The 143,649-nt window shown below is 47.1% G+C and overlaps 2 protein-coding genes and 1 long non-coding RNA gene across 6 annotated transcripts; 1 reads left to right on the top strand and 2 right to left on the bottom strand.

Moving 5' to 3' along the window:
- Positions 1-55,761: 55,761 nt before the first annotated feature.
- Kdm8 (lysine demethylase 8) lies at positions 55,762-78,213 on the top strand. 3 transcript variants are annotated; one of them, XM_040754795.1, is made up of 9 exons: positions 55,772-56,375; positions 67,033-67,542; positions 70,204-70,370; positions 71,905-72,037; positions 72,445-72,489; positions 75,876-75,914; positions 76,449-76,598; positions 77,630-77,722; positions 77,799-78,213. In XM_040754795.1, the coding sequence occupies exons 2-9, from the start codon at positions 67,042-67,044 to the stop codon at positions 77,961-77,963; spliced, it is 1,293 nt and encodes a 430-aa protein (XP_040610729.1). In that variant the 5' UTR covers positions 55,772-56,375; positions 67,033-67,041; the 3' UTR covers positions 77,964-78,213. The 3 variants fall into 3 exon arrangements, with proteins under 3 accessions (XP_040610742.1, XP_040610729.1, XP_005064506.2); XM_040754808.1 differs by lacking the exon at positions 77,630-77,722 and having other exon boundaries at positions 55,762-56,375; XM_005064449.4 differs by lacking the exon at positions 75,876-75,914 and having other exon boundaries at positions 55,777-56,375.
- Positions 78,214-81,320: 3,107 nt separating this feature from the next.
- Nsmce1 (NSE1 homolog, SMC5-SMC6 complex component) lies at positions 81,321-110,307 on the bottom strand. 2 transcript variants are annotated; one of them, XM_040754810.1, is made up of 8 exons: positions 110,176-110,307; positions 103,605-103,751; positions 88,105-88,226; positions 87,862-87,939; positions 86,842-86,988; positions 83,406-83,522; positions 81,975-82,095; positions 81,321-81,521 (listed from the first exon to the last, which is right to left on the bottom strand). In XM_040754810.1, exons 2-8 carry the CDS (start codon positions 103,738-103,740, stop codon positions 81,442-81,444), a joined length of 801 nt encoding a protein of 266 aa, XP_040610744.1. In that variant the 5' UTR covers positions 103,741-103,751; positions 110,176-110,307; the 3' UTR covers positions 81,321-81,441. The 2 variants fall into 2 exon arrangements, with proteins under 2 accessions (XP_040610744.1, XP_040610752.1); XM_040754818.1 differs by lacking the exon at positions 110,176-110,307 and adding an exon at positions 110,063-110,168.
- Positions 110,308-113,717: 3,410 nt separating this feature from the next.
- LOC110341816 lies at positions 113,718-136,342 on the bottom strand. The gene is made up of 4 exons (XR_002383820.2): positions 136,244-136,342; positions 122,115-122,173; positions 118,185-118,249; positions 113,718-114,103 (listed from the first exon to the last, which is right to left on the bottom strand). It is a non-coding gene; the product is annotated as an uncharacterized LOC110341816 (long non-coding RNA).
- Positions 136,343-143,649: the final 7,307 nt, after the last annotated feature.

Raw genomic sequence — 143,649 nt, 5'->3', positions numbered from 1 at the left:
TCATTTCAAAGTGTGGCAATGTGGAGAGAAAAATTAAATCAACTGCCCTGCCCACCTACATCGGAGGCAAAAGAAAATAATCCAAAGTCATAAAGGGTTAAACCTCAATTCTAGCCACACCTCTCCCTCGCTATGTAATACAGCAGTCAGTTGGGATCTGCTACAATACCAAACAGTCCCCAGAGCCCAGTGGCTCAACAGCATGAAGATGTTTGCCCGTGTGCACATCTACTGCAGGTCAGGCAGCATGATAGAGAGCTGTCCTCCAGGTTCAAATCACTGTTTCCACCAATAATGGGAAGAGGGAAAGCCCAGGCAACCACAGAGAGTTACCTGTTTTAGAATGTAATGATGTACCACTCCCATCCACAGTTCCCTTGGCCAGATTGGATCGCACGGAGTTGCCTAACTGAAAATGGCTGGGAAATGAGAACATGTACTCCGGAAGGAGAAAAGAACAAACTGTGCCAATAGTGCCACCTAGCACAGTGACCCTATGGAATTTGTTAAGCCACCCCAAGCCTTGGTTGATCCTGATAGAAACAATGGCCGTACTGAACCTATTCCACTATGCAGGGGATGGTGAAGACCACTTTGAAATGTGTCTGTCACAGAGTCGCATCTTGAAAACACTAGTATGCACACTTGTTCCTTCCCACCTGGAAATGACAGCTTCCCCTCGGTCCACACCCCACCCCGTCACCTCTTGGGTCGAATAGTCTCCCTTCTCCATCTATTTTCTCTGGTGCTCACTAAATGATCCCAGACTCCAAAACCTCCTTCTCCCCCCAAGAGAAGAGCAGCCACATCCAGGAATCGGTCTTTACCAGAAAGGCCTCCAGATAGCTACAGGGCCTGACCCTGGAAGTTTCTATAGACTGGAGGGTCAGATCTGCTAGCAACTATGTGGGAAGCTTTGAACCAATGAAGTCATCACAGCAAAACTATAAGGGAAGCAAGCAAGAAGAAAGGAAGGAAGGAAAGAGGGAAGGAAGGAAGGAAGGAAGGAAGGAAGGAAGGAAGGAAGGAAGGAAGGGGCCAAACCTCTAGAGGCTCACCCAAACTCCGCCCCCACTGGGGGGGGTCCCCAACACCATAGAAGAACCTCAAATAGACAGGCTTAGAGCACGAAGGAGATGCTGTTCCCTTGGAGTTATGGCCAGGATAAGGCATCCCAGAACACAGCCAGGCTGTTGCTGCTGGCCTGAGGTGGAGACTAGAGGGGAGCCTGCCTCGCCTGCCTGACCTGGTACTCCCCGGACAAAGTAGAGGGCTGCTCTGAATCCCATACAAATGCCTCTTTCCCCTCACACTTCTTGACAACAATCAAAAACATTTCCAGCCTCCAGTGAGGGCTCTCCTTTACAGGCTGCTGGGGAGGGGAGGGAGACACGGTTAGTGGCGGAGGATCCCAAAACTCAAAATTTTGTTGTGGTGCTGCAGGTGGACACCAGGGTCTCCTACTTGCTAGGCTCTACTACCTAACTACCCACCCTGGTGCTCCGTATTGTTTTAAAGGTTCCTGGAGATCTTAGGCACAGCTGGAGTACCATCCAGGGAGCCAAGCTTCCCCTAGATGCGGAGGACCTCCATCTCACTGCCTCACACAGCCGGGGAGACTAGTCTGGTGTGCAGACAAGCCGACCACTGGTCGAGTCTGCTGGCAGAAAATCTGAAGCTATTCTGGCCAAATCCTGAATTCAGAAGGGAAAGAGGAAAATGAGAGAGTAGAAGGGACGGGAAGGGGGAAAGGAAGAGTGCCTCGAAGAAGGAAAGGCTGGGTAGGTGGAAAACACTGTGAAAGGATGAGCGGCAGGGATGGAGGAAAGAAATGCGGAGAAAGGAAAGAAGGGATCTGCGCATAGGTTCGAAGAAATGAAAGAAAAATGGCTGAATGAATGAGTCACAGGTATGATGGGAGAGAGGAGCGCGAGTCGCCGCTCTGGGCTTGCTGGGGTCAGAGGAAGCTAGTGCGGAGCATGGGGTCGGGTCTCAGGCTTCGCAAGCTTGCAAGCTCGAGCACCAGCCACCTCCACCTCACCAATGCTGGTCTGACTCTGGCAGTCACGAGACCCGGGTGCCCCCTAGCGACCACACGCGGCGGTGCAGCGGGATCTCTGTCTATCTCTGTCTCTCTGTCTCTCTGTCTCTGTCTCTGTCTGTCTCTGTCTCTGTCTCTGTCTCTGTCTCTCTGTCTCTCTCTGTCTCTCTGTCTCTCTCTCTGTCTCTCTCTCTCTCTCTCTCTCTCTCTCTCTCTCTCTCTCTCTCTCTCTCTCTCTCTCTCTCTCTCTCTCTCTCTCTCTCTCTCTCTCTCTCTCTCCCCCTCCTCCCCCCAGGGGCCTGCGCGCTACACCGAGTTCCTTTCCTTACCACTCCTCCTTAAAAGCCACTTGCCTGCTCTGCTCTGCTCGCTGTAAACTTAAGCATCTCCGGGCCTGGCATCCTCTAGAGAGCAGAAAGCTAGGCTCTTCCTGAAGCTTTTCCTTGAAAAGGCTTTCTATTCCCTCCTCCGTGAAAAAGGATCAGTAAAGGGGGGAGGGGTTTGGAGAAAATGGTTTAAGTTAATTTAAACTGTGTCTGCCGCAGGCAGCAATCCAAAAAAGGTTTTCCTTTTTTTTTTTTTTTTTCTTTTTCTTTTTCTTTTTAATCCTGTTGTAAGCGTCAAGAGAAGCTCTTTGCTGCAGCCCAGCGGCCAAATGGAGCCAGGCTAGTCCAATGTTGGGCCTTCTGCAAAACAGTCTCAGGCACTCAGGGAACCCGGGCCTGGCGGTGCTGGAGAATCCCTGGGTCCTGATCAGACCTTTGGAAAGGGCTGATAGTGCTCATGCTGGCCTGCAATCCTAGGATTTCCAAGGCAAAGTCAGGAGGGTAGCTGCAAGTTCACAGGCAGCCCGGTCTCAGGACACAGCCTTCGCCCATTGAACACTTCCCCTCCCAGGTGGTTTGAACAAGCGAGCTCACTTTATAGCCAGAAGCTCTGAAGTCGGTACTATGTATCTCCATGTCACAAGAAGGAACCGGAGACCCACAGGAAACAACGGCGCTACTGGGCCCTTGTAGAACTGCAGATCTCAGTTCTACACCACAACCAAAGCGTGTAGGAAGTGTCTGGAGGCCCTCTCCAAAGTGGCCCCAGCTTCAGTCCCTTCCAGTACCCAGGATGACTGTGGCTGTGAGTGAGGCTGATGACATCACAGCCCCTCCCATCCGTGTTGTCCGCCACATCAAAAGGCACAATCCGGAGTCCCCAGCTCCTTCATCCATCCAGCAGAGTACACAGGCTGTCTCCTCAATGCCATGCACTGCGCTAGAGAGCCAGGAGACAGCAGCAAACACTGCGGAGTGATAACTACCTGCAGTGAAGGGACCAGCCAGCAAATATACAGCATGCCTGCACGTTTGAGTGACAAAGATGATGCATTCAAAGATGGTCTTGGCCTTGGGACACTGACGTCAATGCTCTTATTGGAAGTCACCTATGCAGTTGCACCTATAGCAGTCAGAAGTTTGCACCTACGTGTGCAACCATGCCCCCAATAGGGGATGACAGCCGGAAAGCCAGCTTCCCTCCCCTGGCCTTCACTCCTGGAGTCTAGTGGATACAGTGTCTGAGACAAGAAAGCCCAGAGAGAGTAGGGAGGCCACCTCAAGTCATTTGAACTTGACCCTGGCTTTAGAAGGGAGAACACAGTGAATGTAAAGGACTCTGAGCATTGCTCAGCCTGTGCATTTGCATGCCTCCTCACCACTGACTCTTGCAATAAGCCTTTGAGGCAGATGCTACCGGTAACCCATTTTACAGATTCGAAAGCCAAGGTCAAAGTTCAGTGGATGGAGTGCCAAGTTTTGAAAAGGAAGAAAGATTTTGGGGGGCACATAGTTTCGGGAATTTCAGTCCGTGGTCGTTTTGGGGCTGGAATGGTACAGTACATCACGGTGGGGGTGGATGACGGGAGATTGTTGCTCATGTCATGATGTTCGGGAAGCAAAAGGACGGGGGGGGGGGAGCAGACCGGGGGTGCCAACATCCCCTTAGATGTCACACCCCCAGTGACCAAACTTCCTCTCACTGGGCCACCTCCTAAAGTTCCCAGCACTCCTCATGGGCTAGGGACTAAGCCTCCGAGGGACACTCCAGGTCCAGTCTCCAGCATCACCAGCTATTGCCCACGTAGCAGCCAGGGAGGCAAACACAACTCCAGCTCACACCACTCACCTCTTCTGTAAGGGACTGCTGGAGGTAACATGGAATAAAAGAAGGCAGACGGCATCTCCAGAAGCAGAGCTGCTCTTTAACCAACATTACTGAAGGGCCACAGTCTCTCCAGGGAAGTGAGGCTGTGCTCACATGCTGTGGCGTGGGAGGGGGGGTGAGGCTGTGCTCACATGGTGTGGCGTGGGGGGGTGAGGCTGTGCTCACATGGTGTGGCGTGGGGGGGGTGAGGCTGTGCTCACCTGGTGTGGCAGGGGGAGGGGGGTGAGGCTGTGCTCACATGGTGTGGGGGGGGAGTGAGGCTGTGCTCATATGGTGTGGGGGGGAAGTGAGGCTGTGCTCACCTGGTGTGGCAGGGGGAGGGGGTGAGGCTGTGCTCACATGGTGTGGGGGGGGCGGGGCCGGTCTTGGGGTTTTATAGGGTGGAGAGGGGGAACTTTGAGGATGGAAAAGTCTACCTGCAGGCAGGAAGTGGTAGGTAGCAGCAGGTTTGGTGCGTCGATCTCCTTATTGGACGCTTTTTCACGGGTGTTGTCAAGTCAACTTTCCTTCAGGAGTGCCTCAGTCCACCGGAGGCTGTTAGGTCATTAACCCTTCATCTTCCACCTTTAGCAGCTCCAAACTGGGAGTGACATGCATCATGCCCCCTGAACTGGAGAGATTTTTGTTCTGTATCCTGCTTTCCAGGCATGCATACTTGTGTCTGCTCACACATGCGTGTCCACCTCAACCTTCGCCTTCTGCTCTCTAACCTGTGGAAGAGTTTGACAGTGCCAACAGGAAGGAAGGGCAAGAGAGAAGAAAGTCCCTCTGCAGGTACCTCCCCCAGCTGTCACTCTTGATGGGCTTCCAGAGGCTCCCACGGAAGTTAGGAGCAACTCAAGGAATAGAGGGAATCCTAAGCTGAGTGAGCTTTTCCCCAGCATTTGCAGAATGGGCATAGAGTAAAAGAAGGATGGACTGAATGAATGGAGTGAGCTGTGCTGTGGACTGGGGTTCACCTCCACCATGTGGCACCCTGCCAGGCCCCTTCATAGGGCATACGTGCAACACAAATGAACCACTAGAGAGAAGGTGTTGAGCCTTTGCCAGGTACTACAGGACCAGGCAAACAATTTCACAAGATGCTGGGAGGGAAAGGACGGAAGCGACGGGGTAAAATGTGATCAGATGAATCATGGAGGAAGCTCCTGGGCCTGACTTGGTGATAGAGCACCTGCCTGGTGCACACAGAGTCCTAGGTTTAATCCCAACATCCCTCCAAAAGAAAAAATAATAATAAAATCTTTTCCTACCTAGAGCCACCCAGTGAGGGAAGAGACCACCTAGAGAGTAAGTGAGGTCCCCATTCAGGCAGGAGGGTGTGAAGAGGTGACTGACTCCTACCTGGGGCGATGACTCTATTAGATAAAGCAGTGGTCCATTTTAGACTTAATGGACTTTGAGCTGACAACCAAGACCCCGGGTGAGTGATTTATTCAGTCTGGAACTTACTTAGCTGACTATGCACACGAAGGAAGAAGAGAAGTCAGAGGAGGGGGAGGGAGAAGGGAGAGGAGGAAAACAGAAGTGAGGGGAAGAAGAGGGGGAGGAAGAGACAAGAGGAGGAGGAAGAGAGGGGAGAGGAAAAGAGAAGAGGAGGAGGAGACAATAAGATCCCAGTTGGGAAAGGAATGTGATTCTGGAGGTCGATTCTTCAAAGACAGTCCTGGTGCTCCTTGGTTTCCGATGGGGCCATGCCCCCAGTAAACCATCCTAGGTTGAAAATATCTAAATCAAAACTGCCTCAGTGGCCCTCACCTGCCGAACTCCCGCCTCAACTCTCTGGAATGTGCCCAAAGCTTAGGTTAGCCTCTAATAGGGCAAAAGCATCAAACACAAGGTCTGCTCTAGAAACATGTGCTGCTGCATGGTCAAGCACACACACAGGTGGGCCTTTTGTAGACTTACGGAGTGTGAGAACCAAGCGTCAATGTCCGAAGAGTGCTGGCAGCAGAGAGTGCCACAGAAGATCCTAAACTCAGCCACCAGCCCGAGGTTCACTGTAGACACCACCACACCTCTCTAATCTGGGAAGAGACCACAATCCCAAATCAAATGTTATGGGCTGGATGGAACCAGAAAAGAAATCATCCTGAGTGAAGTAACCCAGACCCACAAGACAAACATGCTTTGTGCCTAGTCCAATTGTCATCTAAGAGGCTTCATCCAGCAAATGATAGAAACAGATGCAGAGACCCACAGCCAAACATTAGGTGGAGTTCAGGGAATCCTGAAGAAGAGGGAGAGGAAGAATTATAGAAGCCAGAGGGATCAAGAACACCACAAGAAAACCCACAGAAACAACTAACTTGGACTCATAGGGCCTCACAGAGACTGAATCTACATTCAAGGAATCTTGTATAGGACTGACCTAGGCCCTCTGCATGTATGTTACAGTTGTGTAGCTTGGTCCTCCTGTGGGACTCCTAACAGTGAGAACAGGTGCTGTATCTTTTGGGACCCTATTTCTCATACTGGTCACCTTCCCCGGCCTTAATACAAGGGGAAGTGCTTAGACTTATTATAGCAACTTGTTATGCCATGCTGTGTTGATTTCCATGGGAGACCTGCCCTTTTCTGAGTAGAAATGGAGGAGGAATTGATGGGGAGGGGCTGCAAAGGGAAGGTGAGGGAAGGATTAGAAGGAGAGGAGGGAGGGATAACTTCAGTCGAAATGTAACAAACAAACAAACAAATAAATAAATAAATAAATAAGGATCACTATAGCACTGTCCATCCTAAGCTAGGGACCCTCTGTTTCCCCCAGTGAGAATCACCTAAACTCTATTGCTGTAACAAATGAACCCCGTATCTCGGCACAGAGAGCTTATTTCTCATTCATGACAAAGTCCTTCTGGATGTCCCTGAGGCCTGTTATCTGGATCAGGTACACCAGCAGTTAACTACCACAGTTCCACAGCCCCACACAGTCCACCTACTCACAGGCCATGGTCAGGACCTGGTCCCACAATCACAGAGAAGCTGCGAAGGTTGGAGAAATGTGTGACTATTTGGAGGGCACCAATGCATCCCTACCACACAGACAGGCTCATAACGGAACACAGAGTGATTTTAGATGGCACTGCCGATAGTTTGCATTGAAAATTAGTAAGTCAGTGAAAAACATTAATTGCAAAATGAGGGAATCATCACAGACCACTTATCACAAAGACCTTGTAAGAATGAGGAAGTCTCCTGCTTGGTAATCACAGGCCTCAGCATTTTCCTCATGCTAAAGTCACTAATCACTAACCATGTCCGTATAACATGACATGAAAGCCAGCCTCAGACTACAGCTTTCAAGAGAGGGGATATCTTACTGCATTTTCTTCTTTTGTAGTGTGTCTTTGTGGTTACACACGTGTGTGGTCTATGTGGGTACACACGTGTGGGGTCTATGTGGTTACTCTTGCTGGTCTGGCGCTCACCAGTGAGCCCAGCTGGCACCTCAGATATCTGCCCATCTTTGCTTCCCCAGGGCTGGAACTGCAAGTGCGTGCCATAGATCTGGTTTTTTGTGTGGATTCTGGGGAACAACTCAGGTCCTCATGCTTGCAAGGCAAGTGCTTACACAGCAGCTCCTCAGCCCACATTGACTCTCTTGATTTCCTCCTACATATGACAAATGACAGTCTCCTCTGTAGGGTGGCGGAGTCAAATTTTCTTTTTGTTATTGTTGAGGATTTTGTTGTTGTTCATTTGTTTTTGGCACAGGTGAGACAGGATCTCATTATGTAGCTTGGGCTGGGCTGGAACTCAATATGCAGACCAGGCTGGCCTCAAACCCACAGAGATCTGCCTGGCTCTGCCTCTGTAGTGCTGGGATTAAACACATGTGCTACCACACTGGGCTTCCTTTTAAATGCATGCATGTATTTTATTTGCACATCTGTTCATTCATTTACATTGCATCCCCTATTTTGAGAAGAGTATTAACAATGGCAAGGATGGTCATAAGTTTGACAAAATGTGCTGAAGACAGAGTGTGAATTATTAAAGTCTAGCAAAGTTGCTCCAAATCACACCCTGCTGCTTGTTGTAACTATTCAACTGACAGAAAGACTATGTAGACACTGCGATGATTCAATACACACACCCACTGTAAAAATGATAAGCCCGGTCAGTCAAATGCACCCAACACAACCCTTAGATCTCCAGACCCACTCATCTTAGAAGGGGAGGTCCCACCCTTGGACTAACATCCCCCCATGTCACCCACACTTCACTCACTTCTTCTACCTAGTCTATATTTAGATCCCACACAAAAGTGAGGTCACAGGGCAGGCAAGATGGCTCAATAGGTAAAGGCACTTGCCGTCAAGCTTGATGGTCTTAGTTCAATCCCTGATACCCACATAGTGGAAGAAGACAACTGACTCCTTCAAGCCAACACACACACACACACACACACACACACACACACAGAGCGCATCTTAAAAATTAGTATCACATGAAGCTGGTCTTTCTGTCTCTGGTTTGTTTCTCTCAGCACAGTGTCCAGCTGTATCCATGTTGTCACAGACAGCAGGTCCTCCTTCTTTTATGGCTGAATAATATTCACTGTGGGTCAGGGTCAGTGAGTCTCCTATCATCCCAGTTCTTCAGGAGGCTGAGACAAGAGGATCACTTGAGCCCAGGAGTCCAAGGTCAACTTGAGCATCGTAATGAAACCCTATCTCAGAAAAATGGAGGGCTCAGTATGGCTCAGTCCATGGTAACACACTTACCCAACATGCATCAGGCCTTAGATTCCCTAGAACCTGTAAGAACCATTTCTCAGTGTGTGTGAATCTATGTGTGAGTGGAGTGTGTGTGTGTGTGTGTGGACCCCATTTTATTTATCCCTAAGTGTATTCATGCTGCTGTTTCTGTATCATGGCAGTTGTGAATAAGGGAAGCTGAGCAGGGAGGATCACAAGTTTAAAGCCAGCCTGGGCTCCACTAAGAAACTCTCTCAAAAAGAGGAAGCAATAACTTAATCCTGTATGGTGGCTGTGTTCTTAACCAGCTGAGGACCCTGCACATTGTTTTGCAGAGTGTCAGTACTAGCTTCCATGCAGCCAGGAACGTGCAATTGTCTGTTTTCTCTACACTTTTGCCCACTGCCTGTCACCTCTTGTTTGCTAAGAGCCATCATACCCGGTGTGAGGTGACAGCTCCTGGCAGCTTTGATTGGCACTTGACAATCAATGGTGTTGAGGACTTTTGCATGGACAGTTAGTCATTTATATACTTTTTCTTATGCTCACTTGGGGTCCTTTGTCTCTTTCCTTAATTTTTGTTACTTTTATTTATTCATATGCTGGTGTGTGTGCACACATGTGCCACAGCACACATGTGGAGGTCAGAGGACACCTTGCAGAAGCTGGTTCTCTCCTTCCACCATGTGGGTGCCAGGAATCAGTCTCAGGTGGGCAAGCTTATCAGCAGATACCATTATCCACCGGGCCGTCTCACCCGCCCCCTTTACATCTTTCTAATAAGGTTTGTTTGTATTTGGCTTTTTGTTACCTGTTTGCTTGCTTGTCTTTTGCTATTGAGTTTCTGATGTGTTTTTATATTAGCTCCTTATCAGATATGTGGCTTCTCAGTATTTTCTCCCTTTTCATGCCCTGCCTTCTTGTTCTGCTGTGTCCTGGGAAGAAACTTGCTAAATCAGTGTGGCTTCACTGGCTTCTTCTGACTTGATTTTCTTGTCTACGCCTTAATGCCACACCTGAGAAGTCTTTGTCGGGTTCTTCCCCTAGGGGTAATTTTTTTCCAGTTGTTTGTTTCAGGCATTCTCGTTGGCTTCTGTCTTTCTTGGTGGGCTAGTTGGTTAGCTGTCTGGACTGTTTGTTTTGGGAATCTCACTGTGTAGCCCAGGCTGGTCTCAAACTCTCAGTCCAGCAGGCAATGTTGTAAAGTTGTAAAATGAACAGCTTCACTTTCACTACTCTTGAGTCTCAGGACTCTTATTATTAAGTGAAGGTCATTCATTGTTTCTCCTGTCACCCAATCTCCTCAGCAGTTCAGCAGGCTGGGCAGGAGGCAGGAGGGTGGATGGGTGTGGTGGAGACTGCTCCCTAGGGTACAACAGGGACTGCACAGGCTCCTGTGCCCTTAAAGCAATCTCAACCTCTCCCACCCTTTTTCATGGTCTCCTCCCCTTCCCTTCTTTCCTCCTTCCCTTCCCCTCCCCACCCTATAAATCAGGACTAGAATTAGATCAACACCAGGTGTTGATGTTTTGACTGCACTGGCCAGCCAGCAAGCCCCAGAGATCACCTTCCCCAGGACCAAAGTTCACATCCTGGCAGCTGTGGATCCAAGTTCAGGTCCTTATGTCTGCATTGCAATCACTTGTATCAGCTGAGCTATCTCCTTATCCCTGGTTCAATGTTTTTGAGGTGTTCCGTGAAGTGGCTGGCATCAGGCTCAGCAAATTCATATTACTAATGGAATGGGTCACCCTGCTGGGTGTCAGGTCCATGTACACATCTGCTCCTTTAAGAAGCACGCCAATATGACAAGCGCCCAGGAGCTAGTCCTCCAATTGCTATAGGGTAGATGAGGGAACAGCTCAGATATACTAACACACCCGAGGTCATACAGTCAAGCAGATATGGATTCATCTGGTCCACTCTGGAGCAGAGAGAAGGAGCAGGAACTCTCAGTGCTTGTCATGCAGATGGCAGGGTTCAGTTGACACAGAGGATGCTCTGTCCTTGGGTCCCAGGAGTCTACAACAAGGGTGGTACAGAGAGGCACGCTGCACCAAGACCATCTCAGGGGCAAAGTGGGCACTGCACAGAGGCTCCTTGAACTAACTTCCACGGCTGCACATGAGTCACGTAAAGCGGGCATCATACAGATAGGAAGCAACAGACCACAAGAGCCTGAGATTCGTGGTCCCAGGGTCTCAGGAGGTCTGCCTAGGCAGGAGGAGTCTTCCCCACACACTCTCTACTCACACAGCTGAAGGACCCGGTGTTTTGCACATTGGATGTCTCAGAACTCTCTGGGCTAAAGCACTTCAAGGTAGCTCTAGGGGTGCAGGAACAGAGCCCAGCTGTCCCAGCCAATCTTTCATCCTCTCACAAAGTGTACCCCACAACCCATGGTGACAGTTACTCTTGAGAACACATAGAAATGGGGAGAGAGCAGGCTCACCCCAAAGGCCTCCATCAGGTGACCCAGCAAGCAGAAAAGGCAGTTCTTGTCTCCACCTTAGAGTCTGCCTCTCTGTCCTCTGCATCATCTTCCTAGGGCAACAGCAGATGCTGGTGCAGGAGGCTTGGGGTCTTCCAAAGCTTGAGGAATGGAGAATGAGCCCAGGCAGCTAGCCTATGCCAGGAAAGAAGCATCAGCATGTTTGGAAGGTATCTTAGTCAGGGCTTTATTGCTCTGAAGAGACACCATGGCCACAGCAACTCTTATAAAGAAAAGCGTTTAACTGGGGCTGGCTTACAGTTCAGAGATTCAGTCTATTATCATCATGGTAGGGAGCGCGGCAGCATGCAGGCAGACATGGTGCTGGAGAGCAGCTGAGAGTTCATCTGGATCCACAGGCATCAGGAAGAGATGCTACACTGGGCCTAGCTTGAGCTTGAGACCTCAGATCTCACCCCTATGATACACTTCCTCCAACAAGGCCACACCTTCTAACAGTGCCACTCCCTATGAGCCTATGGGGCCCATTTGTTTTTCAAACCACCACAGATGCACTTGTCTGTGCTTGCCCGCTGAGGCCTTGGGGACTTGACTCTCACAGCTGTAAGCCAGGGAGGCTCAGGCTGGCAGGTGCAATCTGGAAGGAGATGACCCAGATGTCAGAGCAGCTTCACTTCTGTTCTCCCTGTGACTCTCTCAGGCTCCTGTGACTCCTCTGCCCATTAGTGATGTCACCTGTGTTGTTGGATGATATAGCCAGCATCTAGAAACTGAAGATCAGTGAGTTTTTGTGTATCGATGCAATAAACAATGTCTGGACTGGGGTGTTAATCAGACAGGGAACTCACTTTAGCCCAAACCTCGTAATTTTCCTGTGGAAGCAAGCTGAAGATAGGGGACCACACCTTGTGATTGTTAATCTTATCAACTTGACAGGATTTAAAATCACTATGGAAGCATGTCTCCCAGATATGTCTGTGGGGATTATCTAGATTAGGTTAACAGACACAAGGAGGTACACCCTGAGCATGGGTGGTGCCATCCCACAGTCTGGGGGCCTGAACTGAATGAAAAAGAAAAAGTGAACCAAGTGTCAGCATTCATTTCTCTCACTGCTTCCTGACTTCAGATACAACGTCTGCCTCATGCTCCTGCCGCCTGGACTTCACTGCCATGATAGACCCACAATGCACCTGATCTCTAAGTTATTTTTACAGAATGGTGTCATTGCATCTTGACGGGTAACTAGTACCATTCTCTCCTTCCTCTCTTCCTACTCAGCTGGGAAGAAGTCCTCCATGCCCCAGGAGCCTACCTCAAGACCCTGCCCCAGGAGCCTACCCCAAAAGTTTGCTTCAGGAGGAGCCTGTCAAGAGCCAAGCACCCTGGTGTCACCTGTCTACCTGCTGGAAGTGATAGCACCAACACCTGTATCTAGGTCCCTGTCACCAGGTCTGATAATTGTACCACCTCCCTGCCTTCCAGACACCCTGTCCCCAGGAGTAAGAGGACCCTGTCAGTACTCCTCACCCCCAAATGAGCCTAGTAACTGACCTAGTGACTTTCCTCTGAAGGAGCCACGCCTCTGGACCCAACAGATCCACCCAAGGTCTCCCAGGACTTACCACTCTCCCAGCCCACTTCATTTTCATGATCATCCCCTCTGAAGCCCTGTGCCCCCCCACTTCATTCCTTTTGGGTGGATCTCACCTCCCCCCACCCCCCATACCCAGCTACTACCCAACACCACCAACTTCCCTGGGCACTCACTCCAAACGTGCCATGCCCAGCACACTCATTTGTCCCTGACACAAATATAAGATGAAATTCCCCGCGAACTCAAATGTAATTGAAAGTTATTTTCCAGTACCTAATTTGCCTTTTGTTTATTTCAGGCAGTATTTCAGAGGGAACATCCCAAAGCACCACAGTTGTTTACAGTGCCAGGCCCAGGCAAGGCAGGTGACTACGTGCCCCAGACAGGGTGTTACCGATTCAGAAAGTAATTACAGTATTGAACACGGTCCTAAATAAAAGTAGAAATGCGGCAGACAGGAAGGAAAGCAAAAATAGAAACTGGGAACATGTTGTTTCCCCGGTGCTCTGAAAAATCCTTGTCTGCCTGGCGCTGGAGCCCCTCCTGCCTGTGGAGACTCAAGCAGAGCTCCCAATCCTGGATGGAGAGGCAGCCCTGCCCTGAGACAGGCAGAAAGAAGTGATTGAAGCCGTTGGCTCTAAGCTCCTCAGTGGTGACAGCCCTTGATGGGCTCATGGTGTGATGACATTGTGGCAGCTGGAAAATGGCCCCCGTTAGTTCTTAAAGTGAAGCCACCTCCCAGGTTTGGCCTCTTATGCACATGCCTACTTCCCTTCCTGTCTCTCTGCTCTGTTGCGGTGTAGTCAGGGGACCCTCGCCAGACTCCAAACAGAAGTGGGGCCTGGTTGGAGGGAAGAGGTGGCTTGGGGGGCTGCCCCAGACAGGTAGACCTCATCTTCAGTCTTTTCCTCTCTCTGCTTCCTGGCAGCTATGAGGTGAGCCGCTCTCTTCCATCACACTCTTCACCACAATGCTTCTGCCTTGCCAAACACTAAAAGCAGTGGAGCCCGCTGGCCAAGGACTCCGACCTCTGAAACCATAAACCAAAGCAAGTCATCCTTCTTGAAGTTGTTTTCCTCCAGTATGTTGTCATCGTGCCAAAGGGCAACTGACAGATGACATCTGTTGGCTTCCTGGCCTTTTTAAGTAGCATCTTCCTCTCAGGAGAACCCTCTTATACTGGTCTAGAGGTAAGAGTTATTGTGACAGTGACCCCTGTTAGTCCTTCTGAGGGTGGGTCACAATAAAGTGAGGCCACCTCTCTGCTATTCTGTGAAGTAGTCAGGGGACCCTCATCAGAGTCCAGATAGATCAGGCCATTTGTTTGGACTTTCAGCCTCTAAAACTATGATCGGAATACACCTCGTTTCTTTGTAAAGCTTCCAGCCTCAGCTATTTTGTTATAGGGATAGAAAATGGACTTGCCCAAAGTCATATCACAGTGAAACAAGGACCAGAACTCAGACACCCTGTTCTCCACCTAGTGCTTCCAAGTTCAAAGCCTTTTTAGTCTTGAAGAGGAACTGGCAGATAAACTGGTGTTTATCAAGCATATATTACATCCCAGTACAGTGTTCAGCACTTATACATAGGTGACTTATTTAATCCTCCCTGAGGTCCTGAGAAGACTCAATGTTCTTGTTCCATTTTTTTTCCGAGTCAGGGTTTCTCTGTGTAATAGGCCTGGCTGTCCTGGATGGAACTCACTCTGTAGACCGGGCTGGTCTCCAACTAACAGAGACCCTCCTGCCTCTGCCTCCCAAGTTCTGGGATTAAAGGTGTGAGCCACCACCACCTGGTGTTGCTCCATCTTAATGACATAAATGAAGATGCACCAAAAAAAGTAAAGTGCCTTTCCCTGGGTCACAGCACCATCTGGATTCTCTGGAAGGAATCAGCATAACAGAGAAACACTGATACTCAACAACAGATGAGAGCTCCCTGCCCAGCAGGCTGCCAAGAGTCTCCTCCTTACCTCAACTCTCCTGAGATATCCCTGGGTTCACACTTGACTTCCCAGGAGATGGGCTCCAGGGATCCCCAAGGCCCTAGACACCTGGGTCTATCCAGGAGGCATCTGGGCTAAAAGTGTGATGGCAGCTCTGGGGAGAGGGATCAGTTGACAAAGCTGGGTGTGGTGGTGCATGCTGGTAACATCAGCACCAGGGAGGAAATAGGTGGGGCTTGTTGACCAAATGGCCTATTGTGAGTTCCAGGCCAATGAGACATTCTGTATCAAAAACCAAAATGGTGGATAATGGCTGACATTGGGCTATCCAGAGGGATGAAAACAAGGTGGATGGGAGAGAAGAAGGAAGGGAGGGAGGGAAAGAAAGAGACCAGAACTAAGAAAGAAAGGGGAGAGGAGAGAGTAGGGGAAAGGGCAGAGGAAGCCAGAAGGAAGAAGGGGTCAGAGGAAAGGCAGCATATGAGTCACACGTGACAGGGAAAGGAAAGGTCTTTATTAAAGATGTCAGCTCCTCACCTGTGTCCTCTGTGGAGCGCTGCAAAGATGGCTATGACACTGAGGGGATGTGCCACAAGCCTGCCCTGGAGGCAAAGCCAGGCCCCTTGAAACACTAGAGAAACCTTCACCGAGCTGTGGAGGGCCCAGACCCCTAGAGCAGTTTCCTGTTGGATCAGGGCTGGAAGGAACAGCACACACAGAGCCAGGTGCTGAGACAGCACACAGGCGCTTCCAAAGTAACCATTAAAACTCAGAGAAAGAGGAAGGGCCAGAGATAAGGCAACCTGTCTGGAGTGGGGGCTGGATGTGATCTTGAGAGCCATAAATCTGTCATAAGAACCCTGGGAATCCTTGATTTATGTGGAGAGATTTCTGAGCTGTTAGCAAGAATCTATTGAGTTCATTGTTCACCACACCCTACCCTATTCTGGCAGTTGCTCTGGAAACCAGCACTGAGGTCTCAAAATGTTGGTGCTTGCAGACACTCTGGGGGTCTTGCAAAGTTATCATCATCCTGAGGCAAGGGGAAGACTAAAGGGATATAGTTGAGTCATAACTGATACATTTAGGACAGATGAAGGCTCACCGGCTCATGGGTTGCCAAAAGCAAAAGACCAAATGCAGACCCCAGCCCAACCAAGGCAGTATGCACAGTTGAGCCAAGCCAGCTGTGCCAGGGCAATAATTCATCCTGGCTAAGTGGCAGTTTGCCTCCTACAGGAAAGCATCATCTATCACATTAAATAAAAAATGCTAATTAGAATTTTAGCATTTTTATTTACTCTGTTTCTAATTTGTTTCATCTGATAGTTCTTTGTGAACTTCTCTCGTCCTTGATTCTAAAACATAATTTTCTTGTGCTTTGGCTGTGGAGTGTCATGTGTCTAACATCCGCAGTCCCTAGCTACGGTCACCTGCAGCTCTTTGGCTCACTTCATGCCTCACTGCCAGCCTCTGTAGATCAGGCATCATGTGCTGAGTGAGCCATGTCACAGTCAGAGCTGAGAGTGTCCCAGGAAACATTCCTCAGCTATTCCACACCTCAAATGTGAGTGCTGCAAAGAAATCTTCATCACAGAGGGGACACTGTCAAGTGTCCCTTTAAGAAGACACTCCAACATTGACCGAAATACAGAGAGCCATTATACAGCAAATCAAGTGCGGATTGTAAGGATCTAACCCAAGGATGATAGAGACGATGAAGGCAAGGTGTGTTTGTGATGTAAGACTGGGGAGGAGTGATGAAAATTCTGGTAATGAGAGCAGAGATGAGATATAATGGTAATGACAGGTGGTGACTGTAATGGTGGTGGCGATATCATGATAGCGGTAATGGCAAGGATGATGGTGATGCAGCTGCTGTTGATGGGCACAGAGGTGGTGACAGATATAACAGATGTGTTCACGGCAGAGACATGGTGATGGAGTAGCAGTAATAAACCTGGCTTGGTAAAAGCAGTGGCAATGTAGTAATGATTGTGGTCATCGTGATGGTGGAAGGGATAGTAGTGATGGTGGTTAATAGTAAAGATGACAGTGGGGATGATGGGAGTGATGATGGTGGTGATGGTGGCCATCATGGTCATCGTGATGGTGGTGGTAACAGTAAAAGTGACAGCGGTGATGATGGTGGTGATGGTGGTGATAGTGATGGTAGTCATAGTGGTGGAGGTGATCTGATGGTATGGTAGACGTGGTGATAATGGATAGAGGCAGTCATACTGGCAGTGGTATTAGTGTAGTGATTATGAACCTGGCTTGAGTACTGATAAATGTGGAGGCGATGGTGGTGGTGGTGGTGTGGTGGTGGTGAAAATGATATTAGAATTATCCTCACAATACTTTTTGCCCTGGAGGCCTCAAAGGTAAAGTGACCACACAGGACTGACCCTCCTGCTGCCCCACCTGATATGAAATGCCTACTGAGTAAGAGACTACTCTTGCAGGATCCCATTCAAGCAGAAAATATCAGATCTCCTTCCTATCAAAACTGTAGGCATCCCCTAATCACTCAATAGGAAATAAATTAGAAGAAAAATCTGAATCCAGCAATCCCCCCCAGCAGGGAACATCCATTATTTACCCATAAAATATTTCAAGGGTTATTAGCATGTAAACTGTGATTAATTAAATTCACAAAAATTTATTCTGATGGATGCAAATGAGCTAGTTCCTGCTGGGCAAGACAAAGGTGTGACTTCCCTGCTGCTGGAGGAGGCGACTGGGGCATTCCTCATTTTGTCTCCTGCTCCAGAAACTTTAAAAAGCTAAGACAGCCAGGCACAGTATAACACGCCTGCACTTCCAGAACTTAGTGGGTGAGGCAAGAGGACCAGGAGTTTGGGACCAGTCTGGACTACATAAGAATCTGTCAGAGTGGGAAAAGCAGGGAGGAGAAGATGGTAATCTCCTCTAACTATGGGCTGTCATAAACCTGACATCTCTGTCAATAAGAAAGCCAGCAACTATAGGACATGCTGATGCTCACCTTTAATCCCAGAACTCAGGAGGCAGAGGCAGGGTGGATCCCTGTGAGCTCGAGGCCAGCCTAGTCTACATAATAATTTCCAGAACAGCTGAGGCATATATATAGTGAGGTCCTGTCTCAAAAGAGAAGAAGGAAGGAGGAGGAGGAGGAGGAGGAGGAGGAGGAGGCAGCCAGAACATGTGCAGCCCTTGAGACCCCCAAATTGTGAGCTAAGTGAACTCTTCTTTAAAATTTGTCCAGCCTAAGATAATGTTATTAGCAACAGAAAATGAACTAAGAAACCTAAAGCCAGTGCTTGCACCCCAAGAACACAAGTACAGGCTTTGTTCCTCGCACTGTAGCAAAGCCTTTCACAGGCCTGTGAGCCTCTAAGCCAGGCAAGTGCCTTTAGAGGGGACCTCCTGTGCTAAAATGCCTCCAAAGAGCCTCTTGTTGCAGCTAAAACTTTTTGTAGAAAACTTAGCATACCTAGAGCCACTATCTCCCATATTTATAACAGGCTGTGTATGCCTTGGACATTCCTGTGGCCCTTATAACCTTTCAAACTTACTCTCTAAAGCTTTGAATTAATTGAAATATGACGTTATACTAAGCAGGCTCAGAAATGTGTCTGCCCCCAAAGTGCTTTCCTGTGAGAATGTGAACAAACTCACCAAATAAAATCCCCCCCTTCCTTGGTTCAGGGCACCAGCTGAACTCTCTCCCTCTCTTCATTCGCAGAAGGTACAATCTATATCCCTACTAGTTTATTTCTCCTTCATGCTTGGTTTTGCTCTGCACTCACCACATCTGGTACAGGCACATCTTCTCTTCCCTGCCCTTTACAGTCTGCAGGAGACTGAATCCTCAGATGTGGGACCTGAGAGCACAGAGGGTCATTTGGACCAAAAGCCCCAGACAAGAAGGCTCCTGCCTGGAGACTCCTCCACATAGCTGCCGGAGCATGCAGATGGGAGTTTACACAAGTTAATGTTGCAAGGAAACCTCCTGGTTAAGATAATTGGAAGAAATGAAGCAGAAGAACAGGGGGGAAAGCATTGAGAACGTTTGTGTCTGCACCACAACTCCCCAACATCTCCACAGGCGATGAGCCTGAGGACCTGGGCATGGAGACCAGACTCCTTCAGTGCTTCTGGTTCCCAGCCAATTCCCTATTCCCTGGGTTATTCCTGCACACAGGGCTTAGGAGTCATCTTACAGGAACTCAGCCCCTGTATCATGAACAGCATTTAGGCAACTAGAGCTGTAAACATGCAGTTCTGAAGCTACTGCCCGGCCAATGGTGACTCCAACACCTGGAGTGCCCAGATGACTCAGTGATATAGGTCTTCCACTAATAACAAAAGCATATAAACAAGAAATATATATGATAGTACATCGAAACAGCCTCATGGGTGTGTGATCAAAAGCTTCCTGCAGCTATGACTGAAGTCAACTCTTATAATCAGACTGCAGGAGAAAGTTTACTCTGCCTCACAGTTTCCAAGGTTTCTGCTGCTGACTCAACCCTGTCACTTCAGTGAGGCAGAGCATCTCCGCAGAAGAGCTGGAGATGGCACAGAGAATAAAAGAAGGGCCAGGGTCCCAATGCGCCCTTCAGTGGAAAAACCTCCAATTACCCACTTCCTCTAACTTGCCTCTGCCTCCTGAAGTTCCCACCACCTGCACCCACTAGAGACCCATCCTTCAGCACATGAGCTTGGGGGACACTCAAGAGCCGAGTCTCAACAGCTGATGCTCTGCCTTGTAATCGAACTTTTTCGTCAGCACTGTTGGTTCCCCAGTAATGACACGGAGACGTATTATTAATCATGAAAGCTTGGTCAATAGCCTAGGCTTGTTTCTAGCTAGCTCTTATAACTTAAATTAAACCATATCTTTTGATCTACGTTCTTTTATGTGGCTCAGTTACCTTTACTTTGCAATTCTCATGCTGCTTGCTCTGTGTCTCCTGGTGTCTCTACCCTTCTTCCCAACATCCTCTGTTGGAAATCCTGCATAATCTATCAGCCATTCAACTTTTTATTAAACCAATCACAATGATACCTTTTCACAATGTAAAGGAGTATTACACAACATTTCCCCCTTTTGCCCAAATAAAAAAGAATGGTTTTAACTCTACTGTAATAAAACTATAAACAATAAGAACCATTGTCAGGTAAGAATTGCAATCATAATGTCTGGTCCCTTTGTATTTGACATACTTGGATAAAATACTCCATTATATTCTATTTTGATGAGTCCAGATTTCTGTTCCTAATTTACCTTCATCACAACTAAGGAAAACTGCAACTATAACTACCTAGTCTTCAACTCCATCAAAGATATCAGAAGGATAAAATATTACTTCAGTAAACAGGAAGTGCAGTACAAGTCACTTCCAAAGCTAAGAGAACTGACAGAAATAGCTGAATGCTGGGACAGTCGCCCAAGGTTCTTCTGTAACATTGGGGCATCCATCTTCAGTATACAGGCATAGAATATCTGACAGATATTTCTGTGAAGCAGGAAATTTTGAAGGACTGTCCTTCCTTGTCTTGGCAAAGTTCATTGGACGCTTTCCTTTGTGTCCTCCTTGTCCAATCTGGACAGCATACTGTCAGCAGTTGAGGCAAGGGCAGTTTCTTTGCCTGGTGGTTAGCTTTTGCCACAAAGAAATCACACTCTATATGGAGTTCTTCAATGCCCATCATCTGTTTTTGAAGTAAATTGGTGCTGCCAGGAGCAGAAGCGTCTCACTGTCATGAAAAGCCTTACATTATTAAAAAATTTAAATGCCATATTCTGTAGATCTTTGAAGTGTTTGAAGATCACTTATATGCCTAAAATATCTCTAAATGACCTTGAAAACATACATAACGTGACTATAAGTTTGATTGTTATAGATGATTATTAACCTATATTTTTTATTATCCTAAATAGCTTTTAAGTACTAAGACTTTACATTACATTTTTAAATGAGCTGCATAGGTACAATATCCTAAAAAAGAATAGAAAACATATAGCTGGGTAATGGTGGCACATGCCTTTAATCCCAGCACTTAGGAGGCAGAGGCAGGCAGATCTCTGTGAGTTTGAGACCAACCTGGTCTACAAAGTTACACAGAAAAACCCTGCCTAGAATATATACAAAAATAATCTTAAATTTGTATCAATATACAAAAATTATACCAATATGAAATATTTGATACTAATAGTTGTTTGAAAGTAGACTCAACAATCCATCCTTTTATCTCATAATTCTATATTATATCTATCTTTTTCCCTTCAGAAAGAGATCCCTGAATCTAATCTCCTTTATTAAGCTTTTTTCCCTGGTCATGACTAATAACAATTTGTAACCAACCCCACTAAATGATAACAAACATTCATAACCCATTGAATGACCAAAACCATCTGCCCCACCCTCGGAGAATGTGGGCATCATGTTCTCTAGACTGCTTCTTGTTGTCTGGGGGTGATGACATCTTTGAGGAACCCTGAGAAAATTAGGATAATGGTCAAGTCCTGGAAAACTAGCCATAACCTTTGTTGTCCAGTCTCTGTGCAATGGAAAAGTACAAGGCTAATCTGTAACCCTGGCTGGAGTAGTCTATGAAGCTGAACCAACTCATCCACCAACCTTGAGGCTGTTCTGGATGTAGAACTCTGAAGAAACTGCAACAGAGGCACTCTGAGAAACTGGATCACCGGGGCCACCTGTTTTCACTAATGTCTGATCCCTTTACTCTGAAAACATACAAACTTTTAAAAGTAGCATACATATCTGTATTAACACAAGTGTGGACTGTGCATTGTACATAAGCCAGCCAAAGATGCTTTTTTGTTTTATGTTTGAGCAGGGAAAATATATGTAACCTGTCATGTAGTTTTTTAGGTTTATTTCTTCATGTCTGTAGCCAGGATTTTCAGATTCATTTCAACCTTAAATGAATCCACAGCCTTTCATTTTCTGTGGAAACAAAAGCATAACCTCTTCCCCAGTGCAACGTATTTTTTGACTTCCATTTTGGAGTTAAGACATTTTATAAATTTATAGGCTGGTTAAGTCAGCAGTCCCTTTCAGCAACCACAGCCTTTCTCAGCTCCTGGGTTGTAGGACTTTTAAACTTGCATACATTCCTTTCTTTCTGTCCAACATGTCATTCCTTCCTACTGTAGTCTTAAACACAAGCAGAAAGGTGTACAATGGCCATGCTGCCACAGTCTGAATGCCATCCTGCCACCAAGCCCATTTGTCCATTACTGAATTTAGAATCCCTGGAGTTCTCAGGGCAGGAACAGAAAGAAGCCAGCTTCTTTACAAGAATGTAACCTGAGTGGCCTCTAGCCCAGAAACCTAGTTCCCCTCTGAAACCACATTCCTCTTGGCAGTTCTAGTCTTCTAAACTCTCACCAGTATGGCTCGCTTACAGCATTCTAGGGCTTTCCTAGCTCAAAGCCCAGACTCTTCCGTGTTCCTCCCTCAAAACAGTGCCAAAGGCCTAGGGACCACACAGCCAGGCTCATCACAGACACAGGCCTGTTCCTTGGTATCAATTTTCTGTATTAGTTACCTTTGCCCAACAAAGGCAACTTTAAAAAGGAAAGATTTATTCTGACACACAGTTTGAGGAAATGCAGCCCATCAAGGCAGAAAAGACATGGCAGTAGAAGGTAGATGGTTTGGGAGCATAAAGAAGCAGAGTGTGAACAGGCCTTAAAACCTCAAGCCCCACCCCCACTGACTTACTCCTCCAGTGAGGCTCCGCCTCCTAAAGGTTCTACAGCCTTACCAGACACCTTTGACAAGTGCTTGAATATTTCATATTCAGCCCACAACATTGTGTGTGTGTGTGTGCGCACACACACACACACACACACACACACACACACACACACATCTCCTGCCCCCCATCTTTCTCCTAGGTGCCCTCCAGTCCCCATGTTGAATGTCCCACAGGTAGGGGTTCACACCAATCCCTGACTGAGCAATGTTTGGACCCATGATCTTTTTACTTTACGGTGGCATGAAGCTCATACATACAGTCCTCCTTCCTCTTACTTTCAATGCAGTATTTAATAGACTACATGACAAATTCCATGCACTGTTACAAAGTGAACATAGTGTCAGGCGATTTTGCGCAACTGTGGCATGTAAACATTGTGACAGGTTTAAGGTATGCTATAGTCCTCAGTGAGTTTAGTGTATTAAGTACACCTTTTGAACCAGGACATTTCATTTTTCAGTGAGTTTACGGGGACATGACCCACATAAGCCAAGGAGCATCTGTGTAAGAATAAGTGGTCATGTCTCCCCATCATCCCCCTTAGAGGAGACAGACTATACACAGGCTTGCTTTTTCCCCTCATTATTTATTGGAGACTCTACCACAGCGGTATGTGTAAATCTGTCTCATAATTTTTAACAGTTATGGAAAAGCCGTAATTTATTTAATGGGTACCCTTCATGAGTTATTAAACATCATGGCTGATCATCACAGCCTGTGGGACTCGCTCTACTCCTATTTCACTGCAGCCGTGAAGAGAGTGGGAGGCCCCCACCCTGCCTGCTCTATAGAGCTGTAAGAGCCAGGCTGTTGCTTCAAGCCTGTGCGTCCAGTGGCAGGCTGTCTACTCCTTTCTGGCATCCGCTGCTATCTAAGCTCCCCAGAGTCTATGAAAGGCCCATTCAGGGTTTACAGTAGCCCATCTATCTGTTTTTATTTTGTATTAAAGTTGCCATGCCAGCCTATGACACTACGGGCAGGCGATTTCTTGGGAAGTTAACCTGTCTGGCCCTCCTCAACCACTATCCCTTGGAACTGCATGTGAGTCTACCCAAGAGACAGCTGCTTCAGCAGGAGCAGCCTGGCAACTGACACTCCAGGGCTATACAAGAGCTTCCTTTCTGAGCTGGACAGTGCTAGGCATGAATGCAGAAAAAGATAGAGAGAAACAGATAATGAGACAGACACTGACAGAGCAAAGAAAAGGAAGGGAGTGTTGTTAAAATGTTTAGGTTTATCCAGTAAGGAGACACAAACCGCGACTCAACGATCCCATGTGGAGTTTATTGGTGGACGGGGAGGGAAAAAGGGGGTGAGAGGTAACCAACCCGTGCAGAGCAGAGAGAGACATAAGGTATGAGACAGAGAGAGAGAGACAGAGTAAGATGAGAGTAAGAGTGTAAGAGGGAAAGAGAGTAAGAGCAAGAGCAAGAGAGCGTTAACGGGCAGGGGTCAGTCCTTTAAAGGGGTCCTTTGTACCTGCATGGTTCTCATGGAACTCTGGGCTGGCCAGAGTGTTGCCTGCGTGCATCCTGCCAGGTAACAGGGCAGGCCAGAGTAATGCCTGAACCTTTCAGGGAGGCAGGGCCAGGCATAGGGACACATACCTGTAACCCCAGCATTTGGGAGGCTAAGGCAGAGAACTGCAAATTTGAGGTAGCCTGGGTTACATAATGAGTTCTAGCTGATGGGGATGTCTTCTGTACATGTTTCTCTTATTGGTTGATGAATAAAGCACTGTGACCAATGAGGCAGGATGATAGGTGGGACTAGGGGACAAGGAGGATTCTGGGAAGGGTAGGCAGAGAGGAGTCATCATGTGATCCTGGGAAAAGAGCAGTCACCATGTACTATGCAAGAGAAGTAACAGGCCCAGACTCTTTCTCTGGTAAGATAAGACCATGCGGACATACTTAGATTAATAGAAATGGGTTAATAATTAAGACAGAGCGAGCCAATAAGAATCCCAAGCTAATGGCCAACAGTTTCATAACTAATATAGTATCTGCATATTCAATGGGGCTGACAGGGCTCTGAGACCTGGCTGGTGGGAAGAATGCTCATAACACTAGGCTAGCCTGGGATGTAGTGAGACCTTGCCTCAAAAACTGAAAGACAGCACTGTTCCCTCTATGTCTCCATCTCCTGTCTTGGTTTTTGTTGCTGTAACAAAGTATTGAAAGCTGAGTAACTTAAAAATAAAAAGGTTTATTTGGCTCACAATTCTGATGGAGAAAGGGTGCACAACTACAGACTTGAATCTCTCCAAGAGGCCGTTGGCTGTCTCACACATGGCAAAGAAGGGAAAGGAAGCCACAGGGTGGGACTCTGACTTAGTCTTTTAAGAAGTAATCCAGTCACAGGAAACATGATCATTCCCATTTTGAGGGCATAGCCAACAACCTCATCACCTCCATCAGGCCCCAGATCCTAGCAGCTCCAATACCTAGACACTGCCATACTGGGGACCTTTGGGGAACACACTACCTCCACCACACCCCACCAACTACACAAAGAGGCCTTGTATTTATTAGCTCAAAGAAATTTCCATCAAACAAATCATGAATTATTAAGACTTTTCAATCAATAAGAATGACTACTACTGCTGAATACCTACTGGGTACTGAGGAAATAGACATCTCTGTTTGCAAAGAGTATCATGGTGATGAAACTACAGCCTAGAGAATTAAGTGCCTAAGTGTGTGTCAGTCAGTATAGGTGAGGTTATACCATGGTAGCAAACAGCCCTAACAGGTTCAGTGATATACAACAATAATGACAAAAGATTAGCTCCTTTTCAATTAACATATCCACTCTGCTCCATCAGTGCATTGAGATTACTCTTCAAGAACTGAATAGCTAGGCCTGGAGAGATGGCTCAGTGGTTAAGAGTGCTTGCTGCCTGGGATGGTTTGAAAGAAAATGACCCCCAAAGGAAGTGGTACTATTAGGAGGTGTGGCCTTGTCAGATAGGTGTGGTCTTGTCGGTGGGCTTTTGGTCTCATGTATGTTCAAGCCATGACCAGTACCTCAGACTGCTTCCTGTTGCTTGTGCATCAAGATGCAGGACCCTTAGCTGCTTCTCCAGCACCACGTCCTACCATGATGACAATGAACTAAACCTCTGAAAATGTAAGCCACCCCAATTCAATGTTTTTCCTTTATAAGAGTTGCCATGGCCATGGTGTCTCTTCACAGCAATAGAAGCCCTAACTAGGACACTGTCCTTGGAGAGGACCAGAGTTCAGTTCCCAGTACCACATTCAGCAGCTAACTATTGCCTGTGACTCCAACTCCAGGGAGTCTGACACCCTCTTCTGGCCTCTGAAGGCAAGTGCACTCACATGAGCACATACATGCGTACGTACACATAAATACAAACACAAATTTTTAAGTTAAAGAAAATAACCAAAGAACATTTTCCACGGCTGCACATATTTCGTGATGACCCTCAGGGGGAAAGCATTGTGTGTGTCTGATTTTGCAGATATGTGTTTATTTTTTACTTCAGCTGATAATGCACAGCTGAAAAAGTGCCATGTGGTCAGATGAGTCTCCTAGGAAGCTCCTGCAATTCAGATTTAACTCAGCAGGGTTTTTTGCTTGTTTTTTTTTTTTTCTTTCTGTAACTTTCCCAAACCCAGACATTCAGACAAATAACAAAGTTGTGGTTTGTAGTGTTCATTGGTTTCCACAGGCATTTTCTTCGTTTACAGAAGATCCTGCAGCCTGGGCTGGGGAGAGCTGTATGATGACTCAGCACCTTTAAACAGATCTTCCACTGCACAACTGCGAGTTCCTCAGAGACTCAAACAAAGAGAAGAATCACGACAATTAGGAAATTGGGACTCGAATGTCCCCTGTGGGCTCACACTGAGCGCTTGGTCTCCAGGTGGTGGCTCTACTTTGAAGGACGTGGAACATGTAGGAGGTGAGGCCTGGTTACTGGAAGTGGCTGTCTGGAGGACAGACAGCCTTTGGAGGGTATCTCACTCTGGTTCCAGTCTTGTGCTCCCTGTTTTCTGTTGGCCACCATGTGAGGAAGTCACTGTCTAATTCTCCTGTTACCACAGACAGACATCCTATCCTGCCTTCCCCGCTATGGTAGACTAAATCCTCCTAAAACCATGAGCCGAAGGAAACCTTTCCTCCCTTAAGGCATTTGTGAGAGATGTGTTGTCACAGCAATATGAAGAACAGCTAATACAGGAGTGTTATGTTAGGGGTGTTTGTTTCCTTTGTGAATTACTGGGATAGTTTCTGGGCCAGGCTTGGCTTGCCAACCCCTGGTAGCGAGCACTCTGGGGGCATCAGTTTGTCCCCATCCTGCCTGTGCATATTAGTCAGAGGTCTCAAAAGGAACACCCAGTATTCGCTCCTTCTGTGACCTCATTTACTTCCATTAGGTCCTGCTTCCTAAAGATCCCACTGCCTTCCAGAGGCAGAAAAGCTGGTGACCAAGCCTTTGGAGCCATTTCAGATTCTACATAAATCATTAGTGCTGCTTGCTGGGCAGTCTGACTCTCTTGTTGTGGAAAAGTAGGCAGCATCATATGACTTTGTCAGGCCAATAACTTGCGAGCAGAAATGAGACCCTCCAGAGATCTCTCTTCCCTTTTGACCACCAATCCAAAAGCTGCAATGTTCTCTCAGTGACAAAGGACAGAGAGAAGGGCAGAGCTGCGGGGGCATCTGACCAGAAGGAGGACAGCAGCAGTGAGGAGTCAGCCAGAGCTGCGTGCACACCGTCCCTACAACTGTGGGCAGCCGTCCCCTCCACCCCAGAGTCCATACCCCCTGCCTCTTGCCCTCTCCGATCCTGTCCCTAGTCCCCACTGAGCCATGTGCGCTGCACGATGCTAGGGAGTATAATCGCTGTGGTGATTACTAACAGCCATTACATTAAGTTTTAAAATGTTCCCTTCAAATTGAACAATGTTTTTTTCAAAGTCAACAGCTGGTTCACAGCTTGACTGCAACCGTTAGGATAAATTAAATAAAAAGGGTAATAAAATCACAGTCTAAATTTAATTTCTGAAGAGTGCAGAGGCTCCAAAAAAACTGCATTTTAAAAAATGCCTTTAAAATACAGCCTGAAAAGCAGAAGTTAATTCATTCACTGATTATGTCAGCTAATGGACACACTGGTGCAATTAACCACATAACTGCTCTGGTGTAGACCAAACTTCAAGCTCACTCTCGGGTTCTGTAATCTAAGCCTCAGGGTCCTCATGGAAAGGGGGATTGTTTCGGGACTTGTGTATTCAGACAGCTTTGAGCCTATAATCCCAGCACTGGAAAGGCAGGAAGATTAAGAGTAAGTTAAATGCAAGCCTGGGCTACCTGGTAAAACCTTGTTGGAGGCGGGGAGTTCCCATCCCTTAAAACAAAATAAAGAAGATGATGGCCAGGCAGGCCTGGATCCCATAAAACCTCCCACTGTCGTGACTACCTGCAATTGATGGCAACCCACACCCACACCCACCACCCGCACCTGCTCCTTGTGGTCTGCAAATTTAATTGCAGAAACCTGAGACCTAAGTGTAATTCACCGAGCGGCCCACCTAGGAAGACCCCAGCCTTTAGCCAGGCAGCCTCACCCTCCACACTATGGAGTTCGTAGGAGCTTGTATCCTGTCTGGTGGACAAATGATCAGCTTGGCTACCTAGGCCTCAGTCTCCTCTGTAAAAAGTAGCGTTAGTTTTTTCCCCACACTCAGCACAGGTTTACAGAGCCCCTGCTTGGAAGACACCCAGGGAGATAGAAGGAAGCCACAGGACCACGAGTCCCTGTGAGGGGGATACACAATGAGCAAGATCAGAAGGCGGTGCGCAGAGAGTGGGGAAAGATAATTGGTAATTTTAGGGAGACAAAGGAGGGGAAGGGAAGAGGACGCTGTGCTTCTGGGTGTGGTTCTTGTGCAGGAGAAAAAGAACTTGGAGTAAAGGCCTGGGGGAGCCGAGGAAGTCAGCCTGGAGATGTCTCAGGTGAGTCTAGGGAAGGGAGCATGAAAGGTCCTGAGGCTAAAGAGACCCAGAAACACTGAGGAGGCGGATGTGCTTGGGTGGTCAGAGAAAGGTGGGGAATGACGGCAGAGAGCAGGGGGAGAGGGTGTCACCATATCCAGGGGTTCACGTTCCATGGTTTTAGCTTCCTACAGTCAACTGTGCTCTGGAAAGATTACAGGGAAAAATCACACAGAAAGCACATATGATTTAACTCATGCACTCCATACAGGAGAGATTGCTCCCCAGTTACGAGCACTCGCTGCTCTTACAGAGGACCTGAGTTCCATTCCCAGCATCCATGGCAGCTCACAGACATCTGTAATTCCTTTCCAAGGGAATCTGCTGCTCTCTCTCCTCTATGAGCACCAGGCACGTACATGAATGCAGGTGGACAATCATACACATACAATAAAAATGAATAAATCCTTTTTAAAATCTTATTAAACCATGCATTATGTTGAGCAGTGTGATAAAATCATCTGCAGTGGTCTGAATGAGACACTGCCACCGCCACCCCCACCCCACCCCACCCCACAGGCACCTGTTTGAACAGCTGGAGGAAGCAGGTTGCTGAGGTCCGGGATTTGAGAATTTAAGTCCTTGGGTCACTTTCAGCTTGCTCTCTCCACTTCATGTTAGCAGTTGAGATGTGAGCTCTCAACTCTCTGCTCCTGCTGCCATGCCTGCTACCTGCTGCCACACTTATGCCACCATGGTGAACTCTGGAACCATAAGCCCAAATCAACTCTCTCTTCTGTGAGCTGCCTTGCTCCCGGCATTTTATTACAGCAGCGGAAACGTAACCGATGCAGCATCTTGCCCAGACCATGGCTCGTTGTTGTGTGTCACGTGTCTACGTTGGATGCCTCACTCATCTGTAACTCAGCCATCCCTCTTGCCAGACTGCTGTTGTGGGTCACAGTGCCTGTGTTCAATAACACTTAGTTCATCTAACAGAAGCTCCAGACAGCAAGAGTCGTGCTGTAAGGTGGCACCTGGGCGGGAAAGATGGAAGGATGGATCCCTTCCTGTGCTCGGTGGCAACGCCACCCAGCACAGGAAACATGGTGTGTAAGGACTTTGAGGCAATGGCTTGAGACGTCCACTGAGGACTTGGGACAGTCTCTAAACATAAGGGGGGGGCTGCCACAATGAAACCCAGTCAAAGGCTAACTCAGTTACTCGAGTAGAACTTTCTGAGTGGCTAAAATGCGTCAGAGAGCGGTGCACGCACTGAGAGAAGGCATAAAGTAAGGCCAGCAATGGGCAAGCAGCAAGCAGGCGCTCAACAGTGTTAACCTCGGGCTGGCAATGTGGCTCAGCAGACAAAAGCTTGCCACCAAGGCCGAAAACCTGGTTACAGTCTCAAGATCCACATGGTGGGAGGAAAGAACCGATTCCCACAAGTTGTCTTCTGGATGTCATGTATGAATCATGGAATGAGTAAGTGTGTGTTCGCACATGCGCACGTGTGCACACACACACAATAAATAACTATAACTTTTAAATTTTAACTAAAAATAAAAAGAAGGAATTGAGGGAAAGAAGGAAGGAGGGAGGGAGGGAGGGAAGGAAGGAAGGAAGGAAGGAAGGAAGGAAGGAAGGAAGGAAGGAAGGAAGGAAGGAAGGAAAGTGCTAGCTGGCAGAGGTGAGCTCCTGGAATCTGAGATCAGCTCATAGCATTCTTAGAACTGTGTCCTGCCTCTGCTTCTCCCCTAACTGAAGATGTGGCCCTGTATTAGAAAACCAAGTTTTGAAACCAATGGATCCCCAACATCTAAAGTCCCCTTCACAGAAATGCCCAGCAGGTTGGGTTGAGTTCTTCATTGGTGTCTTTCCAAACCTCTATAGTTGCCACCTCATGATTGTTTTCCATCTCTGGAAGGGTTGTGGCTTCGTGGAAAGGAATATGGCCAGGGGACTCCCATGAAGTGAACCAGAGAGAATCCACAGCTAATAAACAGAATTTATCCCTGCGATGTATTCCTCCACTTTTGTGGAGCCTTGACTAAACAACCTGTCAGCTATGGCAGGATGGAGCTGTGCCTTCATGAATGTGCACGTGTGTGCATGCATGTCTACCTGTGTGTGCATACAGATGTGTATGCATTTGTGTGGTCTTCTATATGCAAATCTGTAGCCTGACTGCAATTTAAAACTTTTTACTTCTCCTTACTCTCCAACCTGGGCAACACTACCCAGGCTTGCCACCAGGGGGCTCCCATGGCTGCCTTTTGCCCCTTCCTCCTATCAAAATAGTGGGTCCCAATACTGGGCACACCAGGAACATGCAACCAGTTCAGACCTTCACCTTGCATAAGCAAACCCATCTCTAATGCCCCATGCTCCCACTCCTTATTTCTCCTGAATGTCACTCGTGAAAGTCCTGGCTCCAAGATTGATGGGGGAGGGGGGCAATAACTTGAGGTGTCTTGGTTTTTAGCACTTTCCACCCTGGCACCCACCAGGTCCACTTCTATGTATGCCTTCTTCTTCCTCTGGCATCCCTGGGGGCTGTCTTTCTGCACCTGAGCATAGGAACAAAAACAAAGTGTGACAGATGCGTCCTTCTCAGTTCTGACTGGAGGAAACTCTATCTATGTTAAATGGATCCCACCTCCAGCTGAAGCTTAGGACAGATTGAAGGAAGATGCTACTCAAAGTCGTCAGTAGGCGCAGAGAGACTGAGGCCGAAGACCAAGGTCTAATTCACTAGGCCCAGGTCTGTAGGCGCCTTGATCATGAACTGACCAACACCTGAAATGGGGAAAGGCAAGGCTGCTGCTGCTGCTGCTGCTGCTTCTGCTACTGCTACTGCTGCCATCAGGCCTGTGGCCGTGCCTCCAGCAGCCCAAATAAAACAATAGCAGGGCCAGGGGCCCTATAGAATCCTGCTTTCTCTTATAGATCAGGTCTCAAAGTGGCAGGCCCACGGTTTCCCAGTAAGTGGAGAGACAGGAGGCAACCTGGCTGCCCTAACAAGCTAGGCCCAGCCACCTTTCCTAAACAGACCAACGAAAGAGCAGGAAACAGTAAAAAAGAGAAAGCGGCCATACTGGGGAGAGGGACAAAGAATCAAAGGGGCCCAGTGACCTAAGTTCATCTTCCAGATCAAAGGGAAGGCAGGAGGTATGTGTGGCTAAGTAGTCCTCGTCAGGGCGGGGTCGCCCATCACTGACCTCCAGTCTCTGCTGCAAGGTAGGGTGACAGGTTGACAGAACTGTGTGGACCCTCTCTGACAGATGAGCTCTGGCCACACTGGCTTCAGCCCTTTCCTCCCTCACTTGTGAGATTCCAGGGAAATGCCACCTTGGGTACATTGTCTCCACAGACAGCACAGGTGTCTCCTTAGAATGTATCTCACTCCTGTCATTCTTCACATTTCTAAATCAAGTCACACCCCCATCAGTGATGGTGGCTCCCAGAGTCCCTCCTCTCTGTGGTCCCAGGATTTGGGGTGTCAGCCCACGGAGCTTCCCCTCTCCTATTTCTTGTTTGAAGCTGTAAGGCAGAGCCAAAAGGAGACTTTGTAGCTCCTTGCCCAAATTCAAGTCCCTTTCTGCCACTCACTGGCTGGGTGGCCTTGGGGAACTTGCTGAATTTCTCTCTGCTTCAGCGTTCTTATCTGTAAAACAAGGGTAATAATGAGACCTATATGCTGGTGCAGTGAAACCAGGGAGAACTGTGCCAGGGGCTCAGCAAGTTGCTGATCAGGGTTGACAACAAGGTCACCATGATGTACAGTGTTCATCCACACCTGTCCTTGGGGTGGTGGCAAGCAGACCTGAGGGTCCTCTGCATGGCTGCAGGCCTGTTTCAGACTCCATGCATGCCAAGCCTCAAAAACCATGAGTCTGTTCCTGATGCCACCTGGGAAGACCCTTTGCAAAAGAGTCACATCTGCGTCTTTGTCTTGTCCAGATAATCCACCACCACCACCACCACGCCGTGGTGCTCTGATATGAATGTCCTTGAACCCCAGGTTCATCTTTGGTCTCCAACTGATGGTGCTGTCTTGGGAGATACTGTGTATTTCAGAAGGTAAAATCCAGCTGGAGGAGGTAGGTCCCTGGGTGAGCGTGGGCCCTTTTGCCCCTATGCTTCCTGCCTGTAGTGATATGAAGAACGGTCTCCACCACTGTGATGCTATGGCCAAGCATAGGGGACCGAGTGCCCATGAACCAAATTCTGTGAAACCATGAGCCAAAGCAGACCTTTCCCTCTCTTAAGTTGATTCTGTCACACATTTTGTTCCAGCAACAAGTAACTATGCCCTCCATGGAGCTCACACACCAGCGTAATTATTGCCCACATCAAGGTCTCACGAAGCCATTGTTAACAATGCAGAATCCTGGGCCACCTGGGTTTGTGTGTCTGTGTATTTGTGTATAACGCATTTGCATAGGTGTAGACACCAGAGGGACACTCTGTGTCTTCCTCAATTTCTCTCTGCCTTATTATTTTTTAAAGATTTATTTATTTATTTTATGTATATGAATACTCTATCTGCATGCATGCCTGCAAGCCAGAAGAGGGCACAGATCCCACTACAGAGAGTTGTGAGCCACTATGTGGTTGCTGGAAATTGAACTCAGGTCCTTTGGAAGAGCAGCCAGTGCTCTTAACTACTCAGTCATCTTTCCAGCCCCGCCCCCACCTTATTATTTTAACAATATTATTATTATTATTATTATTATTATTATTAAACCGTAAGCTCACTGGGCCAGGCTGGCTGACCTTCCAGCTCCCATGATCCTCCTATCTCCACCCGTCAACACTGAGGCTACGGATGCATGAATATGCACAGCCATGCCTTGTTTCTTACATGGGTGCTGGGGATCCATGCTTACACAAAAAATGTAAGGCTTACCTGGTAAGCCCTTCCGAGGCCCCTCCCCTCCCTCCCCTTCCCTCCTCCCCCCTCCTCTCTGACAGCAGCCCCCACCTCAAATATGGAGGACCACTACTCAAGCAGAAACTTCTTATCCCTCAAAAGCCTTCCTACTCACCCTGTTAGGGAACCCCCAAGCAGACCATCTCACGTTATGCAAATTGGCATCATGACCTTTAAAAAATATTAGTGAAGACTCACTGCGTGCTCAAATCTTGGAATAACGCAGATTCCACTTTACATTTGCCTCCACCCCACCACCCACCCCCACCTTGCCACCACCGGAAAATGGAGTCTGGAGTAATGCTGGCTCCAGAAATTAAACCTTTGCATAAATTCTGAAAAGACCATCTGTTTATGGATTAGGATTCACAGTTAACCCTGTTTCCCTGCAGGGTGTGTGTGTGTGTGTGTGTGTGTGTGTGTGTGTGTGTGTGTGTGTGTGTGTGTGGTGGTGTTGTTGTTGTTGTGTTGTTGGTGTTGTTGCAATGCCTCATATCAGAAACACCTGAGGAGCATGGTGTGGCCCGGGTTAGGTAAAACAGTTTTGTTTTGTGTGACAGGGCCGCGTGATACCAGTCTAACCTTAAACCTGCATTTCTCCAGCCCTTACTCCCCAGGTCTGGGCTCAGCGCTCCTCCCTTACAGCCCTCTCTGACCTGTCCTAAGCTCCCACTGGGCAAGCTTCACTGAACTCGGTGACTTCCTGGGCTCCAGCGGCAAGCCTTTGTTTTGTTTTTTTACTACCATAGCCCCTTGGGACCCTGGTTTACAGTGAATACTCATTCCTTGGAAACTGCCCAAGGGGAGAGACGCAGCAGGGCTATTTATAAGGCTCAACTTTCCTCTCACCCCGCATGCACAGCAGAGCTGGCCCTGCCGACGCCCTGTGCTGAGCTTACCACACAGCTTTTTCTTTCTGCTGTTCCCAGAGAAGTGTGATCTATTTCAAGAACTGAAAAAGTGCGTGTGCCTTGACGGATGGCCAAAGCAGGAGGGGGGCTGCTTGTTGAAGTTTCAGTGTAGCCCCGTGTACCAGCCTTAGCCTTCTCTTAAGACCCAGGGAGGTGGGTGTGGTGACCCGTAATCTCAACACTCAAGAAAGCTGAGGCAGGCAGATTGGGAGTTTAAGAGAGGTCCGAACTACATAGCAAGACTGTCTCCAAACCAAAGGACTGAGGGTAATGACTGCCTCTAACCTCCATGATGCACTGGATCTGTCACCTGTGTGAGCCAGCGCCCAGGGGACAGCTCTCAGATTAGACTGAAAGAGTAGTACAGCAGAGGGCACAGCTGCCATTCAGGCCCCAGGACACCTGCCAGATACCTGTCAATGCACAGGCTGGGAGCCCAGTCCTATGAGCAGCAAGGTCAGCTGCTCAGCAGAAGGGGAGACAGGCTCCATGGAAGGACTCTCCCTGGGGGTCAGCAGTCACAAGGATGGTCAGGTCTGTGCATATGCAGGGTCGCTGCTGAGTGGGAAGGCCTCCTTAAGGGCAGTGTCCTGAAAGTCTCCCTCCTCTCTGGTCCTGTTTCCTCACTGGGTTTCCTGTCAGATCCCAACATGTCTGAATCCTCTTAGAAATTCCTGGACTGACCAGTGTGTTTGCTCAGCTGCCTGAAGGAATACAAGAAAATACTTCCGCCGGGCGGTGGTGGCGCACGCCTTTAATCCCAGCACTCGGGAGGCAGAGGCAGGTAGATCTCTGTGAGTTCAAGACTAAGCCTGGTCTACCAAGCGAGTTCCAGGACAGGCTCCAAAACAATACAGAGAAACCCTGTCTTGAAAAACCAAAAAAAGAAGAAAAAAAAAAAGAAAGAAAGAAAACACTTCCTTCACCCTAACCTTGTACTGGGTACATGGTCATGAAGATATTCCCATTTTACAACTTCTGAGGCATACAGAGATTAAGGGGCTGGCCCAAAGTCATACAGCAAGGAAATTTCAGAATGAAGTAACAATATGAACCAGTAAAGTCGCTACCTGGCTTTGAGAACCACAGAAAGTGGGAACCCCAATTATTAGATTAATAACTCACTTAGAATCTAATTGCCATTAGTAGCATTCATGTCTGTTTTGATAATGTCACAGTTACTAAGAGAGACCTGGCCATCAAGCTATCACTCTGGGTCAGGTGGTGTGGCAGGGCTCATGTCGCCCTCAGTACAGCAGAAGTAGAAGTATTATTGTCTCTATTTCACAGGCTGAGAAGCCAAGACACAAAAGGTCAAATATGTTTCTCATACCACAGAGGAAGGCTCAGTAGATGAGAACACAGCCAGGGGTAGAGATGTGGGAGGTGAGGAGCAGAGTGAGCCACACACCAGAAATGAGATCCACAACCTGCTGGCCAGGCCTGACTCTGCCTCCTCTCTTTCCTCTCTGAGGTCTGGTTGGGAGCAGATGTTTTGTCAGAATCCCTACCCAATCCCCAAGAGACATCAGCCTTCCAAGAGACATCCCCTCCCAGGCATCAGCCTGGGAATCCAGCATGGGACTGATCAAGACCCCCTGAATCTGGATGTCAGTGAAGAGGCCTAGGGAATCTATTGAGCCTTGGGCAGCAGATCAGTACCCATCCCAAGTATACACACGGACTTTGGACTCCCATAGAACAATGTGAGGTGCACTCTCACCCTGAACTCTTGGGGTGTATGAAATGACAGACTATGGACACCCCCATGGAGGGCCTCACCCTCCCTGGGGAAATGAGGGGATAATGGGGGGTTGGAGGAGGGAACGGGAGGAGGGGATGGAAAGGGAGAGGGACCTGGAACTGACTTGTGAAGCAACCTTGTTTCTTATCTAAATTTAAACTGAAAAATAAATTTAAAAAAAAGAGACACCCGCCCCCAACCTTGGCAACAGGAAGCAGATTTTTCTCATCTTTAGCTTTAAGCCAAGAGACAGCTCATTAAGCTCCAAAAAACACCTACAATGCCATAATAACCAATGATATCGCTCACACATAATAACTGTCAAGTCCTAACCTCTCAAGATGGCCGTCTGTGTTCAGTGCATGCTGGACTCTAACCCAGGACACACTCAGCATTCCTCAGAAACCTTGTAAAGTGGGTTTTTGTTTGCCAGGAAAAGCCATTATTTTCTCTCTCCTTTAGCCCCCCAACCTCCAGAGATGGCATTTAGTTCTCTATTAACTCAAACAAGCCTCCAGCAGATCAGAGGCCCACACTAGGTCCCAGGCTGCTCCCGCTATTTTTCCCTCTTCCCACCACAGCATAACCCACCGTTTTTGCCATCTTCTCTGCCCCCATAGCCCTGGCGATTGCCAGCCTGCTCCTCTCCCTGCCTTTTCTCTTTGCTCCTTCCTGTTTCCCAAGAGATACCCATGTCATACTCCCACAAATGCCTCCGATTATTTTTGATCTCTTATCTACACTAAAACCTTCCAGGTAACTATGGAGTACCTGTCTCAGTAGTTTCTTTACTGTACTCTTGCTTACAATAACAATTCCACGACATCATTCTATAAGGCTGAGAAGCGCGAAAGTCCAGGACCAAGTTAGTCAAAGGCAGGTGTAAGATGTAGAAAGGCAACAGGAAGGGGATATTCTCTTGTGTCCAGAAGTTTGGCTGAGGGCAAGAGGAGCGGGTAGGAGCTACAACCTGCAGCAGGGGCAGGGGATGTGTGAGCTCAAATATGTCCAAGAGTGAAGTGGTAGTGTCTGGGCTTCCAGGCAGTGGGCAAGTTGGACTGTTGGTTGCCTTTCTCACTGATGTGATCAAACCCAATAGAATCAGGTTATTGAAGGAGGATTTCTTTAGGCTCATAGTTTGCTGGGGTTCAGTTCATCACAGCAGAGAATGTAACGAGCGATCTTCCCGCCAGCCTGATCCCAGAGCCGCATCAGTCCCAAATGAGCACGCAGGATGCTATATTAATTATGAAGGTGTTGGCCATTTTCTATGGTTTCTTGTTGGCTAGCTCTGACTTAATTATTAACCCATAGCTGCTAATCTGAATATTTCCACGTGGTCTTCTCTTACCGGAGAAAGGGTCTGGACCTCTTACTCCTCTCACGTCCTACCTGGTGACTCTCTATTCTTGACTGCATTTCCCAGACTCTTCCTCGACTCCTAGTCCCACCTATCTTGCTTCCCTATTGGCCAACAGTGCTTTATTTATCAACCAATAAGACAAACATATACACAGAAGGACTTCCCCATCAAGAGAAAGCATGGTGGGACCACTCCGTTCACATGGTTGACAAGAAAGGAAACAGCTAGGAATAATATATGCCCAAGAACCCAGCCCCAGTGATCTATTTCCTTCAGCTAGGCTCCATAGTCTAAAGCTTCCAGAAGCTCCCAAAACAGTAGCACTAGTTGGGGACCAGCTGATCAGCACATGAGCCTGTGGAGAACATTCCATGTGAAATGCAGAACAGGTGGTGAGCATGAATCATGGTCCCGTTACTCAGTGTGTTTTACAGCACCAGCCTTTTAACAGGCCTGAAAGAACAGACAGCCTCATCTGTTGGAATGTTCCAGAAGCCTCCCATAGATACACATCCTGAAAGCCTGCTGGGCTCTCTCCCAGGCTGTTCAGAGACATAGAACAGAAACACCTAATCCTGGGGACAGTGGAGGAGGAAAGCTTGCCTGGAAGCACTCCCAGCCACCCATGGCCTCAGGTTCACAGGTAAAGGAAAGGAAAATTCTCCACAAAATAACCAGGTTGTGCAGAAGGCTCTGGTGGAGGGAACCTTAAGAGGGATACAGCCTGTCCCTCAGTCAACTCCAAACACTATTACCACAGTTTGTGTTTGTGTTTTGGTTCTTAAATTTGTTGTTTTGATTGATTGGTTGATTGATTGATTGATTGATTGATTGAGAATGGTCTATTAGCAGTACCGAGAATTGAAACCAGAGCCTTGTACAAGCTAGACAAGCCCTACTGAGCTACATCCACACGTGGCTGAAATTTTTTCTTTTGTAAGAGTCTCACTAAGTAGCCCACGCTTGCCTAGGGTTCTTGATCCTGCTGACAGTCTTGAGTGCTGTGATCCCAGGTGTGTACCATCAGGGCTGGTTTACCCTTGGAGTGTGGAGATTTAGTACCCCCTTGGAGGTTCGGTGCCATTGGGAAGTAGAGCCTGGCGAGAGATCCAAATCAGGAGGGTGTGTCCTCACAGGAGCTAGTGGGAGCCAGCCCCTTCCTGTGGTATCTTTTGCTCCTCAGCTGTCCTGAGGGAGGGCTTCCGCCACCAAGTACTCTCACCAACATGGGTCTTATCATAGACCTAAGCAATAGAACAGAAACTTCAAAGATGTGATTCAAAACAAGCTTTCCCTCTTTCTAACTTGACTGTCTTAGGTCTTTTGTCACAGCAATGAAAACTGGCTAGCACACTCACTGTACACAGATGTTCTGAAAATGCAACCACAGAATGATGCTTAGATTCGATTGTGCAAAGTTCTTGGGAGAGCCGGGTGGTGGTGGCGCACACCTTTAATCCCAGCACTCGGGAGGCAGAGGCAGGTGGATCTCTGTGAGTTCGAGGCCAGGCTGGACCGACAGCCTCCAAAACAATACAGAGAAACCTTGTCTCATAAAAACCAAAAAAAAAAAAAAAAGTTCTTGGGAGAGCTCAGATGTACAGTTCCAGATGGGACCCCAGATGTCTCTGATAACTCGGATTATCTTACCCATGGTATGGAGGGCTCTGGGTAGGCTATGAAGGTCACCTTCCCCACACACAACCTGACAGTCGGGATCGTCATCCCGGTGCTAGAATAACCAAGGCTCAGAGAGAAGCCCCCTGCCCGGGATCACACAGCTGAAAGTGACTTCGTTGTGTGCTACACCCCCATTCTAAAGTCCTAAAAGATAAGCTCCCCCTTCCTGCCCCCTTCCCAAAATTATAAAACTGCTGTGAGACAGCTAACTGATTGTTCTGGCTTTGTGAACCCGTGCACCCTGTGTACCAGTGAGTAAGACAGTCCGTATGGCTGTGTACGGGGTGGGGGAGGGGACAGCTCCTGACTACTGAGGGGAATATAAGCAGATCCTCACTCAGCTACACCCCACACAAGTGAGATCATTGTGGTGCCCACCCTTAAAACCCTTCCTCTAGCCTCTTCTGCGTGACATACCTTCCAGCTGACTTTAAGGCTGTTGACCTGCTAGCAGTAACTGATAAATTCATATAATTGTAATTTGAATTCTGTCTATGGTCTTCCTCCAGGGATTCAAGTATCCCCCAATACACACACACACACACACACACACTCTCACATGTTCACACACCCTAGGGCCAGTCCAGGGAGGCAGCATAACAGGCTATGACCTGGCAGGTCAAGGTCTACAAATGTTGAGTTCCTGCCATGTTCCCATGGGACCCTCAAGACAGTTCATTGCCACATGGTCTTTTTCTAGGCAAAGGTCACATCTGGGGCTGAATTTCCAAGAGAAATCTAAATATCAGTTACGATTTTTTTAAATTTACATTTATTTATTCAGAGACAGCTTAGAAGAACTGGTTCTCCCCTTCCACCATGTGGTCCTGGGTATGGAACTCAAACCATTACATTTAATGGCAATTACCTTTACCAGCTGAGTCATCTCCTCAGCTTCACATTTCTTTTTTTTTTTTTTTTTTTTTTTTTTTTTTTGGTTTTACGAGACAGGGTTTCTCTGTATTGTTCTGGAGGCTGTTGGTCCAGCCCGGCCTCGAACTCACAGAGATCTGCCTGCCTCTGCCTCCCGAGTGCTGGGATTAAAGGCGTGTGCCACCACCGCCCGATCACATTTCTTTTTATTTTTTTTTAAATCAAATTCTATATGGGCCAAAGCAAGCATGAGCTGGCATTCTAGTTTTCCACAAAGCTGCTTCTACAGGTCATTGCAATGGCCCCAGGGAGGCACAGGGAGGAGAACCCATCAGGTCTACTGCTCCCTCCCCTCCTTTCCCAAACAAGAAAGACTCTGCAACCTGCAGACGGAGTCCTGATCTCCCCACATTGCTCGAAGGCCCTGGTGGCACCGTACCTGTTCTGCCTCCTCATCTGAGAACTCTGGACTCTCTTGAGAGAGAAGAATCAGAAACATACCTGGGCTTTCTTCCCTCCCCTCTGCTCTAGCCTTTCCTCCAAGGCAATAGGTGCCTGCTGTGATCAGAATAAAAGGGGGGGGGCAGAGGAAGCAGGACAAAAGACACAAAGGAATATATCAAAACACACAGCTTTAGCTGGGCGGTGGTGGTACACGCCTTTAATCCCAGCACTCGGGAGGCAGAGGCAGGCAGATCTCTGTGAGTTCGAGGCCACCTTGGTCTACAGAGCGAATTCCAGGACAGGCTACAAAGCAATACAGAGAAACCCTGTCTCAAAAAACAAACAAACAAAAAATGCAGCTTTGCACAGAAAGGGAAGTTAGAGGCAGTGGAGAGGTCTGGTCCCTGGATGGGTCCCATCCATTGTCTCCCAACCCTTACTTCTTGGATTTGGTGGTCAATGGAGCCCTCAGGGAAGCACTGAGGAGGTCACATTGATGCTGATACCTGAAGGGCAAAGGTCGTTCATGAAACCAGCCAGGGAGAAGACTGTCCTGGAAGTGGGAGCAGCAAGTGCCAAAGACCTGGGACTTGGTCAGAGGAAGCCAGATGATGAGCATGGCCAAGCCCAGGGAAAGGAGAAAGACTGCAGAGGAGCCAGACCAGACCGTGATGGGGATGGTGAGGAGGACGAGGGATTCTTCTCGAGAGCCATTTGGAGAATGAACTTGATCTGACTGAAAGTTTTATGAGGTCGGCCTGTGTAGAGATCAAAGTGCAGGATCCCAAGAGGGACAGTCAAAACCTAGGAGCTGAAGGAAGGTGAGGTGCTTCCAAAGAGGAGCTCAGGTAGGGTTTGAGTGCAGGAAAGGCATGCCTCGGAGACGCCGTAGTCGGCATCGTCTGCACCTGGTGTGGTGGGCCTGGAAAAGAAGAGAGCAGGATGTCTTTGCCTTAAACACTCTTGAGTGTCAGCCTGGGTCATTGGGCCATCTCCTTGTTGAGAAAGTATTTACTAAACACCTACTGTGTGCCAGTACCTGGCATACAAAGCTTCTAACAAGGAATTGGTATCCCCAGAGAGCCACCCTCGGTGACCTAGACTTTCTGTGGCCCTGGAATTTCAGGGGAGGGGTAGAAAAGGTGACAGTGTGTTCACCAACAGGAAAGGTCTGCACCCTGCCTTTGTACACACTGAGCATCTGCTCCGTGCCATGCGAGAGTCAGCAGTAAAAGAGACACACCAGGCCCAGGGCCCGTTAAATTCTAAGTAACTGACAGAAAATCCATGAGCAAAAAGGGATGTATGTTACATTAGAAAGACTGCAAGTCTTAGAGGGGAAAACTAAAAGACATGGAGGAGAGGAGCCTGGAGAGCCGAAGTGAGAGAGGAGGGCTGAGCTCTCGAGGCTGAGCAGAACATTCTAGACAACAGTCTCTGAACACAGATTTGAGAGTGAAGACCCAGTGAAGGAGCTTGGAGGAGCAGAGCATACAGTAGGCACTCCATAAATGTTTCCACCACAAGCTTCCCTGGATGCCAGGGAAGTCAAACAAACCTGGGATGGGCTCTCACGGGTTCTCCCCACTCCCCAGCTCCCCAGCCTCTCCCTGGGGTTGGCAGCATGTAAGTTGTAGGTCCCTCTAGGGGACTATGCGTTTGGGGGCATCTGTTCCCTTTTTATTGCTTCTGGCCAGGGCTTTGAAACTCCACCAATCAAATCACCACCTTCCTTCCCACTAATGCAAACAGCTGCTCCCTGCTTGCCAACTCCCCCACTCTAATCACCAAGGGAAGAATTATAAATAAATGTGTACAAGCAAACAGATGCTGTCATTTAAAAAATTGATCCATCCAGCAGAAATGCCCCACTTAGGACTGAAGTGGCGACTGTGGAGCTGTGTCTCAGTGGCATTTTAATGAAATTAGGCAAACAATGGCAGAGTCTGGGGATGGATTCCAGAGGACAAGGGAAGAGGGAAGAGGAAGGGAAGCCATGCGTGGTGGCTGTGACATCCCGACCCCAGAGTAGAAGACAGACTCGCATCCTAGGCACTCTTTCCTCTCTTTCTCTTCTCTGGTGCCCCACCTCCCACCCCCCATTTACGGCATCTAGGCAGACTCACTCAGTCTCAGAAGCACTTCAGATTTTGTTGGCACAATGGTTTCTTGGGACTAAGATCGAACTCGATGCAGCTCCTCCTTGCCACCCTGGGCATGCAGCTAGTCACATCTCTCAGCTCTCTTATGCTCAGCAATTCACTGAGAGACTGAGAGAATGGAGACAAAGATGACCACCACCAGGTCTGGTCCATAACACCTCCCCAGGAGGCCTGCCAGGCTCTGTCCCCATCTTCTAGCAGAACACTGAGTTCTCTACCGGAGATGGGACATCCTGTGAGGAGGTGTGGTGTCCATCAACATCAGCATGTGATGGGAAGGAAAGTCAGTAGACAGCAGAAATGGACCGCTGAAATCCAGAAGGAATTTGTTACTGAAGGGACTCAAGTATGTAGTGAGTTCCAGAATTCATCACTTACTCACCGAGCACATAATAAAATAATGTCTAATGATCTTTGGATATCTCAAGGATCTTTCTCTTCAAAGCGTCCTTATTTAATGTGCATGGGCATTTTTGCCTCATGTATGTCAGTGTACCACACACAGTGCCCATGGAGGCCAGGGGATGACATCAGATCCCTGGAACTGGTGGCTGCTTGTGAACTGTCATGTGGGTGATGGGAATCAAACCAGAGTTCCCTGGAAGAGCAGCAAGTGTTCTTATCCACCGAGCCATATCTCCAGCCCCAGCCTAGTTTTCAGATGTGGAGATTGGGGTTAGGAAAGGCCAAGCACTCTGCTGTAAAGCAAATGTTGATAATGACTACTTAGTGAGCACTTGCTGTATACCCAGCATAGTGCTGGGTGCTTCCTGTTTATTAGACTCCTTACCTACTTGATATAGTGCCTTTGGTTTGCAGATGTGGAAACTGAGGCTTAAAGGGATGGATCTACTGGTTCGTGAGAGGAAGGATAAGGAAAGGAGGGGAGCAGCAGAGAAGAGAGAACCAAGAAAAGGCAGAGAACTTCAAGTACACACACAGGAACTCACACATACATGCACACACACTCACAAACATACACGGATGCACGCTCAGACACACATGCACACATATGCATGCATGCATGCATGCACGCACGCGTGTGCACACACACACACACACACACACACACTGTCACTCTGTAAAGGTTAAACTCATTGCATCTAAGTAAAACATATGACCTCCCAGATCCTCATTTTTGACACCTAATTGGAAGGGATACAATCAAGACAAAGAATGTTTTAGCACTTTCTCAACAAACAGACCACTGTGCCAGGACCCACTCACTCATTTTACTGAATAGTTTTATGTCGACTTGACACAAGATGAAGTCATCTGAGAGGAGGGAGCATCAATTGAGAAAATGCCTCCATAAGATTAGGTTGTCAGCCGGGCGTTGGTGGCGCACGCCTTTAATCCCAGCACTCGGGAGGCAGAGGCAGGCGGATCTCTGTGAGTTCGAGACCAGCCTGGACTACCAAGCGAGTTCCAGGACAGCCTCCAAAGCCACAGAGAAACCCTGTCTCGAAAAAACCCAAAAAAAAAAAAAAAAAAAAAAAAGATTAGGTTGTCGTCAAGCCTGTAGGGCATTTTCTTAATTCATGATTGATAGAGGAGGGTCTAGACCATTATGGGTGGTGTTGCCCCTGGGCTTGTGGTCCTGTGTTCTATAAGAAAGCAGGCAGAACAAACCATGGAAAAAAGTCAGTAGCAGCACCCTCCATGGCCTCTGCATCAGCTCCTGCCCCCAGGTTCCTGCTCTGCTTGAGTTCCTGCCCTGACTTCCTTCCATGATGAACAGCGATGTGGAAGTGTAAGCTGAATAAACCCTGTCCTCCCCAACTTGCTTTTGGCCATGGTGTTTCATCACAGCAACAGAAACCTAAGACACTGGTAATGGGCATGCAGCTGGCTTTGGTGCACTGGGATGTCCATTACCTGCCTCTTGATGGCTGTGTTCTGAGGGCCTCTCGTTCTGTCACTTCTCACTTACTTCTCAATAAAGAGCATCCAACTAGAGAAGCCTAAGTTGGATTGTCAGAACTGACTGATTGTAAATTGTTCTCTGACCTCAGCATGTGTACTATGGCATGTGTGCCCCCAATTCACAGACCACACACATACAGAGAGAGAGAGAGAGAGAGAGAGAGAGAGAGAGAGAGAGAGAGAGAGAGAGAGAGAGAGAGAGAGAGAGCCACGTGGGGCAGTATACACTTACAATCCCAGTGCTACACATGTGCAGCCCCCAGCCATCTCATCAGCCTGACCTTTGTTCCTTTAAGTTGACTTTCTCAGGCATTTTATTATTGTAATACAATTTAACAGTAGATTTAGACTTCTTAACACCTACCCTCTTGCTCTAAGCAGGAGTTCCACAATTCTTTCACATGGAACTATCCCGTCTTCGTGGTCAGTTAGGCATAGCTGCACATGCTGTCTCAGCCAGTCACAGCATCATAACCACTGTGATGGGTGTCACTTATGTCAAGACAGTGGTTGACCTCTCGAGGGGTTTTGTTAGAACTCTTGGAAAAGAAGTCCTCTGTTTTCACTTAAGATGCTGAGCAAACACAGAGGTGCCAGGGCCACCATAGAGGAATCCACCTGGAAATAATGTCAGTTCAGAGGCAAGTAGATGTACAGTAGCTGAGATATGTCAACACCATTTGAACACCTGGGTCCAGCCTTGCTAGGGGTCAAAACAACCCCTGGGGTTTTCTGTCGTGATTCAATAATAAATGTCTACTTTTTGACTTGCGATGTTTGTTTTTGTCGTCGCTGTTGTTTGTAGTGCTGGGGATGGAACAAGAGGCTTATGCACACTAAGAGAGCATTCTCTCATGAACTGTGTCCCAGGCCTACTTAGAGTGATCTGAGATCTAAGTTGGATTTCTGAATTTCATAACATAATAGAGTATAATAGAGTTTATGTCTTCATTTTTCTTCTCCCTGCTAACGGTCAGTTCCCCAAGGCCTAATATGCAATGTGCTTTTCCATCTTCATAACAGTGCAGGGTGCTATGACATCAGCATTTGTGTGTGTGTGTGTGTGTGTGTGTGTGTGTGTGTGTGTGTGTGTGTGTTCAGATATGCATGCATGTGCATGTGGAGGTCAGAAGGCAAACTGGATTGGATATTGTTCCCCAGGCATTTTCTACCTTTGTTTCAGACATGGTCTTTCATTGGCATGGAACTTGGCCAAGTAGTCTAGGCTAGCTGGCCAGTGAGCTCTACAGATCAGTATGTCTCTGCCCTCCGTCTCACCATTACTGGCGTTAAAAGTTCACACTATGCCAATAATTTTACTAGGGATCCAAACTGGGGTCCTCATGCTTGCAAAGCAATCCCTTTACTGGTTGAGTATCTCCCTGAGCCATGATGGTTAATTCTATCAACTTGACAGGATCTAGAATTGCCTAGAAGGCAAATCTCTGGGCATGACTATGAGGGAGGGAATTTCTAGACTGGGTTAATTGAGATGGAAAGACCCGCCCAACTGTGGGCAACACTCATGCATCAACTGGACTCTGGAACTGAACAAGAAGGGAAAATCTGAGTATGGGTGCCCACCCCTCTCCGCTTCCTGATAATGCACACAATGTGAACACCAGCTGCTTCGTGTTCCGGCTGCCATACCTACCCTCAAACTGGAGTCAAAATCAGCCCTTCCTTTCTTTGGTTGTTTTTATCAGCTACTTTGTCACAGCTGTAAGAGAAGTGAGAAGAGCATTCATGGGAAAGACCAAACCAGACCTTTTATCTTTCAAAGTCTCAACGTTAGTATACTAGGCAGTTATCTCTCCCTGTGACAAAACACCCGAGTATATATATATATACTCGAGGGGTATATATACAAGTATGAGGCTTGTGTTCCTCATAGCTTTAGATGTTTTAGTCATGGTCATCTGGTCCCATCACTCTGGGTCTGTGCTAAGGCAGAATGTCATTGCAGGAGCCTGCGGTGGAGCAAAGCTGTTTACCTCCTGGCAGCTGGGAAGCAAAGACAGAGGAAAAGCAAAAGAGTCCTAATGTGTCCTTCAAAGACACACCTCTAAAAAATCTATTTCCTCCAAAAAGAAGTACCCATCACCTTAAATTTTCATTATCTCCTAAAACAATGGACCTCAACCTGTCTGTCAAGACCCTGTTCATAGGGGTCACATGTCAAATACCCTTCATATCATATATTTATATTACAAACCATAACAGGAGCAAAATTACAGTTATGAAGTACCAATGAAAGTAATTTTATGGTTGGGGGTCACCACAACATGAGGAACTATATTAAAGGGTCACAGTATTAGGACAGTTGAGAACCACTATCTGAAAAGCACCATCAGTTGGGAACCAAGTTGTCCATAAATGAACTGTTGGAGGATACCTAAGATCCAAACCTAATAAGTAGTAATGATCCCTGGTGGCACTAGGAAGAAAGAGCTCTCTGCGCCACCAGTAGACACTTGGGAAGAGCAGCAAGTCTCCACCCCTCAGGAGTTCTTACTGCTTATGTAATCCCAGGGAGGGAGAGACCTTGTGCATCTGGTGAGTCTCAGGGACTTCGTGAGTCTTAAGGGGCCTATTTAGAATTTCTTGAGTCCTAAGGAGCTTCCCTTCAGATGGAATATTTCAATTCAGAGGAAACTCCATCCCAGCAATGCTGGGTCCTCAGACGTAGAGCAGGAAAAATAACCCCACCATTAGTAGGAGGCCAAACAAGAGATGTGACTTGGGATGCCCAGCCTGACTCAGTATCTGGAATTTTTATGTTGTTCTAACATCCAAGGCCATTTTGTTTGGAAATCCTAAGGTTACTAGGAGCTTCCTAGCTCCTTGCTGAGGTTATTGTAGGCTTGCTCATCAGTTCCTTGCTGAGGCAACGGATGCAACTAGAATAAAGGCATAGCATAGTAGGTAACCAGCTCTCCATCAGACAAAAAGGAAGAGCCAGGAATTAGAAAGGCTCCACTCATCTCTTTGAGAAACTGGAGTGCATTAAATGTCTCTCCCGCAGCCACACTAAATGTTGTTTTTGAGTTTAGAGCCTTGTTTGTATATTTTAAATAAATTTCATAATTAAGCCACAAATGTTCCCAGAGCACTTGGACACATTTAAATTACAGGCTTCTGATCTAATGGAGAAAAATCACAAATATGGGCATTAATGGTTCCTTTTGTTTGTCTGGTGCCTTTCATGGCTCTCAAATAGGTCTGCCAGCTTAATGGCCAATTCCAAAGCTGCTGGGAATGGGGGGAGGGTGGTAACAAGATGACAGGAAGTAAAACCCCTACAGTGGCGAAAAATTACAGTTCTTTTAAGAAAACATTTCCTTTATGCCTGTAATTCATCATAAACTGGTTTTGAATACACAAACAAAGCTGGCGGTGTAGCTCAGTGGGAGAGTGTGTTAGTATGTGTGAGACTCTAAGTTTTATCCCCAGCACTAAACAAAAACCATAATCAAGCTGACAAAGGAGTGTTTGTCTCTCTGGCTGGCAGTGCTCCATGCCACATACTGCTGCCAGAATCCCATTCCCCAACACTGAGAGAGGGCTTCGGGACTTGCAGGGTCTGGGTTCAAGTCTCCTTTGGTGATTGCTGTGGGATCTGCCTGGACAACGCAGAATCTAATGTCCACCTGACCACTTGTAGCAACCTCTCGCCCACTGACCACTGTCAAATAAAGACCAAATTCGAGCCTAGTAAAGAGGCTTTGCTTTTATTTGAAAGATATTTGAAAGGGGAAAAAGAGACCACAGCTGACTGTTGTTATGTTTCAAACCTGGACAAACAGCTGAAGTGTCTATTTAACATATCAAAGCAGTCCTGGCCTCGGGGCTCTCCCAGCACCCTTTAAGTCCCTGCCTGTTACAGGGTATGACTGGCACAGCCTGCCCTCTACCCTGAACTCTCCAGCCCAGGGACGGCTGCACTCCCTCCAGAGGCTCTTCCCTATATAGTGAAGCTATTTTGATTACCTGCCCCTTTTGTAGCTTTAGCCTCCTGGCTGCTGCACCTAGTTCCTCTCTCTCCCCTCTCCTTTTCCCCCCAACTCCTCTCCTCCAGGGGCACAGGGACTCTCCCAGATGTCTCTGCCTCTGGCTATGTTTACTCTTCACCTACAATAAACTTTCTCCTCCGCTGTACCTAGGAGCAGTCATCTTTCCTTCCCTTTTTATCTCTTTTTTTTCATTCAACTATTGCAGCCGAGAGCCTGTGGCCAGAAGGTATGCAAGTGCCCTGAAGGGCAGACAAAGAGCAGAGAGAGGAGGAGTGGGGGAGGACATATGGAATTCGGAAGTCAGTATTGCGTATTTTCCCAATTGCTCTCCACCTTATTGAGACAGTGTAGAGGCATCAACGCAGAAATTATAGTACCTTTAACTAATGAGGAAAGTTCTTCTTAAGGAAAAATAATGAACATTGGCAAAGAGCTTACAGTAACTTTTGGGGAAAGATTAACAACAATTATCCCAAAAGTGAGAGAATAAAATTCATAAATAAAATCATTTGGATCCTTCCACACATTGTAAGGAAAACACCAATCTCTGAAGTCCCTACATTCTACACTGATGCAAACAAATCAGGTAAGGCAGGATATAAATCAGAAGATATAAGTAAAGTGATTCAAAGCCCTTATAACTCTGTACAAAAGACAAAATTATATGCCATTCTATGGTACTTATAGATTTTACAAAACCTCTCAATATAGTTACTGACTCTCAATTGAAAGACCCCGGCCCACACAGGCAAGCTGAGGCTCATGGAAAATTCCGTTTCCCCCACAGCTGAATAGTCCTTGCTATCAGAAAGGAGCTCTGCCCAAGGACATGGGCTTTGGGTATCTTCTGTGACCAGATGGCCAGCCCAGCAAGATTGGGCAAGCACAGAGACCTATTGTTCCTCAGATAGGGCCAAGGGCGAGACTTGAGTTCTGAGAGAAACCTTAATTGCCCTCGTTCTGAGGTTCTGAGCCCCGGCCTCATTTACGTTGCCCAATCAGGGTCCTGTAACTAGGCTTCTTGCTTCTGTACTCTGCTTTTTGCTATAAAAGGACCCCTGAGTCCCCAGCTCGGGGCTCTCAGTTCCCGAGACTGAGATGCCCCGGGTACCCGTGTATTATCAATAAAGCCTCTTGCTGTTGCATCCAAGCTCGTGGTCTCGGTGTTCCTTGGGTTCGGGTCTCCCTCCCGTGAAAGTCCCCCGCTTGGGGTCTTTCACAATATGCAGAGAGAGTTATTTTACACATTAAAACTGCTAAATTCATCCCTGATGATACAAAATTAACTTCGTTATTTATACAGTTACAAAAACTAATCAGGAATAGGACTCCTCCAATGTAAATAACACACATCAGATCCCATACAGGCCTGCCAGGCCCTCTAGCAAATGATAAAATTGTCTATTATTAATAAAAAAGTATGCTAGAGACCTCAAAATTTCACACACACACACACACACACACAAAACCACCAAGTGAATAACAAAGGTTTAAAAAGGACTATTCCATCACTTGGCAACAAGCTAAGAAAATAGTAAAAAAAAAAAAAAAAAAAAAAAAGGTGTCCTACTTGTTCCTTCTATGACCAAACTCCTTTACCAGCAGGTAGTAACCCTAAAGGTATACATAAAAATAAAATTTGACAAATACATGTCTTTCACTTTACAAAACTTAGAAAATTAGCCGGGCGGTGGTGGCGCACGTCTTTAATCCCAGCACTTGGGAGGCAGAGGCAGGAGGATCTCTGTGAGTTCGAGACCAGCCTGGTCTACAAGAGCTAGTTCCAGGACAGCCTCCAAAGCCACAAAGAAACCCTGTCTCGAAAAAAAAACAAAAACAAAAAAAAACTTAGAAAATTAAAATATGTACACCATACAATAGACACATTTTCAGGATTTCAATGGGCAACTACTCTGAGCTCTAAAAGGACTGATTTTGTTATTACACACCTACTAGAGCTAATGGCTATTATGGGTATACCTACAAAAATAAAAACTAACAATGCTCCAGCATGTATCTCTAGTAAATTAAAAGTTTTTAAAATATTATAACATAAAGCATATTACAGGTATACCACACAATCCTACAACAAACAGTTGTTGAGAGATCTAATCACACTTTAAAGGAAAATGCTCTATTAACAGGCATGGGGAGCCAAGATCCCCAAAAACAGATTGCATAATGCCTTACTAACCTCGAACTTTCTTAATGAGAAAGGAAAAACAGCCACAGAAAGACATTGGACAATAGAAAAAAAACTGCTGAGCTAAATCAGTTGGTATATTTCAAGAATGTGTTGACCTCAGAATGGAAACCAGGACATATGCTATGTTGGGGAAGGGGTTTCACCTTTGTATCTATAGTTGATCAAGATCTGATGTAAACAGGAGAAACCTCTTGATGAGGAGAAATGATAAGTCATCCACCAAGGTGAAAATCCTGTAAGTTGTAAGGAAACCTCACAAAGGTCGGGACAGGGTTCTGTTCTTGTCTTTTCAGGAAAACAAAACATACCCATCTTCAAGAAGCCAAAAGACACTGGACCTGTGGATGCCTAAAGAAGAAAGGATAGCTATCCAGAAAGAATCATCAAACAAAGAAGAATCTGACTTATGGTACCAATATCTATACAGGGTAAAATCTCTCTACCTAAACACCTATATCTCCTTACTTCCCAGTATGGTAGTAGTCTCAATTCACTTATACATCAAAGCTGGCTTTGGAGTTGGACTGTGGCTCTCCTCTAAATCCAAGCATGTTGTTAAAAGAAAAATTCAGAGTTTCTGTCTCATATCAGAAGCACCAACCTTTATGAGACAGAAGAAAACAAAAATCTAGAGTCTATTAATGTCAAAACTCTGTTATCTCTCAAAAAATCCTAATTTCCCTATTTATTTTCATCCTTACTGATACCTTTCCCAGTATACACACCTAAAAAATTTTAAACTTTCTGTGTAGATATTAATGTTTAAGTCTTCCACAGTAAACAATAACATTTTCTAACAACGATCTTTAAAATCTCCAGAAAGAAGATGGGGACACACAACACTGATCCCACTTAATTCAACTTGATGTCTTTGAACTAGCATATACCACTCAAGGATCAGTTGGGAACTAAAACTGCTCTAGACAATTACAGATTAACTAGCTGAGATAGTGCATCTTCTTAGAACACTCTGACCAGAGTTTCAGGTAAGAACTTCAGACAAGCATCACCTGATACTCAGAGACCAACTACAAATGTTACAGCTAGTCCTCTTGAGACTTAATCATTGCTTTGGGTGTTTTTTTTCCCCTTAAAGGATCTCATAGAGTCACCTTCACCCCATGACAACAGAAAGTAATTCTAAGAAAACAACACCCACTTTCCCTACAGTCGGCTTAAATGGTATTTTTTTCCCCTAGAAAATGAATAATTATCACCTGCTAAGGGTTGGCTTTAGTTGTGTAGAGTTGGGAATGGAAGATCACGGTCAGACTCAGAAATCTCTTTTTAAAAAGTTTAAAGAGTATGGATGGGATAGGATATAGATAGATTAACATATCTTCTTGTGAGCTATGTTAGCAACTATTAGCTATAGACAACTTACATCATTATAGATTCTTGTAAGTTGAAACTTATGTAAAATTAATTTTGTATTCCTGTCTTGAATAATTTGTATATTTGTTATACTGTGTAAGCTCTTCTGTTTGTTTTGCACACAAATATGAAACTATCCATTGTTGGGGAAGTCTTATGTCAATAAAGCACTGTTGAGCCAATAGGAATCTAGAAAGGTGGGACTAGGAGTCCAGGAGGACTCTGGGAAGGAGAAACACGACAGAGTCAAGATGTAACGCCATGGGGTAGGAAGCCCGGAACTATTCTCCGGTAAGAGAAATACTTAGATTAACAATTATGGGGTAATTACTTAAGTCAGAGCTAGCCAGTAAGAAACAAGCAAGGCCAACAGCTTCATAATTAATACAGCGTCTTGTGTGTTATTTGGGCAGAGCCCAGGCGACTGGCGGGTGATAAACCAAAGCGGCTAGCAAGGAAAAGCTTCCCTTTACAATCCATCATCTTCTATGCATGTATGCTTCTAAATATGCTTAAGATATTTTGTATATTGATAGAATTTAGGATATTTTTATCATGTTGCATTATACAGTTCTACCTCTGGATAAGACATTTCCATTCTACCTCTGTTTTAAAGATTTACATATGTATGTATGTATACAGTTACACATTTGAGGTCATTGTCCTTATGCTATACATCAGTTTAAAGATTGTTTAAATTATATTTGGGAAGCTTCAGTCACTGAGCAACTATATTTCTGAAAATTAGATTATAGTTACCCATGCTTTTTATGCCTATGATATTAGTCAGGTTCTACATGTGTTCAGAGATGTACCCAACATCAATTCAAACAATTCAAAGACCTACAGAATATGACATTTAAATATTTTAATGATTTAGAACTCCATTGACATGAAACACAATTACTCCTGACAGCACTGAGCTATTCCCGAGAGTATGATGGGCATCCATGACTCTCCATTTGTAGTTCATTCTCTTCTTGGCTACTGACCTTTTGGGCAAAGAACTGCCCCTACCTGACTTTGGACACGCTGTCCTAACTGGGCTAGCAGGAGATAAATTTAGACTGGTGAACCTTGCTAAGTGAGGGTAAGACAGTCTTTCAGTTTTCCTGCTTCTGAGATGGTCTGCCAGATACTCTAGGCCTTAGCCAAAGTTGGTTGCCCCAATGTTACTGTAAAACCTTAGGTGACTGTCCATGTAGCCTGCTGTTTCTGTGTTTGCACCTTTAGGAAGCTGCACGCTTGCAGTTCCTGCCTACCCTAGTAATGTTAATTTCCTTCTCAGGTATTTGATGAGGTTAAAGCCTAGACAGTCAGCCGGGCGGTGGTGGCGCACGTTTTTAATCCCAGCACTTGGGAGGCAGAGGCAGGAGGATCTCTGTGAGTTCGAGACCAGCCTGGTCTACAAGAGCTAGTTCCAGGACAGCCTCCAAAGCCACAGAGAAACCCTGTCTCAGGGAAAAAAAAAAAAAAAAAAAAGCCTAGACAGTCACAGCTAATATCCTCTTTTATCTTAGATATAAAATACTAGACAAGACTTAGACTTTCCAGATTAGAACAGTGATCGGAGTAATCTCTGTTATATGATATTACCCTGAGACGGGACATGTAGAATGTGTCTAACGTTCAGTGTTGCTCTTGCTGGTTGTAGGTCTTAATTTGTATATGTTTTTACCTTTCCTTCTCTTTGAATATACTTGATATTTGTTATCATTGCACATAGTTTTTGTATCAGACTTAAATCCTTCTTCAGACAAAAGGGGGATTGTAGTGGCATCTTGCCTTGCCAGTGAACTTGTAGTGGTGGACACACTCTTTGGGCATGGTTTCAGGTACAGACTTGACCCATTATAAGGTAGAGGGGCTGGTTCAAGCTCTCTTGGGTTGCAGAGAGCATCAGAAGGGCAGAGACTGCATCTTCTGGAGCAGGAAATCCACGGCAGTTATTTACTCTTACCTGTGTGTTTTCCCTAATGAATATCTATCATTCATCTTGGGTCTGGTGAACTCATTTAAACCCTGCCTTCAAGATAGCATCTCTCACTGATTCTGGACCTCACTGATTCTGCTAAACTGACAGGACAGCCAGCCGTGGGGATCCTCCTGTCTATACCTCCCCAATTCTGGAATTGTAAGGTACTTGCTCCTGCACTTGAGTACTGAGGATTTGAACTCAGGACCTCATACTGTACTGACTGATTGCCTTCCCAGTTTGAGTTTTTCTTTCACAGAGAAGAAATCCAAAACTAGAAAATTCAGGGTTATCCTGTGTGTGGCTATATGGGAACCAACATCCAGGGACCTAATTTGACTAGCCAGCATTTTGTGAGTAAGTGGAGACAAGCAGTTCGGCTAATCACTTATTAAATCCAGCATGGGAATTTGGAGGGACTTTCTGATTCATCATAGGGAATGAAGGAGCATCCTGGAGTTCTCCCTAAGTGCTATAGGAAGGATGTTTTCCTGCAGTAAGCTGCTTGCTGCAATACAAAGGGATGATAAGATTTGTTTCTTCACTGTTTTCCAAAGGTACTGTATTCAGGTAAAATTCAGCACTCCCTATGTGGTGGAGGTAAATTCAGTCACCATAGTGTAAGCCTAGTGGTTATGACAGATTTTTTATTTCCTCCCTCCATAGCTGGGGACGGTGATAACAACAACAGTTAGCTATGATTTTAAAAGTTTTCAAAGGGTGCGAGTGTGTGTGCATATACATGCCTTACAGAAAGGAGTTAAGACTTCCTGGTAGACACACAGATATGGAGAGGAGTCATGGCTACTTAACAAGGTATAGCATTTCCAAGATGGCCGACTTCTTCTGCACCCTTCTGACCCGACAAAAACCTGGTAGCTTAAAATAGAGGCCTTAGACCTGGTGGTGGTGGTGGCACACGCCTTTAATCCCAGCACTCCGGAGGCAGAAGCAGGTGGACCTGGTCTAGTGTGAGTTCCAGGTCCACAAGGGCTGTGCAGAGAAACCCTACATAAAAGGCCTTGTAGGCTTTGTCACCCCCTAGCAGGACCCCTGTTGATTCACTGGCTCAACAAGTTAAGGCCAGATCAGGACATGTAACACAACAGTTGCAAAACAATCAAACATCCTTTCTTTAAACCCACCAACCCTAAATTAGGGAAGGAAAGTTTTTTGTTTTTGTTTTTTAACCCAGCACTCAAGAAGAGGTTGGAATTTTTGGTTTTCCAACCTCACCCCTTCTGCTTTACAGAGGGTCTTTTTCTCTGTGTTTGCTGCTGTCTGTGGTGTTTGAGATTTCTCTGTTACCTGTTGAACTCGGGATTTTATTTTTCTTCTGCCTTTTAACTCTTTAACTGGCACAGAAAACAAGCCTAGACCACCAACCACAGCACCTAGAAAACTATGATCCGTTGCAGTGATCTTGAGCAAAAACTCCCACCCACCTCCTCATCTCTATTTAGCCGGATCATCGAGAGGATGAGAACAGAGGAGTACCGCACCGACTGAACAGTAAATGAATTCCCTACGCTTTTCTAGCCACACTCCAAACTCAAGGCTAGCGGATCTTTACAGAGCTTCGTTTGCTGCTGCTAATCCACGAAACTCTGGAATTCGCCAGGTGGGGATGCTCAAAGCACAAAACTTGCGGTGACTCCCACACCACTCCGCACCTGCCTGTCTCTGCGCGGAAACCTGACCGGAACCAGCCCTGGACGCCGTACTTGTGGGTTCGAATTATACATGTGATTTCCAAAACCTTATAGCCAGATTTGTTCCACCTCTGTTTCCTACTCTGCAAAATAGGGAGAACTGATCATCTGAGTTGGAAGAATTAGGTAAAATCGTGGGTGAGAAAGAACTCAAACCGCCGTAGTCTTCGACCTGAAGAGGGCGGGGCTGGGGCATCGATCGCTCGGCGCTCCTCTAGGCTCTCGTCGCGATCAGCCGAGTCGGGAGTGATCGATGCTCCCTGGTGTAGTTCCTGAGAACGAGGCCAGCCGTGGAATCTTCGCCCTGGCGGAATCAGTCGTCACCAGCGATGAGGAGTAGCCCAGTCCAAGCGTCAGAGAGGTTAGTTGAAGCTCCACAGAGCGCTAGCACCTGGGGCTGCTTAGACACGCAGCGTGGGTCCGGAAGGACGAATTGCGCAAGCGCCACACTAAAGCCCCAGAGCCGGCGAGCGATGGGACGGCTTCGCGCAGGCGCCTTGGGAAGCTTGGGAGCTGCTCGAGAAGCCGCTCGAGTTGTAGGGTCCTGCCCGCGCATTACATAAGCTTTTAGGAGTGCCAAATAGCGCGTGCGCGAAACTGCTCCGGCCACCCTACGGCCGTGCGTCTGTCGCATTGTGCCTTTTCCCTCCACACGCACTTCTTCCCTGCGTGGCTTTGGTTAATGTTTCGAGTGTGGAGACGCCGAGTGGCCAGATAGACCCACCCGACATGCCTGCGCCGACCGTCAGGAAAGTGCGGCTTTGGCCACTGCTAGAAAAGGGAGGTCTCCAGCCTCCACCCTGGAACCCGCCAAACCCTCCCGGCTCCCGAAAGCGGACAGAGGCCGGTGCAGCGGACCACAAACTTCCAGGGCGTCTTCTGCCTAGGCCACTTAGCCAGTCCTCCAGACAAGCAGAGGGGCATGAGCAGCTGGTTTTTTCCGGTACTTTGAGAGAAGGGCTGCACGTGCTTTCTTAGAAGGTTGCTCAAGCTAAGACCTCCAGCAACCCCTTGGCCAGTGCTCTCACAGCAATCGAGACCAGCTTCTGTAATGCATCCTAAAAAGTGCATCAGGCCTGTGCTTGGGTGTGAGCAGCAGGAGACCGTAGTTCCTGCTAGGTTAGGTTGGTCCCCTTACAAAGAACCACTCGGATTAGATACTGCGTCCTTTAGTGGGCATCCTTTCCCAAAAAGGGTAGTTTTGTACACCAACAAACAAGCCTTTATTTAAAGACCTTTTAGAATTAGGGCAACAGAAAAGAGTTGTTTTGTGCAGTCTGCAATGGACCTTTACCCGAAAGCATTGCCTTCTCCTGACAGGTGGGCATGGAGCACCTTGAAGGCCACTTTGCAAGCAAGGACATATGTTCATCAGACTGTACATTGAAAGCCCCTGCCACCTTCAAAGGCCAAGCAAAAAAAGCCTTGTACGCCAGCAAGACATTTTAAAGGCCTATTCCTGTTGCATTTTGGGAAGAGACACTTGTAACGTGAGCTAGCCATTGAGGTTAGTGGCATGTGCCTTGATAACTAAAGGTGTCATTTTATCAGGAATAATCCCAGAGTTTGTCTAGCCACTTAAATTTATAGCATCCTAGATTAGATGGCAATTCCATAGGTAGTCCATCTGTACATGACTACTGGAAGGCTATTTACCCAACTCACAATAAACTTTTATAAAGGTACTCTTGGGAGCCAATTTAAAAGCTTAAAATTTAGGTACTGTGTGAAAGACTGGTTTATACACCATATGGTTGATTCTCTCCTGTAGAGGGCCATTTGGTTAATACAGCCTTTTCTAAGAGGCAATTCAGTGAGAGGTCATAGGAAGCTAGTCCATACTTACAGCCAGATCACAGGGCCATTCAGGCTGGTCCCATCTATATTAGAGCAGGGTTCTGGAAGCTCTGGATTGTTGATTTGAAACCTGGTCTTGAGGCCATAGAGGAAGGCAATCCAGGGATCATACACTGGAAGGCATGGTCAGGCTGCTGGTCACGTGACAGCTGTTGCTTCCGGTCCACACCAGGCCAGCTCCTCAGGAGACAGTCATAGAGCTTAGGAGCCAACACTGTGGACAATTGCTGAATCCTGGAGCTCTTGTAAAGAAAGTTTGTGAAATTGGTCATAAAGCCAAGGCAAAACATGGCTTCACCTAATGCGTGGATTATGCCTGTTAGTGACTAGAGTTACTAGTAATGCTTCAGTGGCATGTTAAGAAAGAAAAGCATTTCCCTTTTGAGTCATTTAGCCAAGATCCAATCCAGATTTGAATTCTCTACTTTATTCCCCCTGAGTGTTCTGTCATCTGTCTGTTGCTGCATGAGTCTGAATCTGTGCCTTCCTGAAGGCTGTCTTGCGAACCGTTTGGCCCTGTGTCTGTGTGTTTAAGTGTGTCTGTCTGTCTTGTGTGCAGTTGTCTGGGTCTGTGTTGTGTTATTGTCTGTCCCTCTCAAGGAGCCTCACTCTGTATTGAACTAATGCAATTTCTTTTATTATAAAATAAAACACAGGGACAAATATTAAAGATAAAAGCCCGAGATAATTGCAAATGACAGCAACACACACAGCCACCCCTAGGCTCCACCTCATCCTCTTCTGAGGGTCTTTCTCCTCTCAAGTCCTTCAGGGAACTCCATGTTCCAATCCAGTCAACTGAATATGAACCCCAATTCTTGAACCAAACCCTCTATCCCACTGGACATCAGACCACACCTAGACAAAACTACTGTAACATTGAACAGCACAGAAAACATCACATGGAGAAGGAATTGGGACACTTTAGGGGCCTTTTTAACAGTTTTACAAAGGGTTAAGTCACTGACTGACTCCAGGTTACCCAAACAATGTCCATCATTGTTTATCAGCCAATATCCATAAATGTTGCTTTCATTTTTTATGGTAGATTTTAGAAGATTGTTTTCAACTTCTGTAATTGCTGCTTTTAACATGTAACTTAATTGCATTGTCTGGTCCAGAGGCACGAAAGAGTACATTACTTAAGATTACAGTGATGTATTAGCTTATGTTGTAAACGTTGATTATTGGAAACACAAGTAACAGTGATTGATACATTGTTCTCTCACAGGCAGGTTAAACAGTCTGAGTACACAGTAGCATGGCCTTCGTGAGAGTCTGAGTTTTGAGTGACTTCAAGGTGGATCATTAACTTTAGCTGTGAGGTCCAGCTGTCTGAAGGCTCGCTTGTGAGTCTGTTTGGCCCTGTGTGTTCTATGTGTCTGTCTTGTGTGCAATAGTCTGTGTCTGCATTGTGTCACTGTCCCTCACAAGGGACTTCATTCTGTTGAATTAATGTGATTTCTTCCATTAAAAGATAAAACGCAGGGACAAATATTAAGGATAAAAACCCGAGATAATCACAAACAACTGCAACACACGCAGCCATAGTTCATTTCCTGGCTTGAAAAGGCTACCCTACCCCTGGGCTCCACCTCATCCTCTTCCAAAAGTTCCAGTCACTTAGAATATAAGAGATATTTTCAGCCGGGTGTTGGTAAGGCACGCCTTTAATCCCGGCACTCGGGAGGCAGAGGCAGGCGGATCTCTGTGAGTTCAAGGCCAGCCTGGTCTACAGAGCGTGTTCTAGGACAGGCTCCAAAACAATACAGAGAAACCCTGTCTCGAAAGAAAAAAAGAGAGAGAGAGAGATTTTGAGAGAGAGGGAGATATTTTCATAATACTATATTACCAAAACCAGGCCCTCAGAAATCTATAATGAATTGTTTTTAAAATGAGTCACTAAGTCATTTGGATGGATATCTGCTACATAATACAAGGGTTGGGACTGTTTGAAGAGCCAAGTAGGCTCTGAGAAAGGCTGTGGAGGCAGCCTTGAGACCACAGAGGCCAGCATGCCGCTCACTGTGCAATTTTCTCACACTGGCAACATAAGGCCCTGTGGGCAACTTGTGCTTATCCTGTCACAAGCCACTTCAAGCAGCCGCCAGAGCAGTCTGAGAGCCATTGTGGGACTGAAACCACACACCTAACTGAAACTCTCTCATCTGGAAGACTGTCTTAATGTCAGCTGTATCCAACATTCACTGATGAACTCTGCATTAAAACAACAAACATTACTAAGGTGGGTTTCAGTGAGAGATCACACTTACTGCCAAGCTTACCAGCCTGAGCTTAACTCCCAGGACCCCCAGGGTGGAAGGAGAAAAACCAGTCCTGAAGTTATCCTCTGACCTCCATACGCACACCATGATACAAGGTCACCATAGCACATATACACACAAATAAATAGGTCTCATTTAAATTGCTTTTAATTACTAAGGCTAGCCCCTGTGGCTGAGAGCCAATGTGAGACCCTCTATGGAATGCTCTGGTGTAGTCTACAACATGAGGTCCTTATCTTCACGGCCATTGGAAGTAGCAGTGTATAAATGTTGGATGTCTGAGGCAGCATAAAGACACACAAGGCAGAGAGAGCGCTCAGCATCTGGCATCAATAGATGGGAGTATTTATCTCAAGCAGTGAAGGACAGACACTCTTCCATGGGAAAGGGGGTGCTTTCAAGAGAAAAAGCTGACTGGAACCTTTTATAGGGGCAGGGTGTTGGGGTTAGGAATGAGGAAATTGCTGCAACTGTAGGGACTACATGTGGGTCTGCAGTCCCTGTTTCCTGGAATTCTCTGTTTAAGCAAGACAGATTCGCTTGGGAGACAAGCTGTCTCTGCCAACATTCCTATGTGGGCTATGATGTCTGTTCTTGGTTATCAGCTCAACTACATCTGGAATTAATTCAACCCCTAGTGACTGGGCCTTTGGAAGGAAGTCCTTGCCATTAACTAACTAACTGATGGTTTGAGTAAGATTGACCCTCATAGGCTCATGCATTTGAATGCTTAGGGAGTGGCATTAGGAGGTGTACCCTTGTTGAAGTAGGTGTGGCCTTGCTGGAGGAAGTGTGTCACTGAGGGTGGGCTTTGGTGTTTCAAATGCCCCAGCCAGGCCCAGGGCTTCCTGTAACTGGAATTTCCTGTCCCACCAGGTCCCACCACTTCAACTCCAAATGAACACACAGAGACGCTATAGTAATAATAAAACTGTTGGCTGATATCTAGAGCTTCTTATTGGCTAGCTCTGTCTTAATTACTAACCCATAACTACTAATCTGTGTATTTCTACAGGGCCTTATCTTTTTTTTTGTTTTTTTTTTTTTTTGGTTTTATGAGACAGGGTTTCTCTGTTTTGGAGGCTGTCGGTCCAGCCTGGCCTCGAACTCACAGAGATCCGCCTGCCTCTGCCTCCCGAGTGCTGGGATTAAAGGCATGCGCCACCAACGCCCGGCAACAGGGCCTTATCTTACCAGAGAAAGCCGGCATGTCCTATCTTCCCTGTAGCTACATGGAATCTCCTTGCAGTCTGCCTCTGCCTACCTTTCCCAGAATTCTCCTTGTTTCCTAATCCCACCTATCTTCCTGTTTTTATTGGCCAAACAGTGTTTTATTCATCAACCAATAAGAGAAACACATATACAGAAGGACATCCCCCCATCCTCTTCCTGCTGCCTGCTGATCCCAACAAGGCCATACCTCCTAATTGCACTTCTTAAGCATTCAAATACTTGAGCTTATGGGGGCCTGTCTTACTCAAATCACCACAGATGGTTAGTTTTCTCTCCATCACCTTGTGTGCCTTCTCACCACCATGCTTCCCACCGTGATGACAATGGACTAAGCCTCTGAAAAGTCTAGAGGAAGAAAATTTTCTTAACCTTGATTTTAGTTCTAGGGAGAGTTCGGTCAAAGTTTTCCTAAGGTTGCAGCTAAACCAGGGGTTCTTAACCTGTAGATTGTGACTCCTTGGGGGGGTCACATATCAGATGTCCTGCATATCATATTTTACATTACAATTCATAACAGTAGCAAAATTACTGTTATGAAGTAGCAATGAGAATGATTTTATGGCTGGGGGTCACCACAACATGCGGAACTGTATTAAAAAGTCACAGCACTAGGAAAGTTGGGAAGCAGTGGGTTAGACTGTCCCAGCTTTCCATGTGGACTGTGGGTGGTAAAGGATGTGGAACTTCCAGAGTATGTTAATAGAAGAAATGCGGTGGCGGGTGATAACCATAGTGATTTCTGGACCATTGTCCGACTGAATGGAGGGAGATTGAGAAGTGAAAGCAGGGAATAATTTCAGAGATGGAGCTGGGTGATGGTGGAGACTCTTTTGTTGGAGGTAGGAAAAGCCTCCACCCATCTCCTAAAGTGTCAGGTAGAACCAACAGATATTTGTGTCTCTTTACTGGAAGCATATGTGTAAAGTCAGTTTGTCGGTCTGCACCCTGTAGAAGTCCTCCCTTCTGGTGAATGGGGAAGGGTGGTGGCCTGAGGTTAGACCAGGGATAGCACACAAGCAGATGAGAACAGTCTAGGAGAACTGCTGAAGAAAGCCTTATCTTCCTGCAGGACTGGGAAGTATTGTGTGAGGACTGTGAGCAAAGACTGGTTAGCTTTGTGGGATTGTAAGTAGGTAAGAATCTCAGAGGGGTGTGGGGAGGTTGGGACTTAATGTATATGTTACCATTATAGGGTGTGGGGGTTGGGTTTCTGATCCTTTTTGCCTCTTGAGATCCAGGTGTGTAAGAACAGCTTCCCTGGCCAGTTTATCCACCATATTATTAGCCAGGTAGATATATTGCCTATCTTTTCCATGTCCCCTGCATGTATAGTTGAGGCTGTAGTGGGTTGCAATGCTGCCTCTAGGAGTTTCTGTGTATGGGTAGCATAGGTAATAGGTGTTCCTCGCTGTGTTAGGAATCCCTCTGTCTCCAGGTTAGGATGTTGGAGTGGATGGTGTTATAGGCATACTTGGAGTCAACATAGATGTTAACTGTGTATCTTTGGCCTGCATGAGGACCCTGGGAGAATTGTCAACTCTGCCTGTAGAAAGGTGGTGTTGGGGGCAAAGGGCTTGGCCTCAGTGAGAGTATGTGAGGTCAGAGAGTGGGGTGGTCTTGGATAATGGCGTATCTGGCTGCGCTGTGTGTTCAGGGGTGGCTGTTGGAACTGTCGTCTCTGAACCCATCTGTGGTCTGGGGGGGAGGGGATATGTGACAAGAATGTGTGGGAAAGGATCCATGGTAAGATCCAGGATCTCGACAGGCCTTTAATCCCAGCACTCAGGAGGCAGAGGCAGGTGGATCTCTGTGAGTTCGAGGCCAGGCTGGATCAACAGCCTCCAAAACAGAGAAACCCTGTCTCGTAAAAACCAAAAAAAAAAAAAAAAAAAAAAAAAAAGAGTGAAGTGTGGCAGACTGGAGAGATGACTCAGAGGTTAAGAGCACTGGCTGCTCTTCCAGAGGTCCTGAGTTCAATTCCCAGCAATCACATGGTGGCTCACAACAATCTGTAATGAGATCTGATGCCCTCTTCTGCCATGCAGACATTCATGCAGGAAGAACACTGTGTACATAATAAGTAAATCGTTTAAAAAAAAAAAGTGGAGTGGCAACCAGGTTTGTAAGCTTGGGGGCTTGGGGCCAGCCTCATTTGACAGAATGAGCAACCGAAGAAGAGGTGTATCCTGCCTCTTGACAAAGGACTGCTAGTGCTTATCCCTGAGTGGAGTGAAGGAAACATCCGGGTAGAGCCTAGGAATGGGCATGTGTGAGCTGATGTATGGCACTCTGAGGAGACTGTGGAGAGGGCAGAGGTTCCTCTATGGGCCTCATGGAAGGGGTATGCTATGCTCGAGAAACTAGGGACCCAGATACGGAAGTGAGAGAATCCAGCAAAGCCTTGAGGTGTTTGTCTTAGGTGAGGAGTGTGGTGATAGCCTTACACCGTGTGAAGAAACAGGTTCTTCACAATCCGTGTATGGAAGGGATAATTCCGTATAGAGGATCTTGATAATTAACTCCGCTCCCCAGCCTCATCACTTAAGCAAGTCAAGTCCCCTGAGACTGTGACTCAGTTCCCTCATCTACAGTCATGGGTTCTGCAGGCCAACAGCTGGCTTCAAAGCCTCTACCCACTACACTACATGCTCAAATAAGGTGTTTGGAAGGTACCCTTGGACTTCTCGCCTTCAGAACCATGAGCTAGTTAAACTTTTATTCCTTCCAAATTGCCCAGTCTGTGGAACTCAGTTTACACAACAGAAATTCCCTTGTTGGGCATAATGGGTGTCCCTGAACTTAAGATGGAGTGTGAGTTAGGTGTGATACTGCATGGTGGACTGTGAATTCAGTGACTTAAGCAATGCACACTTAGGACTTTTTCTGAGCTGGGTGTGTGTGCATGGCTTGGCCAGGTTCTCTATGCCAGAATCCCTTACAAGGCTATGGTCTGGTCTGAGCTCTCATGCAAAGGCTCAGCTGGACAGGGACCTATACTCCCACCCTACCCCCACCCTCTCACCCCCATTCTGTTGTCAGAATTCCATATGAGTGTGGACATGGAGCCTCCTGCGCCTTGCTCTCTGTTAGCTATAGGCTCACGTCATCCCTTTGCCTGTGGCCTTTCCAGCATGGTGGTATGATCCAGCACATGCTAGCTGCTGGTCAGTAGAGAGTCACTAAGGATGCCAGCTCCAGGCTCATGTCACTTTCCAGTACCATTGGTTTCTTTTTATCGTGCTGCTGAAGTAAGCTACCATAAGCACTGGCTGCAAACAACAGGCTTGCTGCCTTGCGGATCTGTGGGCTGGGATCTGACTAGTCTTACTGGGCTGAAATCAAGGGCTCAGCAGGGCTGCCTTCCTTACTAAAAGCCCCAAGAAATAATCGATTTGTTTGCTTTTTCTCAGCTTCTGAAGTTCTGAATTCCTCTCAGCTTGTAGTCTATTAAGTAGTCGCCAAAGCCAGCCACTTCGCCTTTCTTTGACCATTCTTCTGAAGTCATGTGTCCTTTCAACTCTGACTGTGGCCCAAAGCAATCCTTTCACTGTAATGCATGAACCCATCCAGATAATCCAGGATAATCTTCCGTCTCAGGTCCTGTCTCAGTCACACCTGCAGAGTCCCTTTTGCCCTACTAGGTGACATAATCATCATTCAAAGGTAGGACATGAACATCTGTAGGGGCTGTTAGCTGTCCATCAGCACAGACTAATTTATAAGAAGAACCATCAGTGGTCTGCTAACCAGCTAAGTGTGCTCATCTTTCCTCGGGCCATTCCCAGGTGGATCGACCAGGCTCAGTGGCCTTCCCACAATTCCCTTTTCCATGTGGCAGCTTCCTGCTACCTGGGACTTTTATTCCCTGGAGCCTGAGAGCACTCCACTTTCACCTTCTGGGGTACCTGTAAGAGGTGCCTGTGCCCAGACATCAGACACTGCACATATTCCTATAGCACCTGCTTCTATCACAGTAAATTACAAGGGAAGCTTGTCTGACCAAACCAGGGAGAATATAAAGGGTATCCTTTCTGCTTGTCAGTAGTAGCACAGGCCTTCAATCCCAGCACTCCTGAGACAGAGGCCAGTGGATCTCTGAGTTCAGAGATCTGGGCAGCCTGGTCTACATAGTGAGTTTAAGGATAGCCAGGACTATATAGAGAGACCCTGTCTCAAAAAGGGAGGGTATCTTTTCCTTTTCATTCTTTTCTTTTACCCCATGCCAGGGATGAAACCCAGGGGTAAAACTCTACTACACAAAGAACAGGAATTGGCAGGCTACATATGGCACCCTATGTTTTTATAAATAAAGTTTTATTGAAACATAGCCACCCCTATTTGTTTATTCTGGTTCATGAATGACAGAGTAGTGGGAACTGTGACTGTATGGACAACAAGCTTAATGTTTCATATTTTACCATCTATATTCTCTGCCAAAAATAAGCTGATCCTCATCACTCAACATCAGGGGAGGCAGAGGATACCCTGCTTTATCTGAGATTGCTATAACAGACTTTCTGACGCATGTTTCCTTGGCTCACAACTCTGATGGCTGCAGAGTCCCAACAGCTTGGTACAGACATCTGATCAGGGTCACCGGCCACCACACTGTGTCACCACATTAGGTAGAGAAGTGGGAGGGGCACAGACACATGCAAGGAAGCCAAATGAGGGTGACCTCACTTTATAGCAACCACCTTTGTAGGAACTAGCCCACTCTTGTAAGATTGGTATTGATCCCTTACCACAGTAGTGCCCTTGATGGCCTAATCACCTCTGTCTGGACCCCATCTCTCAAATGTCCCCCTGCTGAGGACCAAACTCCAAGCCCATGAGAGTTTCAGGATAAATCACATCCAGCCCACAGCAGACGGCACAGCTGTTAGAATAGTGCAGAGAACGTAGAGAGGCAGATAGCCATGGTTGTTTGTGAGCTGCAGGTCCTGTTAGTGTTAGTATAGCGACTGTCATGCACACACAACACTCAGGCTAAGCCACCAAGCTCCCATGCTGAGCATTTTCTTTCTGCTTAGGTTTCTGTGTTTGTTAGCTTTCCATTTCTGTAATAGATACCTGGGATAACTTTTTTAAAAGTTTGTATTGGCTCATAGTTTTAGAGGCTTCAGTCCAGGTCTGCATGGCCCTGTTGCTTTGGACCTGTGGCAGTCCAATCCGTCACTGTGGGACTGGGAGGCAGATGATGCCTGTTCACTTTATGATGACAAAGAAACAAGGCTAGGGTCTTAATGTGTCCAACTTTACGGGCATGTCTCCATGACCTTAGTTTCTACCCCTAGGCTCCAACTCTTAAGGGGTTACACCACTCCCAGTGGTGAAGTCTGGGGTTCAAGCCTTCAACTTCAGCACACAGGCCTTTGGGGACACTTAAACAGAACACTTCCTTCTGCACCTGTATTGAGACAGCTTAGGCTCTAGGAAAACCAAAGTGGGATGTGCCACAGCCCGGCCTTGGAGAGGCAAACCACACAAACATGCCTGTAGATGTACTTTGTGACAAATGTCAGGCATTGTGCAGGCCCCTGAAAATAGAGCAGAGACCCCCCCAAAAAAGATGGCCCTGTACCGCTGTTATGAGCTGCAGGGGTTGTGTGTGGTCTCTGATTCCTGTCTTGTTCCTCTCAGGTGCTAATCATGTCGGAGGACACTAAGGGTCCTACAGAGCCCCTGGTGGGGTCCAGCACCCTCTGGAAGGACCTCAGGGTACTCCTGCCTGATACAGAGGAAGAGCTGAAGCTGGACCTCAGTGAGAAGGTGGACAGGAGCGTGACTATGCTGCTCCAGCAGGCTGTGGGGCTGTTCTATGCAGGACATTGGCAGGGGTGCCTGCAGGCCAGTGAGGCCATCCTGGACTACTCCTGGGAGAAGCTCAACACTGGGCCCTGGCAGGATGTGGACAAGGAATGGCGCCGCGTGTACTCCTTCGGCTGCCTCCTGAAGGCCCTGTGCCTGTGCCAGACACCGCAGAAGGCCACCGCAGTGGCTGAGGCACTGCGGGTGTGTGACATGGGCCTGTTGATGGGGGCAGCGATCCTTGGAGACATTCTTCTCAAAGTCGTCACAGTCCTCCAGTCACACCTGCTCCCAGGAAAGCAGCCTGCCTGTGGCCCCCACCAGGACCAGCCTGCTACCAAGGTGTGGGTCATTGTCCATGCGGAACCGTCCAGCAGTCCAACCCATCTTTTAGAAGAATCCACTCCTCTCCCTGGGTACAGCCTCACACGGGCAGCCTCTCTGCTGAGAGGAGCATTGTGTTGTTCTTGGGGGAGAGCAGCTGGGCCCTAAGTCTGCAAAGGCAGTGCCTTTTAAGAGGGGGAGGTGGCAGCTCCATTAATCTTCCGGAGGCAGCTCACAAGAACTAGGCAAAGCCAGTCTCCTGCAGACCACTTCCAGGTAGCTCTGAAGGAAACCCAGCTTGTCTTCTCACCACCTAGTCTAGGAGAGATACTTCAGCCAGCAGACTGAGGATCACGAGGCCAGTGTGTTCTGTCTCTTCAGTCCTCATGGAGGTTGGCCTGGTGTTTAAGTATCCCAGAGTTCCTAATGTGGAGCACAGCTTACACACAGACTTCACCCAGTTTCTACGGGGTGAGCCAGAAACCATCTCCTTTGGGCCTCTGTGTCCTCTTTTATAGATTGTCAGATGGTCCTGAGCCCCAGAGAGGAAAGGCCAAGGCTGTGTTGGATGCCAGCCATGGAATTCGAGACTGTTTCTCATGCATTTCTCAGTGCTTTCCTACAGTTTTAGAATGTTCCATTGAGTGTGATTTATGTATAAGAAAGATGTGATAGATGTCATTAACACATGGTGTGGCCGCAGTGGAAAGAGATCCATCCACGAGCCAGGAAGAGAGACATGGTTGAACCTTTCTGCTGAGGAGTTGAAGGGGATCAATAAGGAAAAGCTAGAGCCTGGACAGCCAACCATGCATGAGGACATAGAGCCACTGGCCTCTGTTTACAAACGAAGAGAAACTAGGCACAGTGGCACACATCCATAATCCTAGAACCTGGGAGGCAGAGGCACAGGATGGAGAGGCTGAGGCTAGCCAGGTCTACAGTGAGAAAAAGAAAAACCAACAAAAATGAAGTGAATAAATAATAACAACGATAAGTTACAAATTAAGAGAGAAACAGCCTCAGAGACTGCCAGCAGCCAGTGCTTATGTGATGTGCGGTGCATCTGTGGGGTCATGGGGTAATGTGCTGCTTCACTGTCTAGAGAGCAGGACAGTCTGCAATTCATGTGACAGATGGGTCCCCTTTGACCTAGGGCACACCGCCCCCATCTTCCCACCAAGGGTATCCCAAGGAGATAGAGCTGTGGACTCCTGCTCAAAGTGGTCCTCTTTGGAGTAAGGTATGGGATGCATAGCCAAAGAGGAGAGGCTCTTAAGTCAGCCTGTGTGGGCTCAGTTCCCATGCTCCACCCCATCTGATCAGACAGGGTCCCTTCCTCTCTGTGCCTCAGTCCCTCACTGGAAGAGGAAGGCATCCGCTTACCAACTTTACTGGGCTCCCGCAGTGGCCAGGATGAACTGGCTGTGCATGTATGCAGAGTATCACTACCTCCACCTCCACCCCCAGAGCTTAGCTCCTGAGAGGCTGTAGAAGGATCTTCTGTTGCTAGAGGAGGCTTCTGTGAGGGGCTGTACCAGGAAGGCCTGTGCTAAGTGTGGGGATAGTACAAAGGAAGCCGGGCCACTTCAGCCAGTGGTCCTGGGTACCACATGTGGGTGCTGTTATCACCATCAGTTTACAGATAAGGAAATGGAGGCCCAGGAATGGTAAGTGGCCCACTCAGCTTACCTGAGGGAAATGGCTAAGGGAAAGTATGGTGCAGCCACTGGGTGGCAGTGTGGAAACTCCTAGGATAGTGCTTGCCCGCAAGACAAAGCTACTCACTCACCAAGACTACTTACTGCCAGGCGTGCTCCAAGATTATGAGATGCTAAGAAAAAAGGGACATTGAGCTAGTGAAAACAAATAGTGTAAAAAAATGTTATCTCCTAGCTAGGCAGTGGTGGTGCACACCTTTAATCCCAGCACTCGGGAGGCAGAGGCAGGCGGATCTCTGTGAGTTTGAGGCCAGGCTGGACTGACAGCCTCCAAAACAATACAGAGAAACCCTGTCTCGTAAAAACCAAAAAAAAAAAAAAAAAAGTTGTCTCCTGCTGGGTATGGTAGGCACCCTGGAATTTGAGGCAAGGGGATTTTGGGTTCAAGGTCATGTTGGGCTTCCTAGTGAGACCCTGTCTCAAAAACACAAAACATAGTTCAGAGTAATTAATGGTGAACACCTTTACCCCTCACATTTGGGAGGCAGAGGCAGGTGATGTCTTGGGTTTGAAGCCTGCCAAGGCTACATTTTGAGACCCTGTCTCAAAAATAAAACAAAACATGGGTCGAGGGAGATTGCTCAGTCAAGAGCTTACCACACATAAGAGAACACTGGAGTCTGATCCCATATAAAAACTTGGCATGGTGGCATATTCTTGTCCTTCCAGAGCTGGGGAGGTGGAGACAGCTGGATCCCAGGGGCTTGCAAGCCAGCCAGCCTGACTGAATCAGTGAACCCCAAGCCAGCGAGAAAACCCCATCTCAATAAGGTAGACAGTACATGAGAAAGAAAAACACCTGAGATAGTCCTCTGACACACGAGTGTGCACACACAAACACACAGATCAAAACAAAAGCAAAATTCTGCCTGCTGTTCGTAAGGACACCTAAGACATCCTGCCAGTGATACAGCTTCCAGAGACAACTGCCCTCTTGCTTTGTTTGGATTCTAAACAGAAGGCGAGGTGTGACTCCAACTCAGCTCCTGGTGTGGTGGTAGAGCGGGCAGTACCCAGGCTTCACTGCCCAACCCTGCAATACTTCAGGAAGCACTTTCTAGTTCCTGGGACACCTGTGATCTTGGAAGGTGTGGCTGACCACTGGCCGTGCATGAAGAAGTGGAGGTGAGTAGGCTCTGTGGGGAACTGAGGTCCTGCCTCCTATCTGAATGTCCCCAGGACTCCCTGAAGGCCTCTTCTGGCCATTCATAAGTGACTGCTCCAGCCCACCCTTCAAAAACCCCTTGATTGACTGAAGAGGATTAATAACGACTTTAAAGTAGGATATGGTGGGGCTGGCAAGATGGCTGCAAAAGCCTAATGGCCTGAATTCAAGCCCTGGGACCACAAGTTGTTTTCAGACTTGCTTGACACAGTGCCATGCATGCCTCCCAGCACATGGAATAATGAATTTTTCAAAATTAACTAAAAATGTGAGGTATCCTGAGTTCTGCAAGGGTCTAAGGCGCTCACTGATGTGTGCTTACCCTGAGCAAACCCTTAAGAATGCCTGAGTAGCGGGGCTCAGCAATGTTAGGTGTTAGTGCAAGATGTCAGAGGCCCCAAAGGCCTTCCTTCTCAGGGCCCCAAGGCCATAGCTGGAATCACCCAGGAGATGGCTCCTCCTGGGATTCAGACTGTCTGGATGCCTGAGATCTGCTGCCTGAGAGAAGTGTGAGGCTACAGCTGAGCACAGGTCTGGGAATGAGGGGTTCACTTGCCTCCTTCTTTGCTGTCCATGGGTCTTGTCCCCATTATGAATCAGAAACACAGTGGGGGCTGTAAGTGAGCATGTGGACTGCCCGGGCAAGCTCTTGTTTTCTCTTGTTATTCCTAGCTCCCCCGGTGGAACAGCTCTTTCTGTGGCCTTGGCATTACAGTGGGTAGTCTAAGTAGTCATGAGATGGCTTCAGACATGGGGGAGCTTAGTTCCTTCACACACTGTGCTGTCTCCTATAAGGACTGGAGAATCCTGAGATTCCAGCAGCCTCGGGGAGTATGTAAGCCATACCCTGGGTATGCAAGACAACTGTAGCTCAAGGGAGTGGGTTGAGTTGAGTTGGCCTGTTGTGAGTGTGTGTGTGTGGAGGAAGTGGGCCCTGAGACTGCAGTGAGGAAAGAATCCTGTAGAAGCCACAGCATAGCTGCCATGCTCCAAATGAGGCAGGTACTGGCATCACCTCCTTTAACAGATGGGGAGCAGGGACTCAGGAAGGCTAACTCACCAAAGGATCCCTGCCCCACCCACCCCAGCTCTTAGCACTCAGGGCCAGCACTTCACACCACATCCATACAGCCTTCCATTTGTCCCAAGGTTTCTCAGCTCGGGGACAGGGTGAGAAACATGAAGAGTTAGCAGGATCCTGGACAGCAGAGGTGGTCATCGTACAGTGTGTGTGACTGAGGTTGAACCTGAGGGCTGGGCATGGTGTGGGTAACCATCTAGATCCATATGCAAAGCCACATCTGCTGTGTGGTCTTGGGCAAGCAGTGTCACCTGTCTATGGTGAGACTTCTGTCAGGAGAGTGAGGGCAACAGCAGTCTTCACCTCATGAGGTTTTGTGAGTTTGAGAGAACCAAAGAAATCCATTCCTACATGTGAGTAGCAGGGATGCATGCTGACAGCTGTGGTGACAGTGCCAATGCCTACTCTTGTAGTCTGCAGTACATCCAGGAGATTGCTGGCTGCCGCACTGTCCCTGTGGAAGTGGGTTCAAGGTACACAGACAAAGACTGGTCCCAGACCCTCATGACCGTCAATGAGTTCATCCACAAATACATCCTGAGCGAGGTATATGGGAGTTAATATTTAACAGATGGACAGTGCGACTGAACTTAAAGGCAAGATTTATGTCATGTACACCTCACCACGATTTTTAAAACAACCTCTAATGAAAAGCAGCAGCCCTTGGCTATGCGCTACACCTGCATTATTTGCTCAAGGGAGAAGCTGCAGGGGTTAGCAGCTCATTCAGACAGGGCAGAGCCGCACCCCGGGGCCCCAAGTGTCCTGCCCTTCAGCTCTGGATCAGGAGGTCACTGATCACATCAGGCCCCAGGGTGGGGAAGGGGGCCACACAGGACAGTGGTGGGTGGAGCCAGGGCCAGGCCTTAGCAGCCAACTAAGCAATAGCGCCATCAAGAGGTACCCAACGCAAACTAACTGATGGTCACCTCTGCTTTCCTCCTCTGGTTCAGGCAAAGGACATTGGGTACCTTGCTCAGCACCAACTATTCGATCAGGTAAGCCTGAGACCATGTTCCTGTCCTACACCCCTCACCTGTGACTCTCCTACCAGGGAGCACACATGACTATCTTCTGGTGCGAGGGGTCTCCCTCATTACCATGGGCAGCAGGGCAGTGAGGCAAGTTGAACTGCCAGGCTTGAGACTGAGTGTGCTGAGTTTGGGGGCCCAGTTTGAATGCCCAGGCTGAGCTGCCAATGGCTGAAGGTGGAGCTTGGCCAAGCTGGAGTGGGACTGGGTAGATATTCCCATTGAGAAGCACCCCAGCACCAAAGCATCCTGAGAGTGCAGAGACCACCAGCCAGGAGGTTATTTACCAGAGCCAGAGAGCCTGAGGGGTAGAGGCCCTGAAGGCCAGACCAGGACTCTGGATTTAGTCTGGACACAGTGGAGTCCGGGGGGGGGGGCCCACTAAGCAAGAAGGCTCCCTGGAGATCCTGGGCACTGTGAGAGACAGTGCATGTATCTGCAGGGAACAGACCCTTTAGAGCAGATCACTAGGCCCACCCCTCCTGGAGTAGCCCGTCACCCAACACTGGCAGCTCAAGGGCCTCTAGAAAGCAGGCTGGGGGTTAGCCAGTGGCTGGCCACAGTAGGTGTGCTCCTCAGACCTGTGATGTGAGCTGGGCCTGAGGAGAGAGGACAGAGAGCTGCCTGGCTGGGGGTAAAGTAAGAAAATGAGGATATACACTTGTCTAAGTGTTGTATAACAAATAATACAAGCAGGATAAGTTTTTTTTGGTTTTGGTTTTGGTTTTTGGTTTTATGAGACAGGGTTTCTCTGTATTGTTTTGGAGGCTGTCAGACCAGCCCAGCCTTGAACTCACAGAGATCCACCTGCCTCTGCCTCCCGAGTGCTGGGATTAAAGGCGTGTGCCACCACTGCCTGGCTCAGGCAGGATAAGTTATAACAATAATTTATCTAGTTCTGGAATCTGGGAAGGTCAAAGGACCACATCTGATGAGGACTATCTAGCATATCAATGGCTTAACAAAGGACACCATGTGACAAGAGAATAGGCAGGGAGGGACCTACTTGGTTTAATAGCAAGCCTGTACCTGTGATACACACAGTTAACAGTATCTGTCTCTGCATCCATCTGTCCACGAGGCAGAGCCCTCATGACCAAGTCACCTCTTAGTTTTGAACGCTAATTTAACTTCAAGAGAGCACGCAGAAACCAGAAGCCAGTGGGTTTTCCCTCTCCTGCCTGTCGCTCCGAGATCATCTTCATGTATTGCCATCACTGTGGGAAAACAGCCTGAGCTGCAAAGGGAATCCTTCCAAGCTATCTGGTTATCCTTTTTATTCAGCATGGGACTTCAGGCTATGTGGGCACTACCCACATTCGAGGCGGGTCCTTCCACCCTAATTAAATTGGAAACACCCTCTCACACACGCAGTGGTGTCTAACTCTAAAGGCAGGTGAGTCGGAACTATGAACAGCTGCTTCAGCCAGATCTTGTTACTCGGCTCTGGCCCTCAGTTTCTCAGTTCTCCTCTGCTGCTCAGATCACCTCAAAGAGGAGTCTGAGCAGCCAGGCATTCATGGGACAGGGCATGGACTATTTTCTAGGACCTCTGTGTCTACAGGAAGCTTAGGCTATTAACAAGCCTTGGAAGCCTCTGGTCACTGCCTTGGGCTTAAAACAGTCACATCTCTGGAGCATGTGTTCTCTAAGGGTCTCTGAGTCCATGGCCAGTGATTTTGATGAGATCCAGTCAAACAGTCATTCTTCAGAAATTATACTAAGGATCCTGTGACAAGGCCTGGTACCCTTCAGTCAAAGCACTAATGTGGTATGCTAGGAGCCTGTTTTTCTAGACATGCTGGGGACTGTGAGACTCTTCAAGGACTTCCTGCAACACTAAGTCCTCCTATAAGCCAGTAATTCTTTTTTTTGGTGGGGGGGTTCGAGGCAGGGTTTCTCTGTGGCTTTGGAGGCTGTCCTAGAACTAGCTCTTGTAGACCAGGATGGTCTCTAACTCACAGGGATCTGCCTGCCTCTGCCTCTTAAGTGCTGGGACTAAAGGCGTGCACCACCACCGCCCTGCAAGGCTGCAGTTCTTACACTGGCCACATGAGACAGCGAAGTAGCTGGTACAACCTCCCTGCTAGAACATTCTGACTTCCCAGCAGGGTGGGGAATTGCTTTTGGCTTTCTGACCTGCAAGAGGTTGTAGTAAGGTCAGTGAAGGAATGTCAAGAAAGACTTGCTCTCTGAAAGGCTCCTGACTTTCCTCTGCTTCCTTTCATTCATCTCAAGGTTGAAAAGTGCCCCCAAGACCTGAGGCATCAAGCTGCCTGGTGCTAGGGGCTGAGCCTGCACCCTTGGGCTCAGAACCAAGCTGCAAAGAGTTGCAATGGGCCCACTACGGGTAGAGGCTTCCCAAAAAGTAGCTTCTTCATGCCAAGGCCATGGCTCTTCCCAGAGGCCAGGCCAGCACTTTGAACCTGACAAGTGACATTATTCCCTGGCAGATGCCATCCCCAACGCGCTGTGTATCACCACATTGTGCACCTCTCAGACATGTCTCATTAGGGGTTTCTTTGCCCAGCCCTGTCCAGCCAGGGAACAAGTCCCATGGTAGCACAGGCCTGGGCTGTGAAAAGCCAGAAGTTAAGAAAACTCCATGCCACCATTACAGATGTCCCCTCCCAGGGAAGTGAGAATGTAAACTGTTCAAAGACAGTGTAGGAAGCAGGGCAGAAGCAAAGGGGCATCATGGAGGCATCTTCCAATGCCACCTGGTGGTAGGGTAGTCACTGCTACTCCTGCAGGTGGCTGAGACCACAGCCTCTGTGAGAAGTTACTCACCGCAAAGGAACTCAGTGCGTGCCCCTTCCAGTGGGTCAGTGCATGTGCTCTGGAAGGCTCGTACTGGTTACCAGGCTGCTGCCTGGATCAAGGTGCAGCAGCCTGTCATAACCCATTGCACCAGATCGTCTTCAGCCTTTGCTAATGTCATTAGTGGGTAATGTTGAGTGCTGCAGAGCCAATTCTGCTCACTTGCTAGTAAGACCCAAACCCTCCCTCACCACTGATTCACTTCTGAGTGCCTGCTGTAGTCCCCTGGTGGCTGGGAAGTATATGTACTTGGTCCTAAAGCTCTCTTTTCTGGCCTCTGAACACTGTTCACTAACTCCTCCCTTCTTAGAGTGGGTTTAGTAAGCAGTCTACTTTGCTGGTCTTTGTAGTAATTCATTTAAAATACACCGGTTGTGATTTCTTCACAGGTAGCAATTTTTTGAAAATCATCCCCTCCAGAGATCTGATAAATACCCAGTGCACTTGACTTTTGGGGATTGTTTTTTGTTTTTGAAACAAGGTCTCACTATGTCACCCATGCTGACCTCCAACTTGTCATACTCCTGCCTCAGCCTTCCAAATGCCGGAATTACAGCTATGCACCAACAAAGGTAACGCCTGTGGTTGTTTCATATTGTTTTTAACTTAACACTTGACTTGTGTGGTGACTCGTGCCTTTAATGCCAGCAAAAGCAGGTGGAGTTCTGTGAGTTCGAGGTCATTCTAACCTACATGGTGAGTTCCAGGCCAGCCAGGGCTGCAAAGTGAGCCCATCTCAAAAACAAAAAGACATTACTCATTAGTAAATGGCAGAGTGCTTTTGGGGGTGGGGATAAAGAAGCAATATCTGGTTTCTAAAAAAAAAAATCTATGTGATATAGAAAAAAATATGAAGATTATAATTTTTATCTATTACTTATATCTTAAGGCTTTATTCATTAGATAAGAACCTAAGCTAGGTAGGACGGCACATACCTGTGATACCTGTACTTGGGAAGCTGAGGGAAGAGGATGAGAGATAGAGACTGTCTCAAACCAAAACAATGAGTCAAGGAGTATATTTGGCTGTGTCAAGTAGTCAGATATCAGCTGGGTCCTGGCTGGCATACCTAGCCCTGGCTTCTGCTTTCTGCCACTACTCTCAGATCCCAGAGTTGAAGCAGGACATCAGCATCCCTGATTACTGTTGCCTGGGCAATGGGGAAGAGGAAGAGATCACTATCAATGCCTGGTTTGGTCCCCAAGGAACCATCTCACCACTGCATCATGACCCCCAGCAAAACTTCCTGGTCCAGGTAGGAATTGCTGCCAGACAGGGGCTGAATAAGGAGCTTGTTGTGGTAAATACCCATAATGACAACACTTGGAAGGTTCAAGGTCAGTCTGAGCTATATGAGACCTAGTCTCAAAGGAGGGGGGTGGTGAAGGGATGTAGACAGAAACACACACACACACACACACACACACACACACACACACACACACACACACACACACACAATAGTCCTGAGGCCCTGAGACAGGGCTTCAAAGGGATGTAGACAGAAACACACACACACACACACACTAGTCCTGAGGCCCTGAGATAGGGCTTCAAAGGGATGTAGACAGAAACACACACACACACACACACACTAGTCCTGAGGCCCTGAGATAGGGCTTCTCCAGGGTCAAGGCTGCATCCAAGTGGGATTTCTCTGGGGCCAGATAAGAAAGCTCTTGGGAGGGCCTAGCACATTCTAGCAACCCCTCTCTATCAGCCACCCTCACTTCCACTGCTAGCTTGCACCTGTGGATAACGCCAAGGGAACAGGTGTCTCAGCCACAGACAGATGTTCTCAGAGACTCAGTCAAAGGTTTGTCACAAGGGAAGCAGCACAAACCCACTGCTGTGAGAACTTGTCAGACTGAGTTGCTAAAAAGACTAAATAAATGAGAGCATTCTTTAAGAGCAATTGGCCAGCCCTGCAAGGCAGCTCAGTAGCAGCTAAGAGCCAGAGCCCAGGAGCTCACTGCCTGGCATGGCCACCAGCTGTCACCTTAGTAAACTTGGCAACACTTTACCTCTTTGCCTCAGTTTCCTCATAACTGAGGTGAAGAAGAAACTCCCTGAGATTAAGCCAGGTCTGCATGCAGTGCTTGGCTGAGCTTAGCTACATGCAGAACTGTAAGGTACATGAAGGTGAGCACTCTCTGAACGTCAGAGCGTGAGGGACAAGGCAGCAGGACACAAACCACCAGAGAGGCCTGGAAGGACAGGTCCACAGGCCTGTAGTCAGCGGCACAGCCTTGCTGTCCTGAAGCTGATGGGCTTCTTGTCTCCCAGGTGCTAGGAAGGAAGTACATCCGGCTATATTCCCCGCAGGAGTCCGAGGCAGTGTACCCTCATGAGACGCACCTTCTTCACAACACCAGCCAGGTAGGCACACGGGGAATTGATGACATGGGGCCTGCTGTCCCTAGAGACCAGCAAATGACTTTCTTGCTTTTTGCAGGTTGATGTGGAGAACCCTGACCTGGACAAGTTCCCCAAGTTCGCTGAGGCCCCATTCCTGTCCTGTGTCCTGTCCCCAGGAGAGACCCTCTTTATACCTGCTAAGTATTGGCATTACGTGCGCTCCTTGGACCTGAGCTTCTCAGTCAGCTTCTGGTGGTCATAGCCAGGGCCGGAGTGTGCAGGACCCACTGGATGACACCTCACCCAGAGAAAGTGAGCCCGGGGGAAGGCATAGGCCCTGGATTCCGCTAGATCCCAACAGTCCTGCTCCCCAGCCACTCTCTGTAGGACTCGTGTGGGGCAGAGCTGCTGCGTGTACCTAGACCATCCAGGTCACAGATGCTTCATTTCTTTTCTTTGTAACTTAAATTTTTTCAATAACATAAATAAAAATATTTTCTGAATTTAAAAAACCATTCTTCAACCCAATTCCCCTGCTGCCTCTGGCAGAACAGGCAACCAAAGAGGCATTGGGGAAGGAAGGGGAGGGAACATGGGCCCTAGAAGAGAGACGACCCTACCCATGAACTCTTTAGTGGCAAGTACCGAAGGAGGGGAGCCACATTTGTCACACAAAGGAGACTGGACCAGAGAAGCAGAGACCAGAGCAGTCAGGACAATGAAAGGGTAGCCAGGCAGGAGTTGGTTAAGGTCAATGGGCCTGCAAAGTGGGTGGAGACTCTGGAGCTTTGGGAGGCTGGCAGTTCAGGCTGTAACTAAAGGTATTTAGAGTTTGCAGTCCCAGCTCTTGATGGGCTGGCCTGGCTTGTTGGTGATAAAACATCAGCCATCCCCGAGGCCACAGGGATGGCCCCACCACACCCCATAAGACAAGAAAATGACCAGGTCAAGGAATGTAACCTTGGTCACACAAGGTCTAGGAGTCTAGACCGTCAAAGTATGCCTTTTTAGACAGCTAGCTTTGGCAGGGAGGATGTACAGCAGGCTGAGGCTGCTCCCAGGAGTAGGCAGCCAGGGGTCTTAGAGGTTGGCATCCTGTCTGGCACTATTAACAGCTGCTTACACATAGTACTAAGGCATAGAGTAGAAAATCCAGCATCCCAGCTCATGTAACCTAATGAAGAGCCACATGTTCCCAGGGGCTCAAGCATTGTCACACTTCACTAGATGTGGGCCAGCTGTTTAGCTTCAACTTCATGCAGTGGCCTGGCCTTTACCGTACCACCTATGACAACTGGCAGGCTCAATACTATCCTGGGCCACGGCTGAGCAGCAGGTGCCATCACCAGGTGGGAGGCAGGGAGGATGGAATGGGTCTACCTATGGGCAGGTCCCAAGGTTGCTGGAACCTGCCTACAGGCCTGCCTTCTGCTCACTGGGAAATGTGGACTCTCAAACTGGCTTGGAAACAGCACCAACAGGCCCTCACAGCCAAGAAAAGAGCAAGTATGAAGACCCATCAGTCCATCACTCATACAGCACACAGATCTGTTCCATACCATGGTCCTGGGCAGGCACTGAAGACATGGCACTCAGCTATGTGGGCTTCTTGTCCTGGTGTTGAACACACCATGGAGCAGGGATCAGCAAAACCAAAATATGATCAGATTGAACCAAGCTAAGTACAACAGGGTGACAAGATAGCAAAGGGCAACAAGGAGGGCTGGTGGGACATGTTTGGTGACTGACAATATAAGGTAAAATGATGAGGGACAGAACAGGACTTCAGACTGGCACTTAGGACCCACTCCCAATGGCAGGGACAGCAGCCCTGTCCTTGTTGGGTTTGTTGTTTGGTTGGTTGTTTGGTTGGTTGGTTGTTGCCAACTTGGAAGAGGAATCTCAATGGAGACAATGTCCATCAGACTACCCTGTAGTCAAGTCTGTAGGGCATGCTCTTGACTTCTGATTGATATGGGAGGGCCCAGCCCACCAGGAGCAGTGTCACCCCTGGACAGGTTGTCTATGAGAGCAGGCTGAGTAAGCCAAGTGAAGAAGCTACAGTAAGTAGCATTCCATGGCCTCTGCTTCAGTTCCTGCCGCCAGTTCTCCCCGTGAGCGCCTACCTTCGTGTTGGAGTGGAAACTAGAACTCATCATCCCTCCCCAAGTTCCTTTTGGCCATGGTATTTATCACAGCAATAGAAGTAAACTAGGACAAGCCCCAAGAGGGACAACCAGGCCTAGGAAGGAACAACACAGCTGGAGCAATATCATGGCTGGGAGCTGGGGAAAGCAGGAGGGGCCTGGTCTAGTCAGTGATTACCACCCAGTGGCACCAGAGAGACTAGAGGGCAGTGGCAGAGAGGGCAGGACAGACTGCAAAGGTCTAGATGGGCATCGAACTAGGATCTGGGAGTGTGAGGGTCTTGGGTGGGGAGTGTTGGTTCCTTTGGGATGCTTATACAACTGGTTGGTACCATGGTAAAATACTGGAGACAGGGAGCTAGATGGCAGGAGAGCTACTATCTCCAGAGCTCCTTGGTCACCCTCAGGGATGGCCTGAACTGTAACACTGCAACACAAGACAGGCAGGCAGCTGGCCATCCCAAAGCATGGAGTGGAAACCCACATTAGCCAATGCAGGGTAGGGCTACAGGGACTGCCCCTAAGCTATACCTTGAAGACTCTGAAGGTGCAGGGCATCCTGGGACCGGGGACTCAAGCTCCCCACCCAGAGGCCCCAACTCTAAGCTCTGGCTTTTCTAGATGGGTTCTGCTTTCCTGACAGTTCAGCAGAGGCAAAAAGTGGGGTGACCTGTGGCATCCCTGGAACCACCACCCTAGCCCCTCTAGAAGGAACCTGTGGCCATGTCCTTCCTCATCTGGGCCAGTATGGGTTCTGACATGTAAAGGCAGAAAAGACGCAGGCAGGGAACCAAGCACTGGATACTGTGGCGGTGAGCCCAGGGGCCAAAGGGGAGGAGTTGAGGAAGGAAGGAAGGCAGGCAGGCAGGCAGGCAAGCTGAGGTAAACGGGCGAGAACCATCACTGTGAGTTCTAATTCAACCCAACCACCCGAAATCAAAACAGGGTCCTAGCAGGTTGTGGCATGTCCAAGGTGGATGGAGCCAGGGGCAGAGCAAGATGAGGATAAGGGGTGGGCTCTGGTTTGGACAGTAGCTGGTGGGCCAAACAGCAAGGGCTGGACAGGATTTGAGGACAGTGTGATGTAGATGCAAGGGCTGGACAGGATTTGAGGAAAACAGGAAGTTGATGCCAGGGACAAGGAGGCTAGACTGACTCTCAGGTTACTTGCTGAAATAACCGGTGGGCAGATGGGGGACAAAAGGCCCCATGGGAACAGCACAAATCTAGTCCAGCCCAGCCTGAGGGGGCTACTGCACTTGGGGTCTCAGTAAGATCCTATTGTAGCTATGGACACCAAGGCAAAGATAATGGAACAAAACTGCAACAAAAACAAAACCGCTCAGAGCCAGACACAGAGACACCTGGCCAGGGCTGACGGTGGCTCTGACCCAGTGCTGCCACTGAGTTCACTCGCCTCACCATGGGGACCCAGCCCAGCCCCACACAAGCTCTAGTGTGCAGAGCACAGGAACCATCGGGAAACATTTACTAAAAATGTGTTAAGAGCAAATATCAACAAGGGAGGCAGTTCATGGTCTAAACAGGCCATGAGGGTCAGCCCATCAACAGCCAGAGCCATGCAGGACACAGTTAGTGCTGACGGGTCCGCAAGGACTTTCTGCTCGACTTGGAGATGCCAGCCTCCCTCTCCTTCTCGGGGTCGAAGACTTCTGTGTATAGAACAGCAGGGAGACACAATGAGCAGCATGATGAATGGACTGATCACACCGCTGATGTCTATAGCTATCCCCATGCAGAGGACCTGTCCTGTCTGTAACATTCACTACTAACCCTCCTCCCCAGCACGTGAGCCAGGCAGCAAAGTTCACCGAGGAAGCTGGGAAGTGGCTTTCCCATCCCTCTTCCTGGATGGCTAAGAGGAAAGCCTTGTTTGGGACTCTCACATGCCCTGAGGTTTCTAGTGGATTCTAGACCCTTTAGACCAAGGCAGGCAGACAGCTTTCACCTTGCTTCAGCAGGACACCAACACTGACCTTCATGCTCAGAGTCCTCCTCAACCCTCCCTCCAAAGGTGCTCTTGATGCCTAGGCTAAGAACTGAGGTCTCACAGACAGCCCATCAAAAGGCCACCCCATCCCATGGGCACTCTGGAGGCCATGTACCTGGTATGTCATGGGGCCAGAAGTCATTACAATGGGGACAGCGTGGTTCAGAGGTAGACTGGAAGTACTTGGCCACACAAGGCAAATGCATCCGAATACCACACGTCTCACAGCTTTGACCCTGAAACAAGAAAGGCTGATGACCATGGAGCCAGGACATCCGTCAACTTCACAAAAATTCAGGAAGCTGGAAGAAAATGGCTACCAGGTTGGAGGGATTAAACTTCCAGACTCCAACTTAATGCTGGTAATAACCCCAAGCCCTATTGTAGGGCCTGCACTACAGAATTTTGAACAAGTGAGCATAGGCGGGGGAAGCTGAAAATCGCACTCCCCACCAAGCGTCTATAGCTCCAGACTCAGGTTCACTGCTCAGAGATTCTCCAGTGGGAGGCATAGACATAGAGCTTTGCAGTAGGCCAAGTGGCAACATGTATTACATGCTTAGGATCAACGCAAGCCCTGGGTAAGCCACACTCCACCTCCAAGAGTCTGGCCATGGAAGGATCACAGACACCTGTGTATTCTCACGTACAAGCTCAGCATGGAGCCTGGTTGCCCAAGATAAAAAGAAGCAAACATGGCACCCAGCCTGCAAAGCTGAAGTAAGAAGCAGAATGGTGGGGGCAGAAAGACATTTGTCATAGAGCCACCAAGACTTAAGCTACTTGGGTTTTAGTTAATTTGAGAGATGGTCAAGTTGGCAACCAAGAATAGCCATTACAACCAGGAAATTGAAGTTTTGCATCTGTGTTGTGATAAAGCTGTGCTGGAGTTGGAGAGATAGATGCTCAGTTGTCACGACCACCTCGACCAGCAAGGAAGACGCGACTCAGGAATCCTTCTCACAAGCGGTTTATTCAGGACCTTGATGAACAACGTGGAGGCAGCCGCGGGAGAAACCCCTCCTGCTCCCTAAATAGCTGAGGCCAGCCAACCCTGAGCAGCCACGTGTGCGCAAGCCATAGGCTCACCAGAATGCATAAGCAATCTGATGATGATGGCGTGACCCCGGCGGGATGGGAGCAGGCCAAATAAGGAGTTGTTTATTACCGAGCGCACTCACCGTCGGGATGGTGGAATGCGGAAGCCGGCGCCATCTTTGAGGCGCGGTGTGGCGCAGCTCTCCACACTCAGTGATTAGGAACATGTTCAGCTCTTGCAGAGAACCCATGTTTGGTACCCAGCACATACTGGATGGCTTTCAACCAAATGTAACTCTAGTTCCAGGGACCCTTTCTACTGAAAAGTTATCACCCAACATGCATCAGCACCTTGAGCTAGGAACTGAATGGCTAAGGGGAGAACTAGGGATGCACCAGCAGGGGAGTGTGTCATGGCCTGTCCAGAAGGTGCCTGTTCCTGGGGCTACAACAGTGGAGGCCCAGTGGGCTGAGCATCAGGATCCCCCTCCCACTGTATCATCAGTACCTGGATGAGGAGGCTGTGGCAGATGTTGCATATCTTCACAGCATCTGGGTAGGTTTCTCGGATGAACTGCTCCATCTCCAAGATGGCCCGGCCATGCAAGGTGAACTCCCCCTCCTTCTGTGGAAACACAATACACGCTGGCTCAGTGCTGACTCCCCTGATCCCACAGCCCAGAGTGCAGGAGGCTAAGGTATGGATGCTCTAGTTACTGCAGGCTGTCACCAATTCCAGCCAACCAATGTCAGCAGTGTCCCCTTGGCCAAACCTCAAGGAAGGGAAAATAAGATAGAAATCAAAAAGACAGTGGAGGTGAGGATCCTCTCACCCTCAGACCTCAAACAGTCTCTTTGCTTTTACAGATGTGATGACAACTCCATCTTCACAGCTGCCCCACAAGGAGTCACAGTGGTGTCTTCAGCAAAGGAAGACTGAGGCCGAGTGAGAGAGGCAGTCTCCCAGTGAGTGACTCAAGACAAGCCCAGCCAAGTACCCACTCCTCCTACCCTTCCCACCGCTGCCCCATACCATTGCCAGCCCCGCCACTTTATGGATGAAACAGGAAGGAGCTCCTGTATCAGTGTGGGTGCCAGAGCCTACAAAGGAAGGCAGGCTTCTTGGTCTCCATGTCTGTGTGCAGTCCACACCCCAGGAAGGCCAGGAAACATGAACTATGTTGTTACAAACACCACACCAATCAGGCGAGAGAGACAAGGCTGCGGGAGGGGCCTCATCAGTCACAAACGAGCAATCTGGACTCAGCCACATCACTGCTATCCCTACTTCTTTGATGGAAAGCTACAAGAGCTAGCGTGCAGTCTCAGTGGTCCTGGGCATGTGAAACAGGCAGAGGGAGGTGACAGCTCAGGCCACACAAAAGATGGCATTGTAGTGGAGGGAGGCTGAGAGGGCAGTCCCAACAGTCCTCCTGTCACTGTCTTTCACAAGCAAGAGCTGATGTGAGTTCCCTCCCAAGCCAGCACATGGTGGGGGAGGGTGCTTGTGGATCCCAGACCCAAAGGGCCAGCCCACTACTTAGCCAGCTTCCAGACCGACCTTCACCTGCTCTTGAGGCCGGACCCCACTAGAGGGAGCCAACCTGGCATGTAGGGATGTAGCCAGTCAGTAGTGGACCAGGCTCTGATGCCTGCACTTACCACCCTCCAGTCCAGAGTCTCCCAGTGGACCACCCAGCTCATAGTACCTCAAAGCCAAGCCAGAGCCCCCAGAAAGGAAACGTGCCCTTGAGCCATGTGTGGAAAGCCTTCTTTAGAAGATGAAGGCTGCATTTCTGAGGCCAGAGATGACTCTAAAACTCAGTGCCTCTGATGAAGGAACCTGCTGCCCAGGAAGGCTTGTCAGGGACCAGCCAGTAACCCAGTCACCAGTTCTTTGGTGGGTCCCCCACAGAACTCACAGCCACCCTGCCAGGCTGTCCAGGCCAGAAAACACAGGCAGAGATGGTGGAGGAGCCAGGAGGTGCTCTCCCAACCACACCCATACTGCCTGAGCCTGTGCCTTCCTTCATCAGATACATGGTGCACAAGAACTCCAGAGGTGTCCAGCGGCAGGGCTGAGGAGAGTGAGGGGCTGATGGGTGTAAGGTAGAGAGAAGCAGCTGGCACACTGGCTTCTGCAGTGCTCCCCACCACAGCAGCCCACAGAATCCTTAGAACTTCCATCAAGCCCAGGTAACAGCTCCTGCAGAAGACAGAGCCAGCATCTGCATTCTGTAAGGAAGGCACCGAAAGTGGGGTCTTGATGCCATGGACACCGTGGTAGGCCTCAAGATGCTGAAGGTGGGAACCTTCCTCTCAGCAGCAAAGAGCTGGGCAAAAGGAACTGTCCACAGTGAGCAAGCTTTTCTACTACCATCTGTACGTTTCGAGTGCACCGTCTCTGGCTTCATCTGCTAGCCCAGGCACCCGTTCAGCAAGATTTATTGAGTACTACAGGTGTCAGGCACATTCTGCAACAGGGCAATGAAGTCAGAGCCCCTGCTCTCAAAAAGTCTACCTTAAAGACAGCACACCAAGAACACTCCACATTGGCAAACCCGGCCCAGAGGACAAGAAACTGAGAGTCATTGATGTGTGCTATAGGCACCTAACCAGGCTTGTTACCCAGGCTTCAGACTGCAGAGGGTCAACATAAGCAAATCACGAAGCTGTGGTCAACACACCTTCACAGCACACACAGGATGTCCCCAAGCTGACCCTCACTCCCCATGGCCACTCCTGCCTCTCTTCCCAGCGATACCCAGGATTAGAATTCTAGCAAGCTTCCCAGAAAGGAAGTTAAGGGCTACTGAGGCCACAAATGGCAGCCTCGGGCTATGGGTCTGACTTCCCAAGGAAGAGGTGAGGGACACTCTAGTACTGCCAGCAGATGTAAGCTGGGGCTCTTGTGGGGGCAGATTTGTGACCAACAGGGCCAACCTGAGTCCAGGCATGGGATTATGCAAACAGCAGCACCTTTTATGGGGAAAACCTGGGGCATTTGCTTCTCTCCAGTCAGGAAACTTCATCACACAGCCTGCTTCTCTCCCAGACCTACTGTGTCTACATGTCTTCTTTGCACCTCGAGGGTCAGTGTCATAAATGCGAGGACCAGAGCACTGGACCTCAGCAACATCATGCTAACAATGCCATCACAACAAGCACTGTAAAAGTCTCCTATGGCAGGTGGCCCAACAAGGTACTTCACACTCTCACACTTGCCCTTCCACACCAGGGTTCATTTCTCCCCAGGTAAAGAAATGAAAGAGAACTCACCTGCACCAGGGATCGAACCCAGGCAAGTGTTAGGGCCATGCTCATCCCGGCAACTTGCCCTTTATCTTACTTTTTCATTGCCATGACTGAGGTAACTTAGAGAAGAAAGCATTTAATGTGGAGCTCACAGTTCTGAGGGTTATGACCATGACCATGAATGACCATTGTGGCGGACAGCCTTAGCACTGGAGCTGACAACTTACATCTTGACCCATAAGCAGGAGACAGAGAGCACACTGGGGATGCTGGGAGTCTTTTAAAACCTCAAAGCCCACCCCCCAGTGACACACCTCCTCCAACAAGGCCACACCTCCTAATCTTTTCCAAACGTTCCACTAACTGGGAACCAAGGATTCATACATATGAGCTGGTAGGGGCTATTCTCACTCAAACCACCACACGATGCCTCTGTGTGCACCAGAGATCCGATGAATCCCTCAGCAATTCTAGCCTCTTCCAGTTGTGACTATAGCACCCAAGACAGGCCATGTGAGCGTCAGGAAACACAGGCACACCTCACAGGTCACTGAAAGCTTACAGCAGAGACGGGACCCGCCACAGATGGGCCCGGCTCAGCTGACATTAGCTGGATACAAACATGGCTGGATTCGGAAGGAAAACCACTGTGCACTTTCGAGTGAACCAGGTGGAAGGCCATCAGGTACCTCGATCAGCCACTTGCTCTGCACGAACTTCTGCAGCACCTGCTCCGCCTCCTTCTTCCTCATCTTCTTGCCTTTGAGTTGGTCAACCAGGTTCAAAATGTTTGTAGAAGAAGCAAAGCCAGTTTCTGAGTCAACAATCAGTTCCAACTACAAGACAAAGAGGTGCCTCACTCATCTACTGGGATAGCAAACACAGGTCTAAGCCACCAGCTAGCCCCGGCAGGGATGGTCTAAAACAGCCCCAACCCAGAGAACAATGGCCCACAGACAGCCCTTCAGCAAGATAATTTATAATATACATCAGTAGACATGTTCAGTCCAAATGATGAGATGCCCACTCCTGTCACACCACCCCAGAATTGGGCTCCCGCCCTGCCGCCATCTCCCTGAAGAAGGAGAAAACGAGTAACTGGGTGCATGAGGCAGCACCTCTCCTCACTCAGAGGTGGAGGAGCAGAGCCAGTGTGGGTCAGGAGAGGCTGCAAGGGCTCGGGCAGGCTAAGCACGTTCCCTAAGACTTCCATCTGTGGCAGGACAGGTGCCTATGTATGCACAGCTGTGTCCCAGCCTTGTTCTCCACACCTCTGCTGACAGCCCAGATCATCATGAAACCAGAGAACTAGAAAGTCTACCTGTCCTGGGCCAGAGAGGGGCACTCCTTTCTTACCTTCCCAATAACTGCTATATGCTTCCAGGACTGAGAAGCATGATGTTAGCCAGTGTGTGACAGATGGGCTGAGCAAACTGCTCCAAAGCTTGGAAGAACAGGACCCTAGCTCATCAACATTCAGCAAGCACCTCATTAAAGTGCGGGTTTGGGTTCAGCATTCTTGGGTAGGAACCGTGACCCTTGCATTCCAACAAGCTCTCAGGTAATTTGTTTGTCAGGTGGTTTAAGGCCTGTCACTCCCCATGAGACTCAGGAAGCTGGGGAGCATGACAGTGACCTCCACAACTGCAGTTTCTATTTCCTCCCATAGAAGTACAGCCAACAGCAGCAGTGAGAGCTATTGTACTCACAGCCTTTCTAAACAGGTCCAGCTCGTTCTCAGCAAAATCTGTGGCCATTTTGGAAACTGAAGTTGTAGCAAGATTCACCTAAAAACAAATTGCATAGGGATCAGGCTGAGTCTTCACCACAAAGTTGATCACCATGGGCTCTTTCTCCTCCCTCTCAAAAGAGTGGGTCAGGAATGAGCTACTTGTAGAGCCTTCTGCTCCAGTTTCCCAAATTGCCACTAGAGGGCACTTTCTCACACATACCAGAGCATAAATGGGTCTCCCGTCATCTTCTGTGATTCCTTTCTTTATCTCAATATACAAGGACTCCAAGACACTGTTGATATTGTTGATGAAGTCCTCCAGCTTATCTACAGTAGCATTTCCTGGAAATAAGCAGATGAAAGGGGCGAGGGAGGGGGTTCGTCAGAAAAGTACACACAGACTGTTTCAATCACTCTGGCACCTGACCTCACTGGCAGCCCAGCCAGAAATGTTTGGGCTCTCTTGGGCCAATGCCAACGCTGTGTGGTTTCTTTCTTCCCGGAGTGCTCACAGATAAGCTGAGACAGAGAGGGTGTAATGAGGCAGAAAGGCCCCGGAGATTGCTATCTCAGACCACTGAGACTGTGGCCTTCCTTCCTCTGTCCTCAGTCTTCATCCCAAGAGCTCCACAGCTCCTCCTTCAAGGAAGCCATCCACACATACCTGCAGACACTAGGCCAGCCCAGGCCTAAGTAAAGAGCCACAACAGGGTAAGAGAGAGGCTCACGGAGGCACCACGGCAGAAGGGGCCCGTTCTGAGCATAGTCCTTGCAGCCATTGCCCAAACTGACCCTGCTCAGGTCCCAGCACCTCTCTGGGCAGAGGCAGAGCTGGTGTGAGCTGTGGGAGCCTGGCTCTAGCAGTTCATGCTATGCCACCAGGAGGGGGCCCTGGATACACAGACACTAATTAGCTGGTGAGGGGGAACAGGAAAGGCTGCAAAGGGAGGGGGACACATTTTACATTGTCCCAGCTCAGAGATCCAGCCCTTCTGCAGGCAGCAGAACTTTCTTTGACACAGAGAAGGCAGACGGCCAGCTTCATGAGCTACAATTACACTTCCACCATATGATGCTTTCAAGCCAAGAGAGTTACTGTTTTCATTTATTAAAACAATTTCAAGCAGGGCAGTGGTGGCACACACCTTTAATCCCAACACCCAGGAGGCAGAAGCAGATGGATCTGAGTTCTAGACCAGCCTGGTATACAGAGTAAGTTTCAGGACAGCCAGGGCTACACAGAGAAATTCTGTCTCAAAAACAAAACAAAACAAACAAAAAATTTTTAAAATCACTCTAGGGGAAAAATCAGAAAAAAAAACAAAACAGAAATAGAAAACATGCCACCATTTATGTTGAAAACCATACAGAAACAACAAAAATCACACACAGGGAAAGGTTAGGTTGCTCCCCTGCTCTGTATAGATGACTAAGACTAGCACTAGGGGCCATCACAGAGACCTAAGTTGTGACCAGTTGGCTTCCTCCAGAAAGTAGGCATTTCCAACCTTGCATAATGAAAATGAAGATGGTTTAAAAACAAAAGGTCATATTGGTAGCAAAGGACACACTACATTAAGGGCATGTAAGGACCCAGACTCACAGGGATCACCAAAGAACAGGCTGTGAGGCAAATGACAGATTACCACTGTAATAGTAACATACATGTGTTTGCATTGGCTTCCCTTTCCCTTTCTTTTTAATAAATGCAAATTAAATCAAAAATCAATAGTAGCTAATAGATGGAAAACAGCGATGCGGAAGGAAGCCAGGACTCAGAACTGACATTTGCACCTCCCACTGCTGCCTCCTATCATGGGAGCCAATGCAAAGGGGTCTTTCTCATGAAGTACCTTCCTTAGCATGTGAGATGGCTATCCACACAGCCCATGGCCAATGCAGGCTGAGGACCCTTTCTGACCCACAACTTTGGAAGCCTGACACTGACTCTCTGGCAAGGGAGTCAGGTGTTCAAAAGTCACTTTAATAGAAATAACATGCCTTTCCAGAGAGGAATCACTCCACATACTAGAGATGAAGGACCAAAGTGTCCTGCTCGGGCTGATGCCCAAGGAAGAGCTGGCTTTGAGCAGGGTTCACTAACTTATGTACACTGTAGGCTTATGCATTGTACATACTTTGTCATCCTTACATTTCTTTCAGGTTCTAGCCCCAAGATACACTTCGAACTATTTAAACAGACACAGGAGACTACAAGTCTGTCCACATGGGCAGATGGGAGGTTTTACAAAGAAAAGATATTGCCAGAAATAGCTCTTGACCATACCAGTGTTGTTCGTTTCTAATAGCTGTTGCCCAGGTCCATCTGGCCCACCTAGAAGAATAGTGCTTTTCCTGCTAAGAGCAGAGACTTAATGCAACCAGGACTGTTGATGGTTGTGTCCCTGCACAGACCCCTTAAGATGCTACTCTTTGGATATGGTCCTAATGACTGGTTCTGTATCAGTGTCAGTACTGTCTTTTGTTATAGGAATGGAGCCTAAGGGCTGGTCAATCCTGGTGAACAAACATTAACATCCTAGCATCCTAAATTTCCCTTATCTCCAACAGGCCTGGTTAGTAGACCACTTACCTTTGGGGTATTTTTGGAGGCAGAGCTACAAATTCCACTTGTGTGACTTAAGGTCTCCTACGCAAATCTATTAGTGAATCCTTTATAACATCAGTTCTATTACCTTGAGTTTCTTCCACATCATCACCTCTCACTGGGTGACAATATACCTTGTAAACAGGATCAGCCCTATCCACCCCGTGTGACATAAGAGACAAGTCTCACCTCCCTCTGAAAGGGACGGTTCATATTTTCCATCAAAGAAGAACCTCAAGGTGTCATTCAGAAAAATGTACTCTGTGGGCAGATTAAAGGCACTCTAGCAAACTGTACTTTCCAAGTGCCCTGGGGGCGAGATGAGATTCAACCCTCTTTTCACACAATCCTCCAGAAGGGCCACATTCATGTGGCTGCTTCTACTTGTGTTCAACAGGTCCCCACATCCTCACTGTCTCCAATTTGGCTTTGCTATTTGGTAGTAACAGGGCCAGCAACAGAGACCTGCTTCTCTGAGCTTGTCTTCCCTTTCATTTCTGAAGGCCAATGAATGCTTTTACCTCAGACCCTCTCTCAACACTCCAGCTGGCCTACACAGCTCTCAGCAGCATCCTCTACTCTCCACAACTTCCTGGCCAGGCTCATCCCTGATGAGACTAGCCAGGGTTCCCAGCTCTGCCCTCCATGGTTCTCAAGCAGTACCTCAGCATGGTCACCAATTACCACATCTGGCCACCCACCCAGGAGTCACCTGATAATGCCTGGCTATCTCACAGTCAATCAAGACCACAGCCTCCTCTCTTCTTCAAGCTGTCTTTCCCTATCATGTAGCTTGGGTGGGAGTAATTCTAGGGACTTCTATTCAGAAAAGCAGATACAGGAGGCCCCTGAGAAGCCAAGAGTTCAGGTCAAGCAGAAGGGGACCCAGAGCCCAGACTAGCCCATCCAACAGCTGCCAGCCCAGTAGCCACTAGGAAAGGGAAGTCAGCTCTGGCATGTGTTTTGTGTCAGGCAGCCTCCCAGGACACTCCACTCTAATCTACTGGGGTCTCTGTTGTGCTACCGAAATTGAGGATGCTGCCACTCGGTGTCAAGTTTACACAGGATGGTGCTTCCCACCCTGTAGTCTTTGAACAGTGAGTGGTCACTGGTCTGCCTCTATTGCTCTGGGAGATCTTGGTCAAGAAGCTACAGTCTGCAAACCTGCAAAGTCACAGGGATAAAGCATGTGTCCCCATATTCTGAGCCCACAGGAAGAAAGACGGACTGTACCATGTGACTCTAAGGCAACTAGTTCCAGTCATGAAGTCCTACTGTGAAGGATTTAAGAGAGTTAATTACCACTACTCACACCAAACCTCTCTTAAGAACCTTGAACCTACTGAAAATAATGGCACATACTTCAAACACCGAAGGTCACACAAGCTAATCAGAGGCTGCTTCCCCAATGGCATCAACTCATAGCTGGTAGTGTAGTGTGCCCCGCTACAAAGAGAGCAGGCCCTGGGACTAACCAGGTTCTATTTCCTTACTTGTCATGCAGGCATCTGCTTTTCTTCCAGGCTGTGATCATGTAACTGTAATACACCTTGTGGCCTGCAGGGCAATGGGCACTGGTGTGGTGCATTCATCATTTACAACCACCCTGCCAGGTGCATTATTAATGGCCTCTTTATATGCTGGTTGCCTAAAGAGAGTAAACAACTTGCTCAGAGTTTCCCTAACTTGGACATGGAGCTCGCCTGCCAGACTCCAGATCCTCAGTCCTGGGAACTAAGCCATACACCCTCAGGAGAGAAAATCTGAGGCCCTCCCACACCAGACCCTAGCACCATCAATCACATCACTTCAGGCACAGAAGGGGCTCTGCCGGAAGGGAGTGGGACACAAAAACCACAGTACCCGGATGGAGTCAGCAGAGGGCTACTGAAGTCAGAGATGCTACACTGGACGCTAAGTAGCTGACAGCAGCAGCTGAGCCCAGCCCCGCTCCTTTGGTGTAGTCCTTGTCTGGCCCCACCCTAGCATGGGCTGCAGAAGGGCAAGAACCCATGAGGGGTGAGCTCTGCTGCTTCCATATCAGGGCATGCCTAGCAGAGAAGGAATTAGAACCTGGGGCTCAGCTTTATGGGGTGATATCGCACTGAACAAAGCATGCCTCTCTGACTCGAGAGTGTAGTCTGCTAAGACTACTTTTCTCCCTTTCTTAGTCTGCCTTTCCTGATGGACTTCCTGCTTCTACAGGCTGTGGGGCTACAGTTCACTGCACACCTTACCCTAACAGCAGGAGGTCAGGAAGTCTGCAGCCCTACCCTCCGGCCAACAAGTATTTTTGTTTTACATGAGACACCAAAGATAGAAAGTGCTATTTTTAGGCAGAGAAAATAAGAGTAAAAACCAGCCCCTGGGGATCAAACCATTATGAGCCAACTTGGCCCCTGACAGCAAGAAGGCAAGCCAGGCCCTGCCACAGATCCACGTGCTGGGCAGAGCTGTCTCTGAGAGTTCAGACTCCTCAGCTGGGACAGTGGGTCTCAACCTTCCTAATGCTACGATCCTTTAATACAGCTCCTCATGCTGTGGTCACCCCCAACCATAAAATTGTTTCATTGCTACTTCATAGCTGTAATTTTGCTGTGGTTATGTAAATATCTGATGAGAAGGACATCTGATTTGCAATCCTGTAAAAAAGGCTGTTTGCCCCCCAAAGGTGTCTCAACCCATAGGCTGAGAACCACTGCACTGGAACAAAGGAAAAGCTGGCAAGAAAGACACAAGGGGTGCGTGGGGGCTGTGGGTTTTCCTCCTTCAGTGTATCACTCATCAGTCCTAGGGAAAAGACCACCTTGACCTTTAGACATGTGGGTGCAAAAATGGGAACACAGAGTTTGGCCCTGTGCTGTGCTGAGAGGGGCAGGGCGACAGATGAAGCGTCTTTCATTAAGCACAGAATCCACCTGACGGTCCTCAGCACCAGCACACCAGCACTGCTCATCCTTCTGAGCAGACCTTCAGGAACCACTGCCCAGGATGGATACACAGTGACGTGTCACAGTGAATCAAAATCACACAGTGCCATCCTTTCGGTTCAACATGAATGACAGGGGCCTCCTGCATTGATTGACACCTACTATGGTTATTCTTCCATGCAACAACGCTTAAACACACACACACACACACACACACACACACACACACACACACACACACACACACACACACACACACACACACACACACACACACAGGCTGGAGAGATGGCTCAGAGGTTAAGAGCACTGGCTGCTCTTCCAGAGGTCCTGAGTTCAATTCCCAGGAGCCACATGGTGGCTCACAACCATCTGAAATGAGATCTGGTGCCCTCTTCTGGCCGGCAGGTGTACATGCAGAGACAGGACACCTTAATAAATAAATACATCTTACAAATAAACAAACAAGCGATAGATAGATAGATAGATAGATAGATAGATAGATAGATAGATAGATAGATAGATAGATAGATAGATAGATAATGAATGCCTGGGCTCACAACTATCTAACTTGACTCCTCCATTGTCAGGGGTCCAGTCAAGAAAGAGAAATGTAGCCTGCCTGGCCCCTGGCCGATTGACTCTAGGGTGGGATAAGGAGATGGCCCTTTCTGTAGTCAGGGTTCTGTTGATAAACACCATGACCAAAGCAACCTGGGAGGAAAGGGTTTATTTCAGCTCAGTTTCACATCACAGTCCACCAGTGAGGGAAGTCAGGGCAGGAACTGAAGGCAGGAGCCTGGAAGCAGGAACTGAAGCAGAAGATGTGGAGGAGTGCTGTCTAATGGCTTGTTTCTCATGACCTACTCAGCCTGCGTCCCTATTGCACCTAGGACCACCAGCCCAACGCTGGCACCTCCCACAGGGAGCTGGGCCTTCCCACATCTATCAGGAAGGGGAAAGCACCAGACTTGTCTACAGGTCACCCCCGTCTAGGCATTTTCTCAATTGATGTTCCCTCTTCTCAAATGGCTCCAGTCTGTATCAAGTTGACACAAAACTAACCAGTACAGTAGCAAATAGATTCAGATACTTTTGTTTGGATTTCATCTAGGTTTTCAGACTGGGTCTCTTTGACTGGCTGCAATAGACTCTAGGTCCTCCTGCCTCAGTCTCTACATGGATCACCAGATCCAGCCTCTCAGTCTGGGTTTCAGATGTTTTGTTCAAGGCCCATTTCCAAGCATGCTGCAATCACTATTTAACAAATGAAGACATGCTAGAGACCAAGCCTACTCAGCTGCACCAAAATAAGACAGGATGGCATGCTCACTGCACAGCACCTAACTGTCCTGCCTCTGGGCTGAATGCCCATAAGCACTGGCACCCCACGTACACAGTGCAGCCATGGGCCGGGCGTTGGTGGCGCACGCCTTTAATCCCAGCACTCGGGAGGCAGAGGCGGGCGGATCTCTGTGAGTTCGAGGCCAGCCTGGTCTACAAGAGCTAGTTCCAGGACAGCCTCCAAAGCCACAGAGAAACCCTGTCTCGAAAAACAAAAACAAACAAACAAACAAAAAAAACAAAAACACAGTGCAGCCATGCAAGCACATTCCCCTGGCCAGATATCTGCTGTGCGGCACCGCTCCACGCTGCCACTTTTCCATCATGGTTGAGTTCTGAATGTCAACAAGAATCGTCACAGACTACTACAAACTACTGTTAGTATAGATTCCACTGCAACTACTCTTGCTGAAAGCAGGAATCCACCTACCCTTGACACAAGTAGCAACTGTGACAGCTCTGTGTCACAGGTCTCCCACCTGCTTCCTGGTGCCCTTGTGGACTATCTGATAGGGGGGCTTCAGGGGGTAAGAGAGGCCCAGCTGAAAGCAGAGCAGCCCACCTTGCTGTATCCCTGATGTGCCAGTGTCTTCTCAGGGTTCTTGAGAGCAATGCTGGCTGACACTGCCAGTTGGCAGCAGGAAGTTCCACTGTGAGAGCAGCAGCCCACCAAAAGGGCAGGCTATGGCAACTGCGCACTCAGCCAGGTTTTCATTAACAAACAAACAAACATACACAAACCTGGTGTTTCCTTTTTGGCATATTAACTGACTTAGACCACTATAGAGCATTGCACACCACAGGGCTCTTCCAGTTTTCAAACTCCAGTGAGAGCTGGAATTCTGGGAGGAGACTGCTGGCTATCTGATAGTTTCTGACTGAGGCAGGATGGTAAACATTCTACTCCAGAAGCCGGACAGACAGGCAGTGGCCAACCGTACATAAAGCTTAACTGTGAGCCAGCAGTCCGGGCAGTCACAGGTCTAGCTCAGGCAGCTTAAGTTCCAACTAGACTTGTGGTAAATCAGACCACAGCCCTAACAACCAGCTCAGGAAACAAACTACCTACCCAGAGCTAACAGGATTGTGACAGCCAGGCCATGTTAACAACTGAAAGCTTCCTGCTTCAACTCAGGCCAAGTGTGCATCCCCCCAAGATCTGCCTGCTTCCAGCTTCCCCAGGCCAGCAGCCTGCAGCGACCCATCCAAGGCCCCCACGCTCCTCCTCCAGGGCAGAGCAGCCTCGCTGTAGTCCTTCTTACCCTGAGGGTCTGAGGCGATGGAGCACAATCCCTGGGGGGCTACAGTGAGTGCTGGCACGCACTGTCCAGTGACTCTGGGTTCACACTCTGCACAGGCCACTCCTTCACCTTCTTTTGAGCCCCTGAACCTTGCACTGAGGCAGTGGACTAACCGACCTGCTCTGTATGTTGCCTGAGTGGAGCCAGATGCCATGTCCCACCTTCAGGCTGATCTCTTTACTCTTAACCATACCCCTCTCCCTCCTCAGTCCCTCTCCTGACGAACTCCAGTGACAGTGACCCTTACATGGCTCACTCACACAGCTCCACTCCACCTCAGCACTCCTTCCAAGGGAAGTAAGCCCAGACTCAGGTGTGCTTATTAACTGTTAATCACAGCCAAGGAAGACAGATGTACAATGAATTCATTGAACATACAAGACCATTTTATTTGGATCCAGCTTCTAATTACACTGAGTCTTCTCTGGGAAGAGGTGTTTACAGTGTGACAGAATGGAACACAGCTTAAATGTCAGCGTCAATGTGACCCACCAGAACAAGGAAAGAGCTGTGGGCGTGTCAGCACCTTGCTACAGTCACACCTAGGTGAGGCAAGGAAAGGTTTGCAAACACTGGGAAGACTCCCAATGTTCAATGGATACCAAACTCACTGAGCTGTTTACACAGCAGCTGCCAGGAACTTGTTGCTTGTTAGGCTTACTGTTAAGTTTTACTTATTTATTTAGTATCTATGGGTGTTTTGCCTGCATGTATGTCTATGCACTACATATGCTAGAGGCCAGGAAAGGGCAATGGATCTTCTGGAACTGGAGTTACAGATGTTTGTGAGCCACAATGTGGGTACTGGGAACTGAGTGCCCAGGTCCTTTGCAGGGCAGTGGTGGCACAAACCTTTAATCCCAGAATTTGGGAGGCAGAGGCAGGTAGATCTCTGGTTGACATAGTGAGCCCAAGACATTCTGGGCTACATAGAGAGACCCCATCTCAAAAAAAAAAAAAAAACCTAAGAAAAAAGAGGAACCATCTCTTTAGCCAAAAACCTTTTTGTTTGTTGTTTTTTGAGACAGGGTATCTCTATGTAGTCCTGGCTGTCCTGAAACTTGCTCTATAGAACTCTAACACAGAGATCCACCTGCCTCTGCCTCCCAAGTGCTGGGATTAAAGGTATTCATCACCAAATCCAGCCCTAATTTTTTATATCTAAATTTTAGATATTTTATTTATCCTCAGAATGGTAATTTTTAAACTTGGCTAAAAATTGGCATAAAGCTTAAAGCACAATCAGTAATAAAGTGTCAGTGGCACTAGCAGCCCCTAGAGGAAGAATTTAGGAAGAAATGCTAGTGGATGATGAGCCAGTGGGTCAAAGTGAATATCACCTTGTCTCACAACGCCTCCTGGGCTCAGCTGGTAATGAGCTCACCATGGAGGCAGTAGAACCTGAGTTTAAGCTCCAGGATCCACGGAAAAGTGGAAGGACAGACCACACAGAAGCTGACCTCTGACCTCCACAAGCACACCTTAGTAGGACCCCTACACCCACATACATGCACAACAGTAAAAACATCACCCCACATAAAGCATATTGGTTTCTTTAGAGAGCAGAAGCCTAGCACAGCATCATCTCCATGCTGCAGCTCATCTGACAGGCAGAGAGGACACAGCCCATTTTACAGATCTCTGCACACACTGAAGGCAACCAGGATCTCAGCAGGGACTTTCTACAGTTCTCTCATGTAGCTACTGAGCACTTCAGCTATGGCCACTCCAAATTAAGATAGGCTCTAAGTGTAAAATACACACTGAACTCCACAACTACAGCATTTTTAAATAAGTAAAATGTCTCTTAAGTAACCTTGTATGAGTGTGTGGTGCTGGACCTAGAACCCAGTTTGCTAATAAGGCTGAATTATATAATTACATGGGATGACTTTCTTTTCTTCTATCATGCTTCCCAGGCCAGTCTTGAACTATCTCTATAGTCAAGAATGAACTTCTGATCTTCCAGAATCCACCTCCCAAGTGCTGGGATTACAAGTGTGCGCCACCACGCCCAGTTTATGTGGTACAGGGCTAGAACCCAGGACTCCACGCATACTAGGCAAGCACTCTACCAACTGAGCTACATGACCTCACTGGTTGACTCTTCAAATACTAAACTAGCCCAACACTCTTACAATACACCCACTTGATCATGCTGCATCATCCTTTTTATACACTGTTGGGTTCAGCAGTATTAGTTTAGAATGCTATGGTAACCCACAGATCTGTGATTTCTTTCCTTGCAATGCCTTTTGACATGACAATGATGCAGGCCTCATAAAATAAGGGAATAAGTACCGCCTTCTCTTCATCACAATTCAGTCAGTCAGGGCAGACTTAGTATTACAATCAAACATTTTGGACCTTTTCAGACTTTGAAAACCTAACTATACATAACAAGACATTTTAGGATAAGACCCCAGTCTAAACATGAAATTCACTCAGGATTCCTATACACCTGATGACAAGCTAAAGGTAATTTTATATAACAGCTTAAAGGATGTTGGGCATGAAAGACTCAGTGTAGAACCTTCTATGTGTGTCAGACTGGTGCTCAAAAGCTGACTGTGGAGCATTTGGTTTGGATATGCTTAATCTGTATTTTTAATTTTATGTTCTTTTGTTTATTTTTGAGAAGGTCAGAGGCTTGGTAGAAAGCACTTTACCCAGTAAGCCATCTTGCCAGCCAGCAGTCAATCTATATTTCTCACTTAAATTTACTGCAGAGGGTTCTTGGGCTTAAATGTGGCAACTCTTCCATTCTGCCCAGAAGCCACATGACTCTGGCCTTCAAGTGGTCATTTCTCTGGTGACGGGACTTTCCTGACACACTGGGAACCTCTGAGGTGCTCTAGATGTGCTTCCAGCTCAGCCTGGGCAGGCTGCCGTGGCTGAAACCCCTGCACAGCTGAGAGCCAGGACAGCTGCCGTATTACCCCATTGCTGCCTATCATACAAAAAATGACACTCAGCCTCTGGCCTTGGTTTCTGGCACAGAACTCCTAAAAGCCCTGAAATTTCCAGAGTGACAAAGGTGGTGGGGGCTCCTTTTGTTCTAATGAGGAAACTCTAGGTAGCTTCAAGGTAGGGACTGGTCACCAGACAAATGACACGTCAGCATCAAACCCCCCCAAACTCTAGAGAGAGGAAGGACGAGAGACTGAGTTAATCATAGACAGGTGTGGTCTAATCAATCATGTCTAGGTAATAAGACCCTCATGAAGCCCTTGAACAGTAGTGGGGTCCCAGGAACTTCAGGTTCCGGGAGGGTGGTACACTTAGAAGGTTCAAAAGCACCACATCATCTCGCCTTCCGAACCCCACCCTACCCATATCCTCTATCTGTCTATGTCTGAGTTATACAATTGACAGCAGGCATGTCCAGCCTGTGGCCAACATGCCATATGCATCTCAGGACAGCTCCAGATGATGACATCATATCACATCACTAGGCAGAGACTCCACTCCTGATAATCAACCAGCAATGTACACAGAGTACTTTCCTGAGGTGCAGTCAAGCTAGCAGATTATCTAACTGAAAGATGGGTCACAAAAGCCTTGATTTACAGTCAGAAGTGCAAGTGACCCGAGACTTGCAACTAGCACCTGGAATTGGGACAGTGTGTGGGACTGTCACCTTTAACTTGTAGAATCTGATGCTAAGCTTACAAAGAGTGTCAAACTTAAGTGAATTGCTGGACACCAGTTACTCTCTGGAAAATGGACAAAATGGCATGTGTCTAGTGTGGGGCAGGGGACTCCACAGTGTGTCTCTCAGGAGCTTCAGGCCTTCGCTGGCATCTTGCCCATCTCTGGACTGTTTGGGGCAGAAATGCCCCCATTCCTCCACCTAGACCCAATGTGGTAATCCTCCACTTAGGTCCTTACTCTGTTCTCTAAACTTCCCATGCCTGTGGCTACCAAGAGTCTACAGACAGGATGTGACTCACCAGACTCCGGTCACAAGTGCCTAACACAGAGCTGAGCTGTCAGTCTCAGGCTGCATTGCTCGAACAATGTACATGCACATGGATAGAAAGTCTGGATAGAATCCAGGCTCCTCTAACAACACAGACAAGTCTCCAGATTCTTTCTGAGGAGCCAGAAGGCTCTGCACCAGGACACCAGGACACCAGGACACCAGGACACCAGGACACCAGGACACCAGGACACCACCAAGACAAAATCTACATGCTGCCCTGGCAAGGAGAACGGGGAATAAACATTCCCCTAAAGGCAGTCTGTATAAGGGGAGGCCAGGACAAGCAGGGCTTTGGTGTGATGAAGATGGCGGGGCAATGGCCTACAGGCCGTTGGTTCCTTTGTTCCACACTTATCTTACAATGTTTTCCCTATTATACAAGGGACTTTCCTGGACATTGCTTCAAAACAGAAGAGAAATAACACTCAAGATCTTGTAAGCATTTTTGATTTCACATCATTTATCTCCATCATCACTTATTTTAAAATCTCTAGTAACAAGAATTCTTGGATAGCAGCCCTTTTCTTTCTTTGATAGTGGACAGGAAATGACAGACTGGCTATACCCTGTTTACCTCAGCATATGCAGGCACTAAAACTGTTGCTCATGGCCAGGCGTGTGGCATGCCTTTAATCCCAACACTCGAAGGCTAGAGTTCAAGGCCAGCCTGATCTACAGAATGAGTTCCAGGACTATAGAGAGACTCTGTCTCAAACAGGAAAGGGGAGGGAGAGAGGGAAAGAGGGGGGGGAGAGGGAGGGAGGGAGGGAGGGAGGGAGGGAGGGAGGGAGGGAGGGAGGGAGGGAGGGAGGAGTGCAGGTGTGCATGTGGGAGTCAGAGGACAGTCCCTGGTCTCCATCTTCCACCTTGTTTGAGACGGTCTCCTGCCCAAGCTTCCAGGGATTCTTCTGTCTGCCCCATCTCCCTGTATGAGCAGCGAGGTTACAGATGTGCACTACTACCATGCTTTACATGGCTACTGGGGATTTCAACCCGGTCCTCATGCTTACACAACTGACATTTTCCCAGCTGAGACACATCTTCTTAGCACAAAACCATTTCTTAGCTATAGGGCATTTTTCTTGCCTCTTTCTTTTGGTTTCTTGTTGACAAGACAGTTTTGTGGTGCACTCCCTCCCTCCCTCTCCCTCTCTCTCTCCCTCCCTCCCCCTCTCTCTCCCTCCTTCTCTCAGGGCTCATGGTCACCTCCTGAGAAGATGCTGAGGGTCAGATGTGAAGTCCTGAAGGGCTGGAAGCAGGGAGGAAAGGTGTAAGACTCCCTCTCAACCAAGTTCCCCTTCCACCGCTGTTCAGACAACTACAGTTCACAGACTTCTTAGAGGACAGTTCCCAAGCAGACACTAGTCACAGTTCCCTGCTTCATGTCCTCCCAGAGGTCTGCATTGTGCACACACAGGGCTCCTCATCTGGAAACACGTCTGTCCTGTCTAGGCCAGCCAGTGTCGGCTCCAGCACGGAGGACACATCAGCAGCCCTGCTCCAGGCCTCCAGCCTCTGCTTCCCCCTCCCAGTCCCCTACTTCACCTCTATGGACTCCCTCACCTCTGTAAAGCTGCAGCTGCATATGCTTCCCTCATTCCTCTCCTGCGAGTCCTCCACCCCCCCTCCCCACCCCACCCTTTTTTTTTTGGTTTTTCGAGACAGGGTTTCTCTGTATTGTTTTGGAGGCTGTCCTGGAACTCGATTTGTAGACCAGGCTGGCCTCAAACTCACAGAGATCTGCCTGCCTCTGCCTCCCGAGTGCTGGGATTAAAGGAGTGTGCCACCAACGCCCGGCTTCACTCTTCCTTTTTAAAGTCATTTTTTTCCCTTGAAAATTAGAAACACAGGGAGGGAGGGAAATGAAAATGCAGAACAAAACCAAACACCTTCATGGGCATGAGTTAGAAGAGACTGTCAAGAGCACACTAACACTATAATGTGTCCACTTCCAGTTTTCTTTTCTCATAAAGAAACACAGTGGGACTGGAGAGATGGCTCAGTGGTTAAGAGCACTGGTTGCTCTTCTGGAGGACCTGGGTTCAATTCCCAGCACCCACATGGCAGCTCACAACTCTAGTTCCAGGAGTTTCAACACTCACACAGACACACATGCAAGCAAAACATGAATTAGAGAGAGAGAGAGAGAGAGAGAGAGAGAGAGAGAGAGAGAGAGAGAGAGAGAGAGAGAAAATAAACCAGCTGGGCGGTGGTGGTGCACACCTTTAATCCCAGCATTCGGGAGGGAGGCTGGCAGATCTGAGTTCGAGGCCAGCCTGGTCTACAGAGTAAGTTCTAGGACAGCCAGGACTGAGAAACCCTGTCCCAAAAATCCAAAAACCAAAAATAAGTAACAAACAAATGAACAGCATAAGATGAAGTGTCTTAGATCCCCACTTTCCCACTGACCATCCTCTTCCACTCCCTCCCACGCAAAGGCCAGCAGCTCTGGCTCACATAGCACAGCCTTCCAGTCTACTCTGGTACTTTCCTGAGCAAGGAAAGTAATTTTTGCACTTTCCCAGAACCTAACAAGAAATATTATAGAGCAGGGTCAACTTTCCTTTTCAGTCACCAACGCTGCCCATACAGACACTCAACATAGCTGGCTTTCTGTGATTCCAGGGGTCTTTGTTACTGACCTCATTGCTTCTACTGTCCCCAATGACTGGAGGCCTCAGTGTATGCCAACCCTGGTCCCCAAGATCCATTTTACACCTCCCAGTGACCTGCAGAGGAGATGTTCCAAATGCATAAGGCTAGCACAGGGCACGGCTGCCAGGCCTTTCAGGGTTGGCTGGGTCTAAGGCTGTGTCCTGCCCGTGTGCGTGTGCTAAGCTGCCCTCTTCCTAACAGCCACCTGGGCATTCTTCCCATGCCAGGCATTCTGCTTAAGTCACTCCTCAACTCCCAGGATCCTGTGAGTCACACTCCCTCTCCCTCCCTTAAAGACATGGACACTAGGATGGTTTGAAAGAAAATGGGCCCCCACAGGAGTGGTACTATAAGGAGGTGTAGCCTTGCTGAAGTGGTTATGGTCTTGTCAGAGGAAGTGTGTCACTGTGGAGGCGGGCTTTGAGGTCTCATATATGCTCAAGCCACACCCAGTGGGATAGACCACTTCCTGTTGTTTGCAAGTCAAGCTGTAGGACACTCAGCCACTTCTCCAGCACCAAGCCTACCTGCGTACCACCATGTCACACCATGACAATGGACTACGTCTCTGAAAATGTAAGTCACCTCAATTAAATGTTTTTCCTTTATAAGAGTTGCCACAGCAACTGAAATCTTTTTAACTAAGACAGACACCAAAGCTGAAGCACATACTGGAGGCTTTCTGTCAACTGTGACTTCACACCCTCACAGGCCAGGCTTGTGCCCATCAGACTAAGCCTCAGAGCCACTTCAGGGAGGTGGATAAAGATGAGATGGAGTTTTGAATGGTGGGGTCAGGGCTGCCAGACAGCTTTTCTCACGTTGTCATACAATGTTGCTAGTCTCCCATCAATACAGTACAGGGCAGGCTGCTGGGGACAGGGACACAACACTTACGGTCATGGACCTTGTAGCAGTGGTTCTGCAGGCGCCTAACCTCCCACTCCTCCAGCACACCGTGAGTCATCAGCAGCTGGAGGAAGCGCCGATGGACATCCGTCATGGTACCCGCTCTTCTTGAGCTGCCCTGCATGTTGGAGGGAGCTGAAAAAGAGGTGTCACAGTCACCTTCATGCACACGGAGCAACGGTGGGGGTCTGCACTAGTTTATGCTGGCAAGCAAACACTGCTTGTGGTTGCCAGAGTTCGGCTCCTTGTGCTGGTGATTCCAGAAATGAAAAGAACAGGGGTCAGGGCTCCAGTTCATTCCAGTGGTTCTGAATACTGTGCGCTGAAGGCTTCTGGAGCCACAACAACTGGCTCTCAGCACTCCTGGACTAGCTACTTATGAGGTGGTAAACAAGGAAACTAAAGCTGCCATATTATCTAGTTTCTGGTCTGCAGAGTGGTAACAAGGAGAGAAATGTTCTCCCAAGAACTCCTGTAACTCTGGTGAGTTAGCACAGGTAACAACCTAGTACTACAGCAAGCACCAAACCTGTGCCAGTTACTACTGAACAATTCTGAGTCTGGACCCTGAATGGACCACTTATCAGCCCAACAGGCCTAGAGTAACTAAGCCAAGACTTTGTGTTCTCCCTATAAAAGTATGACACCCACTGCTGAGAACATACCTGAGAAGCATCTAATAGACTAATAGACTGGAGTTTCCTTCCCCTCTCCCCAGCTGCCAATAAAACATCTGTCACAGGAGTACTGAGTGATTTATTTCTACAGTCCTCTGCATTTTCACAAAAAGGTATCTTCTGGGTCCAGTAAGAGGCTTAGCAGGTAAAGATATTTGCCGCTAAGGTTCACATCCTGAGTTCAATCCCACATGGTGGAAGGAAAGAACCAACTCCTGCAAGTTGTCCTCTGACTTCTACACAAACACTATGGTATGTGTCAGTCCACACCCACAGAGACACACATACATACAAAAATAAATGTAATAAAAACGTATCTTTCTACAAACCACAAAGATCAGAGGTGATAAACATACAACACAAGGCAGATCAAAACACCTGCTCCTGCCTGGCAGGCGGGGTCCTATAAGCACTAAGCGCATGAGTTTGAAGCTGGGTGGGGGCACTGAGAGCCTTGCTTCGTAGGCCTGCCTGGTCTTCACACGCACCTACACTACACTACAACTGAGTCCCTTTGCCTGGCTGTTGCCTGTAGTGCAGCTCAGCATGCTGAAGCAGTTATCATTCACCTGAGGTGATCCTGTGTTCCAACAAGAATACTGCCAAGATGTTAGGTCAAGAGAGTGTGGCAACATTTTCAGCTATTATGCCTAGTCTGTTTGTCTATAAAGCAATAAGAAAATATACCTTTAAGGCAAAAAGAGAAAAGAAATCCAATGGATTTTAAATGAGATAAGACTACCAAAGGTTTACCAACAATTTAAAGAAAACAAGACACATAAAAATATAAAAATATGTCACTGTAGTCACAGCTTCATGGGCTGGCCCTCCAAGCTGGAAAGGCAGGCCCACTGCCTTATGGCCACTTTCTCTGACGTCCTGCTGGCCATATTCAAGAACATCTCACCAGCATATACGTGCCCTAAGTCTGCCCTTCTCCTTCATCCACTCTTGTCCATGGAGGCTCTATCCATGGACAGTGCAGGCGAAGTAGCCACACACCCAAGCATCACACTCTCCCCAAACACAAGGAGAGACTATAAAAAGGAAAACTCTGCGGAGGATACCCAGAAAAGCGCCATGAGTCATGGAGGTTAGGCTGACCACTGGAGTAGAAGGCAAAGACTGCACTCTGGGGTGACTGATAGCCTGTTCCCTGCCCCCTGTCAATCAGCTTTCTGAAGATGAGAAGAGGAAGGCAGACTTCTGTTTTGAGAAAGAGTCTGTGCAGCCTGTATCCGAGAATGTGGCCAGGGTGTCGGGATTGATGACACAGAGACCCGAAGGCTCCTCAAGAAGGCTCTCTTCTCCTATTCTGGCTGGTTATTATATACCCTGACACCAGAGGTGGAGGTGGATGGGTCTGAAGAGGGGGTTAGTCTTTGGAAAAGGTCGAGGACAGGGCAGTTCCTGTGGGCACGCCCTTTTCAGGAACTTATTGCCCCAGGCATTGTACTGTTTTTAGTAAACATTGTCTTACAGCTGCCTGGTCCCAGGCTGATGGGGAAGTGCGTCTCTGGCCAAGGTCTGTTGTCCCCACAACATAGACTAGGCTAGCCTCTAACTCATAGTACGCCTCCTGCCTTTGTCTCCTGAGCATGCTGAGATAAAAGGCACACACTACCATGCCTGGCTCAGATTTTTCTTTTTTAAATTTAATTGTATCTTCCCAGATTGCCAGCTCAGTGAATAAGCATTGCTTAAGGATTCAATTTCTGCCTTTGCGTGACAGGCAACATGAATTCCGCTTATACAATTAGATTAATAATAACAATGAAGAAAAATAGCTCAATAGCAGAGTGCTCACCTACAATGCACCAGGCCCTAGGTTCAGCCCCTGGGATGTGGGAAGGGATAAAAGGTGAAGGGAAGGAAAGAAAAGAAAGGAAAAACAATTTAAAAATTAAACTCTTTGACCAGATTTTAAAAGTATGCACCATTACTTCTAAATTTTAGAAATCAATCTATCCTGCAAACTGAGAGAGCTAATGTGGTTTTATTACTGAGTTCAAACAGACTATGGTAGCATAAATAAATAAATAAATAAATGGTTAGCAGAAATAAAGACCAAAGTAGCAAAAGGTCACACAAGAAATGAGGCCTCTATGACGAGGCCTCACAATCCTCAAGGCCAATTCATCAGGATCACAGTGGCACACACTAGTCCACGCTCTGGTTCACATGGTGAACACAACACAGAGCACAGGCAGAGGCGATGTGCATGACAGAAAAAGCTGAAGGGGATGACCATGCCCAAGTCCCTGCTACAGAACAAGACAAGCCACGACAGCCAGAGAGCCAGGCTACAGACTGTACTGACTACAAGGCAATGTTGCTCAGAATTTAAGGAATGCAGTTATAAATAATCCACAGGTCTGGTGATACAGGGGCCCCATGATCCTAGTCCTTGGTAGGGTGAAGGCAAGAGAGAAGGAAGAAAGGAAGAGGTATAATTAATCCATTCCAGCAGTGACATCCGTCAATCAACACAGTGGGAGTCAGAATAAAGGAAAAAAGCAGATATGGAGTATGGAGTCAGTACACACAGAAAACAAGTTGTTAAAATGTGCTCACACTAAAAAGCTAACAAAAATGGAATGGGAAAGGGAACGCATGCATGCACATGTGTAATGCCAGGGCGTCCAACCCATGGCTGTACCCATGCTAGATAGTTCTCTACCACTGAGCTACACTCTTGTGCTGAAGGAATTGTCTTTTATCTACAAATTGGCACATAAAAGTAACTGCAGCAAACAAAGATGAAAGCAGCCACTTCAAAATGCAACTGAATTCAACGCTATTGGACCAATCCAAAGCAAATCACAATTCAAGTACGCTCTGTGAATTGTCTGGATGTGACTGACGTGCTGATTCTAAAACTCACTACAGACAAAGCATCAAATATCTTTGACCAAAAGATGGGAAGACTTGTCCTACCAAATATCAAAAGCAGGAGTAGTGAGCAAACGGTGGCAATGGTGCAGAAATTGACAAGTAAGACCAATGGAACACAATGGAGAACTCAGAAAAGGGTGCGTATGTGTATGGAGACATGACATGTTGGAGAACAGGGCTCAGGCCAAAGCAAACCTTCTGTGAAAGGTATACCATGGTGGGCTGCTCACAAGATGACTCAGTCGGTGGTAAAGATGCTTGATGCCAAGATCAAACCTGACAACCTGAGTCTGATCCCCACAAGGTGAAAGAAACAACCCTGAAAGTAGACCTCTGCTTCACCTGCATGCAGTGGTACACACACACACACACACACACACACACACACACACACACGTGAAAAATAAACTCTAACCCCTACCTCACACCATATGCAAACTCAAACCTACAGGGTCATGGTTTTAAGAAGGAACTCTACAACTTTAAATGACACCATAGGAGAATATACAATCCAAAAGTAGAAAAAGATATCCTTAGAAGATATAAAAGCCACAAAGGACAAAGCATAAAAGATTATATTACTGACTGACTTCATTAAAGAACCTCACTAAAAATACCAAAGGAGGGGAAGGAAGTAGGAGAGGCTACAAGCTGGAAGGTGCTTAAACTATAGATAACCACAAGAGTCTTCTTTAGAATACACTGAGAACACCTGCAGATCAAGAAGGAAAAACTAGAGAGAAGAATAAACACAAACAGAGGAAGAGGGAACGTATAAGCAAGAGTACATCAGAAAGCTGTCCAACCTAAATGTGATCAGGCAAGTGAAAGCCACACCGACACTGTCACAGTAACACACACAGTATCCCAGATCTCAGAAGGCTGTGGCAGGAGGACGAACAAGTTTGAGGTCTCAATCCCAAACACAGTGAGTTTCAGGCCAGCGTGGGCTACAGAGACTGTCTTAAGAAAAGAGAAAGGAGAGAGCTTAGAGGTTACAAGCATGCACTGCTCTTGCTGGGGACCCGTGTTGCCAGCACTCTCAACTGTGAGTCCAGCTCAGGGGACCCAAGGCCTCTGATGGCATCATGCACATACCCATACTCAAACACACATATACATACATATAATAAAAGCAATCTAAAAAGAGAGAGGAGAACAGGAGGAGCGGAAGGGAGAGAAGTGGAGAGAAAGGGAAGGGACAGGAGGGAAAAGGATCTTCAGATGGGTAAAAGCAGTGCAGTGTCTGGCTGTGACTTTCCTCCACTTCTGGTAGAATGCATTCCAGCAAGCTTGCATGTCCCCAGAAACACCACTATTATACATTCCTTACAAAAGTGTCGAGACTGGCCCCAGGAAACATGTCCATAAAGGCATCATGCAATAGAATTCTGGAAACACTATGGATACCTATCAACCAAAAATAACCATATAAAGGGAGTCTAATCACATCGTGGAATCCAAGACTGTAAAGAAGGAAGCAGGAAGTCACTCGGTGGTGGCACACGCCTTTAATCCCAGCACTTGGGAGGCGGAGGCAGAGGCGGGCCTATGAGTTCGAGGCTAGCCTGGTCTACAGAGCTAGTTCCAGGACAGCTAGGGCGTTACCCAAATAGAATCCCGGCCCCAAAAACCAAAACAAACAAACAAAAAACCCACAAACACAAAACCATACCATATGCAAAGAGCAAATCACAATTCACACACCAAACACTGAAAAAGCTGCACACGGCAATCACCGCAGGACCACACACTGTGAGACCTACCAACACAAGGAAACACAGAATTCAGAGCAGGAGTACTGAGGCGGGGAGAGGGTTCAATGGCGGTGTGGGGGATGGGGCAATATACTTGGTGGTGGTGCACATGCAGGTATCCACTTTATTATGTTCTTCATACACTTTTATAGGCACGTAACATAATGAAAAACATGTAAGTGAAGGCAGCCTAAGTATCAAAGAGAAGTGCGGCAAAGTGGTGTGATTTGGGGGAGGGGTCTGAAGTGGGAGTGGGAAGGAGCTGTACTTGCTCATGGCTGTGACAACTATCTTAAGAAGAGAGAGGAGGCCGGGCGGTGGTGGCTCACGCCTTTAATCCCAGCACTCGGGAGGCAGAGGCAGGCGGATCGCTGTGAGTTCGAAGCCGGGCTGGACCGACAGCCTCCAAAACAATACAGAGAAACCCTGTCTCGTAAAAACAAAAAAAAAAAAGGAGAGGGGAGAGAGGATCAACCACTGACACTTGCTGCTTACCAAAAGGACTTTAAAACTCAAGTGTCCACACAATAAGCAAAGCTTGGGCACCGAATGGGCAGCCAATGCTAGGCGGTGTTCGTGCTCTGACCTCACAGCCTGGTTTGGGACCCACCAGACCTCCTGAGGGAGGGACACTTTCACCGAGGAGGGAACTGAAGCTACGGAGGGACACCGGTGACAGTCTTCCGTTTGAGAACTTGGCTTGGGTTAGAATGTTATGTGGGGTTATCAGTACCAAGTGCAACTTCGGACGGAGCACAGGAGCCCTAGACCTTTCCAAAAATCGAAGAACCCGTTGATTCTGAACACATTTAGCTTCGGGCTTTCAAATACGGGCTCCATAAAAGAAACAAAGGGGGCGCTGGGGGTGAGGCACAAGGCATAGGTAGTCGTTTTTGGACAGCAGTACGTCAGCTATCACCTAACAGTGACAGTAACGAGGCGCACTTTCTCCGCCTGGCCCATTAAGAGACAGGGACAGGAGCTACACGAGTCCCAGGTCAGCCTTGGCTGCATGGTGAGACCATGTCTCAAAAAATATTTTTTAATTTACATTAGAAATAAACAACTTGTTACGGAGCTAGGTCCTAACTCGTGCCCTCTACGGTCCTCAATATACCCGTCAGCGCCGGACACCACTCTCGTACGCCGCGCAGACCCCACCGCAGTCCTCCCGTCACCCCGACAGATGCCCGCTTTGGTACCGCAGCACCCCGCGGCCTTCATACGCACCGCACGCCCGGAAGCCGACCAGCAGCGGTCACGCCGGAAGCCGCCCGCGGGGCCCGCCTTCGAGGCGGGGAGAGCTCCAATATGGAGCGCCTATTGGTGAGCTCGGCGCGTTCTCCCGCCCATCAGGGGAGCATTTCCAGTTCCCCACCCGCGCCGTTGCTATGGCGCCTCAGCCGCTGTTTGGGTTGAGTCTCGAGCTACGCAGTTTCCCGCGCGGCTTTTGTACTTCCCGGAACGGCTTCCTCCGCCCCCGGGTCCCTCTAGTCGGAGCAGAGCCCACGTTCTGTCTTGTGGGTTAAAAGTGCCGGCTTTAGACTGGAGAGGAAGAATGTGGGTTTTGTTTTCCTGTAGCCTGAGCTAGAAAGAATCTTGGCTCTGCGGTTACTGGTTGTGCGTTGGCCATTCGTGGAGCTACTAAAGGAGGTTAATAACAGTCGGCTCTGGGGTGGCTATGTAGCTCAGTAAAGTGCTTGCTGGGTAGACAGTGTGTCTCAGAAACCAAAGTGGAGGTCATCTGAGGAGCCACATCTAAAGTTGACCTCTGGCCTCCACACCACGAACACGAATACGCACGCAAAAGTCCTGAAGTGTTGACAAGATTTTTTAATACTTCTTTGTTTTCGGTTTGTTTGTTTGTTTGAGACTCGGTTTAAAAGAACTAATGTTCAGCAAGGGCCAGGATAGCAGCTGTGAAGTGTGGCGTGGAGGTGCCTTAACCACGCTCACCTAAGAGTTGTGAGACATGATGAAATTACCAAAGGGAGTGACTTCAAAGAAATCACTTCCGTTGACTGCTGAAGGCGTTTTCTTTGCATGCACTCCAGGCTCGAATCTCAGAGATGGAAATGTACCCTTGCCCAGGAAAAGTGACTAATACTGCGATTGCACAAAGTGCATAGTCTAATCTCTGAAAGCACATTATTTGTCTCTCATCGACCCTGGAGTCTTGGACAGCTCCTTAGTCTCTGAAGAGGTCTTCATCTGAGTAGGGAGACTAACAGTATAGAGATAGTTAAAAACTTGATCTCTGGGAGGTGGAAGACCAGGGTCAAATCCTGCTTCTTAAACGCCAAATCTATTGAGCTTTAGGACAAAGCACTCAATCGACCCCTGGCCTCAGCTGCCCATTTGAGTAGGAAGGATAATAGTATCGGGCAGCGGAAAGGGATGTGAAAATGAACAGTGGGGGCAGGGTTAGGGTGTGCCCATTTCCCCTAATGTCCTGGTTCCTGAAAAGTCCCTTTTGTTAGTCATCTGTCAGATATGCTTGTTGGACCAGGTGTAATCTGCTACCTGGAATCCCTGAAATGCTTAGCAGTGTAAGATATCCCACATTCTCCCTCAGCCCCTACTCCCTTTCAGGCCGTTTTCCAGCTTAGCCAGTCAGGAATAGATTGAGAAGTTAAATATCATCTAATGAGGAACACCCAAGCCTCCCCATGAATTGAGGCTAAGATAGCATATTTTGGACACGTGTGACCTTCTAATCAACCTGGCACACCCTTTTGACAAAAAGACTGCCTTGCTGGGTAATTTTTGATTTGGCCATGTATTTCTTTGTGTGACACCAAAATATTAATTTATCAATTAGACCCACATGGTAGAAAAAAACTGACTCCCAAAAGTTGTCCTCTGACCTACACATGCACCATACTGCCCCCTAAGACGCACACACGAGAGAGCGCGAGCGCGCGCCCGCACACACACAAACACACACATAAATCTAAGTCAAGGTATCTCACAGAAGACTGTGGCATAACAAGCCAATCTGAAAAGTGAGACTCCTGGCCACTACAGGACAGCATTTTGCCTTGGCAGCATCTGTTTGGAGCTGGGGAGAGAGTCTCTCCTCTTTTGTCATGAAGCTGTGTTTTCCTCTTACGCAGGACAGAAAAGCTGAGGAGAAAAAACCCTGGGTCCAAGGACCAAGGAAGGAGGGTGAAAAATAGAAGGCTTAAAAGGGAACCATATGGGCCGGGCGTTGGTGGCCTTTAATTCCAGCACTCGGGAGGCAGAGGCAGGCGGATCTCTGTGAGTTTGAGGCCAGCCTGGTCTACAAAGTGAGTTCCAGGACAGCCTCCAAAACAATACAGAGAAACCCTGTCTCAAAAAACCAAAAAAAAAAAAAAAAAAAAAAAGGGAACCATATGCAGGGCAGTCAAGACTGGGAAGATCTTGAGGAGGCCTAAGCCGTGGTCAGGATTGTCAGGGTAGTCTGAGCAGTTCCAGAAAGATGGGCCATAGGTTTACAGTTTGGACAACGGACTCCACAGAGTATTCAGGAACCCAGAGCAGACCCCAAAAGAAGTGAAACAGGAGTGGGGGCAGCTGAGCATTCTCTTAGGAAGTATGTTATAGAAAGGGAAGCCTTGGAAACCCAGAAGCCAGCTGGAATAAAGAACAGAGAGGAAAAAAGAAAACATAAGAGATGTGTCATGGGCATATGGAGGTAGGATTACCCCCACCGAAGAGAGTAAGAGGCACCTCTGAAATGGGAGTTATAAGGTCAAATACAGCTAGGCACTGCAATTTTGGCTTTCTATCTTCTCTATAAAGGAGTATCATTCTGCCTAGTGGGAGCTGAGGAAGTGCTGGCGGGGGGAGTGAGAGGATGGAGCTGAAAGATTTGGAACACACGTCAAGATGAGTGCAGAAGAGAGGTTAAGGTTGGCACCCTGGCAGCAGATATGATGGTTACCTGAGCCCTGCTCCATCTCATTGGAAAAACTAATACAGATTCGTCTAAAGCGGCCTTTGCTTGAGTATGTGCAGCTGACTCCAGGATGTAACACACCTGTAGGCAGCTGCTTTGAAGTGATGCTCCATGTGATGGCAGGACCCAGAAGATGCTGGGATATTCATATTCAACCCATGATTCAGGAAAGTTCCAGCAAATGAGAATGAGAAGGGTAAGTCAGTTCGAGGGCTCAGTGAGGTGGTCTGGTACAGTGGGCCTAAGAATGTGGTATTGAAATCCAGTCTGCAGCAGGCCTTCCCTCTGACCTTCTGAGACATGGTCTGTGAATCTCTAACAGCCTTCCAGGTGCTGAGAAACTGAGTTTACATCAAAGAGGGTATTGGTTTTGGAATCAGGCAGCAAGGTTGCAGGCTTATGCTGTGAAACCACTCCCATCCTCAGAAAAGTATTACTCCTGCTTCTGCTCTGTGGGCACCTGATTCCTCTCTTCAGAACCCCCTGCATGATGTTGTCTGTCTGTCCATGGCATTAATAACTCTTCTAATAAACTTCATACTCCCAACAATTCCTTTCAGTGTCCCTCTTGAACCCACATTCAAGACCTTTCAGTAGGAACACATACTGAGGCATGACTGAGGTCCACCAGAGAGAACAGGCCTGTCACTACAGTAATGAAGATACAAAGTCTCTTTTTGGCTCTGTGTTTGCCATTTTTGATATACCAAGCATAGACAATCCACTCCATGACAACGTTGCTGCTCAAATGCTCCCTAGAAAGTTGAGTCTAAAACGTCAGAGAACTTTGGCCACATAAAAGTTCTGCGCAAGACAGAGGACACTGAGGGAGGTGACCAAGACCTGAGCTGAAGAGGAAGCTTCAGGACAGGGGTCCCACTGAGCAGGTGGATCATTTGTCTGAATACTATGGAAGGGATCAGAAAAATCATGAGCTTAACTTTGTAGCGTAGAGAAAGAGCTTTGATGTGTTCTTGTCAGTTATTCTTGGAACAGGTACAGAAGCTGTGTGTTGGCCTCAAAGCTCCAGCAGCTTCCAGAGAATCTTCAGATCACACTCAACGAACCACAGCACAGTGAGTCTAGAAGTCAACAACATGCCAAGTGAGAAGCCCATGCGCAAACTGTGCCGAAATCAGTTACTGCAGCTGCTTCTGAGGAAGGGGCCAGGAAGTCAGGTGATTTTTTTTCTTTTTTCTTTTTTACTGTAAACACCTATTTGCAAAAAAATAAAATTAAATTAAAAATTGTAAGTATACATTTGAGTTTTCTTTCTGAAGCTAGGGATGCTCATGGCAAATGTTCCCACAGGTATTTGTTTTATTCATCCTTATGACCTTTCTGAATGATTACATATTTTTTGTTATACATTTTTTAAAAAGAAAAACAGTCTATCTGGAAACTGAAAAGTACACGTAGGTTAGCAAGAAAAGCAATCTGGTAAATGCAAAACACTCAGAAGTAAGTGACTAAAACTAGCATGGCAAAGCAGCCTGCAGACCCAAGGAACAAATGGCCAGAAGGAATGAATACAAAAGCTGGCATAGCAAGGCAGCCTGGGATCCAGCAGACATTAGGAGGGAACTCTTGCTAATGTCATTATCACAGGGGTAAGTTACTCAGTGAAGCAACAGGAAAATGTCAGCTAAACAGAGAAAGCAGAAGGAAGGGCACAATAATAAAAAAGCAGAAATGGGTACAAAATGAAGTTATAGAAACCAAAAACTGGTGCTCTACAACAGACCTGGGAAATAAACATCTTCTAAGGTTTCTGAAGAAAGTGGGACAACAATTATTATAAATGGCAAAGGGAACACAGAAGATGCAGTAGCACTTTGAGGAAGGTAAGAGGCAGATAGAGAATTTGGCTAAGGAAGGGCAGACTTTCACCAGGTTGGGACTTAGTATAACCACAGCAAGTTGCTTGGGATCCTTCTGCCTTCACCTCCTGTGTCTGGGATACTGGCTTGCACCACCATACCTGGCTCAGTATGAACAACTTTGTAGGGGAAAACTTTTGAAAAATTAAAGAGTTGCTTTCTTGATAAGACCATAAACTTTAAAACTTGACTAAAGAAAAGTAGAGCAGCAATTATCAATCACATTGAAATAATAAAAATGGATTTGCTCCAGCTCCCAGAATGCCCAGGCCAAGGAAAGAAATGAGAACTGAGCAGGGCAGGGAGAAGAGGAGAGGGGATGAGAGAGGAGAGGAAAAGGGGGAAGGGGAGGGGGAGGAAAAGAAAGTAGGGAGGGGAAAGAGATGGGGAATATATTAGGCAAGTTGCACAAGAATTATGAAAATATGAACATATATGATATGTTCTAGGAGGCTAATTATCTTGACACCAAAATAACAAGAACAAAATCAGAGAAAACACAAATGCAGCTACTTGTGAAAAGATTCATTTTTAATTCTATGTATATGTGTGTATGTGTGTGTCTGAGAACTGGAGTTACAGTTGGCTGGAAGCCATCCAATATGGATGCTGGGCACCAAACATGGGTCTGCTGCAAGAGCTGAGTGTCTATCTCTCCAACTCCAGCACAGCTATATCTCAAAACAGATGCAAAACTTTAATTTGCTGGTTGTTATGGCTATTCTTGGTTGCCTACTTGACTGCATCTAAAATTAACTAAAATCCAAGTAGCTGGATTCACCTATAGGGATTTTTCTTAATGAAATTACTTGAAGTGGGAAGACCACACCTTTAATCCAGATCTTTTGAGGTGGGAAGATGCACCTTTATTCTGGACCACACCTTCTTGTGGCAGCCTCTATAATGGACATGGTAAAGGAAGCTTTGCTCTTTACTGCTTGCCCTCACTCTCAATGTATTGACTTTAGAGACTACTACTTCAGGATTCCAATGTATACTCACGACAGCTGGTACATCCAGCCTCATGAACTGAACAAATACTGGATTCTTGGACGTTTTGTTTGACTAGCTAGACCACAGCCTGTAAGGCACTCTAATAAAACTTGTTCCTCTTGAGAACCCTGACTAACACACGGGTGCAACAAAAGATGGGGGGTGGTCTGGAGAGATGGATGCTCCATGGTTGAGAGTACTGGTTGCTCTTCCCAAGGTCCTGAATTCAATTCCCAGCACTCACATGGTGGTTCGCAGCCATCCATAACTGTAGTTCCGTGGGATCCAAAACCCTCTTCTGTTGTGCAAACATGCTCGCCAACAAAACACCCATATACATAAAATACATAAATAAGTCTTCAAAAAAAGATATGGGGAAATATTCAATCTTACTACTAATTGAAAGTAGAAACAAGAAAAAAAGATACATTTTCACACATAAAAGTGGTGAACTGTTGACAAGAATAAGAAGAGACCAACATTTTAAGGTCATGTGCTGGGGTGGAAGCTTCCTAGCTACCATGAAGGAGTTTCATGTCTCTGACGTTGCAAGGCATCATCCAGCGATTCAACTTGTTGGAACTCAGCTAGAGAATCCCACTTACATGCCAAGAAGATTGCGGCAACAGAGGAAAGATGGGAACAGTCTATGCATCCACTGACAAGAAAATCAAAATGCAAAATAAACCCATGCCAAGATCCTGTGGCCTTAAAAGGAATGAGCTCACTCAGACTCATAAGCACCTGCATGTGTAAGTCCTGAAAGCACAGAATGAAGAAGAAAAAGAGAGGAGTGGGACCCGATTTTGATCCCTGGGACCCACGTGGTAGAAGGAGGGAACTGACTGCTGCAAACTCCTCTGCCCTTTGCACATACATGTGGTCACTCACAAGGGGACACACACACACACACACACACACACACACACACACAAATACATGCAAATGTAAAACCACAAAAGGATGCACGCATTAGAGCTACCATCTATACAAGATTGGTGAGATACAAGAAAAAAGTGAGGGGTATGTGACACCTCTCCAGTCAAGGGCTCTATCCTAAAGATTTTAGTTAATAATTTGCTTTGCTTTGTTTTGAGACAGGGTCTTTCAATTTAGTCCTGGCTGCCCTGCTTGTATGTAGACTTGCTATGTAGACTAGACTGGCCTCAAACTCACAGAGAACTTCTTGCCTGCCTTCCAATTACTAGTACTAAAGGTGTATATCCCCTGATCCAACTAAACCTTGAATGTTTGCTTTAAATTTCTGAGCAGCTGGGATTACAGACATGTGCCCCCAATCCTAGTTCTAATATTTGTCCTCTTTTTAAATATGCTGCTGCATTATGGTGTTTTTTTTCTGATAGGATTATCATTTGCTAACATCACTCTTTTAAGCACTTGCTGAAGTCAGACGAGATACAGGACAGTAAGAGGAACACAGAGAAACCCAGTCTCAAAAAACAAAACAAAAACTAAAAAAAAAAAAAATCACTTGCTGACAAGTGGATGTTCCTGGACACGAAGGAGTCTAAGATGCATTCTCTGCACATTAGCTGCTGAGGACATCTCTGCTTACTCAGATTCCCAGAAACAAAATTATGGGGTTGAAGAATGTACACACATCTGGGCTCTTGGTGAGCACAGCCAACTGTCCTGAAGACAGATGACCATTTACACTGTGTCTGTCACTCCAGGTCTGGTTATTTCCTGGCTTTAGACCAGACTCTTAGGAAAGTTGGTCTTGGGGGCCTTCACCCCCCTTCTAAGATGTTAAGCTGGCTGATCCTGAGGCTGCCTCTGTGCTGTGGCGTTAATGGTATGTAACTGAAGTCTGGTTGGTACCTCATTTAGAAGGTCCTGAATAGCCGGTGGTGGAGTTTCAGTTGATCACAAAGCTGAGCTCCCTCCAGCAGGTCTGATGTGCTGGCCCCTCTGCTTCTATCTGTTGGGTTGGCTTACAGCCTTGGATTCCTTTGGATGTGTTTTGTTACTGAATTAAATGAACAAACAAAAAAACCTAGCCATGCATATTAAAACTGTCTAAAAATGGAAAGCAGGACTATAGAGTGAATTCTAGGCCTGCCAAGCAATTTGATGAGACCCTGTCTCAGAAAATTATCTGGCAAGAAGGCTCAGCAGGTAAAGGTTCTTGCCAAGAAGCCTGCAGTCTGAACTCATTCTTGGGACCCATATGGTGTAGGGAGAAAACCCACTCTGCAAATTGTCCTCTGACCTCCACATCCGGGCCACTGGCACATGCCCACACACAGGCATACACACAACAAATTAGTGGGATCAAAACCTCTGGAGCAGCTGGGGCTATGGATGCTGGGTAATTACATTCTTTTAATATCATATAGCCTGTGTGGTCAAACAGAAAAGCTGAAGTGAGTAAAGTGCCCAGGGTTTAGAACCTGCCTCACCTGTTTGCTCTCCTCAGCCCTCTGTTTGGCCTGCTTCCGCATTCTTGACTATTTCTGACAGCTTTCTGAAAAGGTAGAGAAATTATTTCCAGATAAGATGCCACATGATAATGATTTCCCAGCATCTCAGCCAACACTGATGAAGAGCTGAATTTGGAGCAAGCTAATCAAAGCCCCAGATCACCCTCTAAGGAGGCTCTACTACACCACTCCTACTATCTACAGATGGCCTTGTACATAGAGTCAGAGAGCCACCTGGGAGTTGGAGTCCCTACACTATGTCTGCAAAGAGAGGAGCACAGTGAGACATAGCAGTGTCAACATTTATCCCATGATTACTCTTCACACCCTGCCCCACGCTCTCTCTCTCCTTGTGTTCATTCTCTCATTGGGAACAATCTCCACACTCATTGCTTTTAGAGGAATAGGCTCCTTGCCATTTGCCATGCTCTTCAGGCTACAGCAGCCTCTGGGGACCCCTTTGTATGACTTGAAGCTGATTCATTCCTCTGGGAACAGCAGACAATTCATTCCAAATTTCCAAATCATTCCTGTTTCTTTTGTCTCCAGGAAGATGTTGGAAACCAGCCCAGGGGTGGGGTAGGATGGGCATGAGGAATGAAAAGACAGTTTTTGTTAAAGCTTAGGAGGTGGTGAGCAACACTGTTTTACTGTTCCAAGCATCTTTATTCTTTGGGACCTAATGAAATTTCTTGAAGTGTGACAGGTCAAGACAATGTAGAAGTTCCTCCATCTTGTATTCTTTGCTGAGGCTACTTCAGGTTTAACTAGAATTTGATCTCCTTGATGGAGAATCCATCCCATAGAGAATTACCCAGCTCTGTTCTAGGAACTCAAGACCAAGCAGCCCCAGCTAACTTTATCTTAGCCTCTGCTAAACTGCTTACCTATTCAGAATCCCTCCAGCTAACCCCTTATCTCAGCATCGGTCAAATTGCTTACTTGTGAGAAGCCCCCACTGCAGCTGCCCAGTGAGGTGCCAGGACATGGTTTCTGCCTTCAGAAACCCGTGTTCTGGACACTCTGTTCTATATGTAGGACCCAAATATTTGAGTGTGGTCCCAGCCAGCTGGAATAAAGACTTTCAGCTGGCAATAAACTATGTCTGAGCGATCGATCATGTCTGGTGGATTCCCTGTAACAGAGACATAAACTGTAAGATGATGGACAGCATAGACAAATGCCATTATCATCATAAAACAAGGATTCACTGGAGTGTGACTGGAATTACAATGACAACTAATTCTAACACGTATTACACATATGGCGTGCATCTTCCCAAAGATGGAAGTCAAACCATGTTTTTAACTCTCCTTTACTTGGAACTCACTTGAAAATAGATGAGGAAACCACAGTTGAAAAGAAAGTATCGAGTTGACTCATTGAAGTTTTCATTTTCATTCACTTTTGGCATTCATCCTAGCATTCATCAAGAGCTTTAGAAACATACAGCAAGATGTGTGTGTGTGTGTGTGTGTATATATATATATATGCTGGGGATCAAACTCTGGGCTTTGTTTCTACTAGACAAGCACCCTACAGCAAGTCATGTGTTCAACCCTGCAGAGATGAACTTTAATAATCTAAGACAGCCAACAGAAAAAGATGCGTGTTGCCAAGTCTGATGACCCAAGTTCGAGCCCCAGCACCCACATGGTAGAAGGAGAGAACCAGCTCCTTCTGATGCCTCAGGCTGTCCTCTGACCTCCATGTCTGGGCCATGGCGATGCCCACCAATCCCCTCCTCCCCCACACAAAGTAAATTAATGTAATAAGAACTTTTAAAAATAGTCGATACAAGCCAAGCAGTGGTAGCACACGCCTTTAATCCCAGCACTCGGGAAGCAGAGGCAGGCAGATCTCTGTGAGTTCAAGGCCAGCCTGGTCCACAGAGTGAGTTCCAGGACATTCTCTAAAACTACAGAGAAACCCTGTCTCGAAAAACCAACCTCCTCAAACAAAAACAACAACAAAAAAATAGTCTTTACAGGCAAGTTGCTTGCAGTTCCTAAGAAGAAATTACTGAGTGCTGGTATAGTATTAATTAAGCCATTAAGTACAAAAATACTGACTATAATTTAGGCAAAAAGAATTTATTAGAAGTGTATGGGCACTCCATTAGTCACAGCAGGCTAACCTATACAACTGTTGTTCTAGGTCAGGCTACATATGTCCTATGGGTCTGTGAATCGGGTTAGCTTTCTGTCATTATTACAAATGTTTGTGATAATAAAATTAGAAAATGTGTGTTTGGGGTCAAATTTTGGAGGTCTCAGTCCATGATTTCTTGGCCCTGCCTGTTGCTTTGAGGCCTTTGGCAAGGCCCCCTGGAAGAAGCACATGAAGGAGGAAATGTGTTCACCTCATGACCAGGAAGTGAGGATGAGGAGGACAGAGAGGCTAAGGGTCATAATCCCCTTTTAAGAGCATGCTCCAACAGCCTAACGAGCCCAGGCCTTGTCTCTGAAAGGCTCCTCCACACCCCAAAGCAGAATGCTTTGGAATATTCCAGACCCATTCAGTGGTAGCTGCTTCTGCCTCCAAGCTCACCCAGGGACTCCGAGAAGTAGAGGCTCCACCATCTGCAATTGTGCCATCTAAGACACAAAGTCTTTTGTAACAGGGAGTAGACAGACCAAAGCCTGACACAGACTGTGTGTGTGTGTGTGTGTGTGTGTGTGTGTGTGTGTGTGTGTACAACTCTAGTTTGTTCTTTTTGTTAGTTTTTGTGGGGTTGTGTTTTGCTGTTTATCCATGCACCAACTGTGTGCTTAGTGCCTTGGAGGCCAGGAAAGGGATTCAGATCCCTTGGGACTGAACTGTCTATGGATACTGTAAATCAAAACCATGTCCTTTCAGAGAACAGCCAGCATTGTGAAGCGCTAAGCCATCTCTCCAGTCCTGTTCCATCCTCCTCCACCACCACCACCACAAAAAAACAGTGTGATAATTAACCTCCTTTGCCAACTTGACAGGATTTAGAATGACCCAGTGGCAGCAAGATGTTGAGTAGGTGAAGGCACCTGCCACCAAGTCTGATCATCATGTTCTACGCCCATGCCGGTAAGGTGAAGAAGAGAACCCGCTCCTGCAGTTTGTCTTCTGACCTCCACTTGCATGCCCATTGTATGGTGTGTGTCAATAAATAATAAATATAAAAATAATTTAGAATAACCGGGGAGACAGGCCTCTGAGTGTCTGTACAGTCTTTCCTAAGGTAGTTGAGTGTAGGCGGTACTATCCCACAGGAAATGAGAAAATCATTGGATGTGGGAGTATTCTCATGCCTCCCCTTCTGACCCCACCTTGCCATTCATTGTGTTGCTCTCTCCAGCCCACAATGTCAGGAACCATCTGAAGCCTGAGTCAAAATAATTCCTTCCTTCCCGTCTGTCGGGTGATTTGTCACAGCAAGAAACAAAATCCCACAATGGTTTTACAAGAAGAGTACATTCAAGACTTGAAGAATGGGGTTGAGTCATTGAGAAGGGAGGCCAGCCCAGGCTAAGATGGCAGAATGGTCTTTTGCAAGGAAGAGAGGCTATGCAGATGACCAGCAGAAGGGACCTCTGGTTACTTTCCCACTCCAGTCCACCTGGTTCACTAATGTCCTGTGTGATGATGGCTTAGGGGGCATGAGGAGGTGGGGTGGTATGTTACTGACTTTGGAGCCACAGCCATACTCCCATTGGGCCTTTCCTGGCAGTTATCTTACACTTCCTCACAGGCTGCCTCAGGAAATCTGGGTTTCTTGGCTTAAGGCTGCTGGCAGAGCAGAAACGGGTTTTTCTAGGTCTTCTTAGGGACATTTGCTGTCTTCTTTGTACACTGTATCTGTCACTTTCTCTATTGCCATGACAACATATCTTAACAACAACGGCTTAAGGAAGAGGGGTTTGTTTGGCTCACCATTTGAAGGTTTAATGTAGCCCGACTGCAGAAGTGTGAGGCAGCTGGTCACATAGCACCTACAATCAGGAAGCAGCAGGAGAGAGAAATGCTGGTGTTAAGCTTACTTTTCTCTCTCTCTCTTTTCCAACATAATATTTTTATTGATTATGTGGAAATTCTCACAATGCACCTGATCCACCCTTCACACCCCCCAACGAAAGAAAAAGTACACCAAGTCCAATTTGTGTTGCCCATGTACTCACTGGAGCATGATGGAACTCCCAGGGTCCAGTCCCTTAAAGAAAACTGTGTCCTCCCCGCCCACCCTGCCAGAAGCCACAAACTGTGAGAAGCTACACTTCAGCATGCCAATCACAATTTTTAAGGGCTCTCATCAATGATTTCCTGTCTGGATTGTTTCTTTGTGGGGGGGGGAGGTTGTCACTGAAGCCTTCTATGTCTCTCATTCTCAACTGTGAATCTGCAGCCATAGAAACCACTGCATAAGAAGCTTCCTTGCCTGTAGGAAGCAGCAACAGCACAGATCATGGACTTCCACATGATTTCTGGTAACAGCATAGACCATGGACATCAACACAGCTTCCGGGAGAAGCACAGACCATGCACAACCAAACAGCTTCCAGTGGCAGCACAGACCACAAATCTCCACATGGCCACCAGCGCCAGCATAGACAACAAACTTCAATATGAGCCTCAACTGAAAAGCACAGGCTATGGTCAAGGACATGGCTTCCAGCAGCAGCAGGAACATGGATAACAACATGGTTCTCAGGGACAGCACAGGCCATGGACATCAACATGACCTCTGGTGGTAATGTGGACCAGATATTGTCATGACCTCAGGTGGCAACACAGACCACAGACATCAACATGGCCTTAGGCAGCAGCACAGACTGCAAATATCCATATGTCTGTCCTCCAGTGGTAAAATAGACCCCTGACATCATCACCATGGTCTCTGGTGGCAGCACAGACCACAGATACCAACATGACCTCCGGTGGCAGTTTTCCAACAGGGTCCAATGCAGAAAATGAACCATTCTCCATCTCGGACATCTGTAGTTGCTCAGAGCTAGGGCAATCGTGCAGCTAGGCAACAAGTTCAGGAGCAGAGCCTGCGCAAGCTGAAGGCTGCTGCTCACCATCCTGCCAGCTTTACACGGCAGTGACATGTTCCCTCATTACTGAAGCCATGTCCCCTCCCCCTGCTGCTGCTGTTGTCTCTAATTCTGACTCTGTGTACACACTGCTCTGTTCTGACATCCTTTCCACCTCTCCATCACACTTTTGTTCAGCAGAGTGACATTGTAAATGCAGTGTGTCACACACAGTGTGTGTGTGTGTGTGTGTGTGTGTGTGTGTATGCATATATTTATTTGCCCAAACAGCTTTACATGCGAATACTTACTGCAACAGGTCATTGGTCTGTTTCAAGGTTTCTGGGTTCTGGAGAATAAATACTGGATTCTTGCTGAGACTCATCTCAGATATCCTGTTGTTACCCAGAGTCAGAGAGATGATGAAACACTGAGGGGCATCCAAGAGTAGGATCCCAGCAAGCTCCAGGCCACTGCACACTTCCCTGCCCTCAGTGCTGCCTGCCTCTGAGCCTCCATGGGTCTCTCAGGCATCTTGGAGCTTCTCTGAGATCCTACATGCAATGAAGCTGTTCAAATTTAAAGTAGTTCTCTGGCCTCAATAAACCCAATCTAGAAGCCAGGCATTGGTGGCGCATGCCTTTAATCCCAGCACTCGGGAGGCAGAGGCAGGCGGATCTCTGTGAGTTCGAGGCCAGCCTGGCCTACAAGAGCTAGTTCCAGGACAGCCTCCAAAGCCACAGAGAAACCCTGTCTCGAAAAACAACAAAACAAAACAAAACAAAAACCCATTCTAGAAATGTCCTCGCCGACGTGCTCAAAGGTTTATCTCGAGGGGTAATTCTAGGTCCCGTCAACTTAGGACAGTACCAACCATGGAACACACTGAGGTAATCTGTTCTGAGGACCTGTGCAGGCTCCAGGTGGTGGTGAGGGAGAAGGCTGGCACCCAGGAACAGGTGGGTCAGAAGCAACTTCATCTAGGAACTGTGGAGGCTATAGGCATACTGTGTTCCTACCATAGCTCAGAGGAAGAAGCTGGCAAGAGGCTGCTGGACTGCACAAACAGGAAATGCTAGCTGGAAGAGCTAATACTTCTAGAACCTAAAGAAAATGATTGTGCAGTGGGCAGGGAGGCAGTCTTTCTCTTCATAGATCCATTTTAAAAGTCATTCTTCTTTTGTGTGTTTGCTGTGCCTCCCCACACAATCTTCTCTTTTAGTCTTGTGAGATAAGATCTTGTTTTGTAACCCAGGTTGGCCTTGAACTCACCATGTAACCTAGAATGGTCTCAAATGCATGGTGTTCCAGTCTTAAGTCCACAGAATGCTAGAATTGCAGGCACACACCACCTCACTAGCTCCATTGGCTTTTATTAATGAAAGAATCACAGTTAAGCTGTTAATAAGCAGGCAAATAATCCATTACGTAGCTTGATGTTTAGGATGAAGCCTTGTAAAATGAGCTTGATATGCAAGAACAGTGATACAGGATGCTTATTTTACGTCTGCGTGAGCTGCCAATCATAAAAAAGAAAACATTTTTTTCATGATGGGTGATATAAGACACTACATTTTGGAATTTATTTTCAAAGAGGAAGAAGTCCTTTGGGTGCTCTCCACTCAGCTCACAAATAAATACTTGGAGGCTTATTCTTACTTATGAAGGCCGGCCTTACCACTTGGCTTATTTCTAGCCAGCTTTTCTTAAATTCTCCCATGTACCTTTTGCCTCTGGCATTTACCTTTCTCTGTTCTTCTCACTCTGTGGTTGGCAGTGTTGGCGGGTGGCTGGCTCTTGGTGTCCTCCTATCCTTCTCCTTTTACTCACTCTTTCTTTCTCCTTCTATTTATTATCTGCCAGCTCCACCTGTTTCCCTTTCCTGCCTCACTATGGACTGTTCAGCTCTTTATTAGACCAATCAAGTATTTTAGACAGGCAGATTAGCACAGCTTCACAGAGTTAAACAAATGCAACATAAAAGAATGCAACACATTTTTACATCATTAAATAAATGATCCATAGCATAAACAAATGTAACACACTTTAAATTAATATTCCACAGCAAAGAAGGAAAAGGATTTCAACAAAATAAAGGATAAACACAGTTCCTAAGAAAGGCATAATAAAACACACAGGCCATGTGCTTGCATGTAAAACTTTATTCCCTACAATGGACAGAATGCAAAGCCTGTAGTGGGTTTGTACGTAGGCTACAGTCTACACTCGCTTTGTGGGTTACTAGTCTATAACAAACGTTTCACAGTCCATATGTTCCAACATTCCACTGACCTAGAAATAACCCAAAATATCATATTTGCTCTTAAAAATCTCCAGGAAAACAACACATGAAAATAACACTGACCATTTTCTCAGCTATTACAAAACTGGGCTTTGTAAAGAATGCAGATATCAACAAAATCCTGTACATATATTCTCATCCCATTTAGCCATATCAGGAGCCATTGATCTCTTTCTTTCCTTCTTTCTTCATTTCTTTCATTTTGTCTTTTCTTTTTGGTTTTCAAGACAGGGTTACGGCTCTGGTTGTCCTGGAACTCACTTTGTAGTCCAGGCTGGCCTGGAACTCACAGAGATCTATCTGGCTCTGCCTCCCAAGCATTGGGATTAAAGTCATGCATCACCATTGTCTGGCAGAAGGCATTGATTTCAATGGGAAAGTTGACTTGGTGTTTAGAACAGACCATGCCCTGACATGAGGAGTCCTTCCCATTTCCTCCTTCTTCTTCTTCTTCTTTTGTTTTCTCCAGAGACGAAGCAGACAGCATGTTTCATGTGCAAGCTTAGTGAGATACATAGTCTCTTTATTGTTTGATAATTTCACATATGTATGTCAAGGGTTTTGACCAAATCTATCTCCTCTTCTCTCCCTTCCAACTCTTCCCCTATCCCCCTCCACCACATTCCCCTCTAATTTCATATGTTCTTTTTAAAAACCCACCAAGTCCACTTAGTGCTGCCTCCATGTGGGTGTGTCTAGGACAATCTACTGGAGCATGGGCAGTTTCTTTGAGGCAGCATCCTTGAAGGTTCTCCCCTTCCCAGAAGCCCACAGTTGCCAATATCTCCTCAACTTTATGATCCCTCGCTCCCTCCATCCATGCTGGGATTTTGTCTGGATTGATCATTTGTAGGTCTTAGGCATGCTATCACAGGTGCTGTGGTTTATATATGGTCCTATTTGTCAAATGTCTGTGCTGTTCAGAAAGTTGTTTCCTATGACTTATGTTTCAGGATATCAGGTCTTATACTGAGGTCCTTGGTCCATCTGGAGTTGAGTTTTTGCCAAGTGGGAGGTAAGTATCTAGTTTCATTCTTCTATATGTGACTATTCAGTTTGAGTAGCACCATTTGTTAAAGATGCTGTCTTTTTTTCCATCATATTTGGGTTTCTTTGTCAAAAATCTGGTGACTGCAGGAGCTGGAGCTTTTATTTGTTTGGGGTCCTCAATTCTGTTCTATTGATCAGCTTCTGTGTTCTGTGCCAGCACCAAGCTGTTTTTATCACTCAGTAATATAACTAGAAATTAAGGGATAGTGATAGTCTCCAGTAGTTTTGTTGTTGTTGTTGTTTTAAATTTATTTTTTTTTTTAATTTATGTGTATGTACATATATACGCATACATACAACTTTATGTGTACCACATAAGTAAAGGTGTCCTGAGGGGCCAGAGAGTCTCTTGGAACTGGAGTTGCAAGCAGTTGTGAGTAGCCTGATGTGGGTTCTGGGAACTGAAGGCAGGAACTGATGCAGACCACGGAGGATTGCTGCTTATTGGCTTACTCTTGTGGCTTTGCTCAGCCTGCTTTCTTATAGCACTGAAGGCTACCAGACCAGGAGTGTCCCCACCCACAATGGGCTCATCCCTCCCCTTATCAGTCCCTAAGTAAGAAAGTGCCTGACAGCTGGATCTTATGGAGGTATTATCTTAACTGCCCCTTCCCTCCCCCACATGACTTGAGTGTGTGCCAGGTTGACATAAAATTAACAAGGACGCTTCCCATTTCTTAGCGGCCAGAACTGAACTGCATCCACATCTCATGCTGTAAATGAGCCAGGAAGTGACAGTTGATTTTAGGAATTTAGTAAATTAAATTAAGGAATACAGAACCCTGCCTGGGCAGATCCTCTCTCTCTCTCTCTCTCTCTCTCTCTGTGTGTGTGTGTGTGTGTGTGTGTGTGTGTGTGTGTGTGTGTGTGTGTATTGAGGAACTGTTTCAGAAGCTACTAGCACCTGACATCTGACTCTCCATGAATTTACAGGGAAAGATTCACTCAATGTGTGTGGATAGCATCCAGTCACCTGGGGGCAGATGGGTCTCCCTACATTTTTTTCTGATCTTGGATGTTAAAACTCCAGGCTCATGGCCTGAGAACTCACAAAGCAGAATTTTGGGTCCCCAGGCATTCAGAATGGGACAGAATATGCTCAAAATGACAATTCCAGATATAAGCTAAGCCAATATATCAGATATCCTCCCATCTCTGTGACCAAACACCTAGACAGACAAATGGAAGAAGAGAAAGTATTGTCTTGGCTCACAGATTTAGACACTTCAGTTCATGGTCCCTTAGCTTTGTTGTTCCTGGACTGAGCAAGGCAGAGCATCACTTGGGTGAGCATTTAGGACATAGTGCTGCTGCTCTCCTATGGAAGCTGACAGAGAGTCAGAGAGAAGGGTCCAGGAACAAGACATACTTTTCAAAGGGATACCCCAGGGACCTTTCTCCAGCCAGACCCTGCCTAATAGCCTGTTCAGCTAGGAACTCATAATGGGTCAACCCATTGATTGTGTCTGAGTCCTCAGGATCCATTTACTTCTTTTTTTAAAATTACTACAACATTTTAAATTAAAATATAATCACATCAGTTTCCCCTTCTCTTTTCTCTAACACCTTACTCTCTCTCAGATTGGTTGTGCCTCTTTTTCTTTTATTATTACTGATATATATATATATATATATATATATATATATATATATATATGGTTCATTTAGTGTGTCTTGTGTGTACATGATTTTAGCACTGACCACTTGATATTAGATAACCATTTCTGGGCCTCATCCCTAGGAAAAGCAAATCCTCCCTCTCTTATACTCAGTTCTTTGCCTCTAGTTCTTTGTCTAGGGGTGGGACCCTGTGAAACTGCCCCTTTCTGTATTAGCATGTCTATAAGGGACTCACCCACAAGCTAACAGGTAGACCCTTAATGTAAGCCTCAGGGGACACTTGAGATTCCAAATACAGAGCCAGTCAGCAGGCATCCTGAGGTCTCTACAGAGAGTTGCTGTAGAACGTCCTATCTTTCCTCCTCATGTGAGTCAGTCCATGCAACAAATCCATGCTCGTTTTTTCTAGACAGTCATAGATAACACTATTGGTGCTGCCTCTCTGGAGAGCCCTGACAAACAGAGCAGGGAGCCACTGAGGAAAGGAGAACTGCTAGGCCCATTCATTCTCTGGGCAGATATCAAATAGCCATGGAAATGGGGTGGGGGAGGTTATTATTAGGATCCATAAAAAGTAAGTCACAAGCAATGGAAAGTGGCTGAGCAATGTCACTTCTGACCTGGTGAGACAGGTGTGAGGGACAGAGTAGCAGGAAGGGAAACAGGCCTTGTCAAAGTGAAAATGAAAACAGAGTGGGGGAGATAGGGCTCACAGGTCACTATGGTCACCAGAGAGCAGGAAGTGGGAGAAGGAAGGTAAAGGTGGAAGAGAGCACTGGATCCCCTGAAGCTGGAGTTACAGGAGGTTCCTTGTGAGCCATTTGATATGGGTGCTGGGAACCAAACTGGGATCCTCTGCAAGGGCAGCAAACCATGGAGCAATCTCTCCAGCACCCCTCCCTAAAATATACACATACGTGTATGTGTGTATGTATATTTTTCTCAGAGCTGAGGATGGAACCCAAGGCTTCATGCATCCTCAAGCAAACACTCTACCACAGAGCCCCATCTCCAGTCCTGTGCCTTGGTCTTCATGAATCTGTCTGCTCTTCCCTGAGTGGTATGTGAGACAGGACTTGGGAGCAGAGGATACTCTTTGGAGGGTCTTGACTCTTGGTCCTGTCACAGTCTTTTAACAGTGATTACCTATAAATTTTCATAATAATATATTCCCTAGAACCAGAATACTTGAATAAAAGTCACCTTCATAATGAAGACATTTCAGATCTGATCTGACAAAATCTTGCAGAGTGGGAGGTCCCAGGTTGGGGCAGAACAGTCATCATGGTGACTTTAACCTTAGTTCTGTTCTCATGGTCACAAGATAGAGGCCATAGCTCCAAGCTTCTCTTCTCTTTTCATGACAGTGTCTAAAGTCTCTCTCTCTCTCTCTCTCTCTCTCTCTCTCTCTCTCTCTCTCTCTCTTATACAGAAATTATAATTAATTTCTCTATAATTGTCTTTTTCTCCCTCAATTATAGAGAAAAGTCACTCCCAGACAGATCCTACACACCCCCATTCAAGTTCTACAGCTTCAGATTGAATCATACGCCCATGTCCCAACTGTGGTGGTGAAAGACCCGCAGACTGGGGAGACCCTCACTCAAGTCTCGGGATAAGCCGATGCCCCAATAATTCAAGAAAGACTGTTCTTGCTGCAAGCTCATGAGGTTTATTCGGGGAACCAGTGCACTGGGGCCGAGCTCATGACCCTTGAAGGGGCAGAGGAGTTCGACCCCGAATCGGGGAGTTAGGCAAACATCATAAAGGATGAGGAAGTTAAATGATAGCTTATGTCTTAACAGGAAGGTTATCTCAAGCAAGCATTCTTTGGGCATTGTACAGTTAAACATTGAGCAGGAATGTGGTGAGCTAGTTCCTGGATCAGGGAGGGTTATCTTTTTAGTTTATCTTGAGGTCTCCAGTTTCTCAGGAGAGGGCCGAAGGGCAAGTCACTCTGTGATGGGCTAGTCGCTAGGGGTCTAAAAATGTTGAGTTGGGATCTCTCAGTAGAAGAATGGAGCTGGAATGACTATTCAATAGGTGACCCAACATTACAATTACCAGGACAAAAGGCATTGATGCTGTCAGCCATGACTGCACCATTTTGTAAAAGCTCCTCCATTTTAACTAAATGATGCCTGTCTCAGAAACACATGCAATGTGTTTTTTTAGATTTCTGCCTGCTCCCCTCCATCCACCCAGTGCTGATCAACAAAGAGAGGCATTTATCATTTGTCTGACATTTTTTAACCCCTAAGCTATAACTAACTGCTGCCAAATAAGAAACAGCCCTTTTCTGTCTTTTAACTACTCCAGCATGTGAACAGACTTGAGCTCCTACATGAGAAACCCCTCTGTGGGTACATCCTTTCCCAAACAAGGCCTACCTTATCATGAGTCATTTGTCCCTTGTCTGTTTTTCTCAGTGATCTGACAGTGACTATGCACGATGCTACGAAATCAACAGGCAGTGGCTTGGTTCAGGCCAGCAATGCTGAGTCAACACAAAATCAATGTTACTGGGGTCCTTATCATGAGTCATTTGTCCCTTGTCTGTTTTTCTCAGTGATCTGACAGTGACTATGCACGATGCTACGAAATCAACAGGCAGTGGCTTGGTTCAGGCCAGCAATGCTGAGTCAACACAAAATCAATGTTACTGGGGGCTGGGGAGATGGTCCATTAGCTAAATGTACATACTGCTCTTCCCAAGGACCCTGCACTGAAGCCAAGCTGCTCACAACACCTGACTCTAGCTCCAGAGGGTTTGGTTCCTCACATGAACACCCACCCCTCCACACACAGATACCCACTTAATTAAAAATAAAATCTTTTTTAAAAAGTCAGTGCTCTCTCTCCCTTGTATATATAACAAGTTATATCTCCCTTGTGAATACTGAGGCTCAGAGAAACACTGAAACCTTGCTCCTGACCCTGTAGTTTGAAAGCCCAGACTCAGCCTTTGGATGCTAAGAGCAGTGAGATCTTATCCATGACCTCAGAAGACCATAGTTCAGAAGAAGGCCCCAAAGGGGAATAAGTTCTCACAACATAGTGAGCTAAGATAATGAGCAGGGGTCAGGGTGACCTCTCCTATAAGCCAGGCCAATAGGAGGGAGGGGTTACTGGCAAGATCCCAGTGCAATCAGGGATTTTGACTTGGGGGAGCTCCCCCAAAGGAAGAACCAAAGAATCAGAAGACTGTCTTTTGTCAGGCAGTGGGAATGTCACGGTGTCTAGATAACCCTTCCCCCACCTCAGTGTCACTCTGGAGGCCCAAGCAGTGTCCAACCATCCACTGAAAATGGTTTATTAGCCTCTAGGGCTTCAAGCTTTGGCATCAGGCTTCATTTTCTTTGGAACAACAAACCCTATGGTATTTCATACATTTTGAGAGAGGTCCCACCCTTGGGCAGCTTCAAGCCCAGGTCAGTGGAAGAAAAGAGAGCTGCTGCCTGTGCCTAGAGGGGATCCAGGGGTCCACCTGGGGGAGGCTCAGTCAGAGCCAGGTTCTCAGGGCCGAATATGTGCTCCCCAGGTGCTCCAGCAGAGTGAGAGGACAGAGAGGGGTTTGAAAGAGTGGATCGTACCTTGAATTTCAAACCCTGAAGCAGGGAAACAGCTCTTAGGAAAGGCAGGAACGAATGCCTTAGAGGTACAGCTCAGAGAGAGGGTGTTTGCTGAGCTCTCATGAGGCCTGGGTCCCCACAGCCCCTGCACCCCCTCCTTCATGAAAAGACAGCAGTGCACTCTGCAACCTCAACACACAATAGGTGGGCCAGAGATAAGCATCCCAGACCTAACTGTTCTGGAAGCAAGAAACCAGCCCTGTTTCACTAGCACTTAAGCATGGGAAGTTTCTGTTACTGTGGGGAGCCCTTCCCACCGGGGTCAGGTGCAGCCAAGGTCCGATCGAGGCCAGCTGGTGCATGGCTGTGTTGTCACCATTACACGGGTGGCTTCCAGAGTATGGGCTGCTCTCTCTACCCTCCTTCAGGCCATCTCCCTGACACCGAATTTAGGTTCTTCCCTGACACTCTCCTCTCCCAGGAGTCCAGCTTCCCTAGGGACATGAGTAGCCATTTCCCTCTGGGAAGGAAACGGGTCCCAGTCACCCTACCCTATGTACCAGGGCCTTCAACCAGCCCTGGGCTCAAAGCTGGAACTGGGCCATCATCTCAGCCTTCTGTCCCTGGGGCCACAGACACCCTGGTCATAGCCTGCTCTAAAGCAGTGTCACAGTAACCTGAGCCCACAGAGGCGGGGGCAGGAGAATCACTGTGATGATAACCTTTATTATCAACTCATCTGGCTTTAAGATCAACACGAGTGAGTCTGTCTCTAGAAATTTTTAACTGAGCAGGGATGACCCACCCTAGATGTAGACTAAATGTTGCCGAGGACTGGAACCTCAGACCGAATGAAAAGGAGCAAGCAGCACCAACCCTCATCTCTGCTGCTTCCTGACCATGGGATCAGCCAGTTCGTGTTTCTGCCGCCTTCTGCCATCTTCTGCTATGATGGGCGGTAGCACAAACAAACCCTTCCTCCTTCAAGTCGTTATGTCAAGTATTTTGTCACAGCATCAAGGAAAGCAGATTATATAATCAGCTAATAGATTTTCTTTCTGCCTCCCCCAACCCCGCATAATAAGTTTCTCTGCCCATACAGTAAGCTGGATCAGGTGCATTTGAAAAAGTACAGCAACTGAGCAAAGCAATTTCTGGGTGGGTTCTCAGGTCCCAGAGATCGAGGCCAGAGAAGTTGTGCACCCAGGCCAGAGCAGGAAAATTGTATAGATTGTAGTTGAGGGGTGATGATATGTCCATCACAAGTTGGTGCCCAAGTTTGGTCAGAAGCTGAGCATTTAGGCGGGGGACTTGGGCAGCTTGCAGCATCGGGGGGGGGGGGGGGAGGAAGCTGCAAGAAGTCACCAAAATGAGGAACAGGGCTTTCAGCTCCTTTCCTTTGTCCAAAGACTCTGAGCGGGTAGGGTTTGGAGAGAGACAGGAATGGGGCTTCCAGAACCATGCAGGGCAAAGTGGGAGGCTCCAACAGAACAATAACATTGAATTCAAGGCTTGCTTGGACTACTTAGCAAGATCTGTATAAAAAACATAAAACAAGGGTCTGAGATAGCTCAGTGGATAATGTTCATTCCACAGAATATATGAACGTTAAGTTTGAATGCCCAAAATCCACGTAAATCTGGGTGCAGTGGTAGGAGCTTCCTTTACCCCAAGGCTCCTGTGGTAAGGTGGAAATCTAAAGGCGGGCTAATCTGGTCTACACAGCATCAAACAACAAAAGACAGACCCTGCTTCAAACAAAATAGAAGGCAAAGACTGATGGCTGAGTTTATCTTCTGACCTCTAACATGCACACTGTGGCACACATGTACCTACATAACTGCACTTAAACACACACACACACACTTTAAAAATTATCAACATATTAGGTAATGTAGTAGTCACTGTTCTATTGCTGTGAAGAGAACCCATGACCGAGGCAGCTCTTACAAAAGAAAGCATTTAATTGGGGCTTGCCTATAGTTTCAAAGGCTTTTAGTCCATATCATCACAGTGGGGAACATAGTGGCATGTATGGCGCTGGAGCAGTACCTGAGAGCTATATCCTGATCCTTGGGCCAAGAGAGAGACTCTGGCCTGGTTTGGGTTTTTGAAACCTGAAAGCCCACCCCCTGTGACACACTTCCTCCAACAATCCCTCTCTGATGACTAAGCACTCAAATATATGAGCCTATAAGGGTCATTTTTGGGGGGGGGGCGTTGAGACAGGATTTTCTCTGTGTCTTTGGAGGCTGCCCTAGAACTAAACTAGTTCTTCTAGACCAGGCTGGTCTCGAACTCACAGAGATCCGCCTGCCTCTGCCTCCTAAGTGAAGGGATTAAAGGCATGCGCCACCAACGCCCAGCAGTTCTCATCGTCCACAGGGTGTCTCACAACCATCTGTAACTTCGTTTCCAAGGGAGTCAATACTTTTGTCTGACCTCTGCAGGAACCAGGCACCAATGTGGTATGCACACATGCAATCAAAACATTCATGAACATAAAATAAAAATATAAACCTATGTTTTTCAAGTTTGAGCCATTGAGATGGCTCAGTAGGCATAAGTATTTGCCATCAAGCTTGACAACCTGAGTTGGTGTCCTCTGATCTACACATGTGAGTCGTGGCATGCACATACTCACACACAAAATAAATGCATATTTAAAAAAAAAGATTTACTATTATGAGTGTGCATATTCCTATTTGTGTGTGTGTGTGTATGTGCATGTGTGTGGTACTGGAGGGTGGAGACAAGAGCCTTGCATGTGCCAGTGCTAGGGTTTTTGTTTTTCTAGAGTGAACAGTAGCGTGCTCTGCCACTGAGCCGCAGCGAGCCCTTAGCCTGCAGTTCTATGTATAGTTCCGTAACCACTGCCACAACCCATGTGGAATGGGTTACTGAGCCCAAAGCATTCTCCCACACCCTTTGCTCTTGACCTCCCCTCCCACCCCTGGCAACCATTGCTCTATTTTCCATCCCTAAACTCTCTCACACTATAGTACCCTATGGAAGTTTGCGTTTGGAGCCTGGCTCCCTTCCTGATGCATAACTTTCTAAGCATTTACAATCCATCTCCATGCTCTGTATACCAAAGACCTCTGGTCTCATGGCTGAACCCTTCCCTTGTATGGGCAGATCCAGTTTTTAACCCACTAATAGCTAAAGGACAGTCAAGTGATTCTATTTCTTGGCAGTTGTGAATAAAGCCACTGACACATTTGAACACACTTTTAAAATAATGTGAACAGTTTTTGTTTCTCCAGGATGAATAACAAGGAGTAGGGAAACTGACAGTGTTTCCCCAGGTGTGTAAACTGTTTAAGAGGCTTCCAGGTCTCTGAATCAGTCTGTGTTCCTATCAGTAGCTCATTGAAATGTTCAATTATTCCAACATTTTGACAAATTTGCATTACATTTATTTATTGTGTGTGTTTATATGTGTGCATGTGTGTGCAATAGCACCTGTCAGAATCAAAGGACAACTTTCCAGGGTTGGTTAGAACCATGTAATTTGCTTTTTTGCTTTTATAGGGGGTTGCAATTAAGAGACTGCCTTGAGTCTCGGAGAGATTTTGAACTTTGGGGGTTGCAATTAAGAGACTGCCTTGAGTCTCAAAGAGATTTTGAACTTTGGACTTAGAAATAGTATTGAGACTGTGAAAAGCCATGGTGACTTTTGAAGTCAGGCTACAATTCTGGTCAAGATATTATCTATCCCCTTCATTCTTATCCCAATTTTAGTTATATGATTATAGGTATATTAAAGGTGTATGCCACCACCGCCTGGCCTTAAATATATTTTGTATATAAAATGAGTGCATATAAATACACACATTTTAAGAATTTTAAAGACATTTTTAACCAGTACAGCCTCTTTAAAAACAAACAAATGAGCTGCCGGGTGTTGGTGGCACACACTTTTAATCCCAGCACTCAGGAGGCAGAGGCAGGCGGATCTCTGTGAGTTCAAGGCCAGCCTGGTCTATGGACATAGTTCCAGGACAGCCTCTAAAACACTACAGAGAAACCCTGTCTCAAAAAAACAAAACAAACAAACAAACAAACAAAAAACAAACAAACAAATGAACAAACAGATTTTCAAGTCCTTAGTTTAGCTAGGCATATGTTAAAAAGCAAACAAAAATACATTAGTATCCATCTCCTAGAAAACAGGGCTTGCCATGGTTTGTGGTTTAAAGTAACTGCTTCTGGGTTATCTGCATTCCCATCTAACCCCTTACCAATGCTCTGTAAGTAACCCCAGGGTGCGATTGATGAAATCCAACTTTGGTTTGTCATGGGGACCTTATAAGGAGGGGATAGTCATTGCTTAGTTTCCCCTTCCCTTAAGGGGAAAATTCTCACAACAGATAGTAAATTCATTATTAATGCTATTAGGTCTCATGGTATTAAGAAATAAAAGAAAATATTAGAAGGATGTAAAGATGAAACTTGTTTTAATAAAGAAAGATTTATACATACTGTGCTGGATAGTTTTACATCAGCTTGACAAAAGCGAAAGGCATCTGAGAGGAGGGAACCTAAATGAAGAAAAAGCCTCCCTAAGGTCAGGGTTGTAGGCAAAGCTGTAAGGCATTTTCTTAATTAGTACTTGATGTGGGAGGGCCCAGCCTGTTGTGAGCTGTCCTTGGGTGAATGGTCCTGGATTACATCCCTGGGAGGCCTGCTTTTTTTGGGGGGGTGGAATGGATCTGGGGGAGAGGGATGTGGGGGAAGGACTGGGAGAAGTGGAGGGAAGGGAAACTGCAGTCAGATAACGTATGAGAAAAAATAATAAAGAAGGAAGGAGGGAAGGGAGGGGGAAGAAAGACAGGAAAGAAGGAAGAAAGGAGGAAAGACAGCAGGCTGAACAAGCCATGGGAAGCAAGCCACACAGCCTCTGCAATAGCGCCTGCCTCCTCCAGTATCCTGCCCCATTTGGCTTCCTTCAGTGTTGGACTACAATCTAGAAGTGTAAGCCCAATACACTTTCTTCTCCAACTTGCTTTTTGGTCATGGTGTTTCATCACAACAACAGAAACTCTGGATCAGTCCCATACAAAGATTAGGATGGATGGATATTTTCAGACTGGAGAAGAAAACTAAAAATGTTTTGCAAGTTATGAAGTTTATTTACAAGTGTCTGACTTTTAAAATAATAGACAGTAGTTAAAAGCACCAGATTTGCATAAATGACCTTCTGGATACTCAGTAACTATATCTGGAGGCTAATCTCAGTCACTGTTCTACTGCTGTGAAGAGACACTGTCACCAAGGCAACTACTATAAAAGAGGGCATTTAACAGGGCTTGTAGACAGTTCCGGAGGGTCAGTCCATTATTATCATGGAGGGAAGCAGACAGGCATAGGGCTCGAGCAATAGCTGAGAGCTGCTGTGCAATAGTAGTTGAAGATGTGTTACAGTCATTTATGCTGTGGAATATTTGTTTAATGATGCAAAGATGTGCTGCATTCTTTTATGTTGCATTTGTTTAACTCTGGGGAGCTGTGTTACTTTGCCTGCCTAAAATACCTGATTGGTCTAATAAAGAGTTGAACGGCCAATAGCAAAGCAGGAGAAAGGATAGACAGGACTGGTAGGCAAGGCAGAGAGTATAAATAGGAGGAGAAGAATAGAAAAAGAGGAGCAAGAGAGAAGGATGCTGGGGGCCAGTCACCCAGCCAGACACAGTATAAGAAGGAAAGAAAAGACATACAGAAATAGAGAAAGGTAAAAGCCCAGAGGCAAAACATAGATAGGATAATTTAAATTAAGAAAAGCTGTCTAAGCCAGGTGGTGGTAGCACACACCTTTAGTCCCAGCACTTGGGAGGCAGAGGCAGGTGGATCTCTGTGAGTTTGAAGCCAGCCTGATCTATAGAGTGAGTTCCAGGACAAATTCCAAAGCTGCAGAGAAACCAAAAGAAAAAGAAAAGAAGAGCTGCCTAGAAAAAGGCAAACTAAGGCCAGGTATTCATAAGTAAGAATAAGTCTCTGTGTGTTTATTTGGGAGCTGGAGGGTGACTACCCAAAGTGTAAAAAACAAGCAAAACAAAACAAAACAAAAATCCAACTACAGAGAGTTTTACAATCTGATCTACAGGCAGTAGAAAGAGAAAGAGATACATGAGCCTGGTGTGAACTTTTTAAACCTAAAAGTCTATACCCAGTGACACACCTCCTTCAACAAGACCACACCTCCTAATCTTTTCCAAACAGTTCCACTGACTGGGGACCAGTCATTCAAACATATGAGCCTACAGCAGCCATTCTCACTCAAACCACCACAGAGGCCCATGCTAATGTGGTCTGAGGGATGAAAAGGAGAATATTTCCTTCTTACCTCCTAAGGTCAACTAGGTCCCAGGGGACTGTGAAGCATTTCTTGAAATGTTCTGTACCTATGAGGATTTACCTGTTCTCTTCTTCAAGGAGGCCATGGAGACCCTATCTGGTGCATTTTAGCCAGTGTTCAGTCTACAAAGAGGAGGATCAACACGAGAGAAATTTCATCCACATCTACATAACACAGTGGTCAAGCAAGACCTCTGACTCACCCTCACATAGTTGGACAACTGGTAAAAGAAAGACTCGAGGGCCAGGCGTTGGTGGCGCACGTCTTTAATCCCAGCACTTGGGAGACAGAGGCAGGCGGATCTCTGCGAATTCGAGGCCAGCCTGGTCAAGTTCCAGAACAGCCTCCAAAACAGTACAGAAAAATCCTGTCTCCAAAAAAAAAAAAAACCAAACAAACAAAAAAGAAAGGAAGGAAGGAAGGAAGGAAGGAAGGAAGGAAGGAAGGAAGGAAGGAAGCAGGCGGATCTCTGCGAATTCGAGGCCAGCCTGGTCTACAGAGCAAGTTCCAGGACAGCCTCCAAAACAGTACAGAAAAATCCTGTCTCGGAAAAAAAAAACAAAAACAAAAAGAGAAAGAAAGAAAGAAAGAAAGAAAGAAAGAAAGAAAGAAAGAAAGAAAGAAAGAAAGAAAGAAAGACTCAAGAGCTCTTCCTACACCCAAGTGACCCCTCAGGATCAGATCTACTGTCTTTGTAAAAAAAGATTTATTTTGGCTACTTATGAGGTCTTAGTCGCCAGGCAGGAAATATAAACAAGATTAAAATGATCAGTATGTTTTTTTGACAGTTCAAGGGACTTCAGTCTTGAGACAGTATAGTTAGCCATATGATAAACACACACGTGTGTGTGTGTGTGTGTGTGTGTGTGTGTGTGTGTGTGTGTGTGTGTGTGTGTGTGTCCATCCCAGATTTAAGATAAGGTCTTGGTGCCTTATCTAGATGTCTGTCCACAACTGAGGAAATGTGCCTATCTTCTTAAGTACTGAGACCAAATCTAAAACTTGTGTCTACCAACTATGGAGCACTGAAGAGTCCTTCCCACAGCTGTACTGTACCAACTATGGAGCACTGAAGAGTCCTTCCCACAGCTGTACTGTGGCCTTCTGCACCCTAAGTACCCGTGTTACCTGATTAAGGGAGGCCACCAGATACTCTGTCAGCAAACTCACAGGCTTGGGGAATTATTCAGGATAACCAAGTAGGTGCATAGGACCTTGCTAGACAAGCCTATGAAACATCCCAACAGGAGTCTGCCTCTTTTGTTTGTGTGTTTTTTGTTTTTTGTTTTTTTTTTTTTGTTTTTTTTCGAGACAGGGTTTCTCTGTGGCTTTGGAGGCTGTCCTGGAACTTGCTCTTGTAGACCAGGCTGGCCTCGAACTCACAGAGATCCGCCTGCCTCTGCCTCCCGAGTGCTGGGATTAAAGGCGTGCGCCACCAACGCCCGGCGGATTCTGCCTCTTTTAAAATGTCGATTAGATGCTGATTTTAATGGACTTCTCCTATGAAGGTGCTTTTACTTATGCAGGAGTCTGGTGTAACAAACCAGACAGTTACCTTACCCTTGTACTACAGGGCTCTGGCCCATGGTCTAGCCATTGTACAATTACATTTTATCTTACTAAACAAAAATGTTGGTGCTGGAGAAATGGCTCAGAGGTTAAGAACACTGGCTACTACTCTTCCAGTGCTCCTGAGTTGAAGGCTGGGTATAGACTTTGAGGTTTAAAAAGTTCACACCAGGCTCATGTATCTCTTTCTCTTTTTGCTCATTAATTGTGTATCTTAGTGTTCCCCACAGGTTTAATAAAGGAGACTCAATGGCCTGATTCTGAACTTATGCTGGCCAACAAAAAAATGTCTTAAGCTCTTCCATCAAACCAATGGCCTTACATCTTGTAATGGACAGCAGTGACAAAATCACCAACCTCGCTAAAACCTATGACAAAGCCCCCTGAGGTCCTTTAGATGTTTTCCTTGCCTGTACTTTTACTCCAATAAGGGTAAAACTGGCCCCAAATATTTTCTTTTCTTTTTTTTAAAGATTTATTTATTCATTATGAATACAACATCCTGCCTCTATGTATGTCTGAACACCAGGAGAGGGCAACAGATCTCATTATGGATGGTTGTGAGCCACCATTTGGTTGCTGAGAATTGAACCCAGGACCTCTGGAAGAGCAGTCAGTGCTCTTAACCTCTGAGCCACCTCTCCAGCCCCCCAAATATTTTCTTAACTACACTCTCAGTAAGAACTAAAATAGTACTAACCACCTCATTTGTTGCGTCACAGATACCATCTCCCTCATACAGCACACTCAAAGAAGATATGCAATCCCCAAACAACTGTCTTGTGTTCTGGATCTTAGCATCTGCAAACAACTGTCTTGTGTTCTGGATCTTAGCATCTGCAAACAACTGTCTTGTGTTCTGGATCTTAGCATCTGCAAACAACTGTCTTGTGTTCTGGATCTTAGCATCTGCAAACAACTGTCTTGTGTTCTGGATCTTAGTATCTGCTAAGGTTTACTGGCCCTCTGAGGCACTGCTGCCCTTTCTACATCACCCCTACTGCCAGTTTGAAGTACCCTAAAACCCCTACCAGCAGTTCAGGTGACCTCTGAAAGGGACAAATGAGCCACCCAACTCATCCCTCTTCTTGCCACTCTGGGGGTTTTGGGGAGGACTTACAACTGAAACTGCCGGGCCAAGGGCACCTGGGTCAGTCAACCTCTCTGTCTAGCCAGCTCTCAGAACACACTGAAGGAATTTCAGAACAGCTCAATATCCTTCAGCACCAAGTCGATTCTTTGGCAGCAGCAGCAATCCAAATTAAAGAGGGACACCTTTCCTCCATCCTTTTATATGTCCTCAGGGTCTGGAATGGAAGGTTAATGACCTAGAAGCCTCAGGTGAACTGAAGCTCTGGATAGGACTAACAACATCTGCAGGTAGCTAAGAGCTGGGAAACTCCTCCATGAGGCCAACATAGCAACCTCCATCTATATTTACAACTCAGAGACTGCAGAAAAACAGATCTACAGGTGCACTCTTCTAGCCCCAAAGGGAATCTGATGTTCCCTTTTCTTCCCTATAACTCACCCCCCACCCCTCCCTCCCACCCTGCTACTCCACACCTTCTCCTTAACCACACCTCGGAGCAGTCATTTCTCATTTTCATTCAATATATATCTATTAATTTATATGAATTCCAGCATTAGTAAAAAAACATATTTAAGAGCTTTATATTAAGTATATTTTGAAGAACTCGTGAATTTTATGTTACTCATTATATAAGTGAGATAAAAATGTATAGAAGTATATATATTTGGAATCTGTTTTGGAAAGCAACCCTTATCATTAAATTTTATAGCTCAATGAAATTTTATGGCTCTAATAAATGTTTTATATAAACAATTAGCATTTTAGTTTTATGAAACATTTAATATACCCAAATGTATCATTTTAATAGGTTTTAAGATGTTTAGAGAACCAATATATATAAAGTAGTATGTATTTATCAGTCCTTGATCACAATATTTAAATTTGTGAATCTGCACATGTATTTTTAATTGGGTATGCAAAAAAACAATTTTTAGTACATAATAAAAATGACTTTTAAAAAAGAGAGAACCAAAACAGTCATAGATTGTTAAAAAAAAGACAGTTTATCTTTGACATAAGAAAGCAACCAAAAACATTTGTAAATAGTTATGACATTTATGACCCAATGAGATGAGATTAGGTGCACCCAGTTTAGTAGAGAGTTTTCTTTAACATGTGAGAAAGGCTTCATAACGAAAGATCAAAAGGTGAGGTATGTCTTACTTACGGTGCTTGAAGAGCCCCTTCACAGTTGAGGGGGAAGTCATGTTTTACTGTGCTCCAGGCTAACGTCTGGGAAGTTAGCAATTAGCTTGGAATGAGTAAATGTCATTGAACTTGGAGGTCACTGCTTGTGCCCTCAGTCAGGTTGGGCCACCCTTTCCTCAATAAGGCCAAGGAAAAGAGCCAAACTAAAGGCAGAAAGCAGAGAAGGAGATTTACTGCGACAAAGAAGGTCCAGCAGACCCCTCAGGTCCATCTTCAGAGATTCAAGGATATGAATATTTGAGCAGTTTCTGTCATACCCATGATCGACTCATCATTATCTGGATTTCAGTCTCATCGTAGGTGGTTGGACAAGTTGTTGGAACTGTGTGAGATCTCTTTTAGGGAGACAAGGTCCCCCCAGCTGGTGTTTTATCCTTCTTCCAGCATGGAACTTCTGGGAAATTCCAATATTTGGGGGTCCAATTGTGTGGACAAGTCTTAGGTCAAGTTAGTTTGACACACAAACTAGAGTTACCTGAAAGGAGGGAAATTTGTGGAAAAACCTCAGAAAGATCCAGCTGTAAAGCATTTTCTGAATTAGTGTTTGATATGGGAGGGCTCAGCCTTTGTGGGTGATTCCATTTCTGAGCTAGTGGTCATGGGTTCTGTAAGAAAGCAGGCTGAGCAAGCCAGGAGAAACAAGCCAATAAGCAGCATCCATCCATAGCCTCTGCATGCCTCCTTGTCTGAGTTTCCGTCCTGACTTCTTTCAATGGTGGACTACGGTATGGGAGTATAAACCAAACAAACCCCCTCCTCTCCAACTTACTTTTTGGCCATGGTGTTTTCCTCACAGCAATAGAAACCCTGACTAAGACACCACTATTTCAGTAGTATGATAGTCTGAAAGACACAAGTATCCTTTTAGAATATCTTTAATTCTACCAGACCAGTTACATGGGGAATTGGGTTTTATGAAGCTATTCTCCTGAAAAGCCACATGTTACTAGATATGACCCAGTAGCAAAGTATGAATGGGTTTAGGAAATATCTATTTCTGGTGTCAGTGGCACCCAAACATTTAGTGGGTTTCTGGCTAGAAAAACAGAAACAAAGGAACACAGAACCTGTGTTTAATGGGATGGGTCAGCCAAATGACAGATGGGGAAACTCACCAAGATCCTTAAAGATGGGCCTGAGGATAAATCCCCAGGAATGCTGTTGTGGGGAAACGGGGATGGACAGAGACATAGCTTCATTTCATTATGTTTGACAGTGAAGTCAAACTTTGAGAGTTTTGGCTTCAGGATGAAAGGAATTTTAGGACTGGTTTCTATAATAAAGACTTTACTGTAAGCCTGGGAGCTTAAAAAGCTGCTCAAGAAGAGCTGTAAGACAAGTAGGAGGTAAAGGGGTGAGGTCAGAGGAGATGAGTGGGAGCTATTTTGTGTATCTTCAGTTTTTATTTTATGTATTTATTTATCTTTAGTTTTAATACAAACTCTAAACAAGTTTTTAAATTAACTTTAAATTTCACCATCTAATTTAACTCACATGTAATTTTTTAGAACTCTTTATTATCACCAATTACCAATTTATTGGTTTTTATAGATCATTTTACATTTTAATTAAAGTGGGCTGCCTATTTGTGATTTTAAAAAGGAAAGGAAATAAGAAAGGAAAAATAAAAAAATTCTTGCCTAGAATTTTGTTAAGCCCTTT

This window comes from Mesocricetus auratus, unplaced genomic scaffold (genome assembly GCF_017639785.1).
Source record: "Mesocricetus auratus isolate SY011 unplaced genomic scaffold, BCM_Maur_2.0 Super-Scaffold_4256, whole genome shotgun sequence".
NCBI lineage: Eukaryota > Metazoa > Chordata > Mammalia > Rodentia > Cricetidae > Mesocricetus > Mesocricetus auratus.
Note: the sequence above shows the minus strand (reverse complement) of the source record. Positions and strands in the feature narration are given on the sequence as shown.

Bases quoted from the DNA above. Each gene is read 5' to 3' on its own strand.
- Kdm8 (XM_040754795.1), top strand. From the start codon at position 67,042: ATGTCGGAGGACACTAAGGGTCCTACAGAGCCCCTGGTGGGGTCCAGC. The intron at 70,371-71,904 runs GTGAGTAGGCTC...CTACTCTTGTAG, and splicing joins CCGTGCATGAAGAAGTGGAG to TCTGCAGTACATCCAGGAGA. The intron at 75,915-76,448 runs GTAACGCCTGTG...CACTACTCTCAG, and splicing joins ACAGCTATGCACCAACAAAG to ATCCCAGAGTTGAAGCAGGA.
- Nsmce1 (XM_040754810.1), bottom strand. From the start codon at position 103,740: ATGCAGGGCAGCTCAAGAAGAGCGGGTACCATGACGGATGTCCATCGG. The intron at 83,523-86,841 runs GTACCTGATGGC...GTGTTTCCACAG, and splicing joins AGAGCAAGTGGCTGATCGAG to AAGGAGGGGGAGTTCACCTT. The intron at 82,096-83,405 runs GTACTGATGATA...TTCTTGTTTCAG, and splicing joins GCCACAGCCTCCTCATCCAG to GGTCAAAGCTGTGAGACGTG.